Here is a 144,179-nt window from a genome sequence, read left to right on the forward strand (position 1 = left end):
TTCCAAGTCCCACTCTTTGTTCAGAGCCCTATTGTATTATTAAAGAAATACAAAGTTAATGACTTTATTTTTCTTATAAAGGTATATTTAATCAAAGCTAACAGTGGCTAAAGTGGACACAGAGGACCAGCTGTTTCATCTGCCTGGTAATTGGTGTTAATCTCAAGTATTACATAAACACACAGACATGTTACATATAATAAATAAATGTGAAGAGAAATGTGGGAGTAGTTATTTATAAAACCGCATTTCCATGGAGAAATAATGAAGATAATCTCCAAACGGGCTCTAGTCGTGACATAAATGATTCTCCCGTTGATTCGTTTAGATTAGTTAGAAATATTGGGGACATATGTGCTTCGAAGCCTGCGGTGAACTTTGCATGGTCTTTATGAAACGGAGCGATTGGAATTTTTAATTAAAGGTGTTAGAAATAAATGACCAGACACAAGGTGTTTTGAACAGGATGTGATGTGTCATATTTAAAAGAAGGGACCGTGGCTTTTCTTCTTCGCAACTTTTTAAAAATCTGCTTCTCTCATTTAAAAGATGGCTGATTAAACCTCTTATCTGTTCTGGTGTTATGTCATGGTAAATCATGTTCAGTTTAACAAACCTTAAACTCAAGTTTGCAAAAAAAACAACTTTTTCTGAAATAAGCCCACTGCACAAAAAAGCCATATAACCGTGATAAGCAGGACAACTCTTCAGATTATATTAGATTAGAGGAGATGAGTTACAGGGACAAAAAAAAGAAAAAAGCATTTTAGTACATGTACCAATATAATCTGAAGACACCAGAAAGGAACCCCCTAAAAGTATTATCAAGATATGTTGTCTCAAACTAAGGAATGTTTTGTGCCTTTAATGAACAATGTCCCCCAAATTACCACTCAGAGAGCCATTTAAACTTTGAGGCCAGTGGACAAAATAAACTACAATCATTTCTTCTAAAAATGTCCAACTGCACAGACTTCACTTCCAGAATAGTTTTTGACTGAAGGAAAAAAACATCCAGATGAAAAAATGCTGACCACCAAGAGTTAATATCTCTATACAGAGTTTAAATAAGGAGGCATGAGGCAAGTTCCTCATCCAGAAGACCCGGTTAGCATGGGCCTGGTTAGGTGTAAACACTTACAGCTACTTGGTTAGGAAACAATCATGGTTCATGTTATACATAAACCATGTGATGAAAAATGAGCAGTGTCATTTCAATAAGCAGAGAACATTTGGAAGAACTGCATATGGTTTATTGAGATAGAAAAATTAATGAATTTATTTGGCAATTAGACTCTGATGACCCATCATGGCAGGACTAAGTGGTTATAGGATTTAGGACGGGACACCCCCAGAGTCTAAGTGCTGGTGGTGGTGAAGATGAAGAGTGAGGCTTGGATGGAGCGCTGAGTGACTCTGATGACAAGGAGACTGGGAGGAGGTGGGTTGCATGAATGAAAGTCTGAAAGGGAGAATGATGGAGAGGACCACACAGATTCACGGAACTGCTCTTCACTGGATCTTTGTGTTAACTAGTAGTTGAACAGTTCCTACCTAAAAAGTACCTAAAAAAGTGGCTAGTGTGTGCATAGCTGCACTTTGGCTGTGCATAATATTAAAGATCACAAGCAGAAATAGTCAAAGCCTGAGCAGCTGCAGGCAATACCAAAGAAATGCATACGATATTGTTTTACATCCCACTATTTGCTTAACAAGCATCACCACAATATTTGAATTAGTTCTGTTCATTTGTTACACATGCCATCTATTGTAGCCACTGTTGGAATAACAGGCTTAGATTAACCTTAAGACATGAACAATCAAAAAAACCCTGATCGGTTTTATCAGCTATTTCCTCATCCTTACATATATGATGATAAATGATGGAAGAGACAGGCCAAAAAAACCTTTGTTGTTTTTTAGAATTATGGCAAATACTACAAGTGTAGGCTGTCATCAACTGTCACCTGCAGCAATGTGTTAGTCGGGAATTAATAGAAAATGTTTTCAGGTAAAAGAATGACTCACCAGAGCGGCTGCTGGGCTGCCAAGCTGAACAACATTTTATCACAATCTGCTACTTACAGCTTTTATAATCTGTTCTTTATGATACTAACAGAGCTGAATGTTGCTGTGTGCAGTCAGTGTCCTGACTGCTCTACCCCTTAGTGCTTTTGAATCAATGAACCTCTTAAAAAGAAAAAACATTACCAGTATGGATAATTACAAGGCTGCCAGCCTGACTTAGATTAGAAAAAGATTTCTCTAATTCTCTAATTCTAAGAATTTTTCAGTATGTTTTACAAGTTAAAGAACAGCAGTGGTGAAGGGATGTAGGCAGCATGCATCCAGGGTTTGATTCCTGGCTGTGTATAGCTGATCCAGCAAATGCTGTTTGGTAATTTTAAAGAACATACAGAGTTAACTACCCTGAGAAAGTCCAGCTAGGAGTTCCAGTGCTGAGGGCGAGAGACTTAAAAGACCAAATCAGGTAAAAAAAAAAAAAAAGTGGAATAGTTACCTATAGGCAACCCTTGCCCAAGGATCTTCTGGTTGAGGCGTTACTCATTAGGGACCCATATATAAAGAGTATGTTTAATTAAACATGTTAAACAGGTTAAGTTCTTATTATACAGGACTTGCTGGTGGACCCATTCCATAGAATCACACCAGTAAGCGTGATGGTGACCTCCTTCTGCCCCATCAGTAGACAGCTATAAGCACAACCCACAAAAGGTCCAGTTGCAGAAAAGGGAAAAAAGTTCAATTAAACATAATGCAGTATAATGTAATGTTTGGAATCCAGTGAATCCAAATACATTTAGTTTGTGCCATGTGTATATTAGATAGGTTATATTTCTTCCACTTTAAGGATTCTGCATACAAGAGTTAATAGAAAAACAAATTCAGATTAATCTTAGTAATATAATGCCAACATTATTTGCCCTTCCATTGCCAATTTTCTGATATCCAGTTTACAATTTTCTCCTACAACATAAATATTTTTCTCTCTCAAAACTGACAGTAATTGTAGTAAAGAGAACAATTAATAGCAATGTCAGCTTTGCCACAAATAATGTCTTCCATAGATAAACCCCATTTCATTTAAATGAATGTGCCAAGTTAATCCACTGTCTTATTATTGTCTGCTGATAATTTTGAGTGTTTTATAAACAATGTTTTGTAAAGCCAGGAGCAGAACAGATTCTGCATGACTCTCCCCATCAGAATGACACTTAAAAAAAATCATTAAGCCTCTGCATTTAATTTAGTGAGCAAACCTCTATTTCTATAATAACAAAAGGATTTCATAAACAGGAAGAGACAGATGAAGAGACTGGAGGGAAGGCCAGTAGTAAATCTATATTTCTACGTTCATATACAATAGAAAAGAGTCAGGAAAAGATGGGTAAAAAGAAAGATGAATGAGAAATGACTTTACACAAAGGATAAAAGCATTCGTTAATATAATTCTGTCCATTACTTCATTCAAAAGGATAACATTATAGAGACTCGTTGATGAAAGTGGCCAAGGAGCCTCACCTGCAAGATTTAAAGTCATTCTTCTTCTCTTAGGTATCGTTTCTCATTTGCATCACAGTAGGTAGATTTATATTAATGCATTTAAATGTTCCAGGAGATTCTTAGACATTTGGACCATATTAACACCTACTTTTAGGTTCATTCATGTATCTAAATCCAGTGGTGGGATCGCAGCTTTGATTTGAGACAAAGGTTTCATAGATCGGTTTTGTGATCTTTAAAAAAATATGATCTTTATTATTTTATATGTTTTTCCTGGACTTACAGGTGTAGGGAGAACACTAAAAGTAAATGCAACCCTCCACCTTGCTTACTTGGTCTCACAAAGTCAACCAGAGTCTACACAGCTTTGCTCAAACACTGTAATCATTGGGTGGTCACACACAGACACACACACGAGAGACATGCCCGGCCTTAATGAATATCCACAGTGCCCTCTACTGGGGACAAAGAAACGCACCCTTTAACTTCATCTTTGAGAAGATTAATTTTGAACAGAAATCCCAGTTTAGGGAACAGGTGTTCACATCAATGACAGGAAGGACATTTTGTTACTACTTTTATTGTGTGTACATGTGTTTGTGTGTGTGCACTGATCGTTGCCTCAGCCACATTTCAAGAACTTGAGTTCTGGAGAGCTGTTGGGGGGGAAAACTATTTTACAGTTTTCAAATAGTATAATTTCTACAGAGACAACTTAAAAGTGAATGTAGATATAGCATTGTTTTAGCATATTTTAGTGCAAAAAACGTTTTTCAAATCTCTTTCTAGTCTCAGAGGTAGTCATATCTTATTCTATAACCACTTATAGGTTCATTTTCAGCTTATTTTGAACATAATGGAAGATCAAAGATAACATCTTTTGTTTAATCGCTCACTTCTACCAGTAGACAACTGCATGGAACACATTATTCCAACTGCACAACATGTGTTTCGCTCTAGTTTGGTAACCAGCTAACTCAGATGAAGGGAAGCTGATGTGTTACTGAACATAACTATACTTTGACAAGGCATCAATATACATAAGTCTATTTTAATGCAGGAGCTGTCTGACAGCTGCTGCCAGCACAGCAGAAGCAAATACCCCACCCCCAGGACAGGGTGTTTCTCAGATGCTTTAATCTTAGATGTACAGAATGTGCAAAATTATGATTTTATGGAAATGATGCAAATAATCACACTGCCATCCTCCATTAGTATGTGACAGCCTTACATTATGCAATGTTATGCATAGTGTTCTGTCCACCCACCACTATTGCAGTCAGAATGTAGAGTGATGTCTAATGTCTAATAAATATTGCAGGAGGATACTTTTGGACCATCTACCAAACTGCATAAATCAAGAAGCTTTCCAGCCCCACATTATAAAGCCTTCTCTTGGCTGCATAGCTGCTTGGCCCTTCTACTCTCCAGCAACTGTCAGTGGTTACTCATAAGCATGTATGTATCTATGCTTTCATGTTTGCCTGCACTTGGATTAGTTTCTCAGCAAGATGTAGTCCTTTAACTTCACATAAACCGTGTACAGTTAATTAGTACTGAACTGAGTAGAACGGGGCTAGCAGTTTATACCAAATAACACCTGCCAGGTAAGACCTTCATTTATCAGTGTGGGATAAAGGTTTACTACGCCCTGTTTCTTAGAAAAACTGGGCTGGTTTGGCAGCTTTTTAATATGGGAAGCAACGACAGCAGGTATTGAAATCACTTTCAGTGAGAAAGGGCGAAGGTTTTAGGGATATGGCAGGTCAGGGTCCTGTGAGATTTGCAGCTTGTGTGCCACTAATCCACATCCTCAGGCACATCTCTGAGGTACCAAAATTCCACTTTTTAAGATGACAACCCAGATTTATCATCTTTACCCTCAAAGTCCTTTTGTGACTTTGAGTTCACAATTGGAAGAAAATGTCATTTTATACTGTTAATTATTAAATTTTATAGTGTACATTATGCTGCAAAAATTTTTTAAAGGGCATAAACAGAAAGGCTGGTGTTTGGGAGCCTTCCAGCTGATACTCAAGTAGCCATTTATTTGTCTTCAGTGAACATGACGAGTGGGCGAGCACATTACCTCGTGTGACCGTGGCTTTTGAAAAGTCCTTAGTGTGCAGTAATGCAGATTTGTATATAAGTGCAAACATAACGAAGCAAAGCAGAGACTGAATCAGGAACACTGCAGCTAGCCGGCTGGTGGGATATAAACATTCCAATGTTAGGGAATGGGATTTTACACTTGGATTAAAGAAAAGTCAGTCAGTCACTTTTTTGTGGTCAAACGTTCTTCTTCCTTCCTTCTTTCCTGCTATTGTGTAGTGTTACCTTCCTCAGTCTAGGGGTTGTGGGGAAGTAACAGTATAAGTGTCCAGGAGAAAGAGGCAGGGAGCTAGAACTGGGAACAAAACAGAGGATTATCATTAATAATGAAAGCCAAGTCAATATTACAACCAAGAACAGAAAGAAATGGTACAATAAAACTCAGAAGCTGGGAACAAGTCAATAAGTTTAAAGAAGAGGGAGGGAAAAAAGAGCACTCAACACAGACAGAGAAAAGACTTTTTTACCGTCTCCTCTTCCTCTGCTTAGCTACAAGAGCTGATTGCTGAGTGAAGCTTCAGGTGTGCACATTTCAGCTCCACAAGAAAGAGGCTGACAAGAAGGAGAGAGCAAAACCACACACCCACACAAGTGAAACCACTGCAGGTCTGCTAGGGCCATAATATCAAACAAGAGGAAAATGTGTTAGTGATTGTTACCTCTACAGAACTTATAAAGTGAGAGAAAATATCTTCAGGAAGAGGCTTTGGCCTTTGTCTGTATGTAGATCTACTGCATAAGCTATTTGCAAGATTGTTTTTATGTTTGTTTGACGCCACATCACATCAGTATGCTACATAAAATAGATAATAAATAGAAAAAATAATAAAAATTCAAGATATTTTTTGAGCATGAATAGATAGCATGACTAGATAATGATTTTGTTGCCGCCTTGCTTGAAATATATTAGTCCAAGCTTGCCTGACCTAAAATTTATGTTAAGGGAAAATTCACAACATCAGTAAGAACAGCTCAGTGTATTAGAAATCCATTGATATAGGGCAGCACAGTTCATAGGGACACATAAGGACATTCTACCAGAAACCTTTTCCAGTAATTAAATGATGTAATATTAGCAAACTTCTGCTTAAAGGAACAAAATAAGGGAGGGCGGACTTGGGGTGGACTAATTAACAGTACACCTTCCAGCAAAGTCAAACAGAAGACCACTGCTGTGGGACAAGGTGCCTCACTTACTTCACTGCTTCTAAGAAAAACAACTATTTCACTGAACTCATCCATTTTACCTTTACTGTATTTAGTGACTTTTTTCTCTCTGCTAAGAGCTCAGAGGTGTGGGTTTGTTTGGGTTTCTTTTTTTAAAGAAACCCAGAAGCTTAATGCTGAGCTGGAGCTCAGGAAGCACAAATGGCTGCTGATGAAATCAGTCACTGCCAAAGCTGTTGTAAAGTTGAAACTGAAACTTGGCCACATGTAGATGTGGATATTCCTTCAGAACTGAGGCAGGCAGCCTGTTATAGGTACGCTGCCAAAATAGCTGGAAGTTGTGGTATACACACAAATTCTGTGACATTATATTACAGTTTATTATTTTCTATCAAACGGATAAGAGAACATGAGTAAAAATAGAGAAAAAAAGGAAAGATGTTGGTTTTTTCTTGAGAGTAAGTGAATTTAAACAAGATTTGGGCAAAAGGGTTGCAGCAGCTGTCATCATGGAGAATGTAAGAGCAAGTGGAGGTGGAGAGAGTCCACTGACTTTATATGAGGGTCTTCTTATTTTCAGTCCTGCTGTCTGTGGCACCTTCACTGCAGACTCGGAAAGGTTTTGCTGGAAAGCTTTAAGGTATCACTGGGTCCCAATGGCTCATTTCTATCCCTACTGAAGGACACTCAGTCCAGCATAATTAACAACATGCAAATTGGGCATCACAACATTATAAAGGAGTCTATTTTATACAGGTATGTCCCAGACTATTTTAAACAGTATTCAGCTTCTTTGAAAGGAAACAGATTTAGACCCAACTCTTTCTCATAACTACTGTCCAATCTCCAAATTACCTCTACTTTCAAAAATTCTTTTTTTTTACCAATTATCTCTTTTACCTTTTAGAGATAATCGAAGCCAACGACGTGGACACTTTAGAAAAAAACACCCCTTTTTACTTAGGGTTGTGGCATTTTAAAGAGTGCAGACTCAGGTAGTTTTACTGTTCTTATTTTACTAGAGCTGACTGCAGCATCTGACACAGCTGACCATACAATTCTCCTCAAAAGACTTAGAAATGAGGCTGATGTTAGTGGAAAGGTGCTGAAATTGTTCTCATCCTACATATCAAACAGAGTATTTACAGTTACTATTAACAATTTTACTTCATTAGCTGCTATCATGGCATTCGGGGGTCCCAGAGGGCTCAATCTTTTTACCTGTTTAGTTTAGTTTATGTGTGTTGCAACTTAGTCATGTGATCAGTAGCTGTACTCAGCAGCCAGTTTGTTAGGTGTGTCTTACTAGAACGAGGTTGGACCCCCTTTTGTCTTGAGAAATCTTCGTGGTATAGTTTCAGCAAGGTACTGGTAAGATTCCTTAAATACAAATTGTACTTCTTTGTTCCTTCTCTGTTATTCTACCTTATTATTTTCTATTCAGTTCATGTATTTTGAAACATTTGAATGCTTGGGAAGTTGTGGTTATGATAGTGTTTGCTTGCATGTGTGTTTGTGTATCATTTTGTCTGTAAACACGATTAAAATGTGGCTTACATCCACCACATTCTTGAAGGTCATCTTAATGATTCACTGGTAAAAATTGACAAAAAGCAAACAGTGCATTTAAAAAGAACAAAGAAAACAAAATAATTATATACACTAAATACACTATTCTCTTAAAAGTAAACATTGTTTTTTTACTATCTGTGGTCTGCAAACCTGATCAGTATTTGTTACTTTAGTGCTATTCCAGGACATTAGTACCCTTCTGGTTGTCCCAGCAGCTCTAAATGCAGGTCTACAACGGACTCCAACAGCTCATTTGGGCAATATTAATGTCACCCTGCATAAAAGCAGCCATCTCAAGGCTGATATATATATATATATAATGCATGTTCATAGACTGTCAACTTCTTAATCACAAAGTAATGAATACCATACTTTATCCTTCTTTTTCACTCTATAATTAACATAATGGCTGAAACCTGAAAGTCGGTATTAACAGCAGGGGAGCAATCACTGTTTATTTTCCACAACTAGACATGTTTAATCAACCACAGCTCTTGCCCTCTGTCGGCCAATGAAAGGATTGTTTAATTTAAGTTGCTTGACAACCAGAAGCTATGTCCATCTTTTATGTACAGTCTATTGTCTACTTCCACTTGTCAAATGAGTATCATTGTGGTTTTGCATTTGATTTGCTGTTGTCAATATCTCAGAATTTCTTTTATTCAATTATAAAGAGATCCTCAACAGTACTTTGAAGAAAGGTTAACTAATGCAGTGTCTGTGCATTGCAATAAAAGCGTTTCACAAAACTGTACTCTACAAGTTAAAAAAAAAAGGGGGGTGGGGAGTTTATGCAATTGCAATTTTATTTCATAAGATAAGATAACCTTTATTAGTCCCACACGTGGGAAATTTGTTTTGTCACAGCAGGAAGTGGACAGTGCAAAAGTTATGAGGCAAAAATTAGAATATTGTGGAATAGACATTGTGGTAAATCCTTTGCTGGAGAGCCAGCAGCCAAGTTTATGAAAGTTCAGCCTGGTGAGAGAAGTGGAACTAAGACTGTTTCAATGTAGGGATTCAGACTTGGCTCAACCTCTCTGTATTAAACTTCACAAAGCATACAGAGAAAAGAAAAACACAAATGGAACTATAAACATCATCGAACTGCAGAGCAACTTTGCTGAATTTATGTTTTCAGAGCAGTATCTAAAAGCTACATTTAAAGTCCAGTTAAAGCTGTCAACTGGTGGAGTGGAATCACTGTGACAACCAGGCAGATTTTAAAAGAAAAATACTGTTATGTGGTGCCACAAAGGTATGAATCACAGCCGTATTAGTCAGACTGTCAACATTTGAGCAAAAATCTATAGAGGCTGTATTTATCTTGCTAAATCCTGACTCAGTGTGCCCTGCAGAGGCTGAAATGAGCAGCTTGTGTGTATTTGTTAAGGCACCTTCAAGGACACATCTTGAAAAATCATTCTGAAAAAATAAAGTAAGAATATGAAATGATCATTTCACTTGTTCAAGACTCTGTAAGTTGGATGTCATGCATATGTATTAATATTTTTATATTTTCATGTCCACATTCATTTTTGTTTTTGCAGTGTAAGGTATTTTATTAGTTTTTCTGCATTAAACAAGCTGTCCTCCTAAAGTGCAAAAGGGAAAATATGCCTAACACATAAAAGATAAAAGAGGATTTATAGTATATGTCTGGTTGTTCAACAGGAGAAGCAGCATTTTATTTATAAGAGGGAAAAAAAGATATCAAATCAGTTTCCGCAAGGGGTTGAAAACAAATGCTGTAAAATTTGTAACAAATGTAACTTTAAATCTTGAGGTTTGAGACAAGTTTATTGTCTGACTTTCTGTTATGTTTTGGTTTGTTTTACAATGCATTTTTTAAAGTCAAAAACAAAAGATTTCTACAACACAGCACGTCTGCTGAGTAAGAACAAAAATGCCCTCTTTACACCTCTTCGGGGAACTGGTGGGCTTGGATGTTCTCAGAGCACAGTTTAGCAAAACATTAGCATTCACCGGCGATGCATGACAGCCAAATCCTGTTTTTCTTTACCGTATGAATTTGAGCACCGTGAGATGTCAGTTTCTATTTGACAGCTCATTTGTCAATCCTTTAGGCTTCTGTTAGGCATCTTCCTTTCAGTGTACTGACATGCAAACCCTTCACCTGTCCTCTCAAGTGGAAACATCCCTGGACCTTTGCCCAAAGTTGGTCTAGCTCCCACTGTTAGACCCCCTACACACATTCAGAGTATCTGAAAGCAAACAATGACCAGTGAAGCTGATTTCATTGTTTATTCTTTCATATCAGTGGACATTAAGTTTGTCCACTAAGGTTACGGGCCATCATCTCAGTTGGTAGTTTTGTTTTTTCAAAATCAAACCTTTGTAATGTGTATGTTGATGTTAATATTGATGTGTACGTGAAGAAACGTGCAGAATTTGACATGCATCGTTGCCATTGTCTTTGCATGCCTCCTTGCTACCAAGATTGGAAAAATACTACAGCTTGTGGGAATTATCTTTTTATTATTTTGGCTATTATTACTGTCATACATCATCACATATTACATATTATTAAAACCTGGGGCTTATGCTATCCATTTTAATTGCATCTGAAACTTGGGCTTGTTACATTAATAGAGGCTGAGCTACATTTTGCATCCCTGGGCCCTCTAGTTCCACTAAAAGGAAACTCTTTAATGCTTCAGCACATCAAGGTGTTTGTTGTTGTTTAGACAATTTCATGCTCCCAACTTTGTTGAAGTTTGGAGATGACCACTTGCTGTTCCAACATGTCTGCATATCAGTGCACAAAGTAAGGTTCACAAAGACATGTATGAGCAATTTCAGTGAGTCCTGATCTAAAGCTGCAAAGAGTTTGCTTAAGACACAAATAAACATTAATTTAAGTCCCAAAAAGTTGATTCTGTTCATCTGGACGTAGCATTTTCAGTGGGAGAAACGTTTCATCACTCACCCAAGTTAATTTAAGTCATATTATAATAATTAAATTCCTGCAAACCTTTACTGAATACAGCAGATCATGGTCTTTCAAGGAAGGGCTGCCCTGAAAAACTCGAAGATTCGACTCTCACTTTTTGAAGGGGTCACCGGAAATTAAATATGGTTCAAAGAGCTCAGCAGTGAGAAACATTCAGCATCGTAAGCACTGAAGCACACGCAGGACACACGCGAGTTTAGTCTCAAACTGGCAGGAAGTGAGGCACTGGAATTGGATGTCACCAGCCAGCAGATCAATGGCTGCTCAATGGATCTTGACAAGGAGACAAGCACTTCACTAACCTGGCCTCTAATAGAAACAGTCAGAACTGTGGAAGTTGTACACTCAAAGTCATTAGCTCCAAAAATGTATTATTTAAAAAAAAAAAATCTATTTGTTTAAAATTGATGTGTAAGCATCTAGTTAATTGTAATTGATCTACTTAGTGTCATCTGTTTAGATCAGAGTATCACCTTATATGAATACCTCACATGTCTGTAATAGACAAGTCGTGATTCATGAATCAAATTCTGCATTTTAACCCACCAGTACAATACAGATTGGATCCATCCAGTGGAGACTTTCTAAAGGCTAATAGAGACACTTAAGCTTTCCTCATGCTTTATTTACTAAAGACACACTGTACTACCCAACTGTTAACCACAACATGTAGCACGAGAGTGGCTGGTCAGATTGTGGAAGCAGCTAGTAACAAGCGCTGGCATGAAAATGAAGAGGATGACCAAGTACGGTATATACAGCAGCTCCTCAGCAAACATTATTGTTCTCCTGATAATGAAATATTCATCTATCTATCTATCTATCTATCTATCTATCTATCTATCTATATATTTATCTATCTCTATCTATTTATATTGATAGAAGGACAGTCTTTGAATCAGTATTCATTTCCAAGTGGAGGTTACAGTGGTGATGACAATAATTATAACATACAGGGAACAAAGACATAAGAGCAGAGGAGTTTAAATACCCACTTCTAAAAATCTATGTTGACTGAAAAAGGTGAGCACACACACTATGCTCTCTGACTCACCACACTGAAATGCTCTTCATTTAGCCCGAGCAGGGAGGATTTGTCACATGTCACCTCTGCTGCCTTTCCCACCTGATGGTTTCTGTCACTCTGTCCTGTATATTTTAGACATGTTTTAACACGGTTTCCCTGCTCACACACAAACCATTTCTCCCCAAAGGCAGAATGAAAAAAGAAAAGAAAAGCTGGACAAGCATGCTGTTAGATGTTTGGTAAGTAATACTGCAGTTTAGCCATACAAATTCTACTACTTCTATAACTGCTAGTACTTCTCTGCATAAATAAATTGTAAATTTTTACTGTTATGGGAGTGGAAAACCTATTTGATCTAATGAATTTTAGGACTGCCTTTCATCTGGGGAACATGGAGATTTGCCTCATCCCAGGCTACAGGGCCTCATTATAGTGTTTTTATCCTCTTGGTGGGATAATCATCAACTGGGCTGAGTCTTTTGAAGCTCTAAAGCACCTGAATTAACAGTGAAAAGCATGTAAAACCTGACACCAACCCACCATGACTAAAAAAAAAAAAAGTATGCTCAAATGTGCAAAACAGATTTGATTAAAATATATTATAAAGAACTTCCAGTATCAGAGTTTAGACTTTCTCGATAGACACTCTCATTGTAATAATTAAAGCAAAAGTACCGAAGTGATCATGGGTGCCTAATAAGTAAATGTTAATGTGCTGTATACATAAACTGGAAGAGTTTCTTCAGTGATTGCACAATTTAAGTATCTCGTGTTGCTGGGAAAAGCACCCCACTCCCACAAAATTCACATTTCCAAAGGCAACATTGCTTGATTGCAATGTAAATCTCAAGTCTGCTGATTTATTTTGATGGCAGACAATTCTTTAGACTAACAATGAAGCTGCTAAAAGGTTTTAATCAGCGCTCCGGAAAAATAATCACTTCTTAAAATTAACCACAGTTGGTAGCCAGTGATTTTTATTTTCCAATAATTCCCCGTCTCATGTTGAAGTAACAGTTCACGTTTGTCAAGGATGCCCTTGAGAAACAGAATATGTGTTATCTATAAACTCTTTTTTTTATTATTTAATTTTTTACATCATATTAAATCCAACTACATACATTACATTAGTGTCTGCGGTAATTTTACAGTTCGGTAAATTTAATAAGTAAAAACAATATAAAACCTCTGGCATGACGGAACCTTTCAAGGTGAATCAACATGCATGATTAGCCTCTCTCTAATGTTGCTGACACTCAATGTTGCATAAAGGCTCGAGGACAAATATATATATATAAAAAAAAAAATCTATCTTTCAAAACTATGAAATGAATCTTCCATATATTCATTTCTGACATCTTATATACAGTAACTCAGAGACAGAGCCAGCAGTTGGGCAGCAGCATCCTTCATCAGTGACAATAAGTGGACAGAAGCGTGAGGAAGATTAACTAGAGAATAATTTGGTTTTTGAAGCCGCGGTTGAGGTCTTTATGTGGGAGGACAATTGAGTTCAGTATAATCACCTCAGAGGGGATCGTCACGTTACAACCTGAGGAGACAAAGCAAGGCAGTATTAAGTCTCTGCAAAGGACAAAGACAGTTTATTGCTGTGCTGACTCTCACATCACTCCCTAACATCATTTGTGTAGCTCTTTTTAGCCACAGTTTACTGAAATGTAAAAACAAGTGTGACAATTAGAGAATTTTAATTTGCATACCACCTCATTCAAAGTGCCTTACCTGTGATTTACAAGCTTATTCACAAATATCTTAAATAACTATTCAAATACATGCAGGAACTGGGCCTTAGGTATTGCTTTCTTTCCAATAACTTCATTTCTCAGAACAATATACCGAACACAATATTTGAACAGATATATAATTTCAAGTCAGAGCAGGCTTACCTAGAATTGTAATTGAGGGGGTGAGTTTTCCTTCTCTGAAGAGTGTCTCGCTGTCGATCTTTGCATAGGGATCATTTGGATTTGGGTCACTTGGGGTTCCCTCTACTCTTGCCCACTTGCCAATGGTACTATCCCATCCCACAATGCTGTTCAAAACACAGCAGTGATCCTTGTGGAAGAGGGGGAACGGAAGTTAGTGAAAAATCGGGAAGCCTTCAGCAGGTAATTGTTGTGTTTCAAGTCTCCACATCTGCTTTAATACAGGTGTTCCAAATTCTGGGGGAGACGGGGGGATATGAGGTCACGTATTCCAAGGATACCTGACCATAGTGTGTAACAATCAATTCAGTGATTCTATTGGCTCTCAGAGATAATATAGATAAGAATAGAGGGTGGAATATGCTCTTTTTCTTTTCCTATGTGGTCCCCATCTTACACTTGATTATTTTGCGGAACCCTTGGCTATAGGTCATTAGTCCCTGGAAGCCCTGAAACTCCACTTTAAGCATCACTCCTCCATTAGAGATTGTTCAAACATGAAGAGAGGAAAAAAGCAGTGAGTATTACAACAGGTAGTGATGATTTGTAAGTATTGCTTAAATTACAAATTGTTCTTCTAGGCAATGCACAATGAAAACCAATAAGTCACCAGCAGTATAAATTCATTTTAAAAGGCTGCCAGTCATCGCTGGAGGTGTGGGATTCAATTATTCCGGCCTCAAAATCGTTAAAAATGACATCTTTGTGTGAGGTGCATGCGACGATATTTCTAGTGTGACAGATGAGTAAAGATAAATTTCAGAGAGGTCACAGCTGAAGTGTGGATAAAATGTAAAGCTGATCACTTCAGATAAATTCACCTCCATGTCAATTAGTTTGATGTTTAGTATAATGCCAAGCAAGACATGTCTGATGAAGTGAAGCAAGTTGAGCAGGGAATTGGAAATTACATTGCTCAACTTTAAAGGAACGCTTTTAAATCAGAGTATCAAGTCAGTTAAACTTCTGGAATATTGATCTGGTCAGTTAAGTAGCAGAGAGGGTTGTTAATCAGTTTCAGGTGCTTTCGTCTTAATGAAATTAACAACAGGTGCACTAGAAAAGAAGCAGTGATGAAACAACATCCTTACTTCCTATTTTTTCACTGTAGTTTTGTATTCAGGTAGGGTCAGTGTCACCACTGGTAGCATGAGGCGATACCTGGACCCTACAGGGGCTGCATAGGTAGTCCAACTCCCCCAGGAAGTCACATGAAGACATGCAATTACTAAAAGGTTTGCTTTGTCTATGAGCAGGGCCTCAAGAGCATGGAGGAGATAGACAGTTACTCTAGGAGAGCTGAACAGGGTCGTAGAAGCTTCCTAATCCATCAGCAGCACCGGCATCTGCTCCTTTGTGCAAAGAGGAGAAGGTGCACAACAATGCATGGCCTCATGTGGCAGTTTGTATGCAGGCAATTCCTAAAGAATGAAGGAGGTCATACCACCGACTGGCCCCCATGATCGCCCAACCTAAATCCAATCATGTTTCGGTCCATTCGATGCCGCATTGCACCTCAGACTGTCCCGGAGCTCAGTGACGCTGAGGTCCAGATGTGGGAGGATATCCCCCTGGACACCATCTGCCTCATCATCAGGAACATGCGCCCATATTGCCAGACATGCATACAAGCACGCAGGGGCCACATAAACTACTGAGTACCATTTTGAGTTGCAATTAAATTTTGGCAAAATAGACTGTCACGTCATTTTTTCCACTTCTGACTTTCAGGTGTCTTTGAATACAACCCTCTGTAAGTTGATCACTTTCATTTCCAACCTGTCATCCTTTCATTCCTAACACGTTACCCAGTCCATATCAGTATCGATATCACGCATGATTTTTTTCTAACAGTGTACTTTATATTCAGAGGCAGTCACCTGTAAATTTGCACCATGGAGGATGATAGATTCTCGAACTCTGACACCAGCGCCGATAGTCACTCCAGTGCCGATGGAAACGTTGGGACCCAACTGCAAAGAGAAAATAAATTACTGCGTAAGATAATATCTGTACCATTTCAACTAGTAACACCAAATTAACTTATCAGACCATCTAAAAGCACATTCTTCTCTTTTTTAGAGTTAAATGCAGTACAAAATTTTTAATATGAGGCTCTGCTGTTAACAGGACATGCCATTTCTATTTAAAGCGTATAAGGAAAACCCTTACCACAGCTGTGGGATCAATATTAGCTGTAGGATGAATATAGACATTACCTGGAGAAAGGAAAAGAAAGCAAGTCTAAATAGATTTGTTTGTGTTATTATGAGGAAGGAAAAAAAAGATACAGGAAGTTAATAAATTGTACCAGTTATTTTGGGGCCTCCCTCCTTATTTGACGCCAGTCTTTCAGGATGAGTTGTGTGATACTGGTTGAGGTACAATCGACTGGCATAAATTGCAGACCTGAGGGGGGAAAAAAGTCAAAGAAATAAAATAAATAAATGAGTATAAATCAAGAGTCTCTTCATTTAAGGTGGTAATTTACATTTTTGTACAGCTTATGTAGGGCTGGGCAATATGACCCAAAATTCATATCTCGATATTTTTTAGCTGGATGGCGATATAAGATATATATCTCGATATTTTTTTTAAGCCATAAAGTAAGAACAAAAAGAGTTCTTAGTCAAAGCTGTGTCCCAGATGTCACACAGGCACTTTTATTAACATACAGCACAGATGTACATGAAAAATTACTCAAAATTAAATTATGAGCATTCATTAAATAATAATGCTCCATAAATAAAAGAAAACAAGGTTGTTTTTGTGCTAAACAAAGAGCTCACAATTGTGCAGTCAAAATGTAAACTAAAAGACGCTGAGCGTAATAACAAAGACAGACAGATTTTACAGCTGCTCTGTTCCCAAGTTTTACTGTGTGACTGACAGCCTGGAGTTTGAAATCCGCTTCATAACCACGTCTCTTACAGGTGCCATTTATGGTCCTTATACACACACAATACGGTAATATTACGTTGATGCACAGTACGTATCACTCCGCGAAGCTCCTCGGTAGCCGTAATGCGCCGACAATCTATCAAGCGGTGCAGCTCCGTAGCTTACCAAAGTCGTACTCAAACATTTTTGACAGATTGCTGAACGCCGTGTACCACATAAAATCGGTTCGCGGCCACCAAGCACAACCAGAATTCATACATAAGGCGCGCTATCAACTTTTGAGAGAATGAAAGGATTTTAGGGTTAGCGCGGTTAGCTCGTTAGCGCGGTTAGCTCGTTTAGCTCGTTAGCACGTTGACGCCGTCCAGCCCCACGCATGGGGCGATGCGCAGTAACTCGTTAACGGAGATTTGCCGTGTCCGTCTTGTCGCTGCCTGCACGTGAAGCGATGGGGTAGGAGGGGGAGTTGTCTTCAGTGAAGGCGAGGCGGAGTAACGTTGCGTAGAGACAAAAGTGGACGAAAGAGAGGCAAACTTGCGGCTCCACAACTATAATTATAACGTAACATAGACTATATCGATATAAAGGATATTGTCACATCTTATATCTCGTATAAAAATATATCGATATGTTTTAAAAACTCGATATATCGCCCAGCTCTAGCTTATAGCGTAATCACACTGCACAAGGACTTCCTTGGTGAGTCTACATGGACTGTATAAACAACTATAAAAACTCACTCTCTGTGTCAAAGAAATAAATTGTACTTCAACAAGGTTTGGAGCCTATATGCATGCAAGTCCAGTGTCTCCCATATTCTTTGACATTCAGGGTTGCAGTATCAAATTTATGCTCTCTTGAATGCAACACCATTTATGACACATTCACTCACCCTGCAGATTTAATCTGGCTCCAGAAGCTGAGGGTTTTATATACGTAGAGTTTTCCCTGTCCTGCCAGGGCAGTGAAAATGTCCTGCTCCAGCCTGATGGCCTCAGCTCGGTGCCAGCCGTTGGTTGGCTCCTCTCTGCCAGAAATAGATCATCAGTCGCACAGAGTTATAAATCCCATTTTTTAAAATATTGTGCACAAAGCTTGAGGCTGGAATTAAATTCAAGACAGAATCGGCATAAACTACCCTCAACTGAACGAAACTTTATTTTTCGAGTGTCAGCTGAAACCGTATATTTTCTGAATTTTGGAAAAAATGAGGTGACAAGTTTTCCAGAATTCATAACCTAAAGCTGTGGCCAAGCCTTGCCTGCTCACCAAGACGAAAACTGATGACTTGCATGCCAATGTTGCAGCGCAGACCAAGCACACCTATTTATAACCAGAGTTGGTCGTTAATGATCAGGTTCAGCTTTCTCTCCAAACATCAAATAAACAATTCACATATACAAAATGTGAAGTTTTATCACGTTCCTTTTTCTTGCCAAAGGTGAATAAAGAAATGAGAATTACATCCCGTTTTCCCCTTTCACTCCTGTTCTTGAGTAGCTATTGAGATTCTTCAAATATTTAGTTGTGTACAAAAAAAACCAAAGAAAAAAACAACAACAACCCAGCGGTTCTCATTACCTCTAAAGTCTCTTAAGAAAACATGAATTTATTGCCCTACTATCCAGCCTGCAGAGTCAAATGAGAACACCGAGTTAAAATGCATCACTGTTATCTTTGATGGTGTCAGTGCTGGGCTGAAACCAAAGCTGATTACCTAGTTGTGATCCAAAACTTAAGTAGAAGAGACTATGTGTTCCATACTAATCAGGGTCTCTGGCATAGTGTATTGTGAGAGCCCTAAGATGAAACAGAGTGTTAAATATTGATGAAAAGAATATTTTAAAGGATTGCACCCATAATTGAAGTTTTACCAAGAAGGAGGGGGTGTGGTTAGAGGCGAAGCGGTCCCCAAGAGACTGCAGTAAAAGCCTTCTTATTTCTATCAAGTATCTCTGATGTGTTCAACAATTTTGCTGATTCAGTGCCCAGCTTGATTTAAGTGCTATTGATGTTAGCAGGTGAATTATGCAAAGCGCGGTTTGACCTGTTGTAATATATTTCAAGTGTCCTTGGTGTGGTATTTGTTAGGTCAGCTACTGTACAGTGAAAACAAACTGAAAAAGTATCAAAGATTGTATTAAAAAAAAAAACAAACATATATTGATCCCATGTTTTATTGTAGCTTCTGTGAAATAGCAGGGTACACTCAGTCCACATGCATATTATTATATTATAAAAAGCAAGTCTTCTAGTGAGACATCTGTATCAGTTTGACATGAAGCTTCACTATCTCGATTATAGTTTTTTTCTAGCTTATTCAGCAGAAACTATAGAGACAACTAAATGTGTTGAGCCTCTTTAAAAGAATAAATAAATAAACCGATCATTTCAAAATGCAGTTCCTCAGAAGAGCAGGTTACAATAGCGTAGATGTTTCTTTAAACCTACGCATATGGATGTGAATTGCATTTTGTCTATACTCTATAAATTTGCAACTACTCCTGGAAAAGGTAAGAGGACTGAATAACCATTCTTATTAAATATGAACATTATCCTCCATTACAGATGCTTTATGTAGTGCTCTACACTATAGGGGTTAGCGATGTTTCATAAAAGCAGGCAATGGTACCTCTTGATCTGAGGCTAGTTAAGCTTCTTTAATCTCTAGGACATACTGAAGTCAGCAGCAGCAAAATCTTGGCTCCTGTTAATCTTGCTCTTGCCAAGAGCTTCAGTTTACTGTGTTTACTGGTTCATTCACTGCCTGCTAGTCCTTCAACATGACTGACTAGAGGTCAAAGACAGTAGGGAAAAATATGGGCAGAACAGAAGCTATCTAGAGGCGAAATGTGGTATTACACAGGCCAGACTAAAAGCCTATTTATACCTGCCCTTGTCACCATCCTGAAAAGCGACATCACAACTGCCGGCCTGAGTCATTTCAGTTTTTTGTGCCCCTTTTGACTTTTTGTAACTCTGGCACAGTTGGATTGAAGACACCAGTGTTCGATCAGTGATGTATCAGTATATATCAGGTGCTCAGGGATTCCCAGATTATACAAGGGGAGATGCTGCAAAAGGAGATAAGACTTTATGAAGAAAACTTTGTGTTGCTTTTTTTTCTGGTTTCAATTTTTTCTACTCTTATAGCAGTGCTGATGCAGAGGTTTTATCTGAGTGGTGACACGCATATTTCAGCAGAAGAATGCAGCAAGTCTGGCATGCGCTCAGTGTCAGTATAAAGGCTCGTTTATACTCCGCTGCAGACACCGACATGGACAGCAGGAGATCTGACAGCTGAGCAGTGATTCCTGTTATACCTCTTTGAAGCCTGCAGCGCATGAGTAGTTGGCGTACTATAATGTAAAATCTCCGTGGATGACTTGGCATGGTCGTGAACAACAGGCAGACACACAGAAGGCCGCACAGACCCATCGTGCTCACTGTCTAATGACAAAATCTGCACGACTCTGACCTGAGCATGCCCTAGCAGACTTGCAGAAGTGGAAAGTATACTCAAGGTGGGGATGGCGCTGTGGTGACGTTACAGTTGTCATGTGACAAAACGACTGCAACGACGATAAGCAAACAATAATCTGGTTGGCATTCTAACATTACTAGATGTCTTTTAAATACAATGCAGAGACATCTTTGACATAACATTATAGCTGTTGATACGTTTAGTTAATTTTCAACATCTTGAGCTGTTTCACAAAGCATAATTTTATTTATTTCTTAAAATAGTCCAGCTAGGACGTCATTAGTAAAACCTGGGTACACCAACAGAACAATGGTAAACTGAGTTTAAATTATGGCTTGTGTACAGACTGAAAAGTACTAAGTGACATTTTTTCACCTAGAAATCCAAAGAGCTGTTTTACCAGTTTCCAGTCTTTGTGTTAAGCTAAACAAAACTGAACTGAATGTAAACAGTGCTCAAAATGTCAGACCATGAAATCTAAGAAACAAAAAAATATTGTTTCCATGTCACTGTGCACAGAAAAGTGATACAAGTAGCATTCACAAGGAATTCTCACCCCATACACTAAGTGCTCTAAAACCACACCATGCAACCTAATCATACCCACTTACCCATCATAGGGATATCTGATGATTGTATGAAGAGACAGAAAACATGGCAGGGAGGAGAAAGGAAGGAAAAAAGACAAATGAAGAGAAACAAAGAAATGGAGTAAATGGTATTCACACACATTCCCACGCACATACCAACAAGTGGGACAGCTACAACTCACAGTAACATGTCCTGCTGGTTCTTCTGGAAGACTGCGCCAATATGTTGGAAGATGTCTGGGTTAAAGAGGTATATACCACAGTTGATGATGTCACTCACAAATGTGCTTGGCTTTTCCACATAATGCAAGACCTACATATCAAAAAAGAAAGATTAATCATAATTTTAAGTTTCAGCAGTACAGAGTAACTGTCTAGGAAGACCAAATGGTTAAATACCTCGTTCGATTCTTCGTTTTCCACAATACAGCCATAATTCATGGATTGCTTTCTGTTTGCCTAATTAGAGAAAATGTCAATATAATTTAGCATAATCTCAAATTCTATAAAGAGAAAAGATCTAATATAACCATTTTAATTGTAGTCAAAAAGTCAAAGAAAAACCAACCAAGTAAATCTAGTTTTACTTTCACGACAGTTCACGTTCCAGAAACTAATTATAATGTTTTACCGTTGTCCCAAGGATAACAAAGCTGTTTGGTTCTCCGTGTTCTTTCTGAAAGCTGAGCATCTCTGTAAGAGGAAATGCTGAACAAACATCAGCATTCAGTACAAAGAAAGCCTCTGGACTGCCAGAGACAATCTGATCTCTGAAGTGATAGATGCCCCCTCCAGTGCCCAGGGCTGCATACTCCTGCAAGTACCTGTGGTGAGGAGTTAAGAAGAGTGAAATATCTACAGGTATTTAGCAATGGGCGTGCACAGTAGCAAGTAAAGCATTACATTTGCCACAAAAAAGAATAACTAAAGACAAACAGAATCAAAATGGTGTTCTGGTTTGTGTCGTATACAAAATGTATTTCTAAATCTTGACACTGAACTATCACATCCTCCTAATTCTCACAAGCTCGTGTCGCTGCTATCAATATACCCAGGAAATGTAAACATTTTTCTATAAAAAAGCAAAGCCAACAGCTCCACTATTTACCTGATTGAAATTTTGAACTCCTGCTGTGCATTTAACAGAAATCTATTCAGTTCTTCATTTGGCTGATAAAAACCAATGAGCAAAATCTCCTTCATGTTTGGAACCTATATATAAAAAAAGAAAACAAAAAGGATCAGCATTAGAGTGATTGTGGGTGCTGTCTGTCACAAAACACAGGCCAAGAAATTCCCAACACCAACTACTAATGAGGCGACAGTTGCTTTAGTATTTTAAGAATTACTAAGCTCTTACAAAAAAGAAAAAAAACAAACAAGAGCCAACATTTCAAAACTAGTGACAATCCGATACTTTAAAATGAAACTTACCTTGGCACATGCTTCAATGTGGTGCTGAAGCATGGGAACACCAGCTACTGGAAACAGGGGTTTGGGCACTTCAAATGACAGTGGCCTGAATCTTGTGCCTGAAAAACAGTGTTTGAATATTTTAAGAAAAATAATAATAACAACTTTATTTGTATAGCACTTTTCAAAACAAAGGATTACATGTGCGTAACAGTTCAAATTAAACTCGCACATAGCAGATAGATATACAAGTTAACATTAAGACAAACAGACACAATCAACCTAACATGATTAGACATTCATTCAAACATACACACATACACACAATTTTACTATAGTTGAAAATAAAGAGGAAAAGATTAAGGGAAAGGTAACCTTTAAAAATTACTTTTAAGCTAATTTTAGAGTCATAGAGTCAGCAAACCTGATTGACTGAGGAAGGCAGTTGCACAGTTTAGGCAAAACAACCTCAAAAGCACAGTCACCTCTAGTTTTAAAGTCAGAGTGGCGGACAGGTTTTCTAACTCCGACTGAATAGCAGGTTTCATTTTTGTACCAGTTCTGAAGTGAATTAAAAAGACAAACAAGTGTCTTTTGAGATGCAAGCATTCACTGAGGTAGGAGGGGCTCTTGAGGTTGTTGGGCTTGACAGAAAAGTACAATTATGTGTCATCTGCATAAAAAATGATAGGAGAATCCATTTAAACTATTAAGCAGAAGCACATGTAACATATAGAAAGAAAACAGAAATTGTCCAAGAACTGAGCCCTGAGGGGTTCAGAGGTGGACATACATTGACTAATATGAATTCTGAGGTATCTGTTCAATAAGTATGAAGAAAACCATTTGAAAGCAGTACCAGTGATGCCAGCCTGTTTTGTAGTCTATTAATAAGAGTAGCACGAACAAAGGCTGCAGATAAGTCAAGCAAGACTAAAATAGAATGTTCACCCTTCTCTTAGTGCATAAGAATGCCATTGGCAATCTCCAATAAAGCTGTTTCAGAGCTGTGGTTTTGTTGGTAACCCGACTGGAATTTATTTAACTTATTTTAAGATGTTCTTCCTTCAACAATCTAAAGACACTAACGAGCAAGAACTTCCTCAAGGCTTTTAGAAATAAACAGGAGTTTGGAAATTGGCTTGTAATTATATGAAACAGTGGGATCTAAGGATATTTTTTCAGCAGCGGAAAGACACTTGCTGTTTTAATGCTCAGGGTCTCACTTGTGTCATCACTATATAACAAGGAGTTTATGCATGAGAAGATCTGCATTTACTAATCTGCCTACAGTTCTGAGTGCTTGGGTTGGTGGTCTATTCTTTACATCACTTTCACCTTCACCATGCTCTCACACTCAATTCTGTCATCATCACTCTGTTCTTGCCTGCCTTCTGCGAGCTTCTGTTCTGTGTGCTTTACATATCAGTCCTCTTCTATAATTTTGTCTTTCAATCTTTCATGATTTATTTTTTTTATGTATTATTTTATTTATTTTATTATTTGTTTTGGGCTGTTCCTCCAAAGCATGCCATCTTCTGTTTGAAAATGGAAAAATCTGAGCAAATCATATCACGAGGGCTCAGTCGTTAAAAAGATAAGAATACAAAGCAGACACAGTAAAGGGTACTGTATGTATGTAGCTGGTTTCTCCTAAGTATAAAATAAAAGACAGACGATCTTGCCGAGCTATAGAGCCTTTCATTACAAACCCATTAACTTTATTATTAAACTTTACTTAAAAAAAAATAAAAAATAGAATAAGTAATCTAAAATACTTTTCTATAAATAACTGTCACGCTTGCTGAGAGGGAATGACATTAATGCATCAGTAGTGGAAGGCAAGCTAAAGTTTTGGGGGGTTTTCCAAAAAAAATCTGTGCTCAGGTTGGACTATAGTTTACAAGACGTGGTGATAAAATATTAGGGTATAAAAGCTATATGGGTAAGATTTTACTTCTTGTTCGTGGGACACGTTGTGACACGTCAGTGATAAAAACAACTTCAGCCAGCCTGTTAGCATTAGCAGCCTAGCCTTGCTTTAAACACACGTTAATGACTTTGAAAACACGCCAAGGAAAAGAGTTACCTTTCTGGGGGCCTCCGATTAAAATGACCGACTTCAACATCTTGACAGAAACGCTGCTTGGTGACATGCAAGACCTGGCTGGAAACTATCTGCAGCAGTAAGCAACAGCTGTGCGAGCATTTCCGCACTCACTTCCTGATTGTGACGTTAACGAGATTATCGTGAAATCACGGACCAGAGTGTTCGGAGTGAAACGGAGTCAAGCGCCTGAAAGCTTTGGACTACAAATGCTCTTTTTGAAATCACCAGAATATGCCTTTGTGTACGTGCGACAATATTTCAAGATTATGTTTAACTGCATCAATTATGATGTTATTAATTTATAGTATGCTAAATATTATAAATACTAAAAATATATCAATTATAATATCACTGCAAACTCTTATATAAATTATATCCAGGCTCAGTAAACCTTGTGTACCTTATGTGTCTCCTATACATCAAACTAAACATCTGAACTTTTTTTTTCCTTAAAACTCCTTCTTTGTGCTTTAATATTGTTGCATTATTTGTTTGTTTGTTTGTATATTTATTTTATGTAGCATACTTCTTCTAGGTGCTTCCTTTAGAGGTAGTCACAGTGGATCTTCCTCCATCTCACTTTATCTCGAGCATTCAGTTTTATCACACCAAATCTTTGCATGTCCTTCAGTACATCCATGAACCTTTTCTATGGTCTTCCTTTTTTCCTCCTGCCTGGCAGCACAATTTAAAACACTCATTGTCCAATATATATCCCCTGTCCCTCCTCTACCCATGTCCAAACCACTTCAGTCTTGTGTCTCTTAACTTTGTCTCCAGACCACTCAGCCCAAGCTGTCTCTCTGATGTGTTCATGTCTAATGTATTTCATTGTGGTCACTCCCAGTGAAAACATTGCATCTGTAAGTGTTCCACCTTCAGTTCCACCTCTTGTCAAGCCAAACATGATAACATTTTTTAATTTTTTTATATATACACCTAAGTGCTTTCGATCTAACTTTCACATTCCAACTTGGTATTCAGTATCTTGCCCATGGATACTTTGGCATGCAGACTGGATCAGCCACCCTTCAAGCAGCCACCCTTTGATCAAGTCATTGAACTACCAACCTCCTGATTAGTAGATAACATGTTCTACGTCCTGAGCTAAACCCCATACTACATTATACAAAATTTAGTCTTGAAAGACTTTGCAACAGTGTTGTGAAAACATTCTAAATGACCTTTTTTTTAGTGAGAAAATAAGAGTATGAAGACCTGGGTCTGACATATCTTTGATTACTGCAGTAGACAGCCCAAGCATATCTAGACTAGACTAGACTACCACAATATTAACTGATTATACTTAATCCTAAACCTGTAATGTGCCACAGTTTGCCATTTCTCACTTGCACTGTATTATAGCGCTTATTTTAGTTCTAATAAATCCAGTTCTACCTTTGTAAAAAACAAACAAACAAAAACAAACAGGGTATAAAATCTGATTATTACAAAAAACAGGATTGTAATCCTACAGCTTGCTGTAATATATTCTTACTGATCATCTATTCCTTTTTTAGAACATCTCTTGCATCCACACAAAGTAGGTTATTCCCTTATTTCAGCTGAGGGAAGTTCTAGCAGTGGGGAAAATATCTCAGCTGTCAGTTTTGAATGCTTGCAAAGACAACACTTACACAGCTCTAATAGAAGAGTTTACTTTCATACTTACTCATTAAAACATAACCTGAAGTAAAACAGTCTCCCATGTGGTAGTATTCATAACTCAAACATATGCAAATAAGGTGCGAGTCTGCATCAAACAAACAGAATAACATTTTAGTCAACAATCACCAAGGGACAAGGTGCTCTGGTACAGGCTTTTCTGGAGGAGCAACACAGAAATCTGAAGCGCTTTCAAACCCCCTCAAAAGTTTAAAGATTTATTTCTTTTTCATTTTGGCCCTCTGCACATAGACAGAAACAGCGTTATACTTCCTTTGTATAAAAAAAAGACACAAAGAAGGAAAACAAAATGTGCAAAAGAGGACTTTTCTCCACTGTATTGTCACACATTTTATGCTATCAAATGTTCTTATAAAATCCTAATCTAGTTAAATTCCAGCAAGATTAGATCATAAAAACTGTACGTCAAAGATTCTTTTTAGCTCAGCTGCTGTAACGCGTCTGTTTTTGTAGACGTTTTTAAAATAAGTCCGAATTAACATCAGTTTTAGGCTAATTTGTTGTTACAAACAACATGAGCATGCATTGCAAAGATGCTTTGCAATCCTTGCAATGATTAATGTCTTAGACCCGATTCACTATTTAAATGTGAACTTCAGTGGCATGAAAATACTGAATCTATGGAGAAGAGCTGGCAGAACTGGAAAAAACTCACTTTATCGATGGGCACAGTCACGTGACTTTCCACTCAGTCGTTGGCAGACTTTAAAATGCCAAAGACTGTGAGGAGTGAGCATGTGACCAGACTGTGGGTGTAGCTGCTCAAGTATTAACATGAAATATCTATGAATATGGGAGTAAAACAATGGGACGATTCCTGCCATGATCATGACCAATAAGGATCATTGCAGTCTAATGGGATACAAGTGTATGCAACATATAAAGGCAAAGCAATACTTTCAAACTTTCACATCATTTGGCACTTCATGAAGTTCATGAACATGTTAAAGACTGATAAATATGATTTAAATTGATTACTGTTCAAGACATCAGAGGCAAACATATTATGAGACTGGAAGAAGTATGCATGAAGGTTATACTGTGAACATGGACAAGTGCCTATAAAAATGACAAAAAAGTGTCCTTGAGCACAATTTTGGTAAAGACCCATTAGATGATTATTGTGGGTAAGTTTGATTAAATTCTGATCAATACTATAGAAGTAGTAATTATTGTGACTTGTGGAAGGACAGTCCATTGGCAAGATGAGCTAATAGCAGAGCGATGACAGTTTGAATACGAGAGAGACGCGATAAAGTGGAAGCTTAATAAGTTTGGGTCTGTTTTCTGAACAGGAAGCAATCCAAAAAAGCAACAATTTAACAGAAGCTGAGAGTAGTCACATTATGAAAATCATCCGATACAGTTAAAACGAACGAACGAACAAACAAGAAAAGAAAAGATAAATTTTGCATTCCAAAGGTTTTAATTGGTCAAATACACCAAAACAAAAAAAAATATTTCTTTTGCCACAGTCACATTATAAATGCAGTCTTAATTCAATCGTCCCTTCAACATGAATTCAGTCATGTCTCACTACAGTTAAGTACCAGTTAGATCCTTCACATATTTTGTAGTTCACATTCAGGGAGTGAACAAATTTAAAATGATAACAAGAAGTTCACAAAAAATTATTTGCTCACAGGCACAAAAGAGATCTGTTCAAGAAAATATACATTTTTGTGTTTGGCCCACTTGTTTACGTTCTTTACATCAACTATAACATGAACTATAATGTACGAATTCTTAAGGAAAAACAAACCAAAAAAAATAAAAAATAAAAAACTAACAGTACAAGTAGCTAGGGCTGTTTGATATAACGATATATATCAGATGACGATATAAAAACCTCTATCGTTTCATTTTACGCTATTGTTTGTTTCGTGGTGTTGCAAAATAAGCTGTTTACAGCAATATTTTTTCATCGTTTTGATGGTCACTGCAGTGGCTATATTAATTTATTAAAGTTCTCTCTTTCTCTTATATTTAATATAACCACACTACGGATGGACAAGCGACTGTTTTTATGCGTTGTGGTTAGCAACAACGACGGTAACACCTTCGCGTGTCCGCTTGTTTATGTTCCACATAAACCTTTCACAATAAAGCTCAAAATCCTGTTGAGACTTTTCAAAATAAACTGAATCACGTGAAAGAGCAGATTATTTACGGATGAGAAGTAAAAAAGAGCCGCCAGGTGCTAAAAAATAAACCTTGGACTCAAACGTTAGAACAGGCTTTTCCCCGCAGCACACCGTGTAATAAATATTCACAAAGAAAACGGCGGCCGTTACAACTTATGTCTAAAAATGTGTAGTTTTATGCATCGGTTAAAACATTCGACTCCAGGTACATGACGCGCAGCTGGAAACACTTCACGCAAGACGAGCAGCCCGAGATTCACAGAATTTACAGAAAATGTTACATTTTTGTGATTTATATCGTTATCGGACGATAGATGTCTTATATCGGGATATGAGATTTTGGTCATATGGCACAGCCCTACAAGTAGCCCAAACACAACCATTGCAAAGAATGAATGTTTGTGTTACTTTTTTAAGTCAAAATAAAAAAAAAAAAATAAAAAAAAATAAAAAAAATAATCTGCATTAATAAACTGACTTATTATAAAAAAAAAAAATAATGTACAGACTTTTTTTTGTCACATTGTGCTCACTTTCACACAAGGTACCAACAGCAAAGTGCCTTTGCGATTTATTAAATGAATCCTAGCATTAATTTGGTGAATATGTTGATATCACAATATCAAATATTCACAATCAAATACTCAAATCCCAAACTGTCAGTCTTTGGGGAAAAGATAATTACCCTTCAGCATCACTGTAAGTCTGAAACCGGGGTAACAAATACAGCGTGTGTACCAAAGATTGTCTCAGAAACCTTTTAAATACAATTTATTACTTGTTCTAAAAACTACTGTTGAGTAAACAAATCAGTACCTAACATGTTAACGGTTCAGTGTAGTGCATTGTTATCACCGTGTGTTTCAAAAAAACCCTCAATAAGAAAAAAATGTCTATGCTCTAGTAATGCAAAACAATAATATTTACATCCTATGTAAAAAGTAAAAACAAAATCAGCACTGCTCTTCTCATGAACAAAAAATGACTGTAGTTTACAGCATTTGGAGAGGTAATAGAACTATTAATGAGTATTATGTAATAACGAAGTTGTGGTTACCATCCTAGCTACAGGTCTACAGGTCAGAAACTACTTAATGCCCCTTAACACTGAGATAATAGATCAAACCGTTTCTACAGTACCTTTAGAGATCAATTTATTATTAGCTTTCACCTGCAAATAGCTGCTTTTGTACCAGTGCCTGGTGCAGCTGAGCTCTGCTGTTCCCTAAAGTTTAGGACGTCTTGGTAGTACTATCTCCTGTTGTAGAGGTCTTTGCGTTTTCGCAGTTCCTCCAGCACCCTTGCCCTAAACTGGGTCCAGTCTTCTTCCTGGAATTGCTGGACACCCAGAGCCAGGTGGAGCTCTGCAGAGTGGCTGCGCAGGAAAGGATTGTACTGCTTCTCTTCTCCAATCGTGGAGGGACACTGGAAATAAAGAGCACGTCAAAACGCAGCCCACCTCAAAGGCTCTTGATTGAACAGTGTCAATCATTTGCAGAAAGATTAAAAATAAATAAATCTATCATAGAAGATAAAATAAGTGATTTCTGTTACTCCCTTCCCCATCACAAAACAGACAATGCATTTCTGCAGATGGCATCACCGTGAGTATTAAGAAAACACAGCAGCTAATTTGTTACCAGGATACACTGACGTTAATTTGGCAATAAACCTAAACAAAACAGAGACATATCACAACAGGAAAAGCTCAACCTGGATTCCTAGACATCTGCTTCCTCTTTCCAGCATCACAGCACAAAGGGATGCTTGAATAAAACTCGGTTAATTGTTAATAATGCTTGGTCTGTTCCTACTGTGACAAGCCGAAAACAATCTGTTAAGTCAGACTTTCTATCCCTTACCAATAACAGTTTAAAATCCGCCAATGAGATCTAGAATTAGCAAATGCATCAACCTTAATTTGAAAATCCTAGATGCTTTTCAGGAAAGGTCACCTTTGACTTTGAGGTCAAGGTCTCCAGGATTTAAACCTGTCCAAGAGTTTTAGTAATTGCATGGCATGAAGTTGAGAATCCTAGGTGACTTCCTTCTTGAGTTAATGCGCTCACAAGATTTTTAGAAAACTTGACCTCTGACCTTGAGGTCGAGGTAAATGATGTTCAAACTTGTTAGAGACTTTGAGTAGATGCAACTGTGGTATCGATTTTAAAATCCTACTTTACTTGTTAAGTTCTCGCATTCGCAATCTTGGGTGTCCACGCCGCATGGCATTTAGTTTTTATTCAAAGGACCTGCTTAACCGAGTGAGTCACAGCAGTGCTACAGTTTCTGATACATTTGGTCAAATACAAATGCAGTGTTTCAGAAGTTTAAGTCATCACCTTCAGGCAGCTCTGCTACAAGGAAAACTTTACAGTTTTCATACATGTTTTTTTGGTGTACTATATATCTGATCTTTTTAATAAATAATACTCAAAGATCAAACTCAGGTGACTGATATAAATAAGCAAAAGACTACGTGTGAAACGTGAAAACATGCAGACTGCAGAGGAAATGTTATGGTCATTCAATAAGTTTTGGAGGTGGAAATCATCAACTGGAAGCTCCAATCTTGTGAAACTGCCTTTAGAGGCATGTATTGATAACAGATAAAAAACTAATCTAAATTCAGGATGGGCACTTCACTGAACAGCAAACCTTTGCTCTGCTGCAGACTATATCACAGATGGACTCGACTGAGCCTGGAAGAAGGGAAAGCGAGAGGGCGGCATGCACTCAAGAGTGCTGTCAGCACGAACGCTGTACGCAACTGATAAGCCCTTATTTCAGGTGTTGGACAACATGAATCCTGGGATGGCTCGCTTGAGAGGCATAACAATGGTGATACATCATTCTCACCGTGCACAGCTTCTGGCCTCGCTGCTGCAGCACCCACTGATATTTGTTTTCCCTGGCTGTGTTGTGCGGCTCAACCTCAGCAGCAAACAGCAGGTTGTCCTCTGCATACTCATGACCTGCGGGACAGCCAGTGGACACACAAGAAAAATATCACAGCCACATGTATAACCATACTTAAAAGCCTAAAAAAACCAAAGAATTCCCTATGCAACCCGTTCTTATGGTTTGGCTGTATATATATAAAACACTTTTTTAAAAGCAAAGACATATTAAAACCACAACTTCATCCGCAGCACACAAACATAATTTTTTGACACTGAATCAGACAACTGAAAGGATTCTCCTACCAGGCCATAATAGAGTATCATCAGTCAAGGAGCCAACTGTGTCCAGAGATGACAGCATTGTTGTTGCACTGCCTTCAAACATTCTCCCTAGAAACAATAAAGACAGGTTAACAAAGAGATTCCAATTTCCAAACAGGGTTCCTGAAGCATTCATATGGTCTAATCTTTAGTATTACCAGGATATTTTCATTACTGCTATAGTTAGATTGTCAAATTGGTTAATTGGAAGATAAAAATGTCCAATTTCTCAAAGGTCATGCGGATAACCACTAGCTATTAAGACACTATCTACTGTACAAACTCTGTATAATACTTTCAGCTTCTCTCTTACTTCTCAAAGGGGTCATCACATCAGATGGATCCACACATAGATTTTACCCAAGGCTGGGTTTGTGTCTCCTGCTGATCTCAATATTTTGTGCATAATGAAAATGTATTAACCACTAAATTGCTATACAAAATCTATTGTATATTAAAGAACATGTTAAAAAAAGCCATTGGCATCACAAGGTAACCAAAACAGGCCACTAAATATACAATACTATAATTAAGTATATATTTTAAGTGCTTTTTGACGCAACTGATTAAATTATTTCAAGTCTTATAAAAAAAACTATGTTACATTAAGTTATGCAAAGGAAATCTAATCAGCATTTCCGATGAAATATGAAAAGGTGTAATTTGCATGCAACAGTATTCAGTTAAGATGGTGCTGACTTGCATTAGCAATGTTAAACTTGCTTTTGAATGAGGTAATCGGGTTGTGAACCAAAAATGACAGATGTGAATGCAGAAAAGGCATCAGGTCAAAGATCCTTTTTAAAATTGCACTGATTGAAACACTGATGACAGATAGGTTTCTCGTATATATCACATAGTACAATTAAGTCAAAATCACGCTTCCTTGGTATCACACTTATGCATTTTAGCTGACTTTTAGACTGTGCAATCATCAGGTTCTCAGACTTCAGCAGTTTTACAGTATAGAAAAAAAAAAAGCCCACAAAAACTCTAAAAACGTCACCAGTTTGTTTTTTTTTAAGTTGCTTTTACTCAAGCATAACATATATTTTGATCAAATTGCCAGGAATAAGAGGGCAATGCGTAGACTTCTGTTAAGGTAACACAACTATAACTACGTGCAGACAAATTGTGCTTGCATGCATAGTCACTCCCTGTAGAGAACAATTTTGAGCCAGTAAAACCCAGAGAACCTGTGTAGAATGATTCCACATCAAACAAACTATTTCATCCTGCATTTTCAGTAACTCTGAAAAAAACAAAAAGAAGCAAACAGCTAGAATAATTCCTCTTGATCTGGTTTTCTGCATAACTTACCACATCCTGAGAGAAACACCAGGTCACCAGAGAAGAGGCTGGAGGGGGCACCGACCGTTTGACCATCCAAGAGGTAGATCATGTGGCCTACCGTGTGTCCAGGGGTAAAGAGGGCCTTAAAGCGCATACGCCCAACTGTTACCGAGTCATTGTGTGAGAGAGGGCTGGAAAGAAAAATAAGTAATGAAAAAACCTAAACCAAGAAGTGTGGAGTTACTGATTTTTAGTGAAAATTAAAAGATTAAAAATAACTGAAATAGACTTCCATTTCTGACATGTACCAGTTGAGCAAAGGTATCAAAAACGACTACCTTCCCATATTATTTTTACATTATTAGAAAAAAAAATGTGAAAAACAAAATCTTTAGTGTGGTGGTTTGGAAGTCCTAAGATAACCCTCCATCCCCTCAGACATAACAGAATAGTCACTCATGCCACGATAATTTAGTGTGAAGTCAGCTGCCACCACTACTGACAGTGGGAACAAAACAGGACTAAGTACAGTAAGAATGATTCAAAGTGAGCCAGTGTGCTATACTGTGCAAGCTGGGACTTACTGCGTGAGGCCAGGAATGTTATCAGCCGCATTTCCATAAACTCGGCATGAGCTGTGCAGCCGTTTCAACCCTTTGTTTCCCCCACTGTGGTCCCTGTACACGGATCACAAAGAAGGTTCACGCAGCAATTTAGACAATATCCACACATTACAGATACAAAGCACCTATTTTTTTTAAAAAACACTGTGCTTATTTTAATCAACCTGAACGCAGGACTTTCAAAATGTGGGGAAAACATCTATACATACAAATGCATGGCATTCTTTTAATCTGCAGTACGGCAATAATAAGTCTAACCTCTTGTGTTAGAGATGTGAATCACATTTTTATTTTACTATACCTATTATTATATGATTTTTTAACCTTTTGTGACATGCTGAGTCTTGTATGATTATCACATTAACATATCTTTAGATTTTTTTTGCCTTCAACTGTAAATTATGTCCTCGAAGTTAAACATTTTCAATATCTGTCTTATCCAATAAGATAAAGTTACCTCAGGAATTTTTTTAGCTACAAAAGGAGATGGTAAAGTACATCAAAACTGTCACCAAGACCTACTATAAATGTTACCAGTGTCATATTGAATGGGGTCAAGTTGGCAATGACATCCAATCTGTTCCTAATATTGCAGCAATTTACTGTTATAAATATTCAATAGCCACATTAAACTATTATATTTGCACTGATCAACCTTCCTGTTTTATAGGAATATAACCAGAATACAATGAGCTGGCAGCCCATGAAGTCCCTTCAAGTTGTAATCATTAATAAAGACTCGTTCAGACTGATGGCAAGATGTTGGCAATCTCTCTGCATTTATACATTTACAATCTGTCTCATAGTAATTCCAGTCAATCCAAGTCAGACTGCATCTGTTTGCAGAAAAGTTGCCTCTTATCAGGTGAGATAAGCCCTCTTGTTCACAGTATTTCCAAAATAAAATATCGATAATTGGTGTCCCTGTATCAATATAACATTGCTATGCTAAATATTACAATACTATGCTGTCTTTCCCCCCTACTCCTTTTTTATACATACAAATTACATGAAACTCACCAGTGCTTGTGTGTACATAGTATTGCTTCTAACATTACTCCTTCTGCCTCGAGGACTGCCTGAAATGAATAAAAGAAAATACAAATAAATCGGGTGTTGGTAAAACCTTCAGTCAACACTTCAGATTCATGACACATCACAGCGTTATTATACTTGTGTATTTAATAAGGCAAGATACCATGGATACAAAACACACTCATTCACAACAGCTGGCTACGGACAGTCAACAGCTGCAGCTGAAGTAAAACACATGGTTGTAAGGAAAAATGACAGTGCAGAGATACCAGCTGTAAGAGAGAGAGGCTCCATTGTCAATGAGCCCTACAATTACAATCAAGCTTTCAATACAACTCAATTTTTTTGTTTACACACCTCGTACTTTTATAAATACAGCAATAATTCTATACAGGCTTTCATATATTGTTTGTAACTCACACTATTTATACATTTTAACCCCATCTATGTCCTGTATGTGTTACTAAACTGGCTTTGAACTGAATGACAATCATCACACTTTAATAGTATTATTCCAACTCCCCTAAAAAATATTTCGTTTTCTTAAAGATCTTAATACTAGATATTATACATTTCATATAATAGCTTTAAGGATCAGAGTTGTGGTACATATACAAAATAAAGCTGAACTAGAAGCAAAGCAATCATTTCTCACTAATATCAGGCGATATCTGTCCTGACTTCTCTGCAGCAACATGTTCTGAAGAAAAAACAACTTTTCCCTTGGAACTAACTACACAGTTACTGATTGCTGTTTTCAGCGCAATAGCCTAAATCTATTAACCCATTCAAAGACACATAAGTGACATCAGAGGCACTCACCTGAACTATCTGAGGGTCTGCAGGGTCTACAACGACTGCGATGCTCGAGGCTCTGTCAATGATAAGGTAGCTGTAGTTGTCAGAGAGCACAGAGATAGGAATTATTTTAACACCTGTGGGCAGAGAAAGAAATGACATAATAATTATTCGGGACAACATTAAACATGCACTAATAAAAATATCCATCTTTAATGAAACAAATGCTAGAATTTTGTACTGATAGTAATAACAATTGGTTCTATGGTATGTACAGCGTGTGACAGCAAGGCATTGTTTGGCCCAGTGTCACCAAGTTAAACCAGTAATTGTTGCATATACCATTGAACTCCACGGGATCTGTAGCTGAATGCCCTCCAGGGTAATTTTCACGAGCTTTCCGCATTTGCCGTTTGTAGTACATGTAGCCAAGTCTGGTCTTAGTGTAGAGTGTGTACCTGGGAGACAATTGGAAATGTTATGTCCCAATAGTAAAAGCTGTTAACATTATTAACCTCGCCATGCAGTTACTGTCATTTCTTTGGTTTGTTGAATGAGCACAATTGACGTAACTTCAATGGTTGGTATGCAAACTTCTCTTAAAATAAAGTTGAAGCCACTGCAGCATATGCTGATGAAAAAAATGGCATTATCGCGAGAAGAGCCTCACAGCAGAATACCAACAGCTGTACTTTTCAAATGGTCTTGACTAAATTAAATTACGTGGGATAAATCTATAGCACATAAAAATGGCTAGATGTTGCTAAGCTACGCCAAGAGAATCGCCAAGGAAACGACAGAAATTTCTGTCGCCAAGGAAAGTGGCGCCATACTCACGCTATTCGGAACAAGGGCTTCTCCGTTCGGGCCATTATCTTGCTGAACAGTTTTCTCCAAAACACCTGTCCTGTCCGTCTGTAGCGAAGGCACAAACAAAAACAGATGAAGGATGAAGTGGCTACCAGTGTTATTATCCAGTCAGGAAGCGCCATAGCCTCTGAGCGGAACGTAATGACGTATACAGCGACACGTCACAACAGTCCCCTGGTGACTTTTAGGCTCACTACCGGTGTTGTGCTCACCTGATTTCTCATGTTTACGTTTTCTTTTATGTATTAAAACAGAGTATATTATAATTTTTTCTGTATATTTTCATTATACGTTTTTCCCATCACATTTTGCTTAGGTTTAGGCAGCAGAACCACTTGGGAAGTAGTAGTAGTAAATTAAATGAAATTTAAAAAAAGGGTTTTGACAGTCTGTCAGGCAAACCTTAACATGCATATGAACTAGCAAAAATACTGTGTGATTTTGCCTGTTTTATATCCAAATCCACTTTGCTTCAAGAAACACATAAAATGGGAATTTCTGTTTTTAGAATCACATTTCTTTCTGGTGTAAATGTTGAATAATTATCTGTCTGTTGTTATAACCGTATTGTAGGTTAATTGTAATGATTTTTGTAGTACAAGAAAAAATACATTGACATATAATTATGACTTACAATTACCCTTAGACAAAATGCCAAAGCTGACTAGGTATCAAGGAAGCACTGGCATTTAACTAATTGTAGAGGGAGGTACAACCAGTAGTTTGTGTTTTGGTAATATTGGTACTTTTTAACAGGAGGCGACATGAGTAACCAGTCTCATCTTTCTGAGAGTAGCAGTAACAGTGTGAGTTTCAGCCAGCATATCCAGTTACAAAGGATGACATCCTCCTGTTGTGCACGGCTGCAAATCTCCAAGGCAGGACTGAAGGACAGTGAACCCAACTCAGGCGCAAGCCACAAGGTAAGTAACCTTTTCTGCTTTGTTTTCATTTGTTTTCTGGGTGATCAGATCATAACAAACCAAAAGTGGGTCAAAGAGATTACTTGAGTGCAGTGTTGTAGTGTTTTAAAATTTGTATATAATGTATGGCTGGGTTTTAAAAATAACACAGGCTTAATTTCCTGTTCACAATCGGCAGTATGCTTGCTTTTTTCTCTTTTCCTATCTTAAAAATTCTTAAGTACAGTACTAATTTTCACAAGTAATCTGACTAGACTACATACAAAAAGAAAAATGTATGCAGTCTGGCCTTTTCAGACCGGTGAGGTGCTGTAGAGGGATTCGACTGCTCTTACAGGTGCTTTAATAGAATAAATGAAACTGAAGGTGAGCTCAGGATTGCATATTGAAAGAAGAAAAATCATAACTTTAGATGGGGGAACTTTCCTTGGCCTCCAAGTGTCCACATATACTTCATTCTTAAATTAAACAGAATTACAGTCATTGGTTTCTACTCTCATACTTTGCGTGACCCTTCGTATATTTTATCAAGCAATAAATGTGAACACATGGCATGACTGTGCCTTCCAGACACAATAATGTTTAAGTTGTTTCAATGTGTCTTGTGAAACTATATGTTGAATTACAACCAAGAGCTGAGTGAAACTATAATTCAAGCTGGGACATTATCTCATCTTTGTTATTGCAACAGCACCAGACTGCTAGACCTTTTTTCAGCCCTTCAAAATATTGCAGTTTCATTACATGTGGCCCAATTATCCCGAACAAACGTGCGCACTTTAATTTAAAATATTTATAGTAGTCAAATTAATTTTTAATTAGCAAGTGACTCACACTTAAAGTACAAGTGTAAGGAGACCAAGGGTGTCTGCGGTGTTACAGTACATACAGATATACAGCATGATAACAAAATTACATTTTTAATGTTAAATTTCAATGTAATTTATTATTGTGAGTTCCAAGTTTTCAAAAATATGACATGGCTGTCGCTGTAGCAGGGAAAATCTTCCACACATACCCCACATACACATGTACAAAGCCAGAAATATGGAATAATACCTTTATCTAATACAGTTTTTAAACCAAAGAGGGAAAAACAGTGAGCTTTATGCACAGTGAGAGGCTTTTGTACTCAAGAACTGTGCAAAAGTATCAAAATAACACATATGCACACGTTCCTGCTCCTGACTGCCACTTATTTTTCAGCATTTACCTGCCTTCTCTTTTTTATTCCCTCCCTCTTTTCTCCATCGTTCCTTTTCATCTGTTCAGCGTGTCTAACGTTACCTGGTTCGTGTCGCCTGCCTTGCTGAGAGAGACAGACAGAGCGACATGCGCACAGTTTTGCATGTCTTTGATGTGGTAGATTTGCGTGGTTCCTGCGTGGTGCTTGAACCAGCTGAAAGTTCACAGCAAGCCAAAACGTCCCCGAGGCCACCAGGACGTCCTGTAGAGACAGCCTTCCTTATTTTCTTTACAGCCACTGGAAACGAGCCAGACTTTAGAATTCTGTTATTCGGTGCTGATTTCTGAGAATCACATGTGAAACACAGAAAAACAGATAATAATGTTGTGCACAAGGAGGGACTTGTGATCACCCTTTCTGAAACTAGGGTGACCACATAGTTTCCAGGAAATAATACCACAGAATTAAGCAATGCAACATACTGTGATTTACGATGTAATATAGTAGGAAGATTTTATTTTGTAATTGTGAAAATGGAAAGTCAGCAATAACTAGTGGATAGTGAAAAGATGTAAGTCTGACATAGCTTTGTACCACTCATCCTGTCTTTAGGGTAGTCCAGAAAAATGATGACATCTAAAATTGACAGTCCTCCCCCCTACGAGGAAGCACTGCATCATCCTAAGTGTGATAACTTCCCCTACCAGCCACAGCATGGCTCTCCTCTTCCCCCACCTCCATCTTACAGTCCCAGTCCTGGCTACTGGGGCCAAGGGGGTGTCTACCCGCCGATCAGCATGTGTCAAGGCCCTGGCCTTCCTCCATCTGGGATGCCCACCACAATACCGACTCTGTCTGCTGGACTGCCTGCCTCCAACCCAGGTTCTTAGCGAGTGGCACAGTCTTGAAGTAATCACACCCTGCAATATATTTAGATTAGGTGTAACAAGGATAAATTACCACTTGGCTCTTCCAAATTCTGCAGGAGAGATGGAGGATTTTCTCAGCACCCAGTGGGAAAGCACATCTGTTCGGCACGCCTTCATCAGAAAAGTAAGAGTTTGTAACTGTGTGTTTTAACTTGCTCTTTGTGCCAGTGACAATCCTGCTGCTCTGATCTTTCTTTTTTTCTTTTTTTTTTGGACAGGTTTACTTAATTTTATCAGCACAGCTTGCTGTCACCTTCTCAGTTGTTGCTGTCTTTACGTTTGTGTAAGTTTCCCCATTTGTACATCCATCCACTGATGAATGTATCTGGTGAAGGGTAAGAAACACAGTCTGCCCTTTGGTGATGCCATGTATCTGCTTTCACAGTGACCCAGTGAGGATGTTTGTCATCAGTTACCCTGGCATCTACTGGGCATCTTTGTGAGTTACTTTTAAGAAACAGCCGCACAGTTTTAGTGCAATTACATCAATTGATAAAAAAAAAACACACATGTGAAGAATATGATGTATGTAATAATAATCACAGTGGTGAATCTCTCCGTAGTGTGGTTTACTTTGTGGTTTACTGCATTCTCATCTGCTGCAAAGAGCCGAGGTGAGCAAGGCCAAATAAGTTGGAAAAATTAAGTTGTTTTATTATTGCTATTATTATGGTGTATTAAAATTTTCATAAACAGTGATGTTTGTGGTTTCTGTACTTTTTAGGAGGCGTTTTCCATGGAATCTTGTGCTGCTTGGAGTATTTGTAAGTGTTGTTTATTAGACTAAGGGTCAGACATTGACACTAGTAATGCCACAGCAGATATATATGTGCAGAACTAACATAGTGTGAGGTGCTGAAGACTGAAAAAGTAAAGTCAGTAGAAAAAAGACATCTCTAAAAAGTGCTAAAACTCACTCTGACATTTAAGACGCATTGTATTCATGTTTGATCTTGCAGACTCTTGCCTTGTCTTACATGGCCGGAGCAGTTTCAAGGTTTGTTTATTGGCTTTATTCAGGCAACAGCTCAAAACAGCACATTTTGATCCTGATGGTATATATGTGCCTTTTTTTTGGTTTCGTTTTAATTGCTACATGTATCCTTTACAGCTATTATGGAACCAAAGCAGTGTTTATCGCCATGGGAGTAACAGCATTAGTCTGTATAGCTGTGACAGTCTTCTGCTTCCAAACTAAGGTACACGGAGATGTAAACTGTCTCGCTGTAGCTCAGTAGCCTGTGGCTTGTCAGAGGATGTCTTTGTTGTCGGTGTAAAAGAACTCCTTTGTCTTGCATTACAATGGGGGCACTGAAATCCTTTAAATATTTATAACATTTTGGGATAAGATGCGAATCCAACTTCTCTGTCTGATGCAACTCGAGATACACAAGTTACATTTTTGGCTTCTACAAGACACGTTTCACACACGCACACACATATATTTCTCTTTCACCTTATTCTGATCCTCTTTCACAATAGTCTCACTGCTCTTTCATGTAGCTTGAAGCATATCAGCTTCACTTTCATCCCCTTAATGACTTGTTTCTCATCACAGGTGGACTTCACCTCCTGCGGGGGACTCCTCTGCATTGCGGCTGTTCTGCTCATGATCATTGGGATTGTTACAGCCATCGTCCTCTCCTTCCAATATGTGAGCCTGCTCTGGTCAAGTCATTTAATTTATTCTGTCTACTCGTGTTTCTCTGCGTGAGGAACAGCAGCTCCCAAGGGTGTATCTGTGTGACTGATTTCACATTCAGGAGCCTTTCTTATGTCACTCAACAGGTCCCCTGGCTGCATATGCTCTACGCTGCAATTGGAGCCATCGTTTACACTCTGGTGAGTCCACACTCACACAAAATTAGACCGAGTATTTCTTCTTGGTATTATGAGTCTGTTGTTGAAAAGCAAGCGAGACATTAGCAGTCCTTACACCCCCAATACATAGCTATTTAGGAGCCCTAAATAATGTGGTGATAATCTACTATTCATCATCGTATTTGTCTTGATTTTGATTGGTCTATCAAATAAAAAAACAAGAAGGGAACACTCAATCTTCAGTTTAACACAAAGTCTGTTAACTTCAGAGATATCAGGATGTCCAGATAGAAAGCATAAACTATTGTGAATCCAATAAAAAAGTGATAACAGTTGCACTGGAAAGGCAACAACAAGACAACCTCCAGAAAGGGAAGGTTTTTTGATGGATTTTTCTCTAGTTTTGCTTTTTGCTGGGTCCTTTTTGCTACTTGGTAGCATGAGACAGCACCTGCAGCCTCCACAGGTTGCTCAGCTCCATCAGTAAGGCACAGATTTGCCATGTCGACAGGCCCGTTACACGAGCAGCACTGCCAGAGCCCTAAAAAGTGACCTCAATCAGGTTATTTGTGCATGTTTACAACCAAAATGTCATTAAGAGACTCCTTGAGCATGACATGAAGGCTCAGTGTTCCTAGGTGGGTTCTGTGGTCAGAAACCAGCATTGTGTAACTCAGCTGGCAGTGTTCTTTTCACGGATGATGTTGCAAGAAGCTAACATTTATTACGGTGTCTCCTCTCCATTTCACCTCTGTCACATGCTTTCTTTAGTAAAGGAGGTAAAATCAGTTTTCCCTAATCGAACAGACGGATATTCCTGAAGTTCCAACTATGATGTTCAAGTGTTCCTTTAATTTTTTGCACAGTGTATAAAGTGAATTGGGCTTTTTTTTTGGGACATTTTATCATTTCCTGTTACAAACATGATTTCCACATTCATTGTCCCAATAGGTCTTTTAAACAGGTAATCTCACTGTATACATGTTATAGCACTGTTTAATGTGGTTTTCCCATAATGCTGGGGATTGTCTGACCTTTGCTTTTGTACCATTATATTCAAAATATAATTTACCCAAACTTTTTACCTTAGCCTTTGCTTACCATTCCTGTCAGTCTCAGCTATAGTTGAAATTTTGTGTTAATGAGTAAATATTAACACAGCAACACACGAAAAGGGTTAAACTAAACGCACCACCACATGGTAAGGACAGAATCACAAAGCTATTAGTACAGTTGTAGCCTCACATGATACAGGATGTAAATTTTCTTGTTGGTCATAGTGAGTGACACGTAACAGTCCAAAAACCAAAAGTTTTAATTAATGGTCACAAAAATGACAAAAGGCTAGAAATGTTGCAGCATTTTTCCTTGTATTCATGTTTTTATGTCAATTTCCTCTTTCCTTTTCTTCCTTATATTAGTTTTTAGTGTACAACACCCAACTTCTTATCGGAAATCGGGAGTTGGCCATCAGCCCAGAGGAGTACGTCTATGGAGCGCTTTCTCTTTATGTTGATATTGTTCACATCTTCCTCTTCATCCTTCAAGTCAGCGGAGCTGCGACTGAATGAGCCAGCGGTTGGAGTTTGTATATTGTATTTGCTGGCAGACACACAGCAAACTGTCAGAAAGATTATTACTTTATTATTATTTTTTTTTTTTCTACATCAGTAACACTCGAGCACTTTGTTTGTTGGGCTGTATGTAGCAGGACTGCAGCCGCAAAGCTTACACTTAGCCCGTGTAAAGGAAGAGAGCTGCTTAAGCTTTGCACATTTGTATAGCTGCATTTTAATATTTATGTGCACGTTAAGGAGTGTAGTACTCTCAACTATTACTTCGATCAAACCTCCTCATTAACAAAGTGTTTCTGCCTCCAAAAAAGGGAACAAAGCCATTTATAGATCAACACATTTGTTTTTATTATTGTCAGTGCTTAGACTTACAAAACATGTGTAGTTGGAGGCATACTGCTGGACACCACAATCATTAGTCAAACATCTGTGCTGGTAGTAAGACGGTCTAAGATCTGTTTGTTATGTACTTTTCATTTTTCCAAAGAGAAAACCCAGAGAACACTGACTCACCGATTAAAAAAAAAGAAAAAAGAGTTGTCTTCTTGAATCACTGGCCATTTCCTTTGTTCTCTTTAATGTTTCTGTTATTTGTTGTTGTTAGAAAACGATGCACACCGATCAATAAATCATACCTTACTGTTATAACTGCTTCCTTCATGTCGGTGGTTAATTACAGTAACACGTTAAGAGTTCTAGGGTGGCATTAGCTCCTATAAATGTTCTCCCTTCCTTGATTGTGGATTAGTATTGTTTCCCGTCACCAGTATTTATGTGTCGTCCACACCAGAAGGTTTAAGGTGTCAGGCGCTTGGGGTCACGTGGGAACATGGAGGTCTGCCGAACGTTGTGGAGACCCAGGTAGAGCATGCAGACTCTCTCCAGGCCTGTGAAGGATGACATCTTTATCAGTTTTTTATTCTTACAAAAAAACAAAAACCATTCCTGTAGTTCCCCCGACAAAACATATTTCTTACCAATGCCTCCGCCGCCATGTGGGGGAGCTCCATACCGGAAGGAGTCGATGTATGCCTTGATCTTCTCCAGATCTGTACAACAAACAAAGGAGAGGCACAAAAATTTTCTAGTGTTGTTCCGCTGATTGCCAACAGAGGGAGACAAATCATTTGAATTTCACTCAATGCTCCTCAAAAAGAAATGGAAACATCTCTTTTTCTTACCGATCTGATGGTGGATGGCTCTTTCTGTCAGCAGCTGAGCATCGTGGACTCTCTGAGCTCCGGAGAGAATCTCTTCTCCTCTCATGAACATGTCATAAGAATTGGAGTATTTCTAGACAAAAATAAAACAAACTCAGAAATCAGGTTTTTCTCACATGTGATGATGACAGGAGGGGGTTAAAAAAAAGAAAAGAAAAGAAAATTAAAGTCAACCAGACAAGGTAACGCTGGCACAAAACTTGGGTAACAACAATGATTATGACAGGAAGAGAATGAAATGAAACCGTATTCATTTTTTAAAGCCAAATATTAACAGAAATATCAGTCTGGCAATTGAAATTCACACAGGTAGCATAAAGAATGTAGTAAACTGGCAATTTTGTGGCATCGCTCATGGATGCTGATGTTTTTTCTTGACTTGTCGGGACAATAAAAAAAAAAAAAAAAGCATTACGTTGCCCACAGGAGCCACAGTGCAAATTTGAGAGGCTGGTGTGTTTGGTATGTTTGATGTGTGAGTGAAAGACTTACAGGGTTGCTTGGATCAGGCATTGTGTAAAACGGTCTAACAGCCAGCGGGTACTTATCAAGCACATAGAAGTCAGTATCATACTGTGGAGAGGGGGGGAAAAAAGAGGAGTGAGAGTCAATAACTGCATACAAAAGGATTAATAGAGACATACACGTATCCTTTTCTTTATTTATGTGATGCAACTGTGAGCTTGAATATTAAAATACTTCTCCAGGATACTGTAGAGTCTTTATCTTACAGCATAAAGCAGCTTTTACTGAAGGAGGTCGTCTGAAGAAGACTAACGGCTCATATATACAAATTCTGGAGTTCTAATATCCAAAATGGCTTTTTACTACTTTTAAAAATCACTCGTGTTTTTATCTGACCTTCATACATAAAGGCTACGTGATCCATTGTTGGATCATGTCACATTCATAATTTTGACATTCAATGAGTAAATCACATTTGAAAACAAACCTTTTCCTTGACGAGGCGGCCAAGCAGCTTCTCATTGGGTGTACTACAAAACAGCAAAAATACATTGAGTTTAATAAAGACAGACACATCTCACATTGTTAAAATATTACTTAAACTGATTGTAATCAGTGAATCATCTACAGTTATTATTTCTCAGACTGTTTTTTTAACGTCACTGCTCCAACTGTACTGCAGATTACAGCTTTGATCACAAGGATTACTTAAATGCTGAGTTACTGATGTGATCTTTCACATCCTCACTTTAAGCACATGTTACAATTTACTTCTGCTTTTATCAAAAGAAATCATCTGACAAGATGAGTTGGCTGTGGGGGAAAGGCTGTGTGATGTATTCTAACCTGAGGTCATCCTCGTCACCCATTTCGACCCCGGCCTCACGCAGCATGGCCACAGCCTCGGTGTACTCCAGTCTAAGAGTCGGCTCCAGGAATTTGAAAGGCTCACTTGGGAACTGCTTATTCACCGTCTGGATCTCTGTCTGGAAGCTGACGCAGAGGCACATGCATTGAGTTTCCAGAGTGTTGAGAGGACATGACGCTGACTTTAATTCATTTTCCTGGGAAATTTCCCCAAACCACTAATTTTTTTAACCCAAACATAAAACTTCACATACACCAATAGTTTTCCCAATCATGATTGGAGTATGTAATGGTGATTTATATCTATGTAAAAATACTTGTTACACGTGTTACTGTGAAAAAGGGTCATGTCGCCCCTGATTTCTTCATATTTTGCTTCCAAGGAGACATGCTGTCTTAAAAAGCTTTAAAGTGGTATTGGGTAATAGTTCTCCGGTTTTCTGAACCACTTTCAAAGTTTTTCTGTGGACATTGATGGTTTGTTCTCTCATTTTATGTCCAGTGGTTGTATCTGGACTTAAAATGACTGACCCGTGAATAAAACACTGACCCATAAATAATTAATGCACAAAAAGCCTCCCAACTCAAAGGGCAAACCAGTGTTGTGTCTAAACATAACAGACAACTTAGCAAAGAACCAATCTAAATTGTATCTTTGTGCACTTTGTTAGCCTGATGCAACCCCCCATTTTTTCCACTGTCTTTAGTTTAATCTACAAAAAATGACAATGATAAAACAGTTTGATGGGCATAAAAAGGATAATTTTGCACTAAAAAGGTGATTCCCAAAAGGCTATTAGCCAAAAAACTTGGCATAACTTGGCACGGTGTGGAGTACGCACCTAAAAAAAATGCAGTAAAATAGACAAGTGGAGGACAAATGAAGAAGTAGCAGGCCTAAAATTCTACATGAAAAGCATCTGAAAGTCATACCCTTAATAAACAATTCAGCTAAGAAGTGAAACAGGGCCTGAGAAGTGCATTTTTCTGGAGCCTCATCAGAAAAGATCTCAAGAAGCCATTTTAAAGGAGGGGAATTTGTGATAAAAGGCCAAACTACACAAGGAATGAACTGAAACTCATCGGCTACAGGTCCGATGGACTGATGAATACATAAATTTGAAATTCGTGGCTCAAATTATTGTCAGTACACATGGTGGATGTCACAAGAGATGCCCCTTTTTCTAAAAACAAAAAAAGAAATGAGGGGTGATGCAAGACTTCTGCACAGTACTGCACGTACCGGTACACAAACAAAAACTACAATCTACCATCGAAGGACTCACAATTCTGTCCAGATACCAGACTAATTGTTCACATAATGGTCACAACCCACATTTGACTCTATTTTCTTGGCCAAGCTGTCCTAATGCCTTTCACTAATTTCTGATTCTTTTATATCACAATTAGAAACATTATGACACCAAAAAGAGATTTTTAACAACTAAATTATATTTTTTAAAGACACCTAACAAATTTCACTTGTATTTACTGTGAAATTAAAAGGAGATGCCAAACAGAGCATGGAAAGGATAAAGTCATCTGTGCTTCATGTGTTAAAACAGAAGTACAAAACGCATGCAAAACACTTTCACACGTCAAGAGAAACAGTCTGGAAAGTCATGAGAACAAAGGGCAAAAAGTCAAATGGGCCTGAGAAAGAGGAACAGTGGTCACAACCTGAAACTAACTAACGTCACAGACATTAAAAAGGGAATTCAAATTAAGCTAGTTGACACCTTACTCAGTGTTCCACTGATTTAACAGGGTTCCTCTGGGGATTTACTTTATAATAAAAGACTTGTAATCACAGAATAAAGCATGAAGCACTGCAAACCCCCTTCTGAGTTTTCACTGTAATAAATACGTCCAAAAAACCACTGACATTCACAGACGTATGTCGTCAGAAACGTTACAGTTTCCACACAGAAAGAGTTTCGCCCAGTATTCCTCTTTTATTTTAACCTTTGATGTTGAAGCTCTTAATGCCTACTGTACCGAGTTCCACCACACGGAGGCAATAAAACCACATCCTATCGTCATCTTGCTGGCAGTTCACTAAACAGTTGGAGTGGAAATTGCTGACATTCATCTAAGCAGACAGCCATATGTGATGACATTTAATTAATCTAGATTTAGCAGTTACATAGTTTTACTTAGACGTACACACTTTGACATTTTGCTGGCTGTAAAACTAAATAATTCAGCTGAGTGTGTTGCAGAAGTTGGTCTGCAACACACCAACAGTTTTAGGTTCATCTTTTACCTTAACTTAATAAATGTGTATCTTACTTGTCTCTCAAGCCCTTGAAGATCTGCACCATGGTGTCAGTGATAGAGTCGATCACTTCGTGGTAATGGTAGTTGAAGGCCATCTCAATATCCAGACCCACAAACTCGGTCAGGTGACGGTGCGTGTTGGAGTCTTCCGCCCTGAAAACTGAAATGACGCTGATTTAATACGAGTGCCAAAACAAAGCAAACTGCGGTGGCGTGGAAGCAACGAAAGGTTTCTGCTCATCTCCGGGAATAAAGTGTCATTTCCATTGTACTCGAAATTCCTAAATTTGGACGGCTCACAAAACAGAAGCCCATATAAAGGATCATCAAGCTTACAACCTGGCTTCTGAATCACCGCCACGTAAAGGTTTGTGAAACAATGACGATGTGTAGATGAGCGGCATTGAAAGTTGACGATAATCAAAACGCACTGTGAAATGTAGGTGCTTGCACTATGGCTGATTGAGAGGTACTTTAGAAACTCTGTATGAACGCGGCTGCCAATAAATAATTCCTGACTACTGTGTTATTCTAAAGCAGAGTACTTTACAAGTACTTGTATGGTGAATTAATAACATCATGGCTTCTACTTTCATTTAGTGGGAGTTAACGGTCATACTCGAGGACGGCTGCTCGATTGCTGTTTTTACAGGTTTACAGACTGTCAAAAGTGTTCTTAAAAAGGCACGGACACATCTGATTAAATGTGTTTCTGTATCTACATACTGTGGCTGGATTACCTGGAAACCACGCATGTGTACATGCACACAGTTTCACAATGACTGAGATTCAGAAAATACAACCATGCATACAAAGTTTTATTCAATTGTGTCTGAAACAAAGTGTAAATGTTCATTCCTGCTTTTGTATTCACACAGTGTTTGTCTAGAACCTGGAAAGTATTATGCGTCTGACCCTGCATATATTTCAACAAACTGGAAAACTAAAATGATTCCAAGCATAAATATGGAGATGTATGCTTCTCCGCAAGAAGATATGCTTCACATTTACTTCCGCTTCTTCCCTGGTGAACCTTTTTTAGTTGATTTCAGACAGTGGCGATATAGTTGTAGAACCTACAACTAAGTACATGTTGTACTTTGCCACTGGGATTTAGAGGAGTGTTGATCCCACTTCTCCTTACATGCTGAATCAGTGAGTCTGTAAGTAAGGCAACCGTGGTGAGGACATTGTTGCCTCAGAAGCAGTAATGACCTTAAGCCCTTTGATTTCTCTGTGGTGTTACACACAACAAAACAAAAACTTCAGTCCAGTCAGTGGAATACCGAATGTGGATCCTTGTCCCAGATGTTTTATTTGATCTTGGGCGAGAATCCTGTATCGAATGAAAATCAGATACGAGTAGCAATCTAAAAAAAACATAAAAAAATTCACGACTATGTATAGAATAAATACTTTATGCACACAGATGAAGGCAGAGTTTGCTTAGATAATCAGATGGTGGCAGTGTTTGCTTGGATTTCCCCTAAACTCGGCTCTATAAAGTCTTTTACAAGTCCCACTGTGTCACTATCACACAGCTCTACAGCAGCTTTGACACAGTAAAAGCATCACAGGGAGGTCTGTTAAACTTTAACAGTCTAAATGCATTTAGTGACATTTTAAAACCGTTTTCACTTAATAGGGTCTAAATTTTTCATTATCCTCTCGCGTCTCTTTTTCCTGTTTGCCAGTGTATAAGGTGACATACTGGGGGGAGGGGCTTACCTGGACCTACACAGAAGACCTTGTCAAAGTCAGCGCAGATGCACATCTGCTTGTAGAGCTGAGGCGACTGAGCCAGGAAGGCGCTGGTTTTAAAGTACGACACTGTGAAAACATTTGCGCCACCTTCACTGGCAGCTAAAAAAGGACAAAGAAAATTTAATGACAAAGAGAAAAACATGAGGAAAAACAGCTATTACAGTCAAAACCTCACCCATCCCACCTAATGATATATACTGTGAATTTATTAGATGTTTCAGTAGGGACTATAATTGGCTAGCATACACACAAATAAATACCATCATTTTTTTTAAAGGCCAGGCCTCTGATAATGGTTGGAGAGAGTCCAGAGTAAAAAAAACTGTGGTGGAAAAAGTTTCAAAGTAAAAGTCTTATGACATAACTGTTGTCCACTGAAACACTCAGGCTTTTAATTTGAAACATCTACAGGATTTGTAGATTAGTGACGCTATTACACGACGAGTGCGTTTTATGACCATCGCTAGCAAAGAACGGTGCGTTCGGGGAGATGCTGACAGATTGTCTGCTCATTCCAGACAAAGACTTGTACTTAAAAACTCAAGTGATTCCTGTGATCTCCATCAGGAACTTTAGTAGGACAACCAGGAAAGGCTCAGAAAAGACAGTCATTATATACTACTTCAAAAACGATACTTTCCTTCCTCAGATACAGAGCTGAGGTCAATAAAGGAATGATGGCCCAACTTTTTGACTTATTCACCAGAACAACCCATTTCTTTTTTACATGAATATGTAACCACTGGGCAAATTTTTCAAAACAAAGTCAGTTCTCAGGACATCATGTCCCAGACTCTAATAACACGTGTCACCTTTTATGTGACAAAAACATCAGAGGGCATCAACTGATATTTTCACACTCTCAAAAGGTGGGTGGGGCTGTACATATAGGACAAACTGTTCACGCTTGCACCATGGGTGGTGCCATGCAGGAAGATGTGGTTTTGTGTGTATTTTTTCACAGGTGCCGCCAAAATAAAAGAGCGCCACTTTTGAATTTAGCGTTCGAGTCACAGCCACCATCATTGGCTCTTTAAGAAAAGAGGAAGTGAGAGTGTGGAGGTTTCACCACAGTTAATTCAAAATATGGGAGGAATGTGGGGGCTGCGAACTATTGACATAAGACTACTGTGCTTCTGCTTCTTTTAAGAATTTATCTTTTTTTATCATAAAGACTCCAAACGGATTATTTTAGATTATTAAAGCTTCAAACAGTACATTACATATTAACCAAGTAAAGGTTTGAATGGTTCAAAAAGCATCTGGAGCCTCCAAATTGAGTTAATGCTGGAAAAAATAAAGCCAGCATAAGAGATATGCCATTAAATGGTGAAAGCTCCAATAACTCTTTCTCCTGAATATTGGTGAGAAGATTTTTGTCTGAGTTCTAAGTTTCTCCCTTTCAGTCCTCCTTTTCTTCAATAAAGTGAGATGAGATCCTTTGGGATTGATCTTAAGGAAAGCCTCTCCTGTCAAATTAGAAGGGCGCTGTGTGGAAATGTGAAAGCAGAGAGGCTGACGTGAGAGCTGGTCGATGCATCGAAATTCCCAGCGGTCTGGATTAAAACCCTCATAGGTCTGAAACGATGAAATTCTCTCTAATACCTTACTGTCTCCTTTAGCATAGATGTGCATGACTGCGCATGTGTGTGTTTCAAAAGCTTTAGCTGAACTTTTTATTTTGCTCTTGATTTGAAGTGGAGCCTAGATCAGCCTGATGAGGAAGTCAACTTACAACTGTTACACAATGACTCACGAAACACCTGTGGGCAGTGACGTGAAAACAAGTGTGCCTCTACTGAAACATCTAATCAAAAATGATTCAATGCATGCTAGTCTCAGTTTTCCCACGTGTCAATGTGGCAGAGGGTGTTTTTTTTTGTTTTTACCCGATATAATTTTCGGCGTCTGGATCTCCACAAAGCCCTTTTTGGTGAGGGTGTCCCTGAAGAGCTGGCACACACCTGACTGCAGGCGGAACACGGCCTGGCTGGTGGTCGTCTTTTCAGGAGGATACACAAAAATAAACACCATCAAGACGGTTGCAGTGATTCATCTACGTTATTACACAACCATGACAAATGTGTGAAAACAAGACTGCCAGTTTCTTCAAGGACCTCCTGTCTATGTGAAGGGTGTGACAATTATTTGTTGGCAACGGCAACGTGTTCAAATCCTGGAAGAGCCGCAGAAACTTAGAAATACCTTTATTTATTGTTTTTTTTTAAATTGTGTTTCAGTATTTAGATTATCAATATAAATACCGAAACCAAGGTGAGGCATAAAACTGCTGTGAAGAGGTTACTGTAAAAACCTCATGCACAAAAGCCCCCAAGAGTCAACAGTTGGGTGACAGAGCATGTCAAAATGCCAGTGAACACTCCCAGAAATCGACTGACTCATTTCAAATGACCACAAGATTTCTACAACTGATCTTGTCTGGTTTTCAAGTCTAGTTACCGTACATCATCATGAAGTCAGACCTGGGTCTTTTCAATACATAAATGCACAGTTCTGCGTTAATTAAAGTGCTTCACATCCCATTTCTAGTGCCTGTCCGGTCCTGAATAGTCTTCGTCTGACTAACAGCCGGCTGACTCGAAATATGATCGTGTCTAAATCCTGGAAAGCTCATTAATCTGCAGACAATGCTTCAGGGTTGTCTGGCTAAAACTTTTCCATCATTTACAATCTGGGTGCTTGACAGAAAGCAGAAGTGCAGAAAAATATAAAACGTCCCTGCTTAAAACACTTTTACAAACCTCTTTAAAAGGCACTGAAGCAAATCATTCATTCTACTATCACACCACCTATGACTCATTTGTGTCACACATCACACATGGGGCTGTGCCCAGCGTTAAATGTGGGGAAACAGACCTAAAAACCAGACTGTGTAAGACCCAATTTAAAAATTCGAAAGCGCTTCCTGTTTACAGCAAGTCTGCAGCGAGTAGGCGTAATAGTGAGTGGGTTGGTGGGTGGCAGTTACTATCCTGAAACTGGCAGTTCTTCTGATGGTGAGGGGCCTCATGAAATATACCTTACTCTGGTATACCTCTCAATAGTTCATACCTCCTTGAAACCCAGCTGCGGTGAACACATACCACACAGAGGTTTCAAAGCTCAAAAAATTTAAACATTTGCCAGCATCCAATTACGGGCTCATCATCGTACTCAAGAGGCCGTCGATATGTGTACTTGGAGATTGACCACAGTCTAGTGCTGGCATCATTGTTCATACAGCCTGTATGTGTACAGTATGTGTGGTAGTCAGCATACACCCTAACCCTTCCTAAAGCAACCTGAAATACACAAATCTGCATTAGGACATTTTGCTTTTGCGCTTGTATCGAAATCACAGCTCTCTTCTCTTCAAAACTTTTAGACCTGTTCTGATAAAACGCAACTGGCTTTACTTTCCATCTCCGATGCTTACATGTGAAACTTCACGAAGAGCCGGAGCATGAAGCAAAGGGAGAATGGTGTGTTTGATGTGGATCTGAATCTTTCTTGAAAAATGACAGGACGGGGAATCGGTCTTTGTAGAAAATGAGTTCTCAGAGTTTTCTTCTTTCCTTCTGGTTTATGATAAAATTTGTTGTTGGGTGTCGTGCTTGTCTGCGTTTGTAAAGCCAGCGACATAGGTAACACAGATTTATCACCTTTTTTATTTGATCTAAGGAAGCTGGATGCAGTTTTTATGGACCAAATATTATGATTAATCACAAAATAGCATGACGTAGGTCTCATAATCAATCACATTTCTTACATCTTGAAGGCTGAGGTAATGGGAGCACTAGTGTTAGAGGATTTGTTTGGACTCCAGCACGTCCGGATGACAGTCCAGAAACTGTCTGCAAGTCCAGCCGTCTTTTAAAACTAAACTTTTAAACTTTAAAAATGTTCAAGTTAGAAATGGAGTTTCATGTGAACTACATAATTATCAAAGGCATTTTATGGTTCCCTTCTGAAGAGTTTGGCAGTGTGGGAAGCACTTTATAGCTTCAGCGGGCTCTTAAGAGCAAAACTGATGACAGACCCAAGTCCATGAGCTCAAAGTGCACAGTGCTGCAGAAGCAGGTGTTGTTGTGAAGCTTGTGAACAAAGTGGCTCTGTGCTGTGGTGTTGCTGCCTTCCTGCCAGTCGTATCTTCCATGTGGGAGGAACATATCAAAACAATGAGACACTTTGCGGCTTAGTGTCTTCTGCTGCTCGCATAAGTTTAGCACATCTCTCAGCACTGTATAAGATTCATATCACCAGCCCACTAAATCACAGCCTTTTCTCTTTACTTTTAGAGGTGCGCTGGTTTGTTGTTTGCATTCCTTCACAAATATTTTACATTCACTCTCCAACAGCCTACATTTGTGGTAGAAGTTTTCTGTGCTCGGAGACAGGATGTAAGCTGTAAAATTATTGTTGTTATAATGGCAATAATTTTTTTGTTTTTCAAATCCATGTATTTCAGCCAACTCTTCCAGGGAGACATTGAGGCAACCCCAAGACTTCGGGTAGGACATCCTCACACAGGAAGCACCCATAAAGCATCAAATTTATAATCTTTATGAACACCTTAGTTTAAAACAGCTAAAAATTCATCATTAATCAACTAAAATATTACATGTATCAAACCAAATGCAAATTTTCACAGACTCACGTGGTCACAGATGATAGAAACTTACCCTGAGATCAATCACTCTGTTGTCCAGCCGGGTGTCCTGGTTAACTGTGGCTCTGCCTTCCTGAATACAAACACAAAAACACAGTCATCCTACCAAAACCTCCTCAGCCTATGAAATATTAAAAATCATTACTATTCATCTCCTCCTATTCACACAGGAGTGTTTGCCGTCAGTGTTATGGAAGCATTTTAGGGGCTTTTCACAACTCACAGGGAAAAACTATAACAAAAAAAAGAAAGAAATACAAATCATTTTTAGCTTTAAAGCTATTGGCAGCTTGCAAACCTAAAACAATGCAATCAGCCTGCAAAAACCTTCCTGGGAACAATGCAAAACTACCATTCTCCTGCAGCTTTACCACATCTACCTACTTAGCTCAGTGAGTATAACAGAGTCAAGTGCAATAAAAGACACCTGCAATGTGGGACAACAGGACAAAAAGAATATAAAGAAAAGGAAAAAGGTAACAACTGAAAAGTAAATGTTTCATCACAGGAAGAGCCGCTCCTTCCAGGGTCGTGGATGTCAGGCTTCCTGAGAAGACCCACAGGGGTTTGAGCTAATAGCCTGTGTAGCCACATCCTGCTCCAAACAGCCACACGCAGAGGGACAAACTGTTAGATGGGCAGACAGTTAGACAGACAGGGCTGTTGAGGCTAGTGTCTCTGGGGAAAGCAGGTGTTGCTACAAGTCTGTGACTGACATGCTGAATCCCAACAGAAAACACCTGAGACGCTGCTACAGCTGCAGATATTAGCTTACTGGATAAACAATGATGGGCCCTCAGCTGTCTTTGGTATTGATGAGACTCATATTAATGTGCACGCATGTACAGTGCGATGTATAATTCCACAGCAGATACGATGGATCTAAAGCTACGAAAAAAATGACATCCTGCCGTTTTATGTGTTAAGCCGATTCAACGGCTACATCAGGAATGTTATTATTGGAAAATTCAATGTTTCCACTTTGCAAATCTGGGAGCTGAAGCTGATCCTCTATACTAGAATAATCATTTTTTGGTTTGAAACAGGAAACAGAGCCAACTGCTTTGAGCTGGAATTCCGCTTAGCCATCGTTTTTTGGTGCTGCTAAACCAGCAGCCTCAAAGGTTTACATGTATTTCTAACCACCTATACTGCAGCTAGGAAAAAGAATGGCTTTTTAAATGCTTCATGATTTTCTTGAATGATTCTGCATCACTGCACAATTCCTTAATTGCAATTCAGAGAACTCCCTCAACACTGGCAGCCGGCTCTTATAAACACTGTGCGATGAAATCACCATTTGCATGAGGAGGGTGATTCAAACAAGGTGATTAGGTTTAATCAGCCAATCCTTGACTCTGCCAAAAACACAAATCTCCATTCTCCTCACTGAAAACAGTCTCACTGAAAGAGTGCCGTTAGAGCTCAGCATGCACAGAATGCGTTTCCATTTTGCTTTTTATATAAAGTATTCAGATAAAAACGGACTTATATTCATTGTGTAGTCAGACTAAACCCATCTGTGCACTCCATGACAGTGAATGGACTCGCACACACACAGTAACTATCAGGCCTTGTTCTTTTTACACTGAGAGTCTGCTTTTAGAAGTTTTTAAGATACCTAAAATGCTGCCAATGATGTCCAAATGAATAATAATTACTCAGCTAATACTCTAACTGCACTTTGACTCCCCTCATCCATCCCCCCATTCATCCTCACCTCTTCACCCTCTCCATCAGGCCTGACAGCGTCCTCCAGCTGCAATGGGAGACGAGGCTCAGCCTGGCTGATGACAAAAATCTGAGAAGGGAAACGATAAAAATAAAAAAAAATAAAAAAATCACAAAAAATTAAAAGTGTGACAAACCACCGATGTTTTTATTCGATGCTGAGACAATGGAAAGTCCCGGGACTCCAGAAACAGGTGAAGAAGGTGAAAATGAAAGAGGCTAAAAGCTGCATCTGTTAAAACCTCATCAATGTGTGAGAAAATCACCTACGTGCTGCTTTGTGTTTTTATGTTTTTCATTTACATTGGGCATCATAGCAGAGAAAATCTCATCCCATTCACCAAAATTTGATGCATTCACTACATCAAATTCTTTTGCAGTACAGTACGTAAGAGCCTTGAGGTGACTTTTGTTTCATTTTCTTGGCATATAAATAAAATGGATGTTACTTAAAGCTCAGATACTGCGTTAAATCAAGAGTTTAAAAGGAAGAGTTAAATGGTCAATGCGCTACAGTGAAAACCTCTTTGGTACCTGCTTGAATAACATGAATTATGGATGCTTCATTGTCTGGGTGCGTACGCACTGCATATGCTGGGAGGCAAAATATACACCCTCTGGTATTTTTATTTATATGTGTAGGAGACATCTGCGGCTTTAAAAGCAACTGTATTATCTTCTCTATGTTTACATGTCTGTCTGCTAAGAAGTGCCCATTAAGGACTGCAGTGAAAGTGCCAACCCTTTCAACGTGGAGCTCGACGTCCTGCTGGGAACAGCTCTCGATCTTCTGCTCCACTTTCCTCACTGTCGCCTCCACATCGACGATGCTCTCCTTGGTGATGCTGGTGGAAACATTCAGGGGGAGGAAAGTGTAAGTGATGCACGCTAGTTACAAAACAGATTTATCTGTTTGGAAAGACGAGCAACTGTGAAAACCACATATCCGTTAAAGTATGTACAATGCTTGTAGACAAGTTTTTACATTTGTCATGCTTTTATGCACCGAGGATAGTGCGGGGTATATGGGTGGGTGATTTTTGACTGGGCGGTAGGTTTTTTTAAGGGTTTTTTTCCCCCTCATGTGTTTTAAAATAAAAACAGCACTGATATTTGCATATGGGCTAATTGACATACCGCAAGAGCTTGTGGCGTACGAAACCACATTGCCCTGTTCATAATAATCGTGAACGTGAGACTACATTAGATTCAAATTAACAGGTTGCAACAAGGCAGAATATGCTATCATTTTCATCATTTTCATGTATTTTTTAAACAAATGGGTGTCTGTTGGTGATTGTTTATCTCACATGGGAAGAAAACAAAACAAAAAACACCTGCAAAACCATTTTACCCACTAAAATTTATTTTAGGCCCCATGTGGTGAAATTTCTATCACCACATTATTTGTCAAAAGGTGTTTATTTAAAGACCTGGGTGAGACTCGGGCCATATCAAACAGCTAAGCAATTCAACAACAGTTTTTAACTCAGCTGGAACGATAAATTATAGCAGTGTGCACAATCTTAACTTTCTTATTGAAACAGTAATTTCAGTCACAAAGGAAAAATAAACAAACACGAGCACTGGGGCTCGAGGGGGGATTTGTAAGCTTTGATAAAACTTGCCTCATACTACAGCTCCTGGAAAGTACCCAGCTCTACTACAAAAACTCTTTGACTTTGAGAGCTGGGGTAAGAATTTCCCTCTTGTGAGCCACAGCATACCAGGGGAACCCTTTCTAATTTCCTTATAATCAGTTTTAAACAACAGTGCAGCATCCCCCTGCACAGGCTCCTCACTGAAACCCAAAGTAACATCTGAGGTACAACGCCCACTGTCTCAAAGCAAACGGCCAGATGGGAAACCCGCTGTAATCCACCACTCGTCCTCATTACAAAGCAGTAATGAGGGACCGAACGCTGGGGTACCGCCGTCCCTTCAGCCCCACGACAGCTGCCACCAGACCCAATCCCCTCCAGTCGGAGATCAGCTAGATAAATAAATCCCCACATTAATAACCTCCGCTGCAGGACAAAAGTCTAATGACAACACACTGAGCGCACACCAACAGAAACAGATTCATTCAACACAAGAAGGAAAGAGAAAAGGGAGCGAGCGCTCGAATCAGTGATCCAGGAAGGACAAGCTGACTGGTTCGGCAAGCCTGACTCCAAACTGCCTCTAACTTTAGCTGACTGAACAAGTGTTACAACATAAATTCCTGGCTGTAGTCGCTTTCAGATTTCTTCAGCTTCGAAGTTATAACATGTATCATCTTATAATACCACTTTGAACCCCAAGAACCAACAGTAAAATCAGCATATCACTCTAAATGGCCTCATATCAGCATTAAAAAGAAGGATTCTTGCCTCCTGTCGATGACCTCAGAGGACAGTGAATCTCATTTACAGGTAAATGAGATTTTAAATCTCAATGGGTTTTTCCTTGTTAAATAAAGTAATAAATAAATAACCCCCATCAGGTGATGACACGTACTCTTCCTCGGCCACACAACAATTATGAAAAATAACTAGTTTTTAACATAACTGTTCCTTACTCTGCCTCCTGTCAGTTTTAAAATCCAAATCTGTGTACATCCAGGTACAGTACAGCATCACAAAGTAGTGCTGTTCACAAAAAAAAACAACCAACAGTTTTAAAAAGCGCTCTGAATTAAACCGACCAACTCCATAGCAAACAACTGACATGTTGTTCCTTTTCAGAGCTCAGCCACAATTTCGTCGCTGCTCTACATTCAGCACTTGAGAGGTACTTGAGAGTAAAGGTTGAGCACAGGCAGAAGATCACTTAATTAAACTGTGAGAATGGACGGATGATCACTTGGACATGCAATACAAGTAAGGGGATTCTCAGCAATGCAATCTCCGTCCTTAGAGCAGTTATGAGGGGATTTACTTGTAATCCAGGGTCTCAATCAGCTTGTCAATCATCAGACCACATTGTCTGACACTAAATGTGCGCCACAAAGCTACAGGAGTGATAGTGCCACCTGTTCTTAGAGATACAACTACAAACAGAAGCACAGCAACAATGTTGTTTTGGAAACCTGCTTGGTAAGCAACTGCAAAGTGGTATGACTTTGCTGTTGTTTAGTTCTGATGCAAGATGGTGTTGTCTTGACAACCATGTCATCACTTTCACTTGCTGTGGTGTTAGGCTGTCAGGTGGCATAAGATTGCAAAACAATCCAACTGTCCGACCACAACATTGCAGAACAAGACTGAGGAAGTGCTGCACATAAAAGAAATCACTGGTTACAAAAATATGTTAAAGTGCAAGGAGAACACTATTTATATATAAATTTATATATAGTAAAAGGCACCATCTTTTGACGTACCCTCATTTTCAAAACATAAAAAAAAAAAACCCCAAAAATTGCCAAGTATCGTGCAGGGCCTCTATAAGCTGCCCACACAGCCCAGTCCCACTGAGGAACATGAACACTCCACAGGAGCTCGTGTGGTTTTTGGGACCTGGATGTTCGGTTCTGTGGCGACTCTGTAGCTCAAGCATTTTTCAGAGCATCCTGTTGAGCTTTTTTCCTGGTCAGGCTAAACCCTTGGCTTTTTCGCAGTGTCGCTCGGGCTGTTCTGGGGCAGTTTCAGTGCACAGACAGCGCACACCGTCCTAATGAAGGAGGCTGCTGCTGTCAGGGAGTGTCGGTGTGGATGTTGTACACCGGGGATTACCACAGCAATCGAATTTTAAATACATGGTTGGTGTTATTCATTTCATCTGTTAGGGGTTCAAATGTTGAGGCTTAAAGGAAATTACAGTTTGGAGCTACAGACCCCTCTCTGCCCGTCTTTGGAGCTATTTTGAAAGCCCCGATGCCATATTACAACAGCGGCAAGAAAAAGGCCAGCTCAGTGACTATAAAGAGGAACTATGGCTGTGTCAGCAGCTGGTGATACTTGTTACAAAGTTATGGTCAAAACTCTGGTCTGAGCAGCAGTGACCTTGACCTCATTAGAAAAATTTGCCTGTGTCTGGGTTAAATTTCCCATGAACCTCATGATACCGCAACAAACTTACACCGAGATCTCAGGGCCTCATTTCTGAAAACATGAACATAATGCGTGCGTGTCAAATGGTAATTTAGGCACATGCTGCCCGTCATCAAACATTTAGCAGCGCCGACTTGTTTACATACGGCTCAGACAGCTGTGTACATTAAAACCAACGTTCATTACTTACATCTTTCATCAAGTCTCGTGTTTTCAACAAACCGTAGCAAAAGAAAGCCAATGTTATCACAAGCATTACATGAAATTAATATTTGTTCAGCGGTTAGTTGTGTAGTTTTGTGTAGTCTAATACAACAGACTGTTTTGAATGTATTCAGGGTGGATCAAGGATCAAGGTAGGAAAAACTCTGGGGAAATGCAGCGTGAGCAGCGCCTGCTGCCAATGAGGTCAACGTCTCGAACGTCCCGTTACGGAGGTTGACGACACTCCAAAGATGTTTGGCAGTTTTCAATCAAATCGTCTCATGCCAACTTATAAGCCTCAAATGTTTAAAAATGTTTTAAGCCTATCAGAACATCACACTTGTGCAACTAAATAGTAGCTACACTTTAAAAGAAAAAACACACACACACACACACACACATTCATTACTGCAATCCCTGCATTGCTTAAGATCAGTGTTATCCCATGTCTTAACTGTCATTTCAGTCTTGCAGATTACAGTCGGGGTGTTACCTTTTGCTTAATTTAGCAATGTCTAAGAAGATGTATTATGTGATAATTAAGTTCTTCCCTCTTAAATTCACTAAATACTGGGCGTACTTCAAAATAACTGTTTGGGTTTTTTAATGAATAAACTGCATATTTCAGTAAATTACATCAGGTGCATCATAAATCATCATGCATCATTTTTTGTGTCAATTTAAAACCCCAATAGGGTTTCTTTTTAAACAAATAAGCCCTGCTGCAAACCTCTAACGCGAGCCTAATCTAACATCATTATCAGCAACACCCCTTTTGTTTCTTTAATAAAGTGCACATCCGTGGATGGTTATGTCCATTCATCGACTACCAGTAATGGGCTATAGTTTGGCTGCTAACATGACTAATGATTCTTGGCTCTTAATTATTTCTCCCTCCTCTGATCCAAGGAGCTGTATCTGCCATCTTGACAGGAACTGCCCCATTAGGCCACTGCTGTATTCCGCCCTGTTGAAAGCCAGCTTTTACTGCCAAGTGAAAAAATGATTGATTTCCCCGCCCTCCACCTCGGTCAGACGTGTGAAAATGGATCAGTGGACCGTTATGGCCAAGGTTTTTTTTCCCACCATTGTTTCTGCCCTCTCTGACAGGAAGAACAGTCTCGGTACTTACTTTGCGGCAAACTTGACCATCTGCTTGCTGGCACGATCCCCCACTGCGACCAGTGCCTGCACGTTAAACTGCTGCTGACGCAAGACCAAGAAGCATTGCTTCCCTGAAAGCAAAACAACAATAGATAGAGCTCGCTTTTTACAATACAAGCATAACAGCCTTGTCAGAATAATACCTTGGGCACTCTGTCTGAAGCTAAGTAGGTTTGTTCAGTCAAAAGGGCTGTGTGTGTGACTTGAGATGAGTGTCTCACAGCTGTAGGGATCAGATGAAGTGTCAAACATTTGCAAACAGAGCCTTGTCTTTGAAGAGCACTGTGTGGAGAAAGGCTGATTGCTACCTTCCTATCAAGCATATACAGGGACCTAGGAAGAGTGTAAACACGTTAGCCACAAAGACTGAGGGCAGGAGATAATCAGACCACCCAGTTACTTTGATGTTTGTTGCCTGTGAGAACAGGGCGGGTGGTGGAAATAATAGTGATGCCAAAATCCCACCAACAGATGTACCTCATCTCACACAATTCAGGATGTTATTCTGCTCACACAGACATCCTACAGCAAGCAGAGAATGAAGACACAAGTGGAGAGGAAGTGACTCTTGATTCTGGAAGTTATCTTTAAAGGAAATGGTTAAAAAAAAAAAAACATCACAGAGACTATAGTTTATTTGCAAAAGGCTCACTGTTTATGGAGAGGAGCAATAACCAGGCAAAGCTCAGAGGGTTATTGTATTCAAACAGTGAAGCTTCGTGACTGCCAGCAACTGGAACTGAGGGGGGACAGGTTATCTGATCTTCCAGTTGGCAGTGACAAGCTAGCCTGACGGTGATATCAAAAACACCTTCAGGTTGTCAACTGCTTAACAAGGAAAGAGTGGAAAAACAAATCTGCTTTGTAACGCCTCACAATCTTAAAAAAAATTATTTCACAAACAGGAGCAAAAAGTCTTTTAAAATTCTGATTTTACTCTGGGAGTGTTTGGTGCATAAAGTTGCAATAAAAGCTTTATGCTTCTCTTCTAGCACAGGGCCTCCAGTGTTGAACCTAAAGACAGCGATGTCTGTCATTTACATCATTTGAAATGGAACACCAAGTGAAAGCCAAACGGCACTGCTGTTTGATCTTGAAGAGAAAGTGCTGCTGTGAATAAAAATGACCCCAGGGCAGATGTTATAAACTTTTCAGTATAGTTCACGGCGGATTAGCTCAGGGGGCATCTAATCATGGCCGTTTGTGTCTTTCACACAAAGAAAGCTGCAGAACCAAAAAAACAAAAGAAAAACAAAAGGTGAACAAAGGGGGAGGTGATCTCACCTTTGGCTCGGCTGGTGTGGACTCGGGCGCGCAGCCAGATCAGCTGGTCAGCTTTCTCAGGAGTAAGGTCTTGGACCCGGACCAACTCCCTGTCTGGCTCGCACACGCACGCACACACACAAACACACACGCAAAATATTTTATTACTTCAAAGGACTTCGCTTCCTCCATTTCCCCACCTGCGTGCAAAGAATCCCTCCCCTCTCTTCCCTACATACTCCCAAAGGCAGAAAGAAAAGCCAATGAGCATGCTTGTGCACGTGTAAAAGTGCAGACAATAAAATGCTCAAATTACAGGCATGCCTAATAAATAAGAAACACTAGGAGACTTGCCAAAAGCTGTCTAACTCGTCTGCTCTCTTTGTGCTCTATGACAAATTGACTCTAGTTTCACCTGTATTACTCAGAGGCATGCTTACTCTTCATTATCAGTGAGCAGAGAAGGCAGACACCGAGGCTACACCAGAGAAAACAGAGCCGCCCTGTTGGCTGAGAACTCTGTCAACCCACATGAAAGCCCTCGGGTTTCAGCCCCCACCTCTGCTCCAGCTCCATCCTCGTGGCTGAGCTTGCTATGCAGGTGAGGGAGGCACCACTTTGTTTGCTGCCAGTGGAGCTGAAAGTGCATCCAGACAGATGGACGACATCAACAGGTCCGCCTGCTGCCTCGTTTATCAAACTTTATACGTTACCGCTATTATCACTAGCATCGCTTAAATGGCGACCAGAGATGACACCAAAAGGATTTTTTATGATGTTATCGTGTTAAATCAGTATGACTGACAGCCAGACAAAAGCTCAACTGTGAAGTTCTGGATTGGGAAGTCATCGTGTACACAAACATGCAGCAGAGTTTACACTTTGTACCACTGCACCAATGCTCAACCTGTTTTCCACAAAAAGTGTCCGACCTACGTCACTGTTGTATAACCGACTTGGAATCTTTTGTTTTTGACAGCAGCTTAGTAGCCGGGCCACCGGCAATGATCTTGATTAGCCTTTTTTCTGTTTGTTTTTGCACTCGAGCCTGTTTTTCTGTCACCTTTTAACTTTTAACTGTAGTCTTACACTAGTTCCTGTTTCCAGCACTGAGTTGACTCATTTCAGTCTGTCCTTGTTTTTAATTTCATTATCAGAAATATATTTGTTACATTATGATGGAGACCTAAAATGTTATTCCCTCACCATGTTATTAATAATGCTACTGAAGTTTCCCAAGCTACTGGATCAGAGATAGAAACCAAGTCTGTGTGTATAATGCATCTATGGTATCGTCTTACTGTTAGTTCATTCATTCATAAATAATAAGAACAAATGATCAAAAATTCAGATATTTCGTTCAGTCTTTCAAATTCAGGCAGACTCTGCTATCAAAATCATAAAGTTGTTCTGTAACATTATAAAATAAAGACACGCCGACGATGACATTTACAATAATAAAACCTCCGTCCTATATTATCGTTGTGTCAACAGAAACTCTCATACTCTTATGAACCATCACGTCAGCCTCTCATTACATCATTTTCATCACTTAGGATACAACCAAACATTCCTGCTAATGTTAGTGATCCATCAAGTTGGCAAGCACAGAAACATAATTGAGTATTTCCACACTGCAACATGTGGAACTACTCAAATAAAGGAGCAAAATGGGACTATATGGCAATGTAAATCTAATAAAAATCTAATAAAAAGATGTTGTGTCTTCTTTTTCAATACAAATCAATTTCCGCTTTCAGATATGAAATGCCGATGAGTGAAGAAAGTAGCTCCCATACTAACCCAGCTTTTGTTGGGACTGGACCATAGCTGACACACCATATCGGTCCTTGGCAAAGTCCTTAAAAATCAAAAGGGTGAAATCTTTAGCAGCATTTCATTTAACCATTAAATGAAAACAGTACTGACGCATGCACGTGGACTTTTTTGTTCTCCGAGACAGTTCTGCCACTTTGACTTCATAAGCTTCTGACGTCTGTCTGTCTACTACATCTTAGACAGACACAACAGATAATGGGGCTTATCATAAAAAAAAAAACTGAACAGAAAACAGGCAGGGAGAGGTTTGCGTGCAGGTATTTGCATACAAGTTGTTGCCACGGTGTGAATGCACAGGCGCCAAAATCAAAGTCAGTCATAAAAGCAGAGAACTTGTATCGGAGGACGAGTGCTGTGATCTCTACGAAGCACTTACATCTTCCTCTGCGCTTTGTTGTTCAGAAGCCTGAAACACAAAGAGGAGAAAGGGATTTAAAAGACAAATAACTAAGAAATCGCAACAAGAGGACTATCAATTAATTAAAAGTTTAAAACATCCAACTTAAAATGTTGTTGTTGTTTTATTTTTACACCTGGCATGTAAATCGATTTTTCATCTCACGCTACCAGGGATTTAAATACAAATAATAGACTGCAATTCAATCCCAGAGCCAAGACTTAGATGCTTAGAATGCACAGCTTATCCACACACTGCTCCAGCCCATCAAAGACAATGAGTAATGGCAGCAGGAGATATTGCTTTGTAATAGAAACAGTGTAAGTGAACAGATATTCTTTATCTCCGCGCTGACTTCTGGGCAAATAACTCTCAGAGCGCGATGAGATCGAGTCTTGGAAAAGTTACAGTTCCATTTTCTATGCAAATTGACATTGGTGTACAGAAATATCTAGTGGCAGTTGAGTGAATTGGAATCGCCCATTCTTGCTGTGAAAATCCCGTCACATGAATCCCGTCGATGGATGATATTACAGCTTGTGATCAAGTGCATGCAAACAGGCTACGGCCACGAAGCAAGCCGAGCCCCATCAGTCCCACAGAAACGACAAGTGCTGGCAGAAAACCCTTGCAAAAAAGCGCAAAGCAGAAAATAACGCAGCTAAGGCCCAATAAACATTCGGTTCAGCTTTGAGCTCTTCCCCTAGGCAATGCTTGCTATTCCAGCGCGATAGAGGCAGCAATATCCAGTGGATTAAACAGTGACAGCACCTGCTTCTTCCATGAAACATGCTGACTGGATGAATTCAGCTGGAAGAAAGGATTCTTTGCTGTTTTCACTATCACAGGCACTTCAGTCATGACACGACTATGCAAAGGGTGTCAAACTAGATGGCACATTTTCTAAAGATTCCCTTATTTATATCCTGCAGATTCTGCTCTAAAGGTACGCCTACGGGAAAGAAAAATATGTAAGATCACATCAGTATTAATATCTGTGCATTTCATTATTGGAGAAATGTTACCAATTCACAATTTTCAAACTTTCTGCTACTTTTTTTCCGTTTCTATATGGCCTTCATAGCAAATACAGCTCAAAGGGGAAAGAAGCGTATTAATCTGAAACTACGATTAGCAAATGTGACCTGAACATTGTCAGGACCTTGTCTGGAAGCCAAAATTGCATCAAAAGTCTAAGTGGTTAGCAGGCTTGCTGAATCACGTGTTTAAACAAGCAAACAGCTTCTCTTTCAGTTCTCTGATAACACAGGATAGGATGTGCAGCATCATATCTGCACACCATTTAGTGGGTGGAGCTGCTGTTCGCTGTGTTTAGTACAAAAAAACACCACTATTATCAGATCATCAGCCTAAGTTTGGGCAACAGCAGAAGTTCAGCAAAATGTCAAAGTTTGTGTAATATGAATAAATATGTGACTTCACTAGTTACTGTGACATTACAGAAGCCCGCTAACAACTAATCCATCTGCGTCACTGGACATCAAGAAACATATTACTCAATCTGCACGTTGGTGGAAAATGTGTTCATTTCACTTGGTGTGATGGGGAGATAAGTCTTTGCAGCTGAAAGATCTAGTATCCCATCTATCCATTGTTCATTTTGTGTAGGGCTGGGTGATATCTCAGTTTAGGTTATATCAATCGATACCCATACATGTTTCACAATATAGATGAAATAATAACTTCTGCCAAGCTTAAATGCTCCTTTTTACTCCTAAACAAAGATATACGTTTAATTTTGCAATTTGTAAGTGCTTACTTGTGCAGAAACATGCTTTCGACACAGTTTGCAGTGCATGCGGCTCCATGTAGGAATGTCTCCATGGAGCCAAATTCCTTGGACCCTTCTCTTATACAATGTCCTTGTGTTTAAGCCTCAGGCTGCGTCTGCTGGGTTGTTGTGTTTTGTAATGCTGTTGCTCAAGTTGACATTAACATGTTCTGTTGTTGTTGCCATTTATCTTGCTCAAACTGAAATACTAGCGTGTAAGGCTGCAGCAGCCCAGAGATTAGCACATGTGCTGCTGCCAGCTGCTCCTCCTACACTCTGTGCGTCAGCCCAACATGATGCGGCTTCAACTCTGTTTCGACATGATTGGTATGATGCGGCACTATCTTCAAACATAAAATACAGAAAGAATCAGTTATCGCCTTTATATTGACCCATCTTTATCTTTCTATCATCCAGCCCTACTTTTCTGTCTCTCATTCATGTCTGGGTCGTTGGGTCAGCAGTGTAGACGGAGAAGTCTTGACCTCCCTCTCTCCAACCACTTTCTCTAGCTCATCCAGTCTGCACCAGGATCTCCTCCTGGCCATCTCTACATTATTGTAGTGGAGGGGTTTGCATATCCCAATAATGCGTGAGGGGCCAGACAAAAGTGATTCAGAAAACCAAAGAAAAGAATTCAAGGCACCAGTTCACCCTGTCTGGGAACCAAAGTTACTGAGGCCTCACCCTAGAGCCAAGCCTGAGAAGGGTGCTTAAAGAAGAGTCTGTGGTGACGGGGCTTTAGCCCAAGGGCACAGTTGGGCACAGCCTGAAGAAACCCACCTTCCTGTGGGCTTTCCACTAGTAGTAATAACAACAACAGCTAGTACTAGTAACATTTAAGACAGAATAAAATGTTAGCAAATAATGGACTAAATTATTGTTAATATGAAACATGGAGTGTGCTGTACAAGTGATCAGAACAGGACTCAGGGGGTGAAGAGAAAACATAACAGAGTTGCTGGAATTGGATGAAGACTGGCCAAATTCAAATCAGGTGTGACTTATCTGTCCATTTTTTTAATGAAACATGGTGAAGGGGACAGAAGGTTGGCGACCCAACACAACACAGCACACCTGTCAGCTTCATTTATGGTGGGCAAAAGCACAGTATTACAATAAGTGGCAAAATGGTTCAAATGGCATACTAGGAAGGAACTTTTCACTTGGTGTAGAAGAAAATAGCACTTTGTTTGGGTGGATATAAACACAGCCAAAATGACAGGAATACTTAAACAATGGAGTCTCCAACCCAGCTGAACCCCAAATGCCCACACAACAGCACGTCACACCCTTACCAGCTGTACAAGGGTGGCGGATGCAAAACAACAAAACAGAAGAAAACAAAACATCTGACCATTTTGGCCTGTTTCTCAGCCTTCTTTGCAGCTTTCTCCGCTTCCTTCTGCTGTTTCTTCAGGGCTTTCTTTGACTGAGCCTGCTGCTCCTCCTCTGTTGCCCTGAAACAGGAAGAAATGCACAACATAAACATTTCCTTCGACTTCCACCTCCTATTTCTTGTGCATCCCACGAGGAAGTTATTGACCGCCTGGGAAAATTAATTCTGAACCATCACCACCTCCAGCCTTTAAGTATGCACTACTTTTATTCCCATTGTTGTTCCAAACAAAAACTGCTGGAGCCTGTGTGAACAGAGGCACGGCAGAGAAAAATCTGAACTAAGATCGCCTGGATAAACAGTGCAGCTTTAAGAAGATGCTAGCCTGAAAATCTAACATAGAAAAATGGAGCTCATTCAATTATGATAACACTGTGATAACACCGTGCCTTATCAGAAAGTAAAAGATGTCTGTATTTGCACAAAAACCACCATACTACACAGCACAACATAACGCAGGAGCTGATAAGTATTCAACTTTTTCTTGTAGAAAAATTTGGTTTATGCAAGCAACAGGTCAACAGACACTCTCATATGTAGGTGAACATGTAAGTCACAAAAGAACATAACGGTAAAAAAGATAAGCAGAGATAAAACAATCATATAAAATATTGGGACTTTTTGCTTTTCCGTCAGCTGTTGTAAACGTGTGCTAAGATGACAGGTGTATGAATGAGACCAGGTGTCTAATCCTGAAGGAAGCACGCAAGCTATAAAGGACCCGCTCCTATTTAGTCACAGGAAATAACACGGATCAAAGGCCAACTATGAATAGCAATAAAACCTAAACAAGACACAGAAATCACAACATATTTTGACTTCAGACCAAACTCGTACTTCCCCCAAGGATCCAAATTTAATAGTGACACCACTGTCCCAACAACCACCACTGAGATCTTTTATGATTTAGAACCACACCATATATTTTCCCATTGAAATGACAAAAAATACACCACGATTCAGGTGGTGAGGCTCATTCTAATTCATCCATCCATTCGCTTCCGCTTATCCTTTTCAGGGTCGCGGGGGGTGCTGGAGCCTATCCCAGCTGTCATAGGGCGAGAGGCGGGGTACACCCTGGACAGGTCGCCAGTCTGTCGCAGGGCCAACACACAGGGACAGACAACCATTCGCACTCACATTCACACCTAGTGGCAATTTGGATTATCCAATTAACCTATCCCCACAAGCTGCATGTCTTTGGACGGTGGGAGGAAGCCGGAGTACCCGGAGGGAACCCACGCAAACACAGGGAGAACATGCAAACTCCACATAGAAAGACCCCGCCCTGATGGTGGAATTGAACTCAGGACCTTCTTGCTGTGCGGCAACAGTGCTAACCACCGTGCCACCGTGCTGCCTCATTCTAATTCAGCACACATGAAATTCAAATGTTTCTCACCTACACCTAAAACTCTTTGCCACATTATCCTGTTTTAAAAGACAGTTTGAGGCAGCCTATTGGTTGGTCTGTTGCTACCTTGTGCTATAAGCGTGTTTGGAACCTGGATGAAAACGGCACGAAGCAGACCAATTAAAATGCACTCAGGTTGTATTATTCATGTGTTCTGCCAACCGGCTGAATTCGTTAAACTGGATCAACAGCCTTCCCCCCCAGGCGAGTGAGATCAGCCTGTGGTGCAGATGTCCACATGCATTTATAGTCAACAAACTCTAAGCCTTTGTATTTGTTAAAAAACACATCATTTAATGACAGACATACTGCCATATGTTGCACAGTCAGCTTTTTTTTTGCAGTTAACACATGCATAGTATAGATCACATGGACGTGTGCCCAACAGTTACAAAGTCCTAACACAACATATTATTGTAACAACATTTCTAATATTACCATATCATAAAAGACAAACAGTTAATAATAGTTTAATATGAAACAAAGTGGTACCAGTCATTGTCTCAGTCATTGGCTGAGACTCAGCAGTGTAAAGGATGTCACCAGAGCAGCAGAAAGCTCTTATACTCACATAATAGCCCTGCGTACTAGGGATGGACCGATCCGATATACAGTATCAGTCCGATTCAGACCTAAATTACTGGAATGGATATCGGGGAGAAATAAAAATTTAACTCCATCTATTACATTTCACAAAAGCACCTCACAAAACTAACCCAGGTAGTGACCTTAGCACGTTGGAGCAGTGTGCATCACGTGACAGAGCGGCTGTTGCGTGCGAGACCCGTTAGTGGTCTGGAGTTACTTCACACCGAAAGCATCTGGAGCCTCGCTACGTGCTGCCAAACCGGCATTTCATCTCCAAGCAAGCATTCCCAGAGAAGTAAAGCAAGTGTGTAAGTTCATCTCTGAACGTTTGTAAAGCATTCCTACGTTAAGCTTAACAACCGATACATGGAGCTCAGATGTTTGTGCGTTGTCATAGCTAAGTCTGACTGTACAATGGATGGACTCAAGTTTTACTTTGGAAAAAAAAACAAAAACAAAAAAAAAACAGTGTTGCAGCCTAAACAGTTCTGTGGTTCAGAAAAACCCTATGAAAGACACTTTTATTCATACTTGTGTTAAGTTTTGCACAGAAATTACACAAAATCCACTCTCAGGTTAAATGTGATAGAAACAGCTTACACTTACATCCATCTTGACAAAAGGTGAGTGTCATGAAGCCGTGTTTGCATTTATTTGCACTGCTTTCCACTCTGGATGTCTATTTATGTTAAGCTTTAAGCATAAAGGGGTCCATTCTACAACCTGATGTTTTTAGTTGTTCAACATAAACATTATTTTGTGCTGATGTGCTTCTTTTTTTCAGAAAGAAAGAGTTTTTGAAATCTCCATCAAATTTAATTTTAAATTACTTTTTGAAATATTACTTTAAATACTTAGATTTAAAGTTCTGCTAGAAGTTTAAATGAAAAGATCAGTATTACTGAACTGCAAAATATTTTGGGTGCAGTGTAATTTTGCATACAGGTATAATAGAATAGCTTTAGTGTTTTGTCTTTTTAAATTTGAGTATGAACTTATACAAAATGCAGCAAGATATATATGCATTAAAAAACAGTTTTACTGATTATAAAATAGATTATATCGGATTCATATCGGTATCGGCAGAAATCTAAATTTATGATATCGGATATAAAAAAAGTGGTATTGTGCCATTTCTACTGTCTACACGAGATGTGTCTAGCTACGTCACACCAACCAGAGACTACTGAACATCAGCGATATTGAGCAACTTCATGACACTGCAGGCTAAAAAAATACTAGCAACAAATAGAGGTTGGGATAGCGTTGACTGACTTGACCTAGCAACAAATACATTAGGCTATCTAGGGACATTCTCCTTGGTGTCTTCAGCAGTTTCTTCCCCTGTAGTTGCCTAAAGTTGCTAAAAGTCATTGACTTCACTGGCTCTCCCAGTTTCCCTGTTTCTTCCTCCTCCTCCTTTATGACTCCTTCCAAGCAGTCATAAACTACTGACTCTTACCAGAATAGCCAATAAAATGCATGCCACTTCAAACATGTTTTGCGTTTGCACCTATCAACTTTCAAAAGTCATTTAATGGCAATAATAGACTCATGGAGCTGTAGGGATTAAGGATTATAGCTATAATGTCAGTGGCTGATATCAAATAACATGAAATGAGAGAAACACTATGCAAAATGACAGCACACACAAGGGAACTGATGTGTTATTAATCTTCTATTTCATGCTACCAAGCTGGTGACTCCACTCATTCAAACTGGCTGGTGAGATGTTAATCTAAAGCTTTACAGCAGCTTGTCTGCAAATAACTAAGCTGGCAGTCTCAACACAAACATTGTAAGTACCGTGATATTTACTTTGGACTTTTTTTCTGCTTTACACGTGCTGATTTTTTATTTTTATGGTGACTCACTCACGGTCTATTGTAGTTTTGAATGACTTAACCATCCACTTTAAAGTTTTGATGTGGCCCATAAATGGAAATGGCACGAGTAAAGCAGACTCTAGAATGAGCATGAACAAAAACCATCAAGTCTGACATCTGCAAACGTGACTTTTAAACTACCTTTGTCCAGTAAAGTTATTCTTTAAAATCCTCTGGGCTGTTAGCCTTCTTAAGTTATTAATCATGTATGAAAAGGACAAACATTCTGCTCACCAGATTATTTTCTTTAAAATGAATACAGACCTCCAAAAACCCAAGATAACCACAGCTATCATTTAAAGGAGAACAGATGATAGTAAAAGTTATTTTCAACTTTGCAAGTAATAGAATCAGTTTATCATATTTTAAAGTGAAAGGATAATTGGAATAGCTGACCTCTCGCATTTACACTTGTGGTCAAAAGTATACACTAGCATTTGGTTTAATGTCCCTCAGTAAGTCACACCTCGACCAGACATTTTTCGTAGCCTTCAACAAGTTTCTGAAGACCTGGCCACTCCAGTAGTTTAATGTTAGCCTGTTTTATCCATTCCAAAACCAGTTTTGATTTGTGTTTGACATCTTTTTCCTGTTTGAACATTCAATTAAATCAAAGTTTAATTGAATTCAACTGTCTATTGATTTTAGGTGCAGTGAAGAATTTAAATGTAGTCCTCCTTACTTATTCAGTTCACTCTGTGCACTATACCAGTATCACTGGCAGCAACTAAGCCCCAGAACATGATGCTACCACCACCATGCTTGACAGATGCCCCAGTGGTCTTAAGTCTAAAAGCCTGACTTTTACTCCTCCTATTAGCAATCTCTGCCTCATTTGACCTCAAAGCTTTTCTCTAGAAGGCATTTGGCTTGTAAATGTGGGCAACTGCAAATTACAGTCAAAGTTGGAAGCATTGACTTTAGAGCATGGGATTCTTTCTTGGTGAGCAGCCTCTTAGTCCATGGCAATCTGCTCTTTAAGTCTGATGTCATTAGCCACGCCTGGGCCCAAACTCTGCTGCAGGTCCCTAAGTCAAACTATCACTGCGGCATCATTCAGAGTTGAAAAACTGTCTAAATTCTTTCATCTGTAATAAAATGATCAGTGTGGCTGCTGGACCAGTTTAACATGCAGGCATCCATGAAAACAGAATTTATGAAATTTAACGGAGTTAGAAGTTAGCCGGGAGTTAGCTCGTTAGTTTCCAGCTAAATAAAATATACCAGGTTCAGACTGAGAGAGTTCTGAAACAAATTAAGACCTACAGCTCTGCTATCATTTCCGACATAAATGAAGACAGGAAAGTAAACAGCAGTGATGTTTTGTAGGGTTACTCAGGTTTGGCTCGCTGGTACATAATGATGTGCTACGTGATCGCTAGCAACACAGTTATGTTAGCATAATATAAACACAGTGAAGCTGGAGGATGAGTGCTAACTTTTTTCCCCCCAATGTGTTAATGTGAGGATTCCCAATGGTTAGGGAAAAATGCAATCACATGGCAGGATGCTGTAAATGGACCGAACTTCAGTCAGGAGAACAACTGCAATATGAGGTTAGTCATTACTATACTGCTGCATCGGCTGGGCTGTAGTTACATCGTAAGGTTTTAAAAACTGAACTTTGAAATGAATAGTGGTAATAAAAGCCGAGAGAGGCCGACAGTGGTCACTGACTGTTTTTAGGGGCTTGTTGAGAATAAACAGAACAAGATACAAAGCATTAAAACACATTAAAAACACAGCAGCCTTAATAAGCGCAGAGTGGTTTGGGCCTGGAAGCAGGGTTCATCACGTCATCACTTAAAGACCGGATATAAAACTCTGCAGTGGACAGTGACGATGGTGATACAGTAGTTTCCAGTTCATGACAGGCTTGAGCACTGGTGGTTCCTGTTTTGTTTATGAACATCTTCCAAACTTTGGCGAAGTGGTGACACATCTGAACACTATTTGTGTACAATTGTTAGAGCTGACAATCTTGGCATTTTGATCAGCTACGTGCTCGAAAGAGAAACTACCAGTTGTTGCCAATCGTGATCACTACTGAGGACTTAACAATGGGGCTTTCAAGAAGAAGAAAAAAAGACCTAGAACATTTAGCACTATTAAAATTAGTGAGTGTATGTATACAGTTAAACCTGTATGTATACCTTGGATTTAAACACAGCTATTTTTCCCCCTTTGTCCCGTTTTCTTTGTTAATTCATTAAAGATTTATACTGTACAATCATTCCACCCTGGAATTAAAAAAACAGTTCAAAGAAATCATTCCAATTAAAAATTACCATAACATTCATGCCTGTAATGAGACTATGCAAACTTCTGATCACAGCTGTACATGACGCATTGAGAGTATATATAGTGCAGCTAATGTGTGAAAGATCTGCTTAAATGTGACATTATTTAATTCAGATTCCAGGTTTGACTCAGCTGCAAAGACACACAAGTAAAGTATAATATTTTAAAACAATTTGAACCCACTTATAAAACCATCAGAACACCTGTACCACTTCTAAGAGGTCGTATTATCTTCTTAAAACTTCTCACCAGAAAATCGAGTGAAGCCAGTATGAAGTCAAATTTTACAGCAATGTGAGCAGGTTAAGCTAGTCATGGCTTCGTTTTGTTTTTTGTCTCACACTTCTTACACCTTTAAGCTTTTAATTTTGCAGCAGCAGAACTTTAAAGTGTCTGATGCAATCATCTGTCATATTAAGGCAATGCTAGCCGCCTGCTCTCCGAGTTAGCATACCGCAGTAAGATCATTTTGCGCTCTGAGATCTGAGGCACAGCTTAACACTTTATTCATATTCTTACCCCTGCAATTCTTCTTTCGTCATGTCGACTTATTCGCTTGTAAAAACTTGGGAGAAAATGTTTCACGACTGTGTGACAGTGAGGAGCACGACATCAGCTGTTCGCAGCATGCACGGGAACAAGGGACCTGTTTTGACGGCGCACAGAATACCGGATGTTCGAGATCCCGGCTAGAAACTAAATTGCACTACGCAGTTCCGACTGACTGAGGTTTATCCGGCAGGTTGACAGAGCAGACAAAACAGCCCTATTGCAAACAAATGAAGGAAATTTATAGAAATCAAGAGTAATCTGTTGAAAAGGTGCAAAACAATCAAGGAAGCACGTTCAAGCCCTTTGTTTTTCTCCTGTTTTTTTTAAATCAATGTTCAGACTGAGACGATAAAAGAGTATTCTCTAAAAACAGGTTGAGATAACAGATGTAAGTCCTAGATCCAAAACGACATCATGTCTAAGCCCAAAGTCTCTTATAATATTATACAATAGAAATTAAAGAAAATGTATGTTCCCCAATATAAAACTTAATATTGGCAGCTGATTTAAAATACCAAGTTCAAAGAATTTTCCAGTAAGCAGTTACAATGCACATACTTTTCTTTGTTATCATGAATTAAAGTGGGACTCTGCAGATTAAACAGAACATATTAATGTTTTGTTTTTGTTTTTTTTTTTAAAGAGTTACTATTATTAATAACAGAAATTATTTTTGGTGGCAAAAAACTGACTATTTGCAGACTGTGGTCTTAAGTGACTTCCACTGATGGCACTTTATTTCCAGAAAAAAAATGTATTGTATGCTCATCACTCTTATTTCACTGATGGGTTACAAAACAATTACATTTAAGAAAGTAACATCTGAACTAATGAACTCAGCCCACCAATGGCAACATACACACAAGGAAAACAACAAAAGTGACCACATGTGTGGGCTGTTTTACACATCCACATGAACACTAAAAGTGACACTCCATGAAATTACTTTCACGCCTTTGGTTGAGTGCACTAAGTGCATCCAGGTATCCAGTGACCTTTGGAGGAATGACGTGCACAGCGAGTGATGGTGGTTTGAATACAGTGGGGGTGTCATCAAAGCTTTTCTCAGGCTCTTACCCACAGGAGCTCCTGATAGAGGAAGCAGCCTTCCTGCTGCTCACTTTTCAACCAAAACAACATAACCTTTAGTGGAGCATGTAACCGCCCTGTGGCATTTGTGTTTCTTTCCTGCTTAGCTCGCATTAGTCCTTTAAAATCATCTCTGCGCTTACCGGACATGTCACTCATAATTTTAATATACATCTCTCGACAGGAACAGTTAAATGAGCCCCTGCGCACACTGAACAATAGGCTGAAGTCCCAGTCTGAAACTTTGCACCAGAATCCATAGAGATAATGAATGACCAATTGAAACAATTTCCTCCCTACTTCAACAGCTTTGGCCTTTAACCCAGAAAGCCAAACAAGAAACACTTCTCTGCACGGGTTTGTTTTGCCTGCTACATCACATGTCAGAAAGTTTGCATTTTTGCAAGAGAGGATATTGATGTTTTGCAACAAAAAACACAACACTGACAGTGCAGTAGGGCAGCAGTGTAGACTTGAGTTGTTCAACGGTATATTTTGACCAAACAGAGAGAATAATGGCTTTAATAATGGATGAAAGGGCACCTTCTTGCAGCCAAGGATGGATTCCCTCGGGGGGCTGACCACTTAAAATTTATGCACTTAAATGGGCACTTTAGTCAGTCTCAAGGAAAACGGCATCTGCGTATCCAATTTATTATACCGATGCTCTGTGTTTCTGAAAAGGAAATTATCAAAACATATAATCTGTCAAGTCCATTAACAGATGATACAGATATTTCTGTGTTCAATACCTGATATCAATTCATTCGAGTAGTGCATAACCCTGATATGTGTAATCTGAGTGCAATCTTGCACACGATAGTTGTGATGATCACCATCCAGCAAAAAGGAATGCAGATCAAGAACAATTATGTGAGTTATGTGAGTACAGTAAAGGGTATTTTCCTGCACTTTGTGATGAAAGCAAACTGTTATGCTAATTTTGGATCGTTTGGGTCCATTTCCAAATCCAAAAAGCGCCTCATGTTTAATTCTGCTTTACTGTGAGAGGAAAATACCCACTAACTTTGTGGGTGAATGGAAGCACTTCTCACCTTTTCTATATGTAAAGACATGGAAATGTATCTCAGTTGGAGCTTTGAATGAATGAATGACTGCACTGCATGGCGCAGCAGCTTGATGCAAGGACTTCTCACCTCTTCTACATGTAGACATGGAAATCCACTGAATAAATGCCAGGGCTGCATTGTACTGCAGCCATTTGATGGCTTTATTCTACTTGAAAGCTATTGTTGTCCTTCCTAGCCCGAGCATCTGTCTGTCTTTGTTCTTTGCACATTAAATGTTTAAAGTGATGAAAGAAGATAAAAGATTCAGAACAGAAAGACTGGTGCGTCTGTTCAAAGAAATATATTTTATGTTATCACTGTATAATATCAGATTTAATCCTTCTTATTTTGCTTCAGTTCTGAATGATTATTTCCATTCTGTGAGTCAAAGAATGACCAAGTTGAGTCATTGAACTTCTGAATGACAGGGAATGATAAAAGTCAATAAGTCAAAGGGGACCTTAATCTTTCTTAAGACCCATATGGTCACTAATTAAAATTGAAGACTTTAGCTTTTGTGTCACAGCTGCTTAAGATGTAAAAGTGCACAGATGTTCTTGCAATTAAAGGGCCTGTCTGTTCATTCCTCCTGCTTTTCAGCCAGTTCAGGTGGTGACATTTGTGTGACACTCCCCCAACCCCCTTGATAATACACATGCACACACGGGAGTAGAAGCCAGTGAAAAGGCGCACCACAAAATATGTTTGAGTTTCTTTTATTTTCAATACAAACACATAAAAAACAGTACAAAAAATCATTTTGAAGGACTTTTACAAAAGTTATTTTACAAAACTCCAGTGTGGATGACAGCAATAAATTATAGCTTTCAGATAATCGCACAGCTTAGGTGCGAACATAGATATGCTACAAACTATGTACATGTTTCAAAAAGCAGCTACCAGTCCTAAAAACCCCCAGAAAGGACATTGTGTGTCCGAGCTTTGATACAGCATCAAAGACTATAGGATAAAAACTAGGACAATGGGTATTGATTGTAAAACTGAATGAATGGAAATGAGGCACTGCCTGAGGACACGATCTGCTTTGAGGAACAGAAAATAAAATACAGAAAATAAGAACCACAAAAGCCACACGACTGAAGTACAAAGGCACACACACACACAAAAAATTTTCACGTATAAAAACTCTTTCATTTACAATTGTACAGATTGTAGTTCTTTGAAATTACAGCTTAGCTTTTTCACTCCTGAGAGTATCAAGTCACAAACTCCGAGGCTGACAGTTAACTTGACAAAACACTCGAGGACTCCGACTCGGTTGACACAGATGAAATTGGCCCTCGCTTTTTTGTCATGAGAGTCACTTTCTGACTTGATCTGCTGCTCGCTGTCAGTGCACTCTTAGCTGATTTCTTAAACTTAACTCCCAAGAAAGCATAGAGGATGGGGTTTAGGCAGCAGTGAAAATAGGCTAGCGCCTCAGTGACAGAAATCCACTTGCCCAGCGCTTGCTGCAGTTCACATGAGGGGGTGAGCACATTCAGCATCACGAGGTTGTCCAAAAAGATGCCAACACAGTAGGGGAGCCAGCAACAAAAAAAGCAAAAGATAAGAATGACTGTGGTCTTCAATGCCTTTTTCTTCAGTGTCTGGCCCTTTGCGCCTTGTGCCAGCTTTGTTATGATAATGCAGTAGCAGATGAGGATAACCAAGCCTGGCAGAATGAAGCCCACCAGGATGTGCTGGAAGCGGAAAACAACTATCCATATGACGTCACTTTCCACTGGATACATGCGCTGGCAGATAGTCCTGGAGTCTGCCGTTTCCTTGCTTTCTTCTTTCAAGTTGATATTTGAAGAGCTCACGCTCTGCACTCTTGCAAAGACCATGTCAGGTATGGTCAGAATGGTTGCCGGCAGCCACACACCCACGTAGATCACTCTATTTGCAAGAAGCTTCCTCGTGGCTTGGCTGTTGGTAGCCCGTACAACTGCCAAGTATCTGTCCAGACTGATGAAGGCCAGAATCAGCACGCTACTGTACAGGTTGATGGTGTAGATCATGTGCACAGACACGCAGAGGAAACCTCCAAAGTACCAGTTTTTGGCTACATCCACAGCCCAAAAGGGCAGAGTGAGGACAAACAGGAGGTCAGCGACAGACAGATGGAGCCGGTACTTGTCTGTCATTGTTTTGACCTTTTTCTGGTAACCCATGACTAGTACAACTAATCCATTACCAACTATCCCAAGAATGGATATTATTCCGTACACTGTAGGTAGGAAGATTTTGTTGAAGTCATTGCTGAATGTCTGGCCACAGATCTCCGGTATATTCAGGTCTGTAAAATCAAATCCAGACCCTTCTGATATGTTGTCAGAAGTGTTGCTGGTAAAACTATAATCATAGTTGAACTGGAAAAGAGAAAAAAAGATTCAAAAGTTAGAAAACAGAAGAGATCTAAGAGGATCATTTAATTACTTAAGAGCGGCAGATTACCTAAAAATTTATTATACATCTCCTATAAATACATTATAATATTTTATGATAACTTTTGTCTTAAGTTGGAAGTGACAATGAGAAAGTCCTCTTCTTCAAATTACTTTCTATCTTCAAATTACTTTTATATGGAAGGAGACACTAAGTTTAAGACCAGTGAATTACTCGACTGCAAACACGTGGAAAAATATAAACTTTATTCACGCAAAAAAGAAAGAAAAAAGTCACACATACAACAAGAAAAAACAATCCCACACACAGGTTGGGGGAACAACAGAAAAACACTCACCTCCACGCTTTCATCCATGGTGATAACAATCCAACTTTGGGACTAGTGAGTAAAGGTTGGCATGAGACGCACGACGATAGTTGTTTGTTTCAGCGCCTGCCAATAAATACTATTCCGTGCCATTAACTCCTCCCCCGAAAGGGAGGGAGGGGCAGCAGCAGGATGCACGCAAAGTCTCCAAAAAGGTTCGCTATAAATCAAACTTCTGTACTTGTGGTAAGGGCGTTTGTGAAAGTATGTGTTTGAAAAACGTTTGGTTTTACCTGCTACATTAAAAAAAAAGCGAGGAGCTGAAGTACGCGTCTGGAAACGGTGTATTAAACCAATTTGGCAACTGTGAAAAATGTGAAATTAATGAAATCTCGGATTAGGTTCAAGAATAAACATTTTTCTTGATGTTTTGTCCCCTTTTCATTAAATCTCGATAGATTTGTGTTTTTTAAATGTAAAAAGTTAAGAGCGCTGCAGTGAAATGTGCTCACTCAATGACGTTTTGGAGAACATATAAATACCATCACACGCGATTACAGACACTAAAAGAGGAAAAAGGGTCCCTACAAAAGTCCCAACAGTTGAGTTATATGGAAATTAGGGCAATTTTAGGATTACACGGGTTTTTTCACGTTACACGTAATCTGGCTCACATTTAGCGCTTCACTCCTCAGGCTGCGTAAAGTGAGGTCTGACATTTAAGCTGGTCATTAAGCCCCCACACCCTCGCTGTCTTATATTTCTCCTAACAAATCACTTAATAACCGTTTCCGATGACAGATTTCATCAGTAGAGGACTGAGTTTCTCCTCACCTTTATACACAACCTGTCACTTTTCAAGCGCTGTTATGTCTGCGCTCTTAAGTGCTAAATGACCCCCAGCGGATCTAAAAAAGAACCACACACCCTATAACTTTTTTTTTTCCAAACGGCTTTCAAGCCTCAGTGTGCAAAGCATTCATTCTCCCACGGCTCCACCAAACCACTCTGATTTCAGTTGGGTAATGACAACGCGACCGGGCCACACAAAACTCCCCGCCCTCCTCTGAGACGGAACTGACGGTAGTTTGAAACTAAATATGCTCCACGTGGCACGCAAATACCACTTCTTGTCTTTGATATATGAGAGCAGTGATAGATTTTGTGAGTCCCATCTTCATCACTGATCTCCTCCTTATGATAAGGGCTGATCTTGGCTTTCTAGACGCATTCGTTTTGAATTATGGGAGACACGTGTTTCCCCCCCTTGTCTATATCAACTCTGAGCACATTTATAAAGCGGTATATCAAAAGTAGGCATCATTAAAGTTTAAAAGCTGAAAGCACTCTGTTAGAGACACATACCGTTTAAAAACATTAACAGCCTTGAAAAAGTCTCCACAGTTCACAATTTAATTAAATAAAATTGGCAGTGAGATCTAACAAAGGTTTAAGAGAACATCCTGGTGCTCAAAATGAGGAAGTTTTTTTTGGAAAATACCATAGTCATGCCTTATTCATGAAATTCCTGCTAATATAAGAAGATGGACCGAAACTGCCATTTATTTGTTTTGTGGCTGTGGCATTATGTTTCTACTACAATAAAATGTCGAATGTAAAAAACGAATATAGGTGACCTAAGGAGAGTCAGTCCTGCTTGTCACTCAAACTGATGTAATGAATTGATATTAGCCGTTCAGTCAAGGCGTGTGCATCTTTCTGTCCTTGATGTATTTGTAAAATCCCCGGCAGTGCGGCTGAGACAGAGATGTGCATTTTACGTTTTCACTTTCTGTAGTTGTGGCGTGTGCAGCTTGCTGTACGTGTAAAAGTAAAAATGAAACAACTGTAGTAAATAGCACAGATCAATATTCTCAGAGATATTAATCACGCATCACTGGATATGAATTAAAGCGATTGAAACGGTTACGCGTTGAAACTCTGCTGTAGATTAATCCTGTTTGTTGTTCTCAGATCCCCATGCAGCTGGACTCCTGAGGGGAGGAAACAAGGGGAACCTGCAGCTCAGAGAAAGGCCACTGTATTGGTATGATGCTGTTATCAATGCCGTTCAGACGGAGACAGTTGTTCTGTTATCAGTCCACGAGCAGAACTGCTGGATTTCATCTCAGTGCTGAATAACACAGAGCATTTAATTTTCTACATTCCATAAATCATTTTGGCCACAGAGGGGAATTCTAATGACTCACTTTTTGAAGATATTTTCAGAACTATTTTTCTTTCTCAAGCTTTTGTAGGTTGAAAACCAAACATTTTGCTTATATTCCCAAGGCCTGTTTTCAATTCCAAGGTTTTGTGTTGTGGATTTAAAGGTTTTTGAAATTACACAGCTGAGAAACACACAGCTGCAGCAGTCTAAACTATGCTTTTTGAGGGACACTTAAAAAAAAGACTTAGCAGGCTATTGGATAAAGCATCAAGCTATTATAATCTGTTACGGGCTATTTTCAGTCAGGTCAGTGGAGGGAGCAAGTTGGCAAATCCAATTATTAATGAAACCAGCTGAAAGTGGAGCAAAAATTAAGAAATACTTGTGTTGTAGTAGCTCATACAGCGTCTGATGTAAGTCTTGCCCATGCTGGTTTCAAATGTCACCCCACACTTGAAAGGTCTTTATAAATAGTAATCACTCTTATAGGCTTGGCCTTGTAGTCCAGAAAGTGCCTTATTATGTTCTAATAGGTGATAAGCAGAAAACAACCCAGATCATGTAGGAGACCTAGAGTGGCATTCCTTGTAAACTCTCACCACTGAGTAGTTTTTGGTGCCTAAATATAATCAAATAATGAGTCTTAATCTTCTTTTTTGGTGCTGAAAAATTAAGCCAAAGCAGAAAAACAAAGAACTGCAGTTCCTCTAACGGCCATGTGAGGTTTTCTCCAACCACCCTATAGACGACTATGTTAAAATACCCAATTAGCAGCATTAAAGCCCAAGTTTACAGCCTAGTACCTTTTCAAAAACAACTATACAGTGGGTGGATTTCAAACTTGACATTGAAGTTAAAGACATAGTTGCTTTGATTGCAAAATGTCCTTACACAAGGAGTGTAGCAGATAGCTTTCTGTTTGCCCTCACTTCTGCTAATTTGACACATTGAACTGTCCGACTTTATCATGTTTGTGGTCTTTGCATTTTTGTAGATTTATCTGACTAGTACAAACCAAATGCGATGGAGGCCAAGATGCTAAGAATGAGGCTTCAAAATGTGGAGCCTAAAAACAATGAGCAACACCACAGTCAAAATCCCTGTGTTTTATATCTGTTGTCTCAAACTGAAGTCTCGCATGTAAGTGTCATTAATTATGGCACACCCACCCCTCCTCCACCCTCATGAAGAGTTTAGTTTTAAGCACTATACTGCTTGAAAGTGGCAATACCCAACCCGTTATTGTTGTGCAGCAAGGCAGAACAACCGCCATCAAATTAGGTGATACCTGCCTATTGAGCCTGCTAGGTGGCTCAATAGGCAGGTACTAATGACATCTACAGGAGTTCTTTCAACTGATAACAACCATTCAATGATGAAATGGGTGATGAGTGCTGACTGGCATAAACCATTGTGGTGTGGTCATGAGGGAAGCCAGGTGACGTAGCTTCTCTCATAACTCTCACGTTTTGAAAATCTTGCTGAAAAAGTGAGGCTTGTGGAAATGCATACATTTTTTTTTCTAATGACCAATGTGGGAAGTGTGACTCCTTGAATTCCAAAAATAAGTCACATTGTTTAGAAGGGAATAGAAAATATTCCCTTGATCTGTGACCTCATTAAAAGGTTTACGTCTCAGTTTCTACTTTCAAATCCTCTTAGCTCAATTAAACAGTGTGGCCCTGTCAAAATAAAAGATAAGTGTTAAGCAAAGTTTGCTTTAAACTTTCATTCATCAGTTCCATTCATTTTCTTAACTGCCGAATATTCTGCATCAAGTCTTGAGCCACGGCCCTTTTCTATAGGAATTAGTTGCCTTTTCGCTCATTTTCAGTCGAGTCCTTTTGACTGACCATCTTCAGAGGAATTTTTTTAGTCTAGCCACCCAACAGTGACCTATAAATCAGTCACGCAAAAGAAAAAGAACCTAAATCAAGACATGAACCAGTGTTATTTCTACATGTAATCATCAACTTAACAAGAAGAAAAATAAAAAACCCCAAACATTATTGTATCTTCAGGTACTTTGTTGCTAGCAGCCTGTCACAAAACATGTAATCTGTGCGTATTTCTTTTGTATTATCTGTGAAAATGCCAAAGATGACTCAGTTTGACGTTAAAAAGTGTTTATGCAGCAGTAGGTGATTCCCGAAAATGTATTAACTTGGCAGTCCTTTACAAATAGAGGAAACTGAAAAAGCACTGTAGAAAATAAATGAAGAAGTCAAAGGCCTAAAAAATATCTCCAGCAGATAAACAGTATGTGGAAGTTGTGTTCTTAAGAAATATAAAGAAAATCCAGCAAGGACCTGACACAGAACCTGAGAGATGCATGAGGTTACCACCTGGTGGCTGTGAAGAAGCCATTTTTAAGCAAGGGAAACAGGAAGAAAAGGGTCTCACCAAATGTTAATTTTCAAGCATGTTAAAATAGTCCAAACTTTGGCTTATATCGAGTATTTGCACCTATTTCTCATTTACCTAGGAAAATATAAAGAAATAAGTGGTGGCTCAAAACATCTGCACAGGTCTGTGGAGCAGGCACCTATTTTCTATTAGCTTCCCAGTTAATATGACCAACGTCACAGTTAATAACAGATGCGTCTTCTAGCTAAGCTGAGAAGGTAATGCGAGCTGATGCTGGCTTACCTCCTCGTCCTCATCCATCTTTTATATTCGGTGGATGACACAAAACTTTTTGCTTGTCTTCTTTGTTAGTTGGCATTTAGTTGGGTGCTTTTGGGTTTTTAATTAATTTTATTCATATCTCTTTTATAAAATGTAAATAAGAAAATTAAATTCCTAGGCATTAACCATTCAGAGCAATCTATCCTGTTTTAGAGCTCACCCTTCTCATCATTTTTAGAATGTGTGCACACAGTGCTTTTTTTTTTTTTTTAGGATTTAAACAAAACAGATCTCACTACTCAAAATAAACAAGACCCTTTCTGGCTCCAGGAGGATATCTCCAGCCTCCCATGTCAGCATGAGGATTCAGATTGCTATCGGCCCAGAATACAAAAGATCTCTGAGCTACTTAGAATACAAATCACTAGAAGTGTGAACAGCAGCAAAGGGGGCTCTTCAGTAAAGAATGGCTATTGAAATGAGGCAGAAGAATGCCAGTGAGATAAAGAAAAGAATGAGCGGTGCGATTCAGTCAACGCCAGCCCTCCAGTTCCAACTCATCCCGGCCCCCCTCGGCAAGTCGACATGGGATAATTTTTCATAATGATAGCTCTGCTCAAATATCTCCCGCACGTTTTTTAAAATCACCACATAGAAAATAACATCCACCCTTTGTTATTGAAGCTGACTTTGGGTGTTGCCTGTAAATATACCAAAGGTTTTGGTAACTCAAATACCTTTAATCTCTTGTCTGAGGAATTAAATGTGGTGTGTGTGTAGAGTCTCCCTGTACATGCAAAGAACTGTGTGTGCTTACAAATGTACTAGCAGGGTTTCACTGGCAGTTGAATTTGGTGCTTCAGAAACATCCTTGAGTTATTACAGTGCTTTTGCTGGATCAGATATTTTTACCCTGACCTTATTCACACTGTCAGAGCCATATGAATCATGTATAGTAAGTATTACATCTGTTTTGTGGAAAGCAGGTCATGGGGGGCTCTGTAATGTACAAGGACTGAAGCTTTGTGTTTTTAAATGACCTAATATCATCTGAATTCATTCCCTCATGTTTGCACATATTTCAATGCATTATGTACCCTGGAATGCAAAACGTCTTTATCTGTCTATCAGTCAGTGCTCCGTAAGGGTACGCTTTGTTTTCTTAATCGTGAAGGTTTGTACAAGGGACAAGGTTGCTTGTGGGGGTTGGGTGGTTGGAGGCTCTCGTCCAACGCCAGAGACTCATCCTTCTTTCTCTCTGCGCCTTTGTTTGGGTTTTGTCTTGTGTCGAGACAAGACGCATCAAGCCTCAGTGTGTAAAACATGACAGCGGGGAACTGATACTCTTAAAACTTATCACATGACTTTAATTATAAAAGCGGGTATTTTACAGAAACGACCGGGCTGCACGCCGCAGCGTGCAGCCCGGATCTCAGCTGACCCTTCTCACCCTGGACACAGTCTGTTTGACCTGCTCCCCTCAGGCAGGAGGCTCCGGTCCATTCGCACCAGAACCTCTCGCCACAAGAACAGTTTCTTCCCCTCTGCTGTTGGACACATGAACAATAACCACATGATTGTCCCCGCCACTAACACATGACCCTACGCTGTGTCACTGCATCATTTCATGTTTGGCACTGATCACCACCTGCACTCATGTATATATCTTTCTACGTAGCACTCATAATTCTTATTCTCATGTATATATCTCATGTATATCGCATGCACATATCTTTCTTTCTACATAGCACTTTAATTCTTATTGTCTGCACTGAAGCACCGCAGCAATTTCCTAATGTTGTAAACCTCAACATCTGGCAATAAACCCATTCTGATTCTGATTCTGATTCTGATAACCCCACTCCTTTTTTTCTCCGTTATTTGAATGGTACGCAGTGGCTGTCATTGTCAGAGGAATATAGTTTGGTTGGCACAAAGACTTATTAATGATTATATTTCCTCAAAAATGTTGTAAAAGTATCCGGCTTGCTTGGTATCTGTGTTTGTATTTGAGGAAAGGGATCGAGTTTGAACAATAGAGCCACTTTAAAGACAAAGCTTGCTCCTTATCTTTGGAAAGCACCCTCTTAAACTTCCTACTTTGCTCTTGGGTTGCATGTGTTGCCGACCCTTTTAAAGAACTCGACCTCAGTTAAGGTCACGATAACTTGGTGAAATCAGTGTTAAATGCAAGGCTGTGCAGGGAGTCTTTACACTGCAAATTCATGTCCATGTTGATTAATTGGAAGGAAGCGTGAGTTTGATACTCTGGAGAGAAATTAACTTCTAATCTGCGGTCTTTTGACTTCTGTCTTTTTCATCGCTTTGTGCCCCCAAATCTTATCTGCACAATGATGTGTTTGAGTGTCTGTGTGCAATTAGAGAAAGAGTTTGCAACATTTAGCCCAGTGGGTTTGAAACGAACCTTTAAGTATCCGTTTCTGAGGGGTTAAAGTGAGTTTAAAATATGTTAATCATTCTGACTGCAGCGATGAAGTCAATTTGGGGTCACAGTAGGACAGCAACACACACGCGTTATGCCTTCAACATGAGGCCCAAGTGATTTATTTTCGTATTTCCTACATGATACTAACAAGCTTACTCCTCAGCCACTGGTCTGACAACGTTGGTGGGCGACAACTGGAAGCAGGCAATTTTTACTCCAGCACATTTTCACGCTGATTACCCCGAATCCTGCTGCTGCCTGTCCTGACATGGAGTCCCTGCAGAATTAGACACAAGGGCATGAACCAATAAAAAGTGAAATGGTTGACACTGCCCTCAAGCAGTTAGGAGAGAAATTTATCCACACATGGCGCAGATCCAAGGCAAGTTACAGCCGCTTGAGAAATGCAGCCAGTTTTTACATAGGAAGGGTGTTTTCTATGAGTCCATGATAAATGCAACCAGGGTTCCTTTTCCTTTTTCAGCAACGTCTCCACTGTGGTTTTGCCTTGCAACAGTGTTAAAATACTATCAAAACAGCCTCCAGTGCCTAGTGGAGTTTATCAGTCATGAGTGGAAGTACGTTATGGAAAACCCCCCAAAAAACAAGCACACATTTGCTTGTGTGGATGATTAAACCAGGTTAATTTGCATGGCAGTTTAGATGTTTATTTGAAAATCTTTTCTTTTCAAGTTTTCTCAAAGAAACAAGGTTATATAACTTCCACTGCCTCTGCACATCAGAGACCTGCCGTAGAAGGAATGTAAATCATTTTCTGAAAGAGTTCCCTGAGTTACTTTTTTTACAGACACTGAGGGAGATCCCTCTCCTGCATTTGTATACGACAGAAGATCACAGCGAGTGTTCTTTCAGGGTCCCCGCAGGTGAAGGTCCTCCATCTGGCCCGTGTGGATGTGGAGGAGGGGGGGACTCAAATGTGAACAGAGGCTCAGCTCAGCACTGATCACCTCAGATAGCAGAAACAATAGACCAGATGACAGTAGATAAGCTTTCCAGGGTCGAGTAACCACAGAAGGGACAGAGGGAATAAACCTGATGCCATGCTGTCTTTTCAACCGCAGCTCCTAACTTCAAAAGTTTTGCAGGATTTTTTTTAGCAGCAGTTTTTCTCAGAAAAAACTAACCAGCACACAAATGCATTTTTAAACTGTTTATTTCAATTTGCAACTAATTAGGCCACACAACATAACAAATTTTCTAATTTATAGTTTTAAACCAAATTTGTAGCTGTAAAAAACAAACAAATACTTGATGGCATATTTTTCTGGGAATTGCTGGCTTTTTGTCAACATGCTGAAATATTTCAGAAAAAAACTGGAGCACAAAAAGTGCATTTGCAAAATGAAGCGTAAGTGATGTTATTTTATTTTGCCGGTCAGCATCAGACCAAACATAGCGAGGTATAAGCATTACCAAGCGTCAGATTATTCTGCAAAAACATAGCATTTTAAGCTTTCCATAGAGGGAGTGTGCGTGTCTTTGTAAAAGCTATTGTATTGCCTTGGGCAGTTTGCTTTTAGTGCTGATTTATAGCTCCACTCAGCACAAGGAGACAGGCTTCATTCATTATTTAAACCCACTGATGGAAAACTGACAAGGTGGATTTGTGTATCGATGGACAGAGGTTCCTGTGATGAGTGACATTACTCTCCGATCCAGAGCGAGTGTCCAGCACCAGACCAGAACAAAGCACCACAGGAGGAATATATATATATCAGCCTCGGCCAGAGGGATGCTTCACCGCCCACGTGGTGCCGCCCTGTCTTAAAAATGACACTGTCTACACTAGCTGCCTGAAGCGAACACAAAGCAAATAATTGTTTTATGTTCTTTTTCCTACCGTCTCCAGGAAAGGGCAGCGGGTTGTAAAACAACAAAATTTTTGTTTTTCTGCTATGGTTCTCACTTTATGAGTCACATGAGTTAATCATCGTCTACCGATTACACTGGAGCCTCTTGTGAAGCAATTCCAACCATGTGCCAATTTTCTATTTCACCTGGAATAAACACAGGTGAACTTGCTGAGTGTTTTCTTCGCTCTGGCAATGTCAAAGCTTCTGATACGGAAACAAAGGAAGCACTTATACTGAAATGTGCATTATTTAAGAAAGAAGCATCCTAATGCTACTGGAGGGAGTCACAACACTGTTTCTACTCATGTTTGTATCAAGGCAGACCAGGAGCGCCCCTTGTGAATAAAAAATAGGAGGATTTAGAGCTAAACAAACTGACCGTCAGTACTCCCTCGGCCTTATGATAGAGTTTCCCCCTCAAACCAACTCTTTGGTTGATTCCTGAAGGTGCTCGCTTGGGAGTCAAGGCCCTTTGTACTCAGCTGCCTTTGGGTTTATTTTCTCAGCACAATTGAATTCTTTTCTTTTCTAAAAACTGCAAAGACCATAGATCCCGCCGCTGATACTGGGCCTTCCCTACCCCCTAGTGCCCCAAATCTATGAGGATTATTGTGTTTTTGTGTAAACAAAAGTAAGGAGTAAATAATACATGTGGGTTTGCTGTGCCTAGATCAGCATCCGGTCTTCGGATTTTGATTATTTAGCTGGAGCATGCTTCAGACTTGTTTATGACAGGATATAGGATGGGCACTGGTCACTCTATCAGCATACCAATAGCACGGCATTCCCACAGGAAGGGCATTGATCAGGATACGACAGATGCTGTTTGTTTTAGCGCTTGTTCTCTTTGTTCTTCTGAAAATGATAATCCGGTATCCCCTCAGCATTCGAGGGTCCATTTGCTCAAAGTACATTCCCTTCTGACAAACCATGAATTATTAGCAGCAGGTCAACACCGCACATGAGTTTGAAGAGCAGGGTATGATAAAATGTTGCTTTTCTGGAGACAGACAGAGGTTTTTCAGGCCCCAGGTGGAAGCAAGTTCCTCTGAACTCATATTGTTTAGACTGATTATTATCTGTCAAGCAGCGAGACACTTAGATATTTGCTTTGAGCTGTGGTGGCCAGAAAGGACTGCCCCTAGGCAGGTGGCAGAATGTGTCATTATCAGGAGTGTCAACAAAGCTTCTGGGTTATCATCAATAACATCTGTATGACAGTAAGAGCAGGATGTGTGTTTCGGTTGGTATCATGTCTTGCTGTGATTCACTGTTTACTTTGGTCTTGTATCTTAGATAAACCTTGTGTGTTTTGAAGTGTTTATTGGACACTACTGGCAACCTTCACACTGGACCATGTGCTAGTCTATTAGATTAGACTGCTAAAGAACCCTTTAGTGGCTCATCTTTCAGTCAAACTGTATGGAAAGTACTGACAATTTTTTTGTTTTGTTTTCTTCTAGCGCTTGTTTTATTTTCTGTTTGTTTTAGACACGTTGCAGCTGCAAATCACATCAGTTCCTGTGTATCACAGGGGTTTTCCTGACGTGTATCACACAGTAAAGGCTTTTACAAGCGGTAGAAACGAGAGTAGCAACATAGTGATTTTCAGAAATGAAACGCATACAAACAGCCAGCGGTAAAATGAAAATATGCTCAGCTACGATAATGTCTCATACATTTCTAAGGAACTACATCATTTCCATTTACTGATGTTTTGCTGTATACGTCTACGTCACTACAAAGAGAGGGGGAATTTTTGTGCTTTGTAGCCACCACATTTCTTTACTTTTAGGATTTTAAATTCTGTTATGCAAACAGAACTGTAGTCAAGGCTGGCAAGCGTATCTGTACCTGTAGTACTCATGAGTTATAGCTACTCGTACTGAAACACCAACATGTATTGTCCCTATAGCATTAAAGCATTAAATTGCTCATTTTACAGTCACATAAACACCTAATGCATGCACAAACTCTGCAAACCTTCCCATATTTACAGCATTTGTTAATTTGGCACACTGTTATAACCAGTGTATTAATATCAAATAATATGTTAAGTGTTTAAGTGAATTATTTGAATTCTTCTTCCAACAGTGTAAACAATACATCTTATCTATTTTATGAAAAAAAAAATAATAAAAAAAGAACAAAAAAACATCTCTCTGTGTGGCGGGCACTTTCTTTTTGCTCCTCGGTGCTGATAAGGACTCCGATTTGGATTTCAAAACCATGATTCACCGCTGTGTGTAGGTGGGGAAGACGTGAGACAAGTAACCCAGCCGGCACCAGAAATATTATTATGTGTAAACAGAAGAATCTCAGGTAAGGCTTGGGCACGTTCATTGCATGCGAAACATTGAATATTTAATGACTGCCAATTGAAAAAAATCAAATAATTTCTGTGTTTGTCTCCAAGACGCGACAGCTCAGACATGGTGTGGTGAAATAGCTTGCAGCTGGAATTCTCTTATTGTTCCACTCTGTGAATCAACAATTCATTTCCAGCTGATTTGTACAAAAGGTGATTGTTAGCAGCAGGTCCAGCCTGTCCACTTACAGTTTCCTGAGTGAACCCTCTGGACAGCCATTGCTCAATCACGGTTCACCTCTCTGGCAGAGGGCATGGACGTCGGCTTTCACCCTCACTTTAAATCAAATCAATGCGTGATCCATCATGGGCCTCTTTCCTTCAGGGCAGCTTTGGATCTGTAAGAACTACTCTCTGTGGTATCAACAAGCTGCTTATGTCTTAGGCTGATGCATGTGTGTGTGTGTGTACACAGCAAAATAGAATTAATGAGGGCCCCTCTCCCTCTAGGGAGCCTTCCATCTGGTTCTATATGTTATCTGACAAAATTAGGTGACTTTGACACATATATTAGCAGATGTTGAGACAGCGTGCTGGAGAAAAGAAGGTGCTTTTGAGTATAGCTGTGAGGTTTCACACTGAGGAGTTACTTCTAAACCAGAGATGAGTATATCATGTATTTGAAATATGCCTCATGTATATGACTCTGGGTTTTCGGCTTAAATTTATTGGGAAAAAACAAAAAACAAAACTGCAGAAGTGACATTTCAATTTCACCCAAGTCTCAAGCATTTGATGTGGATAAACAAAAACATCACTTCCTTTTTCTTTAAAAAAAACTTTTCCATGTCCAATTTCGGAAAATGTCACAAGATAAGATTACATGTGACAGTCATTACAAAAAAATATGAAAGACGTTCTATCAAGAACCATAAAGATAATGCATTTTGGATTTTTAAACCTACCACACAAGACATGGAAATTTTAAAGAAACACATTTTGTTTAAACAATTTATAGGTTTACACATGAGAGTGACACAAAACTCGTTTGACAAAGCTGATGATGTACCATCAAATTTTGGGAGGGCAATATCCTTCCATTTCTCACCTTAAAGGATGTTTTATGTTGTCTGGTTAAAGGAGATAGAAAGAGAGGGCGTGTTTATTTGGGACTTCTCCTTTTGACTAGCCGCACAGCTCACACGACTGACAATCACCCAGTCACAAAGCAGACAGAAATATTTTCTGTCTGCTTTCACATACTCAAGTGGTTAAAATAGATATTGTTTTTTTGTGGCAACCATGTGTCAAACGGGTACATATGACAGCGTGACGACAATGGGACTTTTTTAATAATATTTTTTTGCTTTGTGGACCAAACCCTAAAAGTTGAAGTTCATAAACGTGTCTGATTTGGAAGCCAGAATCATGTTTTTCTGAAGTGCTTCCTTCCATGGCGATGGCATAAAAGTGTAATAAAGCTTGGCTTTTAATAAACAAGACAGTGAGTTTTATGTCCTGTGGTTCAAGATAAAAGTATCACATTAAAATGACGCAAAACAAACACACTAACAGAAGCGATTACAGAGTAAAAGACAAATACAAAAGCAGGTGGGGGGACAGGGAGCTGCTCTTTTATACCAAACTGCCAAGAAATGGGGTTAAACCACCGACATGACAGCTTTAAATTTGTTCGCAGAGCAAAAGCAAAATCTTGACAAATCCCTGAAGCGTTAAGTATTGGTGCACGCATTTTAAATATACAGCTGGAAGTAAGAACTGAATGGAATCCATGTGAAAAGGATTGCTCTTAGTGACCTATAGAGAATAATCACCTCAATCTTCAGCCCCCCTCAGCTAACTGGCCTTTATAACGAGTTGCCTGCCCCACAGTTGTTTCACTCTAACGGTGTTTGATGTGTCAGTGATTCAGCTTTAATGGTAGTGGTAGGTTTTTATTTATTCTAATCACTGCACAGAGCCTGGCTAGACTTTTCCCACTGCCTCCAGTAGTCAGGCTAACCTAAGCTAATTGCCCTTTAGGTGCAGCTATGTAATTAACCCAGCAAACATTTTCAGGTTGAATAACCGTCAGCTGCCTGAAAAAGCTGCCTGAAAGGTAGTAAGTTGTGCCGACATCGGACATGTGTTAACTGACACTGCTGAGTTATCTGACAACACAATAAAGAGCTCACATCACAGGTTTCATGCAGCAAATGACACAGAATTTACACTTAGACTGACACAACTTCAAAGTGTTGTTGATATTAAGAAAACCAGACTGATATTACTCTGATCTGTGAATTCGGAGTGGGTGTTGTGTGGATGTCTATTTACGGCTGTTTGGTAACCAAATGACTTCTTCATTTCTTGTAGTAATCGTATCAGTAGTTCCGTCTTTACTGCTATCATATGTGGAAACAACCTTAACATTCGTCTGTCCGTCCTGTCGTTCTACCATGTGTCAACCCAGCCATCCATTTAGTTCCTTAATCGCTTATCAAGTTCATGGTGGAAGTAGTGATGGAGCTCGTTCTAGCTGTCATTGTGTGGGTCACCGGCTGTCGCAGGGCCAACCTAGACTGACAGACAGACCATCACAAAATCATATCCACCCCAGTAAACCTAACATGCATGTTTGTGGACAGACCCAGCCTGTCCACAGACATGCACAAGACAAGGGAGGACGCTACAACCCATGCAGGTAAAGGGAGAAGATGCAAACACCACACAGAGGGTTCGAACCCTCTTTTTGTGGAGTTAGGGTGTCCCCAATATATAACGCTGATATATTTGCTATTTCACTGTTATTAAGCTGGTGTTTTGGTTACATCTGAGGATTATTAGCTGGCTTTATTCAGGTCAGCATTGGAATTTAATCCAACGTTAACATGTAACCCATTGATCTCTTAAAGGGGCTTATGTTGTGTTATAATCCCTGCCTCTGATGGTGTGAAATGCAAAGGTAATCAGACTTTCTCTTGCACCTGTAAGTTGATCTTACTCATCTTTCCCTTCTTCAGACTTATTATTAGTCTTACTCACCATGTATGAGGCCTCCAACAGCGCTCCAGTAATGGTGACTCATGCAACACCTACTGTTTTTTATTTTATTTTATTTTTTTAACCTTTTTTCCCTTCCTGGCATGCCGAGCACACCAACTTTTTCTTATTTCTCATTCCCCATGATTCATAACATTTACTGCGTTTTAAAGCCCGGCGGCAGACTTTCATAATACACTAAGAAAGATCTTTTCTTTTCTTTTTTTCCATCATCAGGCTTCTAAATCCTCTGCCGGGCTTTTCTATTTCTCCTACATAGATAATGATAGTACATCAGCTTTGTAACACTTCAGGCAACAAGATGTCATAAATCAAGTTTTTTAAAGAATCTATTTTATGTTTGCTTATGTAATGCATAATTCTCACGGCTCCTCTGATCCATCTTCGACTTGTCTCTCTTCTGTCCTGTGAAATTGTATATCCAACCCAAACTCATCCACAGAGGAAACTTATCGAACTGATGTGTGGTGAGAAAGTCAGTATCGCAGTTTACTCATGTTGCTTTTTCTCCTGCAACAGATTATCTTGAAGCTTCAAGCAAACGTCTGGATAAAATGTTTTTGCCAGCCAGCAGCTTAGCTTGCAAAAGAATTTGAAGCCAGTTTTCTCAGCATCATTTATTATTTGTGGCCAGTGCATGGCCATTTTTCACTGCCTTGATAATTAAATGATAGCTACAGATGCACAGCTTATCTCTTTTGCTGCTTTTTCTTTTTCTTTTTTTCAGAGCACCTCGTGCGTAAGTAAACCCTTTAACTTTCAGTGTTCTGTGCAGCGAGTGGGAGGAAGCAAGGCAGGGCTCCATAGGGAGAGAAAGAGAAATAAACAGAAAGAGGACCAAGCGAAACAAAAACAAGTTGCTTATGTGAGACATGCAGAGAAACAGGGTGAACTTTTAGTGAACCTGTTTGTCTTGCTATTGTTTGCCTGCCCGCTGTATCACACGTACACACATAAAACCACTCCACTGTGCCCTCACTTCCTCTCTCTCACACTGACAGTTCTCCTGATAGATGCCACAGATGTCCACAGAGAGATCAATAACCTCCCCGCACCTCCCACCCCTACACCGCCACAGATCACGAAACACTGCAGTAGCCCCAGTCTGCTAGAGTCGCACTTCCCTCATCTCAGATTGCGTGAGAGGTTTGAAAATATGAGTGAGTCTTGTTTTCGCCTCTTCGCTCTGCTATTCTGGCGTCAGACTGTGTCAAAACACCAGCTCCGTCTTGTTGACACGGGTGCAGAGCATTGTGCCATGAATCTTTACGCAATAAACGGTTTTATATCTTAGTCAGAGAAAAGTCAAACTTTTGGATGTGTTGCTCAAAAACAACAAAAAAAAAAAACAAAACCCCGCCACAGGTGATTAAGTCATCAGCACTATAGCAACTGAGCTGCTGCTTTGGAAACAGGCAGAGCAGCCTCCTCAGATGAACTCTGGCTTCTGGTTGTAGAGCCTGTTGGCTGTTTGACAGCAAGAGGCAGTGAATGAATTTTTAACAGCAGAAAAGGCTTGCTCATTAGTGGACTCCACTGATCTGGTCATTGTGTTGCTGCTGCTGGGGGCAGATGGCCGATCCTTCTGCAGTAATGGGGCAGAGTGTGTGTGTGTTAGTATTTATGTTTCTTTGTGTGCCTGTCTATGAACGTGCCCTTGGGCGTGTCATGTCTGTGTGTATATGGTGTGTTCACGTTTCTCTGGCTGTATGTTGTAGAACACGTCTCAATTCATTCTTGTTATTTCTGGGTGGGTAATTGCATTTCACAGCAAAAAATGAAACCAGTGTAGAGGGCTCTTTCTACCAGTTCATGTACAAATTAACTTATCTGAGAAAATTAAAAGTAATTTTCTAGCTTCTCATGCAGCCTTTTGCTGAATTCTATCGAGGCTGTTATACCATTTTCTTATAAATTTCTCAAATGAGGGGAAGTGTACGAGAAAAAGCTTTCTTGTTTTGAGAAAAATACATCTTAAATACTGAATATGAGAACAAACGGCCCTGTTATATTGCTCAGCGTGGGCAGGCAGGCGCAAGCAGCATAAATGTAAATGGTAGCACATCTCACTCTGAATGTGAATACCCTACGACCATTGAGCCTGGTGTGTGCTTTGTTGCTGCTGACAATACAGACCTGACAGCACACCTGGCAGCAGAGCCATAGTGTTTGTCTCCCCCACCGGGATATGCTCTCCGCACCATTAGATGCTCGCAAGGCAGGAAAAGACCAGCTACATGTGCTCTACTAATGTCACTCATCCACGATGCATTCACTTAACACACTCATCCCATGCTCACACTAGAGCTGTGCCCATCCTTCTGCATTCATGTATCCAGAGTTAGCATTTCATTCTCGCAGCTGATAGCAGTGAAAATGTCAAAACCACAGAAATTCCCACTCTGCCTCCTGAAGGAGCTGCATGTTCCACCTGTTCTTCAAGAGCACTTCTATTTTAGTTCAGTTTTATTTAGACCAAAAACCCTGAGATCAGAGATCAAATTGTGCATGCGTACAGAAGCTCGAGCTGAGGCAGTCACGTGAAACAGTTATCGCCTAAACGGAAACTGTAATTAGATAATCACAACCCCAGAGAGCAGAGAAGAGTGATATGCAGCCCAAATTCAACAACAACAACAACAACAACAAAATGCTTCTTTTACCATCCAGACTGCAACCAACTCTAATGTCTCCCTGCCTCACTTCAGATACTTTCATTAGTGTCCTTCCAGTACACCACATTCGATAATACTGAACAGAGTCACGTTGTCTCGAATCAAAGATGCTGCACATTTGGCTAGCTGGTGCATTTGCAAACACTGACTATATGTCGAATAAATTTGAATGCACTTTCAGTAAGATGCATAACCCTCAAACTAAGTTAAAACACCTTTAATGAACAGATTAGTGTTAAAAGCAATACATTCATATAGTTTTGCACAGTCACACTGTTATTGATCACATTCTGTAAGCTGGTTTTTGTATTAACTGTTCCACTTTTTTCCAAAACACAGTTGACAATAGAGACTTTCGAAGCTTTAAAAGTAATAGCAATACATTTTGGGGCCTTTGGGTTAATTGAGACCCCTAAATTAGAATTAGGCTGCTGTGTCAAATTTTGTGTTAAGGACCCTTCAAACAAACAAAGAAAACTGACCCCGCGGTGAAAGACGGAAAGGAGAGCTCTTCCCAGTGTTTGTTCAGGGAATTCCAACTAATCAAAGCCCTAACAAGCACAGATCCACGAAGACCTCAGAGTATGCAGTTAAAGTGACCCGCACCTAATGGCTTAAAGGGGAAAGCCTTTGTAAATGACTTTGTTTGGGGCTGAGTATTTCACACAATAATTGCAACAAAGCTATTTCCAAATCATTACTTGGCTTAGAGCTAAAGTCTAGATGATTAGGATTCAATCCACAGACTTATTGAGTACACTTATTCCTCTGTAATTTTGAGGTGATGCATAACACCTTGTGGCAGTTGCACTGGGAAAATACAAAGCAATTTGGAAAGGTGATACGAACAACAGCTCCGCAGCTACAGCCCTATTTAAATTATTAAGGCGTCCCGAGGTTGATATCGCACATTATTACTGAAATAGCTGCAAAAATGCAATTATATCAGCTATGAAACATCGGGAAATGTGTTTTTATGGTTGCAACCTCCTAACCTTTGCAGCGGGTTTTACTCTCCCAGCGCACAGATTTTATGACATAAAACGTAACACGGTGCTGCCACTATACTCTCCAAAGCAGCAGAATTTATTGCCCAGTAAATTTTGTTATATGCTTCGCCCCCAGAAGCTTCCTGGTTTCAACGTGTGACATTAGCAACATGAGTGAGTGCTGGTGTGACCCCTGTCAGGCTATTATATCTCTTATTGGTTAACTAAGACAGATCACGGTCACAGACGCCTGTTTGGACCACAAGTGATAAAATTATAGGCCTTTAAAGGTGGCTGCCTCACTTTTCCCTCAGAGGGTCATGCTCAAAGACACACACATAGAGCAGCTGGAGAAAAATGTCACAATTTCAGTGAGTTTTGTTTGTTAATTCATCCATGTTCTTCTTTTTTTCTATAAATAGAGCATAAACAGCTCTAAAGACATAAAGTCGACAGACCGCCCTGGGTGGTACTTTACAGCCAAACATTATGTTGTAAAAGAGAATCCTGCCTCAGCAGTTAGTGACCTCTGTGCACCTACTTTCCCCTGCTGCAACAGAGCCTTATTACAAATAGAAAGTCCACAAGTTGTTAGGTGTTTTCCTCATCACACGCAGAGTGAATTAAGAGCAGCCAGGGCCATCAAAACAAAATCCACCAGATGGTGCTCACTACTTCCTCATTTGACTTTTTCCTCAATTTTCATCTAATCCTTTATGAATTTTAATGCAAACATCAGGCTCACCTTCCAATCCCCATCCGTGTGCACTCGCACTCGAGTCGGAGACGACTGTGATTGTCAGTGTTCTTTTTTTATGGGTGTACATGTCTGCTTTAATGACTTATTGATGGACGACTGCCTTTCATCTGAGCGGGGCTTTCTTGCCCACTTGAGTGTCCAGCCGTTCCCATGTCTAAGGTTTCGCTTCGGACTTTCTCCTTTTTGATCATCCCCCAGTCTTTTTCAATCTATTTCAAGTCAAATAGGCCCACATACCAGCTCCCTGCTGCAGTGCCTCTTTGAATTCTCCATGAGGATAAATGTGTTGAAAAGAAAGGGGCTAGAGGAGGCCTGACAAGCTTGTGTTACCGCAGAGAGATTTACATGGGGCCATAAAAGCCAGGGTGAAAGGAGAGGAGATACAGCCCATATTAAAGGGTCAGCGTGTGGGGACTGAGAGGTAAACTGACCCAGCAAAGATGAAGGCCGGACAGCCTACACATACCACCTGCAGACACTCCCGTTCCCACCCTGCCCTCTGGTCAGTGACTTTTTGGCTTTGGACAAATTACCCCCACCCAACTATCCTCCGCCTCTCAGTCACTGAGCTGTCTACTGTTTCCTTTTGAAGAGCATTCAGCCTTTATCTTATTTTTTTGTTATGTTTTTCATTGTTTCTGGACCATAAATCACTAAGAGAAATGGTACCAGCTCTACCAGTGCTGCTTAGCTTGTGCCTTGAAGCCATGTCAAGGCTGAGCAGTCCTCTGACACCCAGTATCCCCTTGTGGGCCAGTGTGGAAGAATCTCAGAGTACCATGCTTCCAGAAGAAAGGAAAGAAACCTTGTAATATTGTGAGCAGGAGCTGGGGTGTCATGCGAGGTGGAAAAAAAGGCATTTAGCTCTGAGATGTTTATGAAAGGCCTTGGGAGGGGAATCCATCATTGCAGAGAGAACAGTTTCTATCCAGCACAAGAAAGGGACTGACATCTCCCATCACGCATAGTTCTTCTTAGATTTTGGTGCGTCAAATTCGTCGTCCACTGCACAAGCCAACGGTCATTCGGGCAGAAAACTACAGCAGTTTGTTTTGCTTCACGTTGCTAAGCAAAATGATTTCAATATAGAATTGCGTGTGACACAGTCTGGTGAGCAAACCACTTCCTCAAATGAGGAGAACACACTGTACTCTGCATATCACTTGTTGTTTTCAATGAGGGAGGCTATTTTTGACTTACTACGTCTTTGTGGTGTTTATGGGGGCACATTTTGAACTTTTTTTCCCCTCCAAACATTTTACTCGTGGATAATTTTACATAAATTAAATAATTTAAACTGAATAATTAATCAATGCCTTTGAAGGGACAATCCAATGAGTACATTACAGTGCACACAAGTCATGAAAAAACACTGCAGAAGAAAAAAAATCCAATAAATTAATTTTTTAACAAAACTAACAATTGGGCTCTAAGTTCTGGGGTTTCTAATTAATTTTCTAATTAATTTTCTAATTGGCCATCAGCCTTTGAGTTCAAATATGAACTCTGTAGAAACATTGCATGTTAGTGGCTGTTGCTTTCCTTCACTGAGGCAAGAATTGAGCAGTAATGAGATCAAGCGCTAATGAACAGGAATCCTAAAGAGGCAGCACAGCTGGGTGCAAGGGCCATCTAGTGGAAACATGTATGCCATTACACAGATGGATTGTCCCACATATTACTGATCACAGTCAAAGCGTTTCAAATTTATATGCACAGATCCACGTGGATAGCATTCAAATGTAGTCATTTATTATGGCACGCCATTTGTAAAGCAGTTATTATGATCATCTGTCACTATCACCGAGGATCGTGATAGAGTCCACTGTTTTCTGTTGGGTTCAATAATTTCCACTCCTTTGTAGGAAGGCGACTCATGAACTAGGAGACAGAAATGATGTCAAACTGTTAGTAATAAAATTTGGGAAACTAGTGCAAGCAAGTTAATGAGGAAATCTGGCTGTTCTTGGATGAATCAGTTTGACTGTAATGCACAGTTGGACAAGGGATCGCAGTCTAAAACACACAATCACAGTGCAGTTAAGGATATGTGCCACTTTTAGGAGCTGTGATTCTTTTTAGAAAGGCTAAAACGTCTAAAGACCTAAAAACACCTCGGTGACGTGCTGTGCAGGCTGCATGGAGAATTGTATCCGATGGAGAAACTGCCTTTCAATAATACAAAAGTGTTCATTGTTTGGACTGCTTGTGGATGGAGGTATTTTAAAATGAAATGAATTCACTATAAATGATGCAGTGAAGTTCAGTTTTAAAAAAGATTCAGCAAATGAGTCACTCATCCAAGACACAGTGTATTTTAATTTTCCATCATTTCACTTTGAGAAGCATTTTTCACCTTTATTTCCAGCTCAGGTTCAGAAACTCTATTGCCAATTCCAAGTTTATGCAGTTATAGTGAAATACTGTTTCTTCAATGTTGGGCTGTACAAAAACGCAGTAAGCATATTCTAATGGTTTCCTCCAAATTATTCACAAAACAGACTCTACCATGAAAATTGTTGACTGTGTGTTCTGTGAATTCTCCAACCTTACCGGGATGCTGGTTCTGCAAAGAAAAGTAACCGTTGAATTATTCAGGAACACCACAAATTTAATTTCATTTACCTCTATTGCCGTAGGGTAAAAACAAATCTCCGAGAGTAATATCTTAGAACCTGAGCAGAATCATATTCATAGCTGGATAGCAGGAGGGAAAGTTCATATATTTTTTATTTTAGTATGGCTGAAATTAGCCTTTAGCATAAAAGATCAGAGTACAAGTGGGTTTTAATAAGAGATGATCTCAGGCTCGATGCTACCTGCATCAAAATATTCTTCTCTGCGAGCTACAGCTCTCTCCTGCGGTCTACAGCTGGTTTATGAGAATGACAATGAGTTCATTTTTGCATTATTAGGAAATCATTTTAATTCATTGCTTTTCTGAAAAATTAATAATGTTTTTATCATTAAGTTGTATTGATAGAAATTCATGAAGGACGAACGCAGCGCTAAATGAAACTCACTTCTTTAAAACCAGAAGTGATTCATGGAGGAAACCTGTGAGCGCCAATGTCGGAGCGCTAACCCCAAATGCTGAAAAATTCAGCATATAAATCTGAGCTCAGGGAACATATTGCCCTCCTGTGATTACCATTAGCTTAAATTGCCAGATGTTCTACATCTCCTAGCAACACTGGCTGCAATTTTTCACATAGCAAAGTCGTTTTGGAAAGCAGATAACATCACAGATAATAGCTGCTTTATCACCTGGGATGGACTTTGATTTGCATAGCATTTTATCTAGTCTGACTGGCCAGTCAAGTCACTTTACCGCTACAAGCCTTTTTCACACATACTCATACAGCACTTAAGCACTTTATCTAACTTGCATGAACACTGATCTCCATTTTTGAATTATCAATGAAGCTACATCGCATGTCTCTGAGCTGTGCGAGGAAGCCAGAGCCCCCAGTGGAAACCTCTGCAGGCGCATGAACAACATGCAAAGTCCACGCAGAACGGGCGATTTGAAGCAAGAGCCTTCGAGCTGTTAGCTGTAACCAACTGTCTCAAGCCCACAATGCCCTGCACTGTATTATCAAACTCTTTCTTTTGCCATTGACTGTTGCAAAATAACAGCATATTGTTGAAGTGTGAATTTCTGATTTAGTTCTCGTTTCGTCTTTGAATTGTTTCACTCGGCAGGATTAGTTCATCAAACTGTACAGTGTGTTTAGTGAATGTGCAGTGAATTATGAGAGGACTTAAGCTGTGGCTAAATACGCTGACTAAACAACAGTGATGAGAGATTTTGTCTTTTCATCTTTGTTGCAGAAAAACCCTTAAACCCCAAAATTAACACCGCTTGTTACTCTCTGTTCTCGTCTTTTTAATTTTGTATTTTCCCCTCAGGCTGATCTTTCGGGTTTTTTTTGGCATCCAGCATCAAAACACTTACTTACCAGGCTCAGTTAACCAGCTTAAAGAAGAACTGAACGCTGAGTCTCTTACCATCCCCGCCTACACAGTTTGATTGACAAGCCTGTTTAAAAATGGAAATGCAAAGGAAGAGTTTCTTTGTATTTGAATTTTGGCTGGGAAGATGAAAGCCATGCAAAAGTAATCATGTAAATTAGGCTGAATTAGATTATTGAATAGCTTATGAAACAAAGAGCATTCAAATCAGATGTTAACAGACTATTTTAATTCCTATTTCCTTTTCATCACACTAACGCGCAATTAGGATGATAAACTAAAATATTGAGGTATATTGTTGGCTGGGTTGTATTAACGATGACGGGAAAATGGTTTTCATTTTATATAATGAGATATCACTTAGCGGGCACATGAAAACAAAACGCAATTGTTGATCTTCATTTTTAGATTACTCGTCCTGCAGATCACATCTGTCACTTGGACAATGAAGGCAGTGAGGGGAAATCCTTCTAAGGTATAAAAGCAGACAAGCTTTACAACACATGATGATGAAGCATTACACAACTCCTCTGGAAACATCAACAAACCCTAAGCGGCTACTGTAAATGGCGCTGATGCTTGCTGTAATCCCAGACGGTTTTCTGTTTTGATTCATTTAGGTATTTTTTCCTGTTTCCCCAAATAGCTTCATGTTTATCAGCTGCAATTGAGATAAAATTCTCTCATTTAACTCAGCGTCTACGGGACTGAAGACGCTAAGAACATAATGACCCCCACATTCATGATTATTTACTTGCTTTATTCACTGAGAGGACAAGAGAACAGCTTGCATTAGCTCATTAATCTTTTGGTACAGGCAGTTTGTCCAAAAAATGGCTTTACACAAATCAAGGTAAATGCAGATAGTTTTTTTCCCCCTAATGTCAGCAAAGCTATTGGGGAAGATGTTGTCTTACCAAACTGGTTTGTCAAAGGTTACACAAGCCTTTAAATTACATTGTCAGCATTTATAACAGCTGTTGGTGGTGAAATAGCACTCATTTCTTCTGCTCTAAACGCTGTCTGGGCACTGCCACTATTTGCTAAACCCCCATAAAGTCTCCTAAAGGAGCGTAAAGCAATGAAGACACGGTGTTGGAGGAGCCCCAGCAGCATTTATTTGAATGAAATGGAAAAGTGACAGGTATGCGACTGTGTAGTAAACCACGCATGAACGTTTGCTGTATAATAAAGTCACTCTCTCGCATCTAATAAATGACTCTTACCTGACATCACTGGTACAAGATATGAGGATTTTAATTTTTATATGCTAATAATTAAAGCTGGACGTCGGGACAGGACATCGCTTTAATAGCTCCTCTCCTTTCTGCATGGATTGAGATTCTCTTGATCGCGTTGAGGATTGAAGTGGGCAGGTCGGGGAGCACTGTGAGGCAGGATATTGGGAACAAATTTACAAGGCCGTCTATTCTGTCTCACTCTTCATTTAGGCCAGAATGATCCAGACCAGCTGGCTGGCAGCCAATTTATCTCGGAGAAGATGAGAGTGTGAAGGAGGTTCCTGTTGAAACGACTCCAGAGGACATCCTGAGATGTAATGAGAGAACCTTCCCTTTTTTTTCATGGCTTTACCTTTACCGTTCACCATCGTTCATTTTGTGACTCGGTATCCTATAAATTACAGTTTAATACACGCAAATAAAATAGCATGCTACATTTTGTTAGGCAGGGGATGCTTGATTTTTCCTTTTTTATAGCATTCTTTAATTACAGTATCTGCTTCTGACAACTAAATTATAGTTTTTATGTTGCTTTTTATGCAAGACAAAATATTTGTTGACATTTAGTGGAACGTAACTGCTAGAAATCTGAACACAGGATATGTAGATTTGCAAATTGAAATACAAAAATTACTAGATTGTGATATGTTTTTGCCTCTTAGTGCTGCTGCTGTGTGTCAAATCCAGGAGTGAATGACAAGCACTGAGGGAACAATAGATTTCAGAAATGATGCTGCTTGCTGCAGGAAAGTTTTCCACACTAACAGCGTTGTGTAGATTGATTTAGCTCACAGTGAATCATTCTTGCAGTGCTTACACTGCCATTATTGGCAGTGTGTGTTTAGGTAATTTACAGGAGCCATTTGTCTCTGCACTAACAGAGAGAGAGAGCGACAGAGAGAGCTATACTTGCTTGTCTGAATAGAAGGAAGGTAGCTGAAAAGAGCTGCTGTGGGACTTGGAGTTAGAGGATGAACTCACTGTAGGCAGAATGAAGCACTGCAGACTCACTGATGGATGATTCTTAAAAATGACTCTTTTGTTTCTGTTGGGTTTTTTTTCTTTGCTTTTCTTTTCCAGCACTTATAAATATCTGGCAACCGGGGACTCCTTCTGGTCCATGTAACTTTTCAGTCACATCTAAAATTTATGTAGAAACTCCAGTGCAGCTAAATGAACTCAAACATAGTGAGCCTCATTACCTTTGCCAAATGTGCACCGCATACACAACACCTTGCTAAGTGAAACAAATGTGACGTGTTTAAACAATTTCCAGAAGAGGTAGGAAGATGCAGTGCTCAGGAAAAAAAAAGTTCCTTCAAGATAAAATATTTCTCTTTATTTGTGTGAAAGCATTGCAGAAAATGGAGAGGTAAATCGACGCCTTTAATGTCAGCAGTGTTTTGGCTTAAATGTAATTGATTGGCCTGTTAAGAGTCTGAAAGTGGCACACATATAACATTTTAGCTAGGAACTGAAAAGAAAAAGGAAAAGTCAATGGAGTCTCTGTGATCAAATCTATTAGATGGATGGAGAAATGGACTACAACACAAATTAAGCTGCTGACTGACCAATATCTCCATCCCTGGAAGCCGCTGCTTGAAAAAGCAAAAAAGCCAAATAACATTCAGTCAGAGTATCATCTAAGTTAAAAAAGGCAAAAGAGCCACAGGTCCAGTCATACAATGTTTCCTGTCATACAGGCAAAAGCCAGGTATGAAAAGGGGGAAAAAATGCTTGGACACTGCTAGCACGGGGCTCCCACACAAACGCAAAGCAGGAGATGAAGCATAGCTGAATATGTTTCCAAACCAACTTCATTCTAAGCCAAAGACTAGAAAATATGGTGAAGCATATCTTCCCTTTGGTTTCACCTGCACAAGTGCCAAGGTAGGTCTCCCCTCCAGAATTGGTTTTCCCTGCGTCGGGAGCACACGCTGGGCTCTCCAAATCACGGACAAACAGTATCCCACATTCTTGATTTTTAGTTCACAAACATTTGTTGTAATGACTAACTACTCCTGACATTTTGGAGATGTTAGCTCTTTATAAAGTAAAGTTACAGTGGGATACAAATAATATCAGGCTGATCCTGCCACGATTTGTTCCCCTGTCTAAATCACGGACAAACGGTATCCCACAGCTGTTTATGTTTTTAAACTCATTTTGCACAGACAGGCATTTTTTGAAAAATGTATTGATAGCAATGTTGAATATTATTACACAGGAAAGAAAACTACATGTAAAATAATCACACCGTGACGCCTCTGCCTTTCTAAATGGAGGGACAGTAACTGCGTGTGTGTATGTAAGCGTTTAAAATCTGAAGATAGTCAGATTAACAGAAACAGTATTTTGTCTCTATCTGCAATTCTGCAACTCATCTCATGTAAACAATAACGTGGCGCACAGCATGACGTGAAAAAAGGCACATACCTTTGACGTTGCGTGACGAACTCTGTATTCCTCGTCCACAAGTAAACGCAAAAAAGGAGTTTTAAAAAATCTCAGTTTTCGGGGATTCGAAACGCCGTTTACGTGTGGACGAAACAATTGCGTTTTCAAAAATACCCGTGTAGGTGTGGACGGAGTGTAAAAGAGTTAGTAGTTTATTTTCTTACTACCTGTAATTTATTGCAGATTACTTGTATTTGCTTAATTGTTTACTAAATGTTTGAGGTGTGAAAAAAAACGCAATGGAGCAAAATATGGGTGTGTGTGTGGTTGGAGGATGTGTTTGTGCCCCCCTTTTTAAAACAAAGGGGGGCCTAGCAAAAAAAGTTTGGGAACCACTGTCTTGTCTTATCTTATCTTATGATGGCACAAGTTTAAACATGAACGACTAAATAAACTAAGAAACACTGTGAAAACACTATTTCTATGACAAACCACTAAGCCACACTATGGCTGTGACTAAAGTGGAGATAACAGACAACCTGACGATGACATACAGAAAACAGAGGACTTAAATACACACAGGAGTGATCAGGGGAAGTGGGAACACATGGGGAAACAGCTGACTGACATGAACCTAGCAACAGGACAGGGGAAGTGAAACTAAATACAACGAACAAAGAACACAAGACCCCTTCAAAATAAAACAGGAAACACGGAGAACCAGTACAAATGCTTTAAGAATCCTCTCATTAATAGTTCATTAGGTCACTACATCCAAAGTGCAGCGAACAGAGAAAAACACATTTGACAAGATACTTGGCAGGTTATTCCAAGAATACTGGAAAACTTGTTTTTGGGGATTTTTTCCATGTGACTGTGCCCGTTTGTCATTTTGGAATTTGGGACAGACCCACTGCGTCCATCGGGATATTGCATGATATAAGATCTAAATAGCAAAAAAGGTGAACAAAGCAAATGGGAAACTGACAAACCATGAATTAATCCTTCTACCACGATATGACCTACTTCCACACACTACTACAGTTTTAATATGATCATTCTCTGTTTTGTAGCATCAAACCAGAGCGTTAAATTGATCTTAAATCTGCTGCTAACTGCTCCTACACGGTGATATCATTGGTCCCTGGTGTCTCCCATCTCAGTGTTTGTTGGCCCGTCTGAGCACTGAGGCTCTTTATGCAAGAGTTGTTTGTTTTCTGAATGTTAACAATGACCTGCCAGTCATCACTGCTGATCAGAGCACTGAATGAGCTTTTCCTTCCTGTCTGCACCCTCGAGTTTGATTTTCAGGTCCCCAGGCAATTACAGTTCATTTGGTTGCATGCAAGGGAAACAGCATTGCTCTACTTCTCAGGCTCTACAGCTTTGTTAAAGGGTAGGCACACTGTACTTAAAAAGGGTCTATTTATTCCTTTTTATTCCATTCTATTCCATATGACTGTGTCCAAGTCTATTCACGTTTTCTATGCCGAATCAAAACCTGAAAAAAATGTATTTCTTCAGCAAATAATCTCACTGAAGCACAAAAGAGACACCAAAAATATCAGCCTTTATGTCTTTGCACACTGTGTTATGAGTTTGTGCTTCAACACCATGCAGCATTAAAATGCCACATTCAAAGATGAAGGAGTTGATATGCAGAGAAGAGAATTCAGCAGAAGCACAGTGGGCTAGACGCTTGTCATGAAGCCGGTGCTATAAACCACAAAGAGTGAAGCTGTTTCTATTTAATCACAAAAGGTTTATGTGCTGTCTTTGTCCCAGTGGCTGTGGTTTGTTCCAGTATGTCTTTTTCAACACTTTGTTCCCCAGTATTTCTCCATTGTAAGGTTCTGTATTGTTCATCTAACTGTTTTGGTCCTCTTGATGCATGGGAAATCAATGATGCTGTTCAGAATCTATATGAGTTTATCTCCAGGCCATAGTACATATTAGCAACCTCCTGCTCCTGCACCTTTATTGTAACGATCTGTCATTTTTGGAAACCGCTGCCATTTGTAAAAGCTAAGTCAAAATGATCAATGTTGTTTACTAATTTAGCAGGTAGGCTGCAAAAATTTTCCCTGATAAATCATGCAGTCCGCCTGCTCCCTGCGATCCCCAGACAGATATCTACTCACGATGGCATCCCTGTCAGACGAGGGGGAAAGAGAAGCTGGCTGCCAAACTCAGCTTTCTGTAATCTCAGATGTCTCCTAATTAATCTGGACAGCTTCCAACGACGTGAGAGGCCCGCACTGGTTCATCTTTCACCCTGCGAGAGCGAGAGTGAGTGTTGGCCAAACTGTCACTTTTCAGCACAATTCTCTGTGAAGACAGTCACACAATTTAACCTCATCCATGTCAGCTCGGCACACTGCCACACTCTCAAAGTTAAAGTTTAGCGGAAAACCTCATGCCAGCAGAAAGCAACAAGATGTTCAGCACATCAGAATCTTTTTTTCTTTTTTCTCTTTAGGAGTGTTTACTGGATACAACAAGTAGGAATGTTTCGATATATTTTCCTACTCTGGTTTCATTGGCTCTCACCTTCTGTCGAACATAATTTCATATCCCCTTTCCTTCTTCCTATATATCTTGTTAAAGGGAATAAAGGAAAAAATTACATTCCATATGAGAATCCCAGCAAATCCCTCTTAGTCGTGCCACACTAGCAGAGGCACATCTCGAGCAGGATTCTAATTTTGAAGATTGACTTTGTTGAGGTCAAAAGATAGACATGTCAGTGTATATCTCAGATATGAATTGTCAAAGCCTGAAGGGAAAACTCTATAACCAGAATGCCATAAAGTACCTCAGGTTCATGTTGCTTGGCAACAAAGAGTCTCGGAGAAGATTTGAATGCAGCTCAGACACGACTAAATGAAAAGCTGCTTGAGGTAAATATCTGCCTTAGCTGCGTCTTCTCTGTGATGTTCTCTAATTATAAGGCAGCCGGGCTGCTGAGTTTGGAATATGCAGGCTGCATCAAACCAGAAAACTTGGCTAATCTTTCCACCTCACCTCAGCTGTTCGTGGTGTGGCAACTTTGCTTTATCTCAGAGGCTGGAGTTAAGGTAATTAGCTGTTTATGTAGGGAGCTTAATTAGTATTGTTTAATTACCTTCATCAGATGAAACACTCCACTTTCATTAACAAATTTGGCACACTTGCTTTGCAGTTTATAACATTTACCGGAAACGTTTTTCACTGTGCACAGAAATGAAGAGTAGGTGCAGTCTGTAAAGGATTGATCGCTAAACAAACGTTGCATTTAGGTCAAGCAACAACCTCCTGGCTCCTAAAGCAAAGTAGTCCCTGTAGATTTTGATGTTAAAATGGAAAAATCCACAGTGGAAATCTGCATATTTATTTAATATAGACTATGCATATTAATAGACTTAAGTGTTAAGGTTCAATGCAGGGGACTCAAACGCGGGACTCCTGAATCAGCTGAACACAAGGATTTATTTACAGAGTTCACATACAGAGAGTGCCGGGCAGTGCTATATACAACAATGTGAGGGACGGGGCTCCAGGGAAATCCAAGGGGGGGGGGAATCACTCGCTCTCCAACTCTCCACATACACGACTGCAGTTCCTTTCTTCACACTTGACACACAGATTCACACGGGAAAGGTTATCCACGGGGTCTGTAGATGAGGAAACAGGAATGAGTACGATATTCACAAAAGACACTTGACTTATCTTGAGCTGTCGCTTGACTCTCACTGACGCGTGGTAGACAACGATCCAGCGAAGACCAGCAGTCACCTCCTGGCTTAAATGCCGTTCGCCTTGATGGGCATCAGGTGTGTTCTTTTCCGTGGGCGTGGGCCAAAATACCCATATAGGATGTGAAACAAACAAAAAAACATTAAAAAAAAATCTTACACTGGCTCTTTCATATTACTACAGTATATTTGACTAAACAATAAACACTGTTTTATAGAGCTGGAGAAAGAACTGAAAGATGGTATATTCTTTAAATCCTGTGCGTAGAGTACAGTATAGATATAAAAGATGGTATGTGGCTGTTTTTTTCAGTTTGAGCTGGGCCACTAATTTTCTCATAATAAGAATCTATACCAAAGGATGAACCATAGATTTATTTATAGTGTAAATAGACTAGTTAACTAGCTAATTAACAAATGGTTAACTTTTCTGGTTGCTGACCGGCTGGTTGCAAACCGGTCTGTGCATTCAAAACACCTAAGAAACATTGTGTTTGTGGGCTTGTTTGTGTATTTCCCACTGAATTGGCAACTTTATACTTTCATGACTGCCAGATGAAAAGGTTCTGCTTTAATATTCGTTAGCTCTCAGTTTAATTTCAGTACACTCAGAATAGATCGATAATAATTATTTTTAGATTTTGCTAGATTGCAGGTTGCAAACCTAATGCAATGTACTTGCATTTATGTAGCACCCAAAGCTTTTTTTGTATAAACTTCACACTTTATCTGGCCACTTCAACCTGACATGCATTTCTTTGTACTGCCAGAATATCTGTAGGAAACCCATGCAGGCACTGAAAGACGATGCAAACAACCCAAAAAGGGATTTTAACCAGGAACCTTCTCGCTGTGAGGCAACAGTGCTAACCACTCTGACCTCTGTATGGCCCCTGTTCCTTTTGTGCTCCAGATATGATCACTCCTGTGCTGTTTACTAGGAAACGCTTTGGAGATTCCCTGTATAACCATTCAAAGACCAGCAGGTGTCTGTCTCTGTGGGAAACTGAGTAAATGTGGTGGAAACACAAACAATTCTCATGACAATGTCAAGGTCCCCCTGAACTCTGTCACCGCTGTCTCATAAAAAATACACACAGACATGCAGTTTCACAGTTTCAAGATTCCCTGGAAGATTTCCCTTCATTTGACCCCCTTTTAAAAAGATACAGTTCAAATGGCCAAGAACAGCCACCAATGTATGTATTAGATTGTACCACATGTACAAAAGCATACAGTTTTTAATATATTCATTGTATTTTTGGTAACTTTAGGGAAAATCATCAAATTTTGCATACTGAAGAAATGACGTTTAGGGTGGCTATTTTTACTACTTAAATGTCAAAACGGGTCAAACTGTCATATGCAAGTCATATGCAAGGGCGCTTGCTGAGTTTTATTATATTCAGGCTTAAAGATATTCAAGTTAGAGGTGTGGTCGCTTTGATTGACAGGTGGTAGCAGCTGGCTCTCTGCTAGGTTTCACCTTTGCAAAATGAAGTCATAGAACACGACCTTATGGCTGTGACTGCTGTGTTGGTGCCTTTTGGAGCATTTTAATGCATTTATCTGACTGAACTGTTGTGCAGTTCGTCATACCAATGGGCCATCAAGGCTTGCAATTGGCTGATAATTAACATTCCAGTCTGTTATTTAAATGTGGTCACTTTTTGCTCCAAAAATAAAAACCAATAACATGGCTAAAACCAGTGGAAGATGTCACAGTAGTTATCTTTTATGTACAGCAACCTGAATGACATATTTTTTTAAGGATCAATACAGATTTTACTCTTATACAGACTAAGCAACCACCCAAGAAACTTTCATCCTACAATAAAAATGAAACCGATCCTTTGCTTACAAGCAAAAAAAAAAAAAAAAAAAATCCAAAGGATAATTCGAGATGATGAAATACAGAGAAAATCATCTTCACATCCAGACACACACAGTGGCTGCTCCACCCACTCACTTACATTCCCGCATTCTCAACCACACTGACAAATCACCTACAGCTTCATGCAGACTGAATCACCCTCCCTCCCCCACTGAGTTGCCCACAGCGTTATTGCACTCAGGGAATCAGTCTCAGTGATCAACTCTGCCGAGCAGGACGCCGCATGCTTTACCTCCCGCCCTGTAGTCAAAGCCGCCACATGCACTACTCCAATTTCTGCTCACTCATGTAATTAGCACAGAATTAACACGGCATAAACACGGTGTCCTACAGGACACACGGTGCAAAGTTTGGTCTTTACTTGAGAGCCAAAGTGCCTTGTATTCACGCATTGTAATGGAAAAGAGTTGGCACCGAGAGCCTGCCCCCTCTTTGATTACTCTTCTTTCTCCTGTGAAGCAAAAAGGGACGCGCATGTGAATAGCTTCTGCACTGCCAGGGTTTTTATTTGATTCAACCAAATTGGAAGCCATACAAAGCAAGTGGTGTGCTGACAAACGCTATCTACAATCCTCTGAAATCGGGCCAGTGTAATTTATTATTATGTGACATAATTATCTCTCTTCTTGCTCTGTGGGTGAAGGCTGCTGTTAATGCTTGCTCAGCAAAAGAAAGACCAGCCAGCATGTGTCTAAGATAGCATCTTAAGTCTCCTGGTCTCCATCTGCCTGTCCCTTATTATATCCTACCTCCAATTTGTCTCTATAGGATCTTATCTACATTTCCATTAGCCCCAGGCCAGGGCTTTGCCATGATTGCTAATTGGATGCACTGGGCAGGCTGGGTCCTCTGTCTGTTCCTGTGACCCAGGTCTGTCTGCTATTTCCCATTAATGTCTCATGGGATGAAATCTGCTGCGGATATGTGTATTGAAGAAAGATCAGACAGAAAGTGTGCTCTATTATGGTGCTTGGCAGTCAATATCTCCCGCTGCTTTACTTAGGTTTCTGTGCTTCTGTAACTTAGCAAAGAGCATTCCATTTAGTAAGCGAGGATACGTTTCTCTACAGTGCTGGCATGATATGTAATTTCACTCTATGAACTCTGTGAACTAAACAAATTGCCTTTACAACTGATGTGTAGGAGTTTGATTTCATGTGATATGATTTGATTTCATATATACATATTGGTTTGCAGAACAGAAAAAAGACTGAAGTATAGTCTCCTACCCAGCTTTATAAACAGTACCAGTTGGGGGTCAGTTGGCTGTGAAGTGGCTCAAAGTGATGGACTGTTGATACCCAATCAAGTATTTCTTTGTGATGAATAAAGCTATTTCTTGGAGACCAGTCCAGTTCTTTCTTCTTTTTTTCTTTTAAGCTTAGCAAAGACAGACAGGTGCAAGTGAATGCTTAAATTAATTTGATTTAAGCGGGACAATTGCATGTTCTACTTTTTGCTTGTGCAATTATCTTCTGCATCCTCGCATCAGTCAGCTGTATCATTTGTTCATGTTTGGAAAGACATCCTTGCTTTAGAGAAGTACCTGATAAGAAAATGCAAAGCTTGGTTGAGCGCACAGCTACTTGTTTACCTCATTATGGCAACGTGAAGAAAAATAGTGTTGTGCCCCAGCCGCCCACTAGATGGCCCACTATCATATAGTTTCCATTATGCTGCAATAGCAGAGAGGCTGCTCTCAATTTGGTGACAGGAGCTTATATCCACACGAGACACTGCAATCCAATTTTAAACCTTTTGTGTACAGGTAACTTAGTTCTTCCAATCTTACTTGTGGATGATGAATCATTCTGTCACTGTGTGGACTCTATCATAACTAGATCTCCTTTTTAAAAAGATAAATCTTAGTGGCCTCTATTGCAATGGACAACTGATGAGTCAGTTATTTCATGTCAGTCACAGATTGCGATGCTCTGCTTTTGTGCTCCTTTTCTTGAAGACTTCGAGCATGTAGCAGAAAGGGGAAGAGAGTGTCACAGCTGTTGCTTATGAAGCCATAGAGCACCCTGCAGGAATAATGCAGGTAAAGTCAGGCATTTCACACAGAAAGCCATTTCTGATACACTCTACCCTCTGTTCAGAGTTGGGTGCACTAACAGAATAACATCTGCAAGAGACTGCCTCTTTATTGCCTTTCCCCCCTGACTTTCAAGCTTTAACAAACGATATCATCCTTGTCCCTTATCACTGCGTCAGACACTCAAAAAAGCATTAAACTGATCCCGATGCATGCAGGTGTTGGAAGTTTTTACACTACTTTAAAATGCAACTTGGCCTCTAGTCAAGCTGTGTATTGTTTCTGCACATTTCTGGTAGCTATTTCTGTACCAGATGTGTTTAACACTCTCTCAAAGACAATGACGGTAGAGCAGATGGTAGCACTGATGACTGCAGTGCCTCGATCCATTTGGTGGACAATCAGATTTTGGCTGCGGAACAATGAAAATGACAAAATATAAAAAATAAAATAAAAAATAAGAGAAAAAAGCAGATGTTTATTCAGACACAGAGCTGACTCGCTGGATGTATTTTTCCAGTTCCCAGCTGATGACATTCATCACCACCTTCCCATTCTCTTCCTGTTTAAGTGTCTCATTTACTTGTCTCCAAAGCTGCCTGGCATAATTGCTCTGTTCGGATTGTATGCAGCATTTTAACAGGCTTGGCGCTGGAATCTGGGGAGACACACTCGAGTCTGCAGGTGTTTTCCTGCACCAGCTCAGTAAGCCTCCGCTCTATCTCATGTAATTAGGAGATAATGAACCCCCACCCCCCTCAGCTCTGGAATCATCTGCCTCTGTTGAACTGTCAAATGTGATTCCGATAGATCCTCCGCACCGCTTCCCTCAGCTACGACTTCAAACTTGTCAACATGTCTTCTTCTCAGCATTTGCTTAAAGAAGAAAATGCTTTATTATTTGCTCACCGCTTGCAAAATTAAACCTCAATGAAATCTAAGCAAACAACCATAAAAATGAAATATTATGCTGTTTCTTATTGCCTTTAATGATAAATGATTAATTAGTTTTGTATTATCTAGGGAGATTTGAAAGAAACAACTGAAAGCAGTGCTTCTTATCGCTTCTGCCATGTTGCACTCTGCTGTTTGGTTTCAGAATTTGGTGCAGGCACAGCTGTGGGTTGAATGTGAGGCTTGAAGGCTCAAGGAAATATTTAAGGCATACAACAAGTACAGCAGCTGTCACAGAATTCATCTGCTCAGTAAAGACAGTGCCGGCCCAATTTAGACACAGTTTGTGTTTAACCCTAACTCTGCTCAGCTTCCAGAATAACCATAAGGAAACTTTCCACTGAGATGATGACAAGCAATATGGTGATATCGGTATAAAAGGGTATCAGAAGATGGTCCCCATTAATGGAGCATATGGCAGGAAGTGGCGTTTGGGATATATTTATTTTTCAAAGGAGCTTCATAAACAGAAACAGTCCTTTGAAATAAAACAAACATGCACCTGTCAAGGAAAGTAAAGGGCGGTGCTTAAAGGCATTCTGGGTTTTTAAAAAAAATTCTGCATGAAATTCACCTGTTTCTTTGTACAGCCCGGGGATGATTTAAGCACACTGTGAATATTTGATTCTTAACATTTGTAGTTTTGTCATTTGTCTGTCTACGAGACGCCTCCTAGACACGGGAACTCCATTATTTGTTGTGTTGCAAAAGTGGATCCAGATTAAAACCGCATTAAAGAGTATTTAGATTCTATTTATTTTAACAAGCTGTCAAGGAAACAGTGGTTGACAAGTGACAAAGGGTATATCTGAATCCTCATTAATGCAGTCACACCTCACAGTACTGATTAACAAGCAGATTGTTATGCAACGAACACCAGACGTTCACATCTGCCAGTGGCTTAAAGGATGTCTTTTCTCTTAGAAATTATATAGCTTAGATTTAGAGTCATAACTATTAATATGCTATTAAACAGAAGCTGTTCTTATTGCCAAATTTGAAAGTCTCATCAATGACTATAAGAAAGACTGCTTAATGAGGTAGTCAAAACTCAGAATGTGCACAAATACAGCATGAATTTTGAGCCTTCACTAGTGTTGCTGTGAGTCTAAAAATGCAATATCGCTACACTTTACTGCAGAAGCCAGAGTTCATGGTGGACTTTTTGATAGACCTCATGCAGTTTAGGGTTTTCATCAGGCACTCACAGAGAGACAGATACAACAACTTTAAAGAGGTGATGGATACTGTGACCTTCCTGATACGGGATCCATTGCTAACCAATGGAGAAAGCTGCACACAGATTTCATTGACCAATTATATTATATACAGAGTGCAAAGCTTTGTTTGAACTTATTTGCACACCGTTTGGCAAAATTATTATTCCACAACGACTTTTGACGCTCCTTCTTCAAAATGCTGCTGTGTGTGCCATATGTGAGTGAAAATCGTAATAGGAAAGCAAAGTAATAAAGTTATGCAAATAATTTGACTTCAAGCTGAATATTTGAAAAGCAGCCAGGATTGTTCTGAATCTACTTAACATTGCTCTATGTGTAGATAGGCTCTGTATTCATCATTAGACTTTGTCAAAACTAGGTATCCCTGCTGTTGGTCTGAGATTGGTCTGAGTAAATCTTCGATTTATTTCAGCTTGCCAACACAAGGTTTGTCAAAACCACATTTTTCAGCATTTCACAAAGGAGCAGAATTAGATACAACTGAGGTGTAAAATGTTATCATTTATTTGAAACTTACCTTTTTTTCCCCTCTTAACATTTAGGAGTTCCCTTGAGTTTGAGGTTGTTAGTGAACAAATGAAGAATGGATATCCATTTGCAAATTTAAAATTTTACATAAAGAGAAATACTGAAGGAACAATAGATTGCAATTAGCTTTAACAGTTTTTAAATACACTTTTTACTTTGAAATAATTCAGCAAATAAAGAATCCAACCACTTCTCCTAGAAGTTCAGTTGAAAACTGAGTTTTTACAGTTTTACAAGCATTAAAGTTAATATTTGATATTACCACCTTTATTCATCAACACAGCCTAATCCAGACTAACTATGACCAACAGTGTTCAAATGTATGTTTTTCTATTCAGATGTGCTTTTACTGGCAGTGTCTTTGGGATCAGTGAAAATTAAGCCATTGCCAATCAGATGCTTTGCTGATAGCATTACATGGTATATTAAAGTCTGATGGTACTTTTTTGTAATTCCATCAGTTTTGGTAATGCAGCCCCAAACCATGACAAAGCCGCGGCTGTGTTTTACAGTTGGCAGAAGACACACACTCTTGTATCTCTCTCATGAGTGAGGACAAATTTAGATTCATCGCTCCATTAGACCTGTTTTCAATTCAGAGTTTGAGTAACTTGGAATGCGTTAGCCCTTTCTCCCTGCTTCCCTTTTTTTAGACTGGTTTCTTGACATCAAACTTCCACTGAGAAATTTTTGATGGAGGTCAAGATCCGCATTGGTGCTATGGAGGGCCATGGGGGGCAGGCCTGTGCAATATATTAGTATGTCCTCTGACAAAAGAAAAGTGAAATACATTTACAGCTATAGAGCTAACACTTCTTTAGCCAATTAAAATCAACTACCATATTCACGTTGTTTGATCATCACCTTGTAGGTAGAAGTGTCAAGTGTGCGGTACTAATGTGGAGATTTTCTTTGCGGTAAGGAAGGTTAGCTCAGATGCTATATGCCAGAAGCTATGTGCACAAAGTGCATCACTCGGTAAATAAAAAAGGATATCAGAAAGCGGTTTGGAGCATCCACATCAGGAATATGTCACAGCAGTGACCGCCAAGCCTGGGTTAATGGTTCGCCTAACTATAACCCCGCAATTACAACACCTGACCCAGAAACCCAGCTAAACTGTAGCAATGGAGGTAGCATTAGCATCCAGGATTACACGAGTGCTGCTGGGATTAAGCAGCTAGTGGACGTTTTTTAAGTTCAGCTTGTGCAGTTAGCGTTTAAACAAGATCTAACATGAAAACTGTGAAATGAGTAGAAGGATGTTATGTTGAGGAGATTTAGCAGCTGCACCCAGCATCTCCATCTCTTCTGATGGTGAGTTCATTAATCCACCTGTTCAAGATACTAACCCCAACTTACTCTCCGATCCATCCATTGGAGTATGAATGCGTGTCCATTCCTAACGCACTTGCGTCGACCCTGGTCCAGATGCATCTCTCAGGTCATGTATCAACTCTTTGCTGGACTTTTTCATGCTTGAATAAATGTCTATTTTATGCCTTTTTATTCTTGAATGATTAATTGTCATTTTTCAGAGTCTGGTGACTCCATGTTAATGTTTTGTGTTTATCAATTTTTTGAATTTTTCTTGTTTTTTGTTTTTATTTTTCCAGTGTTTAGGCGTTCTCTGTGCTCCCCTAGTGTTCATGTTATTTTACTTTGACGGTCTCTTGTTTCATGTCTGTGTGTCTCTAGCCTTGTCTCCCCTTAGTCTCGTCAAGTGTGATCAGTTGCAGCTGTGCTCTCCTCCTGTGTCCGATTCCCTCGTTATCCCTCAGTGAATTTTAGCCCTGTGTTTCTCTCTATCAGCGTCATGTTGTCTCCTCATGCCGGGTTTCTCCTGTTGTGCTCCCTGAGATTGCCACATCTAGTGTCCCATTGTTTTGTTTTAATTACCAGTTTCTAGGTTTTTGTTTGGTTTTGTAAGTGTTTTTTATGCAGGTTTTGCCACTGCAATAAAGCAGCCTCCTTCAGTTAATCCCCGTGTTTTGAGTTCTACATTTGGGTCCTTTCTATGACATAAATAGATCAGTGTTAACAGCAACAAAAATATGTCAGGTGCAAACAGTGGACTGTAAATGAGTCGAAAAGCAGTCAAAGAAATTTTTTGAAATACCTTCAGAAAGCCTGGTGATCTATGCCTCAGTCCACTTAGAAAAAAATAGAAAATAAAGTCTGGGTCATCAGGACTCAAATATAAAGAAATGAAGGGTTGGCTGAAGCCTTGCACAGTTCTTTGTATTGAGAAACATGAGCAAAATTAATTTCTCTTTTAGGGATCAACATAGTTACCCTGGGGACCTGCCATCTGGCATGAGAACCCAGATCTAGGCAACTGAATCCTAATAATCCTAATAAACTGTCAATTTATGATTCATATTCTTCAGCCATGCAACTCCTTTACCTTATATGGGACACAGACCAGACCTGTTAACATGGTGCAACATAAAGAACAAAAAAAGGGTTTGCTCTTTTAACAAAAGCATTAACAGTAAACAGAAAGCAGGAGGAGCAATAATTGCATTAGTGGGTTGAAAAAGATTACAGGTCTACAGAGCGATATTCAAAATGTCATACCACGTAAACACAGGTGGGGATAAAAAGATTAGCTTATCGCTCCATCTTTTTTATCTCAATAAGGGAATGTCCTTGTGTCCCTCACACAAAATGCACCACACAACGTGACAACTGAATAGATTATTTGTATCCTTATCATTTGGGTATTTTAGAAAACAACTGCGTTCGCATTAGGGAATCCACCTTTTAAAGGTTGTGGTAAAGGGCAGCAGCCACAGGGGTGGGCAGAGCCCCAGCTGATATTGGCAGCATCTCTAAGTGATGTCTCCAGATCCTTCATACATTATTCAAACATCGACTGGGGGGACGACTTTCCCCAACTAGACTTCCCTCAGAGATTTCACACTAGCCTGTGTCTATGTCATCTTTGTTTAGGTTAAAGAGCATACCTGGAAGGAAAATACACTATATTTATCTTTTACATATTTATTGGGTGTTACCACTCAGAATAAACCATGTATCAGAATCTAGTAATGGGAACAAAAGCTGCATATATTCAGTAAAAAAGTAGTCTGCAGTATTCAAAGAAACTATCATAAAGTTTCAAGCACTTGTCTACAGTTGCAACAATATTATAAATATAAAGTTAATTAATATAGATAAATGAATGAAGATTCTGCATTTAATAATCACAGACACCTGGTAATTACGTGTAATAGTTTAGAATCGCATTCATTTATTATGCTAATTAAAGGCTTAGAATTTACAGCTGTGCCTTAGAGGCTAATTTTCTTAATAAAGAAACAAGTAGTTTTGAGGCAGTTACAAGCTGGCCTTTTTTCCTTTAGATCAATGTTAGTCTTTCATCAATTGATGATCTTTTAGCTGCCACAGAATTGTTCATTTATCTCCACAAGGGTGATGGATACAATTGACCTTCTCCATCTAATGAAATGGCATTTGTACTGCCAAGCTGCGGACAAAACATTGTTGCTCTAAGAACTGTGCTTGTTAGCTGCATTAATTCCCTTCCTTATTTTTTTCCAACTCTGCCATGAAAGGCTGATGGAAAAAATGGACACCTTTACAATACAATCAACATCATGCAAAATTTCTAATTGCAATGCTAAAACATCCTCTTCACACTCTGCAGTGTTAAATAGACTATTCAATTATCACTTTATCACTTCCTTCACTTCACTTACTGTAGAGTTGAACATTTGCAATCAGTAACAACTGTTAATTCTACATATGAGTGCTGCACTAAATAGATCAATATCTATTGATCTATTTAGTTTCAAGTTTCACATCTGCACATGAAAAGGGAAAAAAACGGATGGAGGTTAAGTGGTGAAATGAGCTCTATTATACTTCAAAGTTATTTTCGTCCCTTTTTCTCTCTTACTTAGATGAATGTCAAGTGAAACAGGTGTGTGCTGATGCAGGAAATGCATTCTCTATGATGCAGTCCCCTTTTCAGGTCAATACATTTAACGTGCTGTGGGAGATGACAGTAGGGAAGTGGTGGGAGCAAAAGAGTGCAAAGTGATGACTCGCTGTTCCTTCAAAGGGCCGAAAATCAGGGCTGCAGTGAAGTGTACGCTTTGCCATCTGTTGTGAATGCGGTACTGAATGTAGGTTGCTAATATTCATTATGAATGCACCTTTAATCATTTTCTGTTACAGTAGTTACGATAGTACTTTTGTCGATGAAGGTCACATAATTTTCCCTGATAGCCAGTAGCACAACAACATTTCAAGGAAAGACCAGGTACTTAAAGTTCAGCGAGGAACTACAATTAGATAAATGATACTGTTGCCATGTTCAGATACACTATATCGCCCACACTGTGTGCTGATCTGTCTTCACATGCATATGAATTTCAGTGATATCCCTTTCTTCATACAGGGGGATAATGAGGTCGGCACATCATTTGCAGCTATAACAGCTTCAACTCTTCTGGGAAGGCTTTCCACAAGGTTTATGACTGGATTTATGGGAATTTTTGACAATTTTTCCAGAAGCGCATTTGTGAGGTCAGACACTGATGCTGGACAAGAAGGCCTGGCTCACAGTTTCCTGTCTAATTCATTCCAAAGGTGTTCTAATTTGAAGGCTACATAAAGTTTGGAGGTCTTTAGTAACTGACTCTGCAGAAAGTTGGTAACCTCTGCGGATTATCCGTGGCCTATTATAATGCCACTAAAAGTTGACTGTAGAACATTTGGTAGCAAGGAAATTTCTGAACTCGACTTTTTGCACAGGTAGAATCCTATCACGGTACCATGCTGGAATTCAGTGGGCTCCTGAAAGCGAACATTTGTAGAACCAGTCTACATACCAAGGTTCTTGATTTTACACACCTGGGGCCACAGGGATGATCCAGTGATTTGGATAGCGAATACTTTTGGCAATATAGCGTATTGATATTGGTATTGGTAATATACCAGTATTTAATATCAGATCCTGTTTAATATCAACTAGATGTCCCTCCGATGGTATCGAAGGGACATCTAGTTGTATACTAACATTTGCTAATGACTGCTAAACATTAAGTATATTTGACACTGCAGGTCCTTCCTCTTTTTCTTGTGGATGTTGTTACACACATTTCTATACATTCCAGTATTTATGATAATGTTCTGTTAAGTGTGGTTTAAAAAAGAGAGCTCACAATTTATTTTGTTTTGATTCAGTTTATTAAATAGAAATTGTTAACGGTTGTTAAATTGTAAATAATTAAAATATTAAGATGTGTCACCTGCTTTGGATTAATAGGTAATCATGTAAAACCTGTAATTCATCAGCAGTCTGAAATGCTGTTGTCACACTAGGAAAAGCAGAATGGCACGACCAAAATTATCACGACTGTGTGCAATGAATGTGCAGTTTTGTTGAATTTGAAATGGTTACTTCGAAGATGGGGACCAGGTCTGAGACTAGCAGCAGTCAGCTGCCATTTTTAAGATAGCAGTAAAATGGCATTTGAGTCTGACTCCCATCGGTTTGTACTCCACCACAGTTGGGTTACATAGATTCACTCCTGGAATTCTATCTTTATATACTTACATCTGCTTATATCTTATGGTATTCAGCTGGTTAAGAAAACTGAATCTCAGAGCAATACTGGAACATACAATACAATAATTTTTTTACATGACTTACTTGTAAGTGATTTCTTTCATCGGACGTTTTCATTAATGAGCATCTGACACGAAAAAACGCAGACATCGCGAGGAAGGCAAGGCAACTGAAGAAGAACGGTAAAATACAACATACATGGGTAACAAACTGTAAGATTTTCATTAAGCTAAACGGGACACCAGAAGAGGCAAAAGTACTGATAGTGAGGAACATGGAGGATCTGGACAAGTATAACTGACACCAATGTATCAATTACACCAGGAAATGACATGGACACGTTGAAATTAGTTCTTCAACAGAAAGTAATTGATCTAGATTGTGAATATAAGGAGCATAATATAATAGATCCAGAAATAGATTCTGAAAGTAACTTTCTCTCTTCTTTTGTTAAAAATTGTAATTATTTCACTCAGGAACAATATGAAAAAGAAATTAACCTAGACGGGAAGCTCTCATTAATTCACTTTAACAGCAGAAGTATGTACTCTAATTTTGATTTCATTAAGGACTATTTGCAACAATTTTCTCGCCCCTTTAGTGTTATAGCCATCACTGAAACTTGGTTCAATGTCGATAAAGGAATAGATGTTTGTTTGAATGGATATGATTTAAAATACATGAATAGATTAAATAAGGCGGGCGGCGGGGTTGCTATATATGTTCATATCTCTATAAAATATAATGTTGTAACAACTATGTCTATGGCTATTGATGGAATTTTGGAATGTTTGACTATTGAGATTATGAATGAAAAAAAGAGAAATGTTATAATAAGTTGCATATATCGGACACCCAGTTCAAGTATTGACACTTTTAATGAATGGATAGAAAAAACGTTTGCTTCGGTGAACCAAAAATTACTATTTATCTGTGGTGATTTTAACATTGATTTGCTAAATCCAACAAGGTTAAAAGCCATTGATGACTTTACTGACACAATGTACAGCTTATCACTATATCCAACAATAACAAAGCCAAGCAGAATAACATCACATAGCGCCACTATTATTGACAACATTTTTACTAATGTCATGGATTTCCAAATTAATAGTGGCCTGCTTGTCTGTGATATAACTGACCACTTACCAGTTTTTACTTTGTGTGACTGTGATTAAAAAAAAAATAGATACCAAGATCATGATAGCAAAGCGAACAATAAATGAAGAAGCAATTCATGCCTTCAATTTCGATTTAGCACAACAAGATTGGAGTTCGGTGTATGAAGAGTCAGATGTGGACAAGGCTTATGATAATTTTCTAGATATTTTTACTATGTGGTACAATAAACATTGTCCTGTAAACGAACACATGACAAAGAAAAAAAAGATAAAAAGTCCTTGGCTCACAAAAGGAATTATTAATGCTTGCAAAAAGAAAAACAATCTGTATAAACAGTTTATCAAAGTAAAAACAAAAGAAGTGGAACAAAGATATAAAGCATATAGAAATAAATTGACTGATATTATAAGAACGAGCAAACAACTTTATTATAGAAGAAGATTATATGAAAATAAAAACAATATAAAAGGAACTTGGGATGTGTTAAACAACTTAATTAAACAAGGATCTTCTGGAACATCATATCCTGAATATTTTACTGATGCAAATGGTGAAAATCACAACATGAGTAATATTGTCGATGGGTTCAATAAATTCTTCATAAATGTTGGCCCAGAACTAGCAGCGGACATCCCGTGTCATAAAAATGAAAATATCAGTAATATAAAATCAAATCCCTTTTCACTGTTCCTCTCAGCTACAAATGAGCAAGAAGTAATAAATATCACATTAAAATGTAAAAGTAAGTCTTCAATGGATTATCATGACATAAATATGTCTGTAGTTAAACAGGTTATTCTGAATATTGCTAGTCCCTTAACATATATCTGTAATTTATCATTTCAGTCCGGTTGTTTTCCAAAAAAAATGAAAATTGCGAAAGTAATACCACTATATAAAAGTAATGACAAACACAGTTTTACCAATTATAGGCCTATTTCTCTACTGCCTCAATTCTCAAAAGTTCTAGAAAAACTTTTTAATTCAAGATTAGAAAAATTCCTTGAAAAACATCAAATAATAAATGTTGGTCAGTATGGTTTCAGAACGCAAAGAACCACTTCAATGGCGATAATTGAGGCAGTAGAAGAAATTACTGATACACTGGATAAAAATAAATATGCATTTGGTATTTTTGTTGACCTCAAAAAGGCCTTTGACACAATCAATCACTCAATTTTACTGGATAAATTGGAAAGATATGGTATTCGAGGGAAAGCTGGTAACTGGTTAAAAAGTTACCTAACGGGTCGGGAACAATATGTTAGCATAGGGCATTACCATTCAGAGAAACTTGGTATTACATGTGGTGTTCCCCAAGGGTCAGTGTTGGGACCAAAACTTTTCAATGTATACATAAATGATATTTTTGATGTTTCTCAAGTACTTAAACTCACACTGTTCGCAGATGACACCAACATATTTTTCAGTAGCGATGATTATACTGATCTTGTAATGACCGTAAACAGGGAGCTACAATTAATAAAAAAATGGATGGACATAAATAAATTATCATTAAATATAAATAAAACTAAAGCAATGTTTTTTGGTAATTTAAAATATAATATAGAATTACCAATTATCATTGAAGGTGTACCAATTGATAATGTGAGTGAAAACAAATTTTTGGGAGTTATAATTGATAACAAAATTTCATGGAAACCCCACGTCAGACACATAAAAACCAAAATTTCTAGAAGCCTCGCAGTTTTGAACAAAGTGAAACAATTCCTTGATAAAGATGCACTTCGTACTCTGTACTGTACCCTGGTTCTTCCATATCTTACATATTGTGTGGAAGTGTGGGGAAATACATATAAAAATACAACTAATCCATTAGTCACAGTACAGAAACGAGCACTGCGTATTATTCACAAGGCTGGTTATCTAGATCATACTCACAAATTCTTTCTTCAGGCAAAGTTACTTAAATTCCAGGATCTGGTTAATTACAATACATCCATAATTTTTTATAAAGCTTTTACTAAACTTTTACCGGCAAATTTACAAACTAGATTTGAAATTCGAGAAAAGGTTTATAATGTGAGAGGCTTTGGAGAATTCAAATTACCCAGAACTCGAACAACCCGTAAAGGCTTTTGCGTGTCTGTATGTGGTGTGAAAATCTGGAACAGTCTGAGTTTACAATTGAAACAATGCAAAAATATTCATAGATTTAAATTTCTCTACAAACAGTTGGTCTGGTCACAGTATACTCAATGATGGGTTTTAGTGTGCTCTGTAATGTCTGTCCTCTTACCATTGCTGGTATGGATTCCAAAATAAAAAAATAAAAAAATAAAGTGTGCGTATGTATGTACATATATGTACTTGTGTGTGTAGATATATATGTATGTATGTATATGTATGTGTGTTTGTTACTTGTAGTTATTACTGCCTGTTACCTGTGGTAATGCAATTTATAATTTATATATTCTGTATTCAGTTATGAAGGCTCTAATTGTTGGTTGCGAGCTGCCGCTTAGATGCTTGTATGTGCCCGGAGCTGTTGATGGGTCTGTATGCAATGATGGGCGTAGCTGCGGGAAGTTTATTGTTTTTTTTGTTGATGAGTGAGTATAGGGGTGGGATTTAATAAGTTTTCTTCGTCCCACTCCTTTTTCAGGCAATTTTTGTTTTTTGTTTTGTGTATTTTATGTTCAATATAGGTATTTGTTGTGCCTGAAAATGAATAAATAAATGAAATGAAATGAAAATCATAGTGTTTTGCTACACCCAATCTTAGGATTCATTCATCCGCCAAATCCCACATTTAACCTATAATGAAATATTTTCTGTTTTGAAGCTGCGTGCAGGGATACATATCAGTATACCAGACACTAATAACTGAAGTGTAAACAGCAAACAACAGTACTGACTTTAATGAGGAAAACTATTTTTCTTGTCTTTTGTTCAAAAAGATTCATTACTTTTTTCAAAAATCTGTGCTTAGAAATACATAAATGTCACCAATAAAAAAAGTGCAATTCGAATGATGTCTACTGTTATCGTGGGGTTTTATTTATTTATTTATTTTCAATTAGTCACATTAAAATAGTTTTTCTGTTTTTTTTTCTCTCTCCTAGGAATCAAATATAATACCTTTACACATTTAAATCCAATATCACCTCTCAGAATCTGTGCCAGTCTATTTCTGAACAAGAAATATTTTGGCTGACAGGATATAAAGTCATACAAATCAAGAGCCACATATACTGCAAGCAATATGTTGAAAAAGACTGCATGAATAATCAGTTCATTTGTCCGTAAATTCATCATTTTGCCCTGAACATTTCCCACCTGGAACGTATAAATTTACAGGTGCCATTGAAATCTATTTCTGTAACAATAGCGTACAGGGCTCTGCTCAGAGAACCGAGGACTTCAGATTAAATCTTTTTCTTGTTCTTTTTTTCTATTGGTTTGAATTCACAGACAAGTGTGATTAAAAAAGACTGTGCTATGATTTAGCTAAAAAAGTGTTTCTTTCCTCTTGATGCATATTTTCCACATGTATTGAGGGCTTTGTTTTTCTTGCAAAAGCTTCAGAATAAATACAGCTCTACACCCAAACTCTCTGAATTTGAAGTCTTACTAGGCTGAGTGAATCCTGTTTCATTGTGATGGTGGACACTGTGTCTTTGTCAAAGTGATGAGGTGCAGGGCTGACATTAAACCAGTCCTTCTCTGTCCTAGGGGAAAGGCTGGTGTTTCTCTGCATCAGATTTTCTCTCTAATCTGTTTCTTCCCTCAATTCTCTGTGGGACCTGCACTTATCTGTGCTGTTGATGGAGGGAAAGAACCTCAGACAGAGAGAATGGAGCCCTCACTGCACTGAAGGTTGAGAACAAAAGGCCTGCCATTGTCACGGTCCCCTTGTATCTTGCCACAACTCTTAAATAGCTCTTCTGGTGGCTATAGGCTGTTATCTTCCATTCACTCATTTACCCCCTTTAGCAGCTGCATGGGCTATTATCAGATTCAGCTGTTTTCATTTCCCTTTATTGAAAAAACATGAGCAAAGTTAGTGTTGAAACGCTTACTAGGCACAATTGCAAATGTCTCCTAATGCTGGGAGGTGCTGTAAGGTTACTGTGAAAATGAGAATTGACTCATTGTTTCCAAACCATTTGAAAAGCCCAGTAACTGAAGATTGCTTATTTATTGTTGAGAGGTTCTTTTACTTGCCTGTCAGACAGGCAAGTAAAAGCACTTGCCCTCGGTCAGCTAACGTTAACCAAGCAGTGTACTTTGTAAAGAAATGCTCATGAGAAAATGGATGCAGGCATCACAAAGCAGCAATCTTTCAGAGACAAAGGCTAGTTTAAAACGATGTCCACCATAGATTATCTGCACTTTCTTCTTACTCTAATATACATGAGAAAACCTTGAACATGAGTTTTCAGTTTGCAGTCAGGGTCATTGTCTTTAGAAGTTATTCAAAATTCTTCTGCACAGCTTTCTCCAGCTTTCCATATTTTCAAGTGTGGTTGAAATGCCTCATTTCACTCATGTCACCTCATGTCTTTCAACATCTTGCATAGCTCTGTCACAGAAAACATTTAAAATTGCATTTAGCTTCTTGTATCTGGGAGAAAATGTTTGAAACCAGACCGTGGCTTTTATGATGAAACAGTGTGAAATGACAATAGTTTAATGGACTCACTGAATCTACATTAGGCATATGCCAACTTGCATTTCCTTAGTTTGATGAGCCATTAATACAATGTCTCAGGACTTAAATTGCATCATCTTTAAGCTTCACTAGGCTGTAATTTGTGCAATTGCACTCTTTCCAATGAGTTATTTATGAATAATGAAAAGCTGGACAAGTTGAGAGCTGCAAGTGCCGGAGAGAATTCATACTTGTGCAGCATGGGTGACCTATGTCAAATGCCCTCTGTCTCTTGTCACAGAGCAGCATGGGTCCTTGTTACAGAGAACTCATTTGACCAGAAGTCGATGGAGTCGCACCATAGTGAGCACAGCTAGGGTTAGCTTAGCCTTCTCCCTGCACAGTCTTATTTGAAGCCATGTCCAAGATCCAGGACTGATTTATAATTTTACTGGCACCTTAAAAAATTAAATTAAAAATTATGACAGTACCACAAGAACAAACATGAAAAGATCATTCTAGTTTATTTCAACTTGACGTATTTTTCATAAATGTGTTTTTTTGTAATACTAACTTTGTACTCTGTAATTAGTTGTAATTAGTTGTTGCATTTTGAGAATGGTACTGACACACACACACACACACACACACACACACACACACACACACACACACACACACACACACACACACACACACACACACACACACACACACACACACACACAGAGAAGTTAAAAAACAGGCGCCAGCACATTGTTGTCAGATACTGTAGGCTTTTCAGAGATAGGACAGGACTTTGGTGTCCATCCTTTTATGCAAAATTGGATGCTGAGAGATAACGTTCCCCTTTTAATGAGCGACATAGTAAACATTTGGAGGTTAGAACATTTGTGGTGGAGTGATTAAACATTTTTCAGCTAGGAAAATTCAGTTTGTGTCTTATTTGTTAGCTTTGTGTTTTAGGAGCTTTTTATCATTTTGCTTTTGCTGGCTGATTAGCTCATTTGTACCTGCTTTTTGCTTTCACACACTGGTTTACTTTCGATACCAAAAACTACTTCTCTGGTTTAGGCACTAAACAGTGTTGGGATTTTTAGGAAAATATAATGATTTGGGTAACTATCCAAAATCACAAAGTCCACAGAAATGTTCAGAGAGACATACAGGGAAAGTAACAGATGCTGGAACAAAGGCTGAAGGGAAGACGGCACTATATATATAAATATGTCACACACGAGGGTCATTAGAAGGACACAGCTGGGAAATGACACACAGGTGAAGATAATTAAAGAAATTGATAATTCTAACAGTAACTAAAGACTCCAAAATAATCAAGAAAACATAAAGATGAGTAAACAAAACTATGAACATCAAACAAAAAATTCAACGTAAAAAGATCAAAACCCCCAGTCAACCCTGGGCTCTTCACAACGCCAAGGGGGTCCTGAAGAAGTCCAAATGTGATGAGTTAGGAAATCTAGATCCATCTCGTTGTTTCCATAAACCAATCCCAAAGAACACATTGTGCTTTTCTTTGAGAATTTGCCAGCAAGAATAAGACTGCTCATAAACAAACAGCTGATCAGATCGCCTTAGTTGCCCCTGATGGAGATCCCTGACGCAGTTGGCAAAGTGGTTATTTTCAGGTAGCGTTTTTCAGTGTTTACTTTTAGTGAGACTTAATCAGAAATATTAAAAATGACAGATGGAAAGTCGGATAGTTGTGTACCGTTTTTTGCGAGTGTCCTTCTTTTACTGAATCTTTAGATGACAGTGGGTGAGTGGAAATTGAGAATGATCCACAGAGGTATAATAGCCACATTAAAGGGAAATATGCCAGCTTGAAATAAACTGGATTTATCCTTTAACTGTACCACAGTGTTCATTTAATGGTCTCTTCAGTAATATTTCACCAGACACCAGCACAAAATAACCTCAATAACCCCAAAAGAGCTTTCCAGCTTTGCTGATCAATGCCAGTCATCCCACGTCTCTTTTTCTAGGCTGCTGAGATTTCAAATACTCCAGAAATACTGCAATCTTCCAATCTCCTCTACCCTAAACACCAGAAATATCAATGTTTTTTTTTCTAATTTATTGTTATTCATATTCATATTGATGATTAGTTTTCAAAACCTAAAACTTCAATTCCAGTTCAGTTTATCTTAGTTTCTTAGTATCTAACTTCTAGTTTTCCTTATTATAGTTTCATGATATTAGAATACATATTAAAAAACAAACCCAGTGCTATTTTTCACTTTTTAAGACATCTGACTAACAGCTGTGTAGACATCCCAAGTCTTAATAAAGATTGTAATAAACTTTGACACTGAAAGAGTAAAACTAAAGACATGTCTTGCATGTTTTGATTTAATTTCAGTTAGGTTGGTATAAGCAGCATCATTTTCCATTTCTTGTTTTTCGCATTTATGTCCTTTTTTTCAACATTTCTTTCAAGCGCACAGTTTTACTTTTTAGTATAAAATAGTTAATTGTAGTAACAACTGCGTAACATTTAAAAGCTAAATGAAGTGACTGAGACAGCCAGATGTTTTTATTATGTATTACTTAACATGAGTTTGTTTATGCTTATGGAATTACAGTAAATTCTTCTATAAAAGGCAAGTTACTTTACACAGAAATGAAAGAAATAATGACAATTTGAATGTCAGGAAAATAAATAAAGATGAGGCATTTCTTTTAACACTCTCACACTTCTTGTGACACCGGGGGCCCTTTCTCTCTATGCCACTTATGAGATCTACCGGGTCATCAAACATCATCTAATCCTGTTTATTTAGTTCTTTAAAGCCGCAAGAGAATTGGATTATCTAAGCTGCATTCATCAATCGAGATGATTGTGTGCTCTTGTGATCACTGACTTGGCAAATCCCATAATTACCGGATACCATGATTAGCAACTCTAATAAGAGGAATGACGAATGGGAGATTTCTTGTTTTACTGGAACAAGAGATTCTATTTGAGGGCTGTGCACTAAAGGTCAAATCACAAAGGCAGTAAGAACAAAAAGTGGTAACAAAATAAAAACATGCAATCCTCTGCACACACTTCTAAAACAATTTTCTAATTTCTAATTTTTCTTTGGACTATTAATTAATTAACTATAATTAAAACGGAAAAGCGAATCAAAAACTCTATTTTATCAACTCTCAGATAACATAGCCCAATACTTTATTATAGTTAGTCAAAAAATCAAAGTGAAGGTCAATACGCACTGAAGAAGACAAGACAAACAGCGTAGGAGAATAAAATCTCAAAAGCAGAAAGCTAGATAAATGTGTGTCCCTTTTAAGTTAGCTCTAGTACCCTTTGTTTGTCCACTGCAATAATGATCTTATTATTTATACAGTCTTATCATGTATTCTTTAATATTCAAACCGAGTAGCAGCACACCAAGGACATCAGAACAAAAAAGGGAAAATACACAAATAGTTGTCAAATGGCTAGGTAGGATTTTTCTATTAGACCTATTTAATAGGCTCCAAAGCAATTAATGTTGTCTGCCATTTAAAAGCAAATAGAAAGAGGACAAATTTTGGGGAAAAAACTACTAACCTATTACTTTATGTGCAATGAAAATATTAATTAGCTGCTTTTAGAGGGTGTGAAAGAAGAGAGCTCTTGTGGCAGAGGTGACTTCTTGTCGGGTAAAGTTAACTCAGGCAGCATTCCCACCTGTCATATCACAGATCTTGTGGTGTCATTTCTTTATTTTAAGTTTTGGCGCAATTGTTATAAGGTGTTGTAAAGTGCTAAGGAGTCAGATTTTCTTGCATTTTTTAAAATTTGTACACAAGTTTTTCTACCTGATCACTTTTAGATGAATAGTTTTTGTTTTTTTTAAGCTAAATTTAAGCGGATTTATCAGCACTGTTGGATGTAATGTGTTCCTATAATCACCTGAGAGATGCATCTGGCCCTTCGGTTGATCCATCTACTGTTCACTGAAGCCTCATTAGAAATGGTCTCAGTGGAAGGGTGGCTGTCAAGAAATCATTCTTAAGGAAGGGGAACAGCAAGAAACATCAAGAAAAGGCTGTGGTAGACCAAGATACACATGAACTGGACTGAAACTCTGTGGCAACAGGACTTATGGGTGATCCAAATTTGACATATTTGTCATGGACAAGGTCAGGAGAGAGCTACAACAGTGAGTGTCTGCTGCTATCTGTAAAACACATTGAAGACTGTCATGGTATGGTGCTGCATGTTGGTTGTTGCTTGTTATATCTGATGGAAATATTTAATGTAGAAAAGCATGATCTAATTTTAATACACCACAAAATGCCATCTTGAAAATAATCGTAATGGCAATGCCTTCATTTTGCCTTCAGCAATGATTCCAAACACACTATCAATGCAGTAAAACATACTGATAGAAAAACACACACTGGAAAACTACCAGCCATGGATTGGCCTCCCCAGAGCTTTTAAGAAGCCTCAAAAAATATATTCCTGAAGAAAGCTAAAATTGTACAAGGCCTTGTATATGTTGCATATGTTTCAATAAATCACTGCATCTATTTCTCACTTTTCCAGAAAAAATATAAAAATGAGTGCTAAGACTTTTAGACAGTACTGTCTATCTAATATCTAAATGATTTACTCCTGATATCTCTATGAAAGTAAGGTTACGATATACTACAGGTCCATGATATTCCTACAGTTTCCTCTCCACCTGAAATGCTGTAATTACATCTCATAAATTCACCAAATGCAACCGGTTGCTCCAACAAGAAACCATCAGCCATGGCAGCACAACACTTAAGTAATGATGTTATCTTATTTACATTAATTAAACCAGCTCCATGGTTCAACTTCATGGCTATGCGCCTTTGAAGAACTGAAATATCCAGGATAGCTGAAGCTTTAATCCATATACGTAGAATGAGCCCATAGTTATATATTCAGTAAAAACCAAAAATACTGTACAACAGCAATCTTTGAACTTCTGAAAATTGTTGTTGTAGAAATATATTTTAGAAAATATTGCTCCTTATAGACTTATAAGGCCTGGCTTAATGAGGACATCTGCTCAAAGAAAAGTGGAAAAGTACAAAGTAGCAAATAATGGAGGGGACTGCACATTGTTAGTATTTCTTTGATCTTATAAACAGAATTACAGACATCCCTTCAATATTATTCTTTTCCATGGTAGAATTCAAATCAGCCATCGAACCAATAATTGCTATAATTAGTTAATCCTTTTCCTGTTCACTGGTCAATGTTTTAGCTCACGTCTTCAAAAATGTATTTCATTCAATTTGTCCATTTATTATAGCTATTATCAGTTCTTCACACATAGCACATCTGTTCAAGTACCTGGACATGAATATTATTTGGAGTTGGACGACTTTTCTAAAAGCCACTTCATCCACTGGTTTTAAATGACTCCAAACTTCTCTTCTTGGCTACAGTCTTGGAAAAAAAAAAAAAGTCACTGAGCAGTTCATATAATTAGACGAACAGCAACACTATCTGATAGATTTCTGTCCAGTTATAGAAAAGGCAATAGCACTGAGACAGCAGTTCTTCCTAATGAAATTCTTCTTCAAGCCAGCAGTGGTCAAACATCAGTTTTTGTACTGTCTGGTCTTAAAGTTGCTTTAGATTCATTTTACGACTTGATTTCAATTGAATGTCACGGACTTGGTTAGGTATTCTGATATTGTGGCATATCAAGTATCATTTATTTATTTCATTTATCATTTAGGTCGTGTCTCAAAAATTCTCACAGTGTCTCAAACAGGAAAGCTGTGAGGTTCATTTTATTTTCATGTGATGGTTTTACAAACACACAAATTCTGACAAAACGTTGTGACACTGTGTAAAATGTAAATAAATAAAGTCTGAAATTAAACTTAAAAGGTCATTACTCATAAGCGCCTTAAGGATACCATTAATACTGGCACTGAAATACATTAAAGGCATGTCTTGGGCTTGTGATTATTGTAAGTTGAAGCCTTGATGTGTGCAAACTTCTTTAATATGACTGCCATATTAAGGCAGATTGTATAACGGCAGCTGAACTAATAAATATAAAACTAAAGCCTGCTCTAGTTTGGTAAAAACAGTATATACATAATCATATTCACAGGCTCAGTCATAGAATCATATTTGACTGATTGTAATAAATTAGTCAAATGTGATGAAAAGCTTAAACGTTTCATGGTTTTACCTAAAAATAAGGTTTAAGATCATTTTTCATGCAAAATATTGTAATATGCATGAAAAAAGGACCGTTCAGTTTCAGCTCAGTGGTTTTGGTTAAATTTTGGCACTGGGACTGGCAACAAGTAACATCAGGTGTCAAGAGAGAGCATAATCCCATCAAAAGCTTCAAGAAACATGAAGAAATCTCTGTGTGTAAAACACAAGGCTCAAAATTAATCTTAGATGCCCTGTAATCTTTGGGCCCTCGGCAATGCATTAGAAATATTTATGATTCAAGATTCTGTCATGGAAATCATTCCATAAGGTCAGGAATACTTTAAGAAGTCATTGTCTATTAACACAGTTTGCTGTGCCACAAATGCATTTTGAAGCTCTAGGAGAAGTGATATGTGAACATCATCCAGATTGTCTGGGCCGAAGCTCAATTAAAATGGACTGAGGTGCAGTGGAAATCTGTTCTGTGGAAATTCTTTTTGATAACTATGAATGCTGTATCCTGTGAACTAAGGAGGAGAGGGAACATCAGCGCTCAGTTTAAAAGCCTGCAGCTTGGATGGCATAGAATTTGACAGCCTGCACATCTGGAAAGGCACCATCAACACTCAAAGGTATGCACCGGTTTTAGAACAACATATGTGCTCATCCAGATGATTTCTTTTCAGGGAAGATCTCAGTCAAAAGTCCATACTGCATCAATGACAACAGCATTACTTCACAGTAGAAGGGTGCAGTCCAGACTGTTCATCAACTGAAAGCATTTGGTACATTTTCTCAGTCTTTGTTCTTTTGTAAATAAAGTATTGGTTTGCAAGGTTTGTAAATGATTGTATTCACTTTTAATTCACACTTCAGACAGCGTTCCAACTTTGTCAGAATTGGGTTTGCAGAAAAAAGTTGAAGTTTCTGAATTATTGACCGTCTTTGTCATGTAGGGGTGTATTTCAGACTATAGATAGTTAGGATAAAGGGGACCAAGTTTTCAACCCTAAAATACTGGAATCCTCAGTCTTCTGCAGTTCACCCTTTTTCCTCTCCAGAGAGAGCAGTTGGAAAAACAGCTGCTGTAGGAGAGATGTTCTCAGCTCAGAATACTATTATTGTGGTCCTTGATCATCTAAAATAATTGTGGCGGTCTCAAGGCAGTTATGGAAAATTCTGCAGAACAGTATTATATTATTAGATATTGATAGAGTTCATGGGTGAGTTGCTCTATTCAGCCAGCGCAGTGTGCATGTAAATCAAATATGTCAGATAAAGAGAAATCCATCTAAATTATGTCAAACTCTATAGCGTCCTTCTTGCTCAGCATGGTAAATGTTAAATTAGGAACGTCTTGCATAGGGGTAGTCTGCATGCATCCTTGGGCAAGATACTAACCCCAAGTTGTTCTCTGATACATCCATTGGAGTATGAATGTGCGTGAGTGGTAGCTAGAAAGCACTTCAAAAGATAGAAACAGTGCTTGTGTAAATGAGTGAATGTGGCATGTTGTTTAGAGCGCTTTGGGTACTCCAGGAGAATAGAGAGCGCTATATAAGAATCAGTCCATTTACCATTTGCATAGCACTCTATGAAAGTACATACAGATCAGCTACATTAAAATCATAAAATCACGATTATCTCAGTATAATGTTCCGCTGGGAAATCTTGGGTGTTCATGTGAATGTCGTTTGGAAATGTACTATCCACGCAAACACTGATGCAGAACAACCACACCCAACAAACTGCAAAAATGGTAAATGGACTGGTTCTTATATAGTGCTTTTCTACTCTACCTGACTACTGAAAGAGCTTTTTACAACATATCTCACTCACCCTTTCACATCGATCCATACAAGCAGTGCTTTCTAAAACTAACTTACAGACATTCACACTCTAATGGATTCGTCGGACAGCATCTTGGATCTTGTAGACAACCTGCTCCACCTTCTGAGCTTCTACAGCCACCGCAACAGATTACACAGAATATCTGTGTCAAAACAATTTTAGTGTGTACATATAGACATGCTTTTCATATTCTGGGACTGTTATGTTCCTCATTACTTCGTGCTCAACTCTCAACACAACATGTTGAGTCGTTAATATTGAAACACCACCCTTCTCACCAAATAGCAAGTCATAGAGAACAAGTCTTGATGATAAAGCCAAATTCTCATTGGGAAGAAGTGAATGCAGCAAAGAAGTGTGCAGCAAATCAAGATGCCTTAAATGACCTAAATTAGTCAAAAAGCAATTGAAAACTCAAAAAGTCATCAAAGCGTAGCCGCTCCCCTTCCTCAGAAAGCAAGATTTGGTGATGTTCAGATATTGTGAACATTTTTTAATGTGTTATAGTGTTTGATAGAATTACAAGGCATTTTAAAATGATGTACGGACATGTCTTATTTTTCTTAATTTCAGGTTTGATGCCCTTATTTATTTTTTCTGGGGAGGGATTCAGCACTTATATCCCCGGGTGGTCCTCTTGTGGGTAATCCTATCCAAGCCTAGTTTTACAATTCAGGATTTCATGTCCCAATTGTGTGAAGAATCACACCAATATCTCATGTCTTGTTTAATGGCATGTTGGTGTAACACTGCCGCCTCAGCACATTAACTATATTTACTACCACTCTTTTCCTCAGGAAATTGCCTTGGCAGGGTGAAGAAGCACAAGCAGGGCATTTCCAAAATTTAAGTCTCCGCAATTTATAAACGAGTATTTCCAGAATCACATTTTTCACATCTCTCAGTTTCAGTCTTGTGCTGCCTTGCTTATGCTGTAGCTATTGATGAGACCCATTGTAATCTATAGATGCTAACTGTAAAGGTTACCAAGGGAAAAACAAGAAGTGTGACACAAACAATACTATAAACCATCTGCCATGGAGGGGTTAAAGGGAGATGGGAAGTAAATTTCCATCCTAGCTTAACGTTGCATCATAGGTAGCTGCATGATAATAGTTTTGCAAGGAAGAGAGAATATATTTATGAATGTGCAGGTGTGCACAGTGCACAGCAGCTGGCCCATGGAAATGAACAAGCTATAAAAATATCCAGCTAGCGATTCTTCTGTCCATCTCATGTAACTGTGCAGTGACCTGTCATATCTATTTCCATCAGCTACTTTCCATTTGAATTTAAGCTCTTATATAAGAAATGATGTTATCCCCGAGTGTGTGTTTACAGGATGCTTGCTTCTAGCTAACCTTTTGTCATGTTATCTCATCTCATGACCTTAGATTCTTTTCTCCTTCACTTGTCAATCTCTCTCAGCCCACATGAATTCCCAACCTAATGCAGGGTCGTAACAAAGGTGAAATTGTGTATGTTGCTGTGGACCAAACTGACACGGGAAGAGGTATCAGAAATAAAATAATGGGACAAACAGTCACCTAGATACTGTCAAGGGAGATGAGGTTGAGGTGGATGAGCTGATATGACCAAAGTTCTTTTGGGACATTGATTAAACAGTATTTTTTCTCAGAGCGCTTTAAGAGATAAACCTTACACAGAATGGAGAGTCTTGGGGAGTGAGCTGATGGTTATGAAGATGATAGTGGTATGATTTTACTGTGTGCTACACAGAAGCATAACAGTTTGTACAATAAAATTAGGTTTTTTTATCTTAAAATAACATTCATTGTGACATGCAAAAATAAATTATATTTGTTAAAATATGTATGTAAACGGTAAAACGGTAAAAAGATTAATAATATTGCTTTTAATATTGTAAAGAAGCTGGTACTATAAGTTTACTACAACAAGATGGCTCTATGTTCAGATTTACTAGCCTTTCGGTGGGGAGTTTCTGCTATGTTTTCTCCAACTACTTCAGGTGTGTCTCAACAATGCAACAACATTCATGTTTAATTAGTAATTCTAAATTGCCTGTGTGTGTGTCGTTACCTCAGAATGTACTGGCAACAAGTCCAAAGTCCAGCTTCTCCCAATCCCTAAGAGGACAAAGATAACTGATAGACAACACAATTACTGAGAAATTATGTTCATGTCCCTGAGTTAAACTGACCCTATTAATTTAAAGTAAATATACAAATGTATTACAAGTACAATCGTGTGAAAAAGTGTTTGCTCCTTTCTGATTTTGTATTTTTTATATGTTTGTCACACTTAAATGTTTCAGATCATCAAACAAATTTAAATATTAGACAAAGATAACACAAGTAAACGCAAAATGCAGTTTCTAAATGACAGTTTTTATTAATTAAGTGGAAAGAAAATCCAAACCTACATGGCCCTATGTGAAAAAGTGATTCCTCCATCACATCTTTGGAAACCTGAGTTCAATTTCTCTAGCCAAACCCAGGTCTGATTACTGCCATACCTTTTCTCAATCAAGAAATCACTTAAACAGGACCTGAGTAAACCAAAAGATCCTCCAAAGTCAGGCATCATGCTGGGATCAAAGGAAGTTTAGGAGCAATAAGAAACAAAGTAATTGAGATCTCTTAGTCTTGAAAAGGTTATAAATTAATTACTAAAGTTGTGGGACTCCAGCAAACCGCAGTGAGAACTGTTATCCACAAATGGCGAAAACATGGAACCATGGCAAACCTTCTGGGGAGTGTCCGGTCGACCAAAATTACCCCAAGAGCGCAGTGATGGCTCATCCAAGATGTCACAAAAACCCCAGAACAACGTCCAAAGACCTCCAGGCCTCACTCGCCTCAGTTAAGGTCAGTGTTCATGTCTCCACCATAAGAACGAGACTGGGCAAAAATGGCCTGCATGGCAAAGTTTCAAGATGAAAACCATTGCTGAGCAAAAGGAACATAAAGGCTCGTCTCAGTTTTACCAGAAAACATCTTGATGATCCCCAAGAATTTTGAGAAAACACTTGGTGGACTGAGAAATCAAAAGCTGAATGTGCGTGTCCCATTACATCTGATGTAAAAGTAACACAGCATTTTCGGAAAGTAACATCAAACCAACAGTAAAACATAATGGTGGTAGTTTGATGGTCTGGGGCTGTTTTGCTTCCTCAGGACCTGAAAAATGTCCTGTGGTAAATGGAACCATGGAACCAGATGTCTGGCCATCTGTTTGTGACCTCAAGCTGAAGGACACTTGGGTTCTGCAGCAGGACGATGATCTGAAACACACCAGCAAGTCCACCTCTGACTGGCTTAAGAGAAACAAAATGAAGAGTTTGGAGTGGCCTAGTCAAAGTCCTGCCCTGACTCCCATTGAGATGCTGTGGCGTGAACTTAAAAAGGCGGTTAATGCTCAAACACTCCAATGTGGCTGCAATTCTGCAAAGATGAGTAAGCACAAATTCCTCCACAGTGCTGTAAAAGACTTATTGCCACTTATCGCTTTTTCACACAGGGCCATGTAAGTTTGGATTTTTTTCACACCATCATTTAGAAGCTCAATTTTGTATTCACGTGTGTCATCTCTGTATAATATTTAAATTTTATTGATTTGATTGATCTGAAACATTTAAGCGAGACAATATTACACCTCCCATAGCGAATATGGTTATCTTTGTCTCCGTGTTAGCTCTGTGATAGGCTGGTGCCCTATCCAGAATTTCACAACCCTGAATTGTATAAGGCTCTGGTCACATCTAGTCAGTGACTATCTTGAAACCATCAATTGTTTGGTGGAAGTTACTGGCAGATGCTGTGAAAATTGCTAAACCCTGATCACTTAGAGACCAGTTATTGAATGTGTATTACATGACCAGCTGGCAAGTTGGTGCTGATTAGTTGCTGGAAGTTTCCAAAGTGAAATTAATTGCAAAGAGGTATATAGTTCTACACGGGAAATTTCTTTGCAAATGTTCTGGTCACTAACAGGTTGCCATGGTCACAAGTAATTTGCATGAAAGACACAGACTCGTCAGCAAACACTCAAAGTCCTCACCAGGAAGTAGTTTGAAGCAAACTGGAAATGGAGAATGTTGAAGGGTGCTGGTTATAGCAGTAGGGCACAACTTTTACTTTGTGTTTTGCTTCAACCTTTTTCGAGTTTCACTGCAGCTCAGAGAGTAACTTTGCAGACAAGTCTTTCATGCATCTTTCGGGCAACTACATCATTCTGCTAGTGACCATTAATCATGATTATTTTTGCTTATTTATTGTAAGCAATTGTTTTTTTGTAGCACCCTCTTCGGTTTCACCCGCCTTCCTCCAATCTCAAATGACTTGCCAACCAGTTGGGGGAAAAAAAATTTTCCCTGGTGGAGGCAGGTTGCCAGGTGGGAGCTTGCCATGGTGGCTGAGCGATTTTTAGGCCTGTGTGATTGAAGCCCAAAGGGTTTAAGAGGATGGATGGATGAATGGACGGATGAATAGTATTAAAAGCTTTCAGGTTTAAGATTCCGTGGAGTTTACAGTATGTTTCTGTTTTTAAACATGATACCTTTAGACTGAACACATTATTCTTTTAGTCTTTTGTACCTCATTCACACTGTGACTTCTATGTTTCCAAGAGGAAGAACAATCCTCCACTGAACAAAAGGGGGGAAATTTAGACCCAGAGGCACCCATGCAAGTAAGACAGAGCAGTTATTTAATAGAAGTTATTTTCTGGTACATTGGATTAATTGGAATGGCTACAGTACTTCCCCTGTAAACACATTTGTAATTGTTCTCACTCTGGGAATAGATGTCTGTGTTTTACAAATTGTAGCTCACTGGTGCTGTGCTTAAATACCGCACCCAGCTGTTCAGCAAATACTTTTTGTTAGATCTCAATCTTGCAAATGCTGCATCTGTGACAGCATTCACCAAGGACATATATCGCAAAATTTGCAGAAGTTATGTATGCTATGCAGGAGCCTGTATAAGTGTGTGTCATCATAGGAAACATGAAAAGGAAATTTGAAAGCATCTATTAGAGCTCCCTTTTTATTAAAGGTAATTAGCTTTCCCATCCTTGCTGTATTTATGCTTTTCACATGTCATGTTGTATAACATGGTTAACCCTTTTAGTATATAACTATAAATTTCCATACTGCATGCTACTTGCATTGCTGAAAATATTAAATACTGTTATTGTTACTGTTTATTTGATAAAGATTTGTGTAAGTTAGAGCTGATAAGTAATGGCTGGCACATTTACACTTGTGAGCATTCAGATATTGCTTCCAAATCACAAAAGATAACATGGATTTATAAAGTAGCATAAAGTAATATTCCTCATAGAGGAAAGCTGAAGTCATTGTTCTCTGCCCTTTTAGCTCTGCTTTTGATCCCTTTTGTAACTCTTCATGGCCATTTAACCATTAAATGCTCATCAGCTAATTACTATGTATGTCTGCTGGTTAATGCTGGACAGGTAGTGTTTAATGATACAGTAGTTTAATAACCCTACTTGATTACTGACAATAAAATAGGCAGTGAAGCTTTGGTAATGCCCAAACAGAAAGCTAAAAGACCATAAAACTCTGCAGAGCTTAGAAAAACTGCAGTGGTTGAATTTTTTTCACTCTCTTGTAATTGCAAAAAACATTCAGACCAAAGTGTCACCACGGTGATGTGTACTGGTCATGGAGTTCTCAATATACTGCATGCTGCAGTGGGGGGCATAAAAAATCCAGTACCTTTTAGATAAACATATATACTGTACTAGTCATTAAATTACAGACAAAGCATAATCACTGGACAGAAAATATTTAAAATCAGTTCTTCTATGCAATATCAAATATATTGTGGGAGGATTTAGGCCGTCTGGAGAAATGGTGGAAAAGATCAGAGCTTTAACTGCTTGCACTAGAGCATAGATGACTTAGAAAAAGCCCTGAAGATAATCATGCAATAGAAAAGACTAAGGACAGGGGCAATATGAGTTATAAAAGATACAGGAGAAGGAAGGTGGCACTAATTTTGTAGTACCTTGGAGTCAGGAAAAGTAATTTTTAAGCTTTTGTAAACTTTTGTAAGTATTATTAGCTGCCTACATCTCAGGTTGAAGAGGTTTTTTCTTTTTCTTTGAAGTCCCTGTAAAAGCATATCCAGTTTAAGTTTCTTCTATCACAGGGCTGACACAGAGACAGATAACCACTCACACTCACATTCACACCTATGGGCAAATTAGAATCACCAATCAGACTAACCTGTATGTCTTTGGACTGTAGGAGGTGGCTAGAGCACCTGAAGAAAACCCAAAAGATGTGCCTCTTAGGCTAATTGACAATTCTAAATTGGTAAGTTGGGTGTGAATGTGAGTGTGAATGGTTGTCTGTCTCTGTGCTAGCCCTCTGATAAACTGGAAACCTGTCCAGGGAGTAGCCCGTCTTTCAACCTATGACAGCTAGGATAGGCTCTATCCATTTTCTTGCAAAGTGGAAGCAAATAGATGGAATGGCTGAAAACGCATGAAGGACTGAGAACTATGTTGTTTTAAATTGTAGATTTAGGCCACTGAACTGTTTTCGTCACTCCCGTGTTCAATTTTTTTTTGTCCAATCTAAAATAAACTCTCAGTTGAAACATTACTTGGCTAACAATAATATTTTAAGTGAAATTAAGTCTGGCTTTAGCTTGGGTCATGGTACCATAACAACTGCAATGTTGGTATCAAATGGTGTTGTTCATGCTTGAGTCCCAGTTGCTTTGTGTGTTTAGAGGATTAACTTTGAGTCATAGCTTCCTTACCCTACTAATTTTACAAAACACTGTATGAGGTACAACCCTCTAATGTAGACTTAAAAGGTGTTGCCAGCAGCTGCTTTTTTGTTTTTTAAAAGGTTTTAATGTACCTTTTTTTTGTACATTTTTTTGGTCCATGAACTCAAAAGTCATTTCATACTGCTTTATATGGAATTTGAGCATCATCTTGGAAGTGACTGCTGGTGTAGCTGATCATTTTGACTTTATAAATATAATTGTAAATATAATTATTATCTTCCCCTCTCTCTTTCCATCATCTTTCCTGTCAGTCTTCACTGCACCTATCCAATAAAGCCAGAAGAAAGGCCAAAAGAAAATACAAGGAAACATGACGTTAATATTCTTACCCCAGGAGGAGACTTTATCAAACATATTGATCCTATACATATTTTGGTATCTGGATGAATGATAGACTTTCTCCTTGAGTACATAGAGCACTTGGTGAAATTTTTATTTTATTATCAAAACAGAGCCAGCATTTATTTATCAGTTTGGGAAATATTTTCATCCTAGTTGTTTGTTTTATATAAAAGTCACTGTATGGCACATATCATGATGTAATTTAAATTTGGCTCTTTGGTCTTCATTAGCCTAAGAAAACAACAGCACTGGTATATTTTCTTTATGTAAAAAAACCCATATTGGGTAAACTTTCTTGTTATCTGTCTAAAACCTTCAAACAAATGCTGTGATTTGTGCTCTTTTTTTTTTTTGGCTTTTTTTTGTTTCGTACCCAGACTTTTTTCTGGATGTGCTCGAACAGCATTCTCCAATTTTGCACCTTGGCTGTGGAATGACCTTTAGAGTAAACTAAAGCTGAATGCTTTTGTCTGCCTCCGGGAGTTCAGAGCTCTACAGTCTTCTGTCTTTTGGACTTTTTATTTTGTATTAGGTTACTTGTCGACTTGTTGTGTTTTGTTTTATGTGTATTTATGTTGTACTTTATTTATTTTCTCAGTTGTAATTTTGTTGACATGTCTTTTTGTCCACATCTTACTAGAAAAAGTGACTTTTGGCTGCTCCCTCGTCACAAGGGATCACCACAGTGGACAGGTCCACATGTTTGATTTGGCACAGTTATATACCCTTCCTGATACAGCCACAAAAGGGATTTGTGCCTCCATCTGTTAAAAAAAAATATTTTTGTTCTCTTTTAAATAAAGGTTAAATCATAAATAAATACATTTGGAGAAAAGCATTTTATTTAAATATCCTAAGTACGATGATTTATAAAAAGGTGGTTTGATTCGGTGTGGTAAGAGCAACAATGATGATCACCACTAACACTCACCTGTGCTGTTACACTGTAGTTCACAAGTATAACACTGGGATTCATGGACAATCTGCTATTACTGTTGAGGGGGATTTATCAACTACTGCTTTTACTTGCCTGATTGACAGCCAGTCCTATTATTGGCACTAGTTCCCAACAATGAGTCCCAGTTGCTTTGTGCATTCAGAGGACTATAACTTGAGT

The 144,179-nt window shown here is 39.0% G+C and overlaps 5 protein-coding genes across 11 annotated transcripts; 1 reads left to right on the forward strand and 4 right to left on the reverse strand.

The window, feature by feature from the left end:
* Positions 1 to 12,105: 12,105 nt before the first annotated feature.
* On the forward strand, positions 12,106 to 43,195 carry LOC146557046 (protein lifeguard 3-like). 5 transcript variants are annotated; one of them, XM_085249873.1, is made up of 13 exons: positions 36,071 to 36,671; positions 37,251 to 37,417; positions 39,216 to 39,485; positions 39,589 to 39,656; positions 39,751 to 39,815; positions 39,918 to 39,971; positions 40,096 to 40,146; positions 40,257 to 40,296; positions 40,492 to 40,529; positions 40,644 to 40,731; positions 41,091 to 41,186; positions 41,321 to 41,374; positions 42,775 to 43,195. In XM_085249873.1, the coding sequence occupies exons 3-13, from the start codon at positions 39,230 to 39,232 to the stop codon at positions 42,922 to 42,924; spliced, it is 960 nt and encodes a 319-aa protein (XP_085105999.1). In that variant the 5' UTR covers positions 36,071 to 36,671; positions 37,251 to 37,417; positions 39,216 to 39,229; the 3' UTR covers positions 42,925 to 43,195. The 5 variants fall into 5 exon arrangements, with proteins under 5 accessions (XP_085105998.1, XP_085105996.1, XP_085105995.1 ...); XM_085249872.1 differs by lacking the exon at positions 36,071 to 36,671 and adding an exon at positions 12,106 to 12,616 and having other exon boundaries at positions 39,216 to 39,656; XM_085249870.1 differs by having other exon boundaries at positions 36,068 to 36,693; positions 39,216 to 39,656.
* On the reverse strand, positions 13,338 to 24,958 carry LOC146557047 (mannose-1-phosphate guanylyltransferase regulatory subunit alpha-A). Of its 2 annotated transcripts, XM_085249858.1 has the most exons (13): positions 24,801 to 24,958; positions 22,733 to 22,830; positions 22,407 to 22,510; positions 21,930 to 22,122; positions 21,698 to 21,757; positions 21,481 to 21,611; positions 21,320 to 21,334; positions 18,117 to 18,251; positions 16,635 to 16,732; positions 16,496 to 16,542; positions 16,204 to 16,296; positions 14,285 to 14,453; positions 13,338 to 13,929 (listed from the first exon to the last, which is right to left on the reverse strand). In XM_085249858.1, exons 1-13 carry the CDS (start codon positions 24,865 to 24,867, stop codon positions 13,829 to 13,831), a joined length of 1,311 nt encoding a protein of 436 aa, XP_085105984.1. In that variant the 5' UTR covers positions 24,868 to 24,958; the 3' UTR covers positions 13,338 to 13,828. The 2 variants fall into 2 exon arrangements, with proteins under 2 accessions (XP_085105984.1, XP_085105985.1); XM_085249859.1 differs by lacking the exon at positions 21,320 to 21,334.
* pnkd (PNKD metallo-beta-lactamase domain containing) lies at positions 26,354 to 36,648 on the reverse strand. 2 transcript variants are annotated; one of them, XM_085249863.1, is made up of 9 exons: positions 36,462 to 36,648; positions 35,967 to 36,082; positions 35,649 to 35,761; positions 34,812 to 34,870; positions 33,753 to 33,845; positions 33,196 to 33,359; positions 31,858 to 31,944; positions 31,511 to 31,626; positions 26,354 to 30,076 (listed from the first exon to the last, which is right to left on the reverse strand). In XM_085249863.1, the coding sequence occupies exons 1-9, from the start codon at positions 36,614 to 36,616 to the stop codon at positions 29,903 to 29,905; spliced, it is 1,077 nt and encodes a 358-aa protein (XP_085105989.1). In that variant the 5' UTR covers positions 36,617 to 36,648; the 3' UTR covers positions 26,354 to 29,902. The 2 variants fall into 2 exon arrangements, with proteins under 2 accessions (XP_085105989.1, XP_085105990.1); XM_085249864.1 differs by lacking the exon at positions 36,462 to 36,648 and adding an exon at positions 36,198 to 36,419.
* Positions 43,196 to 43,250: 55 nt separating the features above from the next.
* On the reverse strand, positions 43,251 to 74,875 carry dars1 (aspartyl-tRNA synthetase 1). The gene is made up of 18 exons (XM_085249857.1): positions 74,721 to 74,875; positions 67,971 to 68,073; positions 64,801 to 64,830; positions 64,389 to 64,446; positions 62,607 to 62,699; positions 61,291 to 61,393; positions 56,666 to 56,768; positions 55,913 to 55,993; positions 54,206 to 54,265; positions 51,413 to 51,524; positions 49,488 to 49,622; positions 47,772 to 47,919; positions 45,459 to 45,605; positions 45,100 to 45,142; positions 44,640 to 44,720; positions 44,109 to 44,220; positions 43,905 to 43,976; positions 43,251 to 43,814 (listed from the first exon to the last, which is right to left on the reverse strand). Exons 1-18 carry the CDS (start codon positions 74,741 to 74,743, stop codon positions 43,723 to 43,725), a joined length of 1,596 nt encoding a protein of 531 aa, XP_085105983.1. The 5' UTR covers positions 74,744 to 74,875; the 3' UTR covers positions 43,251 to 43,722.
* Positions 74,876 to 77,618: 2,743 nt separating this feature from the next.
* LOC146557050 (C-X-C chemokine receptor type 4-like) lies at positions 77,619 to 79,732 on the reverse strand. Its single transcript, XM_085249700.1, has 2 exons — positions 79,662 to 79,732; positions 77,619 to 79,287 (listed from the first exon to the last, which is right to left on the reverse strand). The coding sequence occupies exons 1-2, from the start codon at positions 79,677 to 79,679 to the stop codon at positions 78,157 to 78,159; spliced, it is 1,149 nt and encodes a 382-aa protein (XP_085105826.1). The 5' UTR covers positions 79,680 to 79,732; the 3' UTR covers positions 77,619 to 78,156.
* Between the last annotated feature and the right edge of the window lie 64,447 nt (positions 79,733 to 144,179).

The sequence above is a fragment of the Mchenga conophoros genome, linkage group LG16, assembly GCF_057382185.1.
Source record: "Mchenga conophoros isolate Kocher_MC1m ecotype Shallow Benthic linkage group LG16, M_conophoros_male_GT1.1, whole genome shotgun sequence".
In the NCBI taxonomy this organism is placed as follows: domain Eukaryota; kingdom Metazoa; phylum Chordata; class Actinopteri; order Cichliformes; family Cichlidae; genus Mchenga; species Mchenga conophoros.

Coding starts and splice junctions, on each gene's coding strand:
- LOC146557047 (XM_085249858.1), bottom strand. CDS start 24,867: ATGTCACCAAGCAGCGTTTCTGTCAAGATGTTGAAGTCGGTCATTTTA. Junction 21,612..21,697: donor AAAACGAAGAATCGAACGAG/GTATTTAACCAT, acceptor TTTGATATGTAG/GTCTTGCATTATGTGGAAAA. Junction 13,930..14,284: donor CCCCTCAATTACAATTCTAG/GTAAGCCTGCTC, acceptor TTGTCTCCTCAG/GTTGTAACGTGACGATCCCC.
- pnkd (XM_085249863.1), bottom strand. CDS start 36,616: ATGGCGCTTCCTGACTGGATAATAACACTGGTAGCCACTTCATCCTTC. Junction 35,762..35,966: donor AGATCCCGTGGAGTTCAATG/GTATATGCAACA, acceptor CTCTGCCCACAG/GTGTTAAAATAATTCCTATC. Junction 31,945..33,195: donor GGTGTTTCTCTCAGGATGTG/GTAAGTTATGCA, acceptor TATTGTTTCTAG/GGAGAATGTTTGAAGGCAGT.
- LOC146557046 (XM_085249872.1), top strand. CDS start 39,318: ATGGCTCTCCTCTTCCCCCACCTCCATCTTACAGTCCCAGTCCTGGCT. Junction 40,732..41,090: donor TCTTCTGCTTCCAAACTAAG/GTACACGGAGAT, acceptor TTCTCATCACAG/GTGGACTTCACCTCCTGCGG. Junction 41,187..41,320: donor TCGTCCTCTCCTTCCAATAT/GTGAGCCTGCTC, acceptor GTCACTCAACAG/GTCCCCTGGCTGCATATGCT.
- dars1 (XM_085249857.1), bottom strand. CDS start 74,743: ATGACGAAAGAAGAATTGCAGGG. Junction 68,074..74,720: donor ACGAAAGAAGAATTGCAGGG/GTAAGAATATGA, acceptor TTCCTGTTTCAG/GGCAACAGAGGAGGAGCAGC. Junction 64,831..67,970: donor CTGAGAAACAGGCCAAAATG/GTCAGATGTTTT, acceptor TTTGTGTTTCAG/GCTTCTGAACAACAAAGCGC.